This window comes from Pongo pygmaeus, chromosome 17 (genome assembly GCF_028885625.2).
Source record: "Pongo pygmaeus isolate AG05252 chromosome 17, NHGRI_mPonPyg2-v2.0_pri, whole genome shotgun sequence".
NCBI lineage: Eukaryota > Metazoa > Chordata > Mammalia > Primates > Hominidae > Pongo > Pongo pygmaeus.
Genome location: NC_072390.2, coordinates 65694006 through 65838184, shown reverse-complemented (window position 1 = coordinate 65838184; position 144179 = coordinate 65694006). Strand labels below are relative to the sequence as shown.

The 144179-nt window shown below is 40.0% G+C and overlaps 2 protein-coding genes across 4 annotated transcripts; both read right to left on the bottom strand.

Moving 5' to 3' along the window:
• Nucleotides 1-11391: 11391 nt before the first annotated feature.
• On the bottom strand, nucleotides 11392-30563 carry ELAC1 (elaC ribonuclease Z 1). Of its 3 annotated transcripts, none has more exons than XM_063653693.1 (5): nucleotides 30393-30563; nucleotides 28229-30075; nucleotides 24069-24233; nucleotides 14107-14574; nucleotides 11392-12056 (listed from the first exon to the last, which is right to left on the bottom strand). In XM_063653693.1, the coding sequence occupies exons 3-5, from the start codon at nucleotides 24223-24225 to the stop codon at nucleotides 11590-11592; spliced, it is 1092 nt and encodes a 363-aa protein (XP_063509763.1). In that variant the 5' UTR covers nucleotides 24226-24233; nucleotides 28229-30075; nucleotides 30393-30563; the 3' UTR covers nucleotides 11392-11589. The 3 variants fall into 3 exon arrangements, with proteins under 3 accessions (XP_063509763.1, XP_063509762.1, XP_054316450.1); XM_063653692.1 differs by having other exon boundaries at nucleotides 28229-28406; nucleotides 30393-30511; XM_054460475.2 differs by lacking the exon at nucleotides 28229-30075 and having other exon boundaries at nucleotides 30393-30534.
• A 20058-nt stretch (nucleotides 30564-50621) lies between these two features.
• ME2 (malic enzyme 2) lies at nucleotides 50622-118179 on the bottom strand. The gene is made up of 16 exons (XM_054460852.2): nucleotides 117468-118179; nucleotides 100809-100928; nucleotides 88564-88697; nucleotides 83826-83975; nucleotides 80519-80594; nucleotides 79255-79416; nucleotides 78544-78647; nucleotides 76187-76296; nucleotides 75985-76082; nucleotides 75556-75669; nucleotides 72544-72658; nucleotides 70846-70988; nucleotides 64426-64528; nucleotides 57036-57106; nucleotides 56285-56383; nucleotides 50622-51513 (listed from the first exon to the last, which is right to left on the bottom strand). The coding sequence occupies exons 2-16, from the start codon at nucleotides 100914-100916 to the stop codon at nucleotides 51346-51348; spliced, it is 1755 nt and encodes a 584-aa protein (XP_054316827.1). The 5' UTR covers nucleotides 100917-100928; nucleotides 117468-118179; the 3' UTR covers nucleotides 50622-51345.
• Nucleotides 118180-144179: the final 26000 nt, after the last annotated feature.

Below are 144179 nucleotides of genomic sequence, written 5' to 3'. Positions count from 1 at the left end.
CTCCTGCCTTGGCCTCCCAAAGCACTGGAATTATAGGTGAAAAATTATCTGCTTTTAAAGGGCCCCCCGTTTGAGTTATGCTCACGTGGATAGTTTTACAGTCAACTGGGACTTTAATTATATCTGCAAAATCCACTCATAGTAATGCCTAGATTAGAACTTTAATTAATAACCAGGAGATAAGAATCTTTAGAATTCTGCCTAGAGTTTTTCATCAAAAATGTTAAGTCAACTTTCCACAGATATATAACCTATGTTCAGAAAAGCCCCCAAATCACATCTGAATAGATTAATTTTCACACAGTAAACACACCCATATTAACTCCTACCTAGATCAAGACTTTTAAAAGTTCTTTATAAATTATTTGGTAGGCTGCCTCTGATGGCCCACCAATTACCCTGCTTCCTGGTATTTATGCCATCTGCAATCCCTTAGCCTTGAGTGTGCACTGGATTTACTGATTCACTTCTAATGAATAGAATGTGGCAGAAGTAATGAGATGTCACTTTCAAGGTTAAATTATAAAAAGACTGTGGCTTGGGTGCTCATTCTATCTCAAGTTGCTTGACCTGAGGGAAATCAGCTGCCATGTCATGAGGCAGCCCTGTGAAGAGACCCATGTGACAAGGGACCAAGGTCTGCCTACAACTACATGAGGAAGCTTGAAAGTGGATCCCTCACTTGGGTCTTCAGATGAACTCACTGCCCTATAGCTGGCAGCTTAACTACAACCTCATGAGAGATCTTGTGCCAGAAGCACCCAGCTAAGTTGTACCGAGATTCCTGACCCACCAAGATTATGAGATCACTGTTTTGGGGGTAATTTGTTACGTAGCAACAGCTAACTACTATTGAATTCCAGATTCAAATCCTTTATCAACTATAGGTATTGTAAATATGCTGTACCACTCTGTGGCTTGCTTTTTCACTCTCTTGATAGTGTCTTTCATGAATAGAAGTTCCTATTTTAACATTCAATTTAACTACCTTTTTCTTTATTATTCTTAGTGCTTGTATTTTGTTTTAGTAATCTTTGCCTACTCCAAAAAGGGAGCTTTTCTATATTCACATTTAGTGCTCGCCTCGGCAGCACGTATACTAAAATTCTATATTCACATTTATATATAAAATCCATTTGGAATTGATTTTTGTGTATTGTTTAAGGTAGGAATCAATGTAATCAATTTTTCATTATTGAAATCTGATTGACTCTCCATTTATTGCAAAGGCAACTCTTTCTTCATTGCATAGAAATTTCGTATTTGTCATAAGTGACTAAATATGTGTGGGTTTTTTCCCCTGAACGTCTTTCTATTCCATTGGTCTAGTTGTCCTCCTTGCAACAATATTATACTAAGTGATTGCAGTTTTACTGTAAGTCTTGATATCCGATAATGTAAATCTTTTAATTTTGTTCTTCTTTTAAGATTGTCCTAGCTATTCTTGGTCCTTTGTATGTCTATATAAACTTTAGAAACGGTTTCTCAATTTCTTCATAAACATATCCAAATAAAAACCTACAGTTATTTTGATTGGATTGCATTGAAACTACAGACAAATTTAGGGATAAATGACATCTTTCCAATACTGAATATTCTTAGTTTATTAACATGGTATGCCTTTCCATTTATTTTACTTTTCTTCATCTGAATAATATTTTGTAGTTTTCAGTGCAGAGGTTTTGCATATATTTCATTAGATTTATTCCTAGATTTTTGATAGTTTTGATCCTTCTGTAAATGGTATCATTAAAACATTTTCTATTAGTTTGTTGTTGGAATATAGGCATAAAGTTGATTTTCTTTATATTGACTGAGTATTCAGCAATCTTATTAAATTCATCTATTTATCCTAACAGGCTATTTGCTTATTCTTTAAAATTTTCTACGTACATAATCATGTCACCTACTAATCATGAAAGTTTTATTTCTTCCATTCCAATTTTCATACTATCTATCTATCTTATCTATCTATCTATCTTATTGCTCTGGCTAAGACCTTCAAAACAATATAGTACATGACCAGGCACGGTGGCTAATGCCTGTAATCCCAGCACTTTGGAAGGCCGAGGTGGGAGGACCGCTTGAGCCCAGGAATTCAAGACCAGCCTGGGCAACATGGAGAGACCCCATCTCTATAAAAAGTTTTAAAAATTAGCTGGGCGTGGTGGTGCACATTAAGAGCATTCTCTCCTATCCCTTTTCTTTTTTTCTTTTAACAGTACTTTGGGTTGCTGTTTTATCTCTTATTCTTTTTTTTTGAGACAGAGTTTCGCTCTTCTTGCCCAGGCTGGAGTACAATGGCGCAATCTCGGCTCACCGCAACCTCCGCCTCCAGGTTCAAGTGATTCTCCTGCCTTAGCCTCCCCAGTAGCTGAGATTAGAGGCATGTGCCACCACGCCCGGCTAATTTTATATTTTTTAGTGGAGACGGGGTTTCTCCATGTTGGTCAGGCTGGTCTCGAACTCCCGATCTCAAGTGATCTGCCCTCCTCAGCCTCCCAAAGTGCTGTGATTACAGGCATGAGGCACCACACCTGGCTTTTATCTCTTATTCTTAATAAGCTAAGAGTTCTTACTACAAATGACTATTAAATTTTATCAAAAAATGTTTTGTATCTGTGGAGATTGTCCCACAGTTTTTCCTCATTTATTTTATTAAATGGAAAACACTGATTTTCAAATGTTAAATGAATCTTGCATTCCTGGAATAAACTCCTTTTATGAAGAGGTCTTATTCTTTTTATATTTCACTGGATTCAATTAGCTAATTATTTTCTTCAGGGTTTTTATGATAGAGACTAGCATGTAATTTTCCTTTCTTTTAGTGTCCTTACATTTTGGCATCAAGGTTATGCTAAACTCATAAAATGAGTTGGAAAGTGTTCCCTCTTTTTCTACTTTCCAGAAGTGTTTGGAGAAGAAAGGTGTATTTCTTCCTCAATTGTTTAAAATGATTCACTAATCTGGCCCTGAAGATTTTTTTTTTTTTTTGGTAAGTTTTCTTTTTTATCACAAATTCAATTTCTTTAATAAATAGAAAGTCTGGTTAGTCCTATTTACTTTCTGTGTCAGTTCTGGCAATTTTTTTTTTTAAGGAAGTTGTTTCAGTAACTTTGGAGTTATTTATAATATCCTTTTTTATCTTTCTAATGTAAGATCTGTAGCAATATCTTACAAACATAAGATCTGTAGGAATATCTCATTTTTCATTCCTGATACAGGTGTTTTGTAGACAATATTTTTCATAATCTATTATTGGATCAACTGATGAATGGATAAATAAAATGTGGTATATCCATATAATGGAATATTATTTGGTCATAAAAAGGAATAAAGGATTGATACAACATGGATACATCTTGAAAACATACTAAAAGAAGCCAGTCACAAAGGACCACACAATGTATGATTCCATTTATCTGAAATGTCCAAAATAGGCAAATCTATAGAGACAGCAGATTAGTGGTTGCCTAGGGATGGTAGGTTTGGGGGATGGGAAGGAGTGGGAGTGAGTGCCAATGAGTATGGGGTTTATTTGGGGGATACTGAAAATGTTCTAAAATTGATAGTGGTGATGGTTGCACAACTCTGTGAATATATGAAAAACTACCAAATTGTATGGCATGTAAATTATATCTCCATAAAGCTGCTTAAACAAATCTATCATTGGACAGATTAGATCCTCCTTCAATTTTGTTCAAAACAAGTTGGAAACTACCTAACTTATAAAAGAAGGTGTTAATCATTCATTTTTTTCAACCTCAATATCAATATTTCAATTATCCCTTTCACTGGTATCCCAGAGGCTTTTCATTCTGGAACAATGCACGATACTGCAGCAAAACAATTTGATTGCAATAGTTCTCAGGAAGATAAACTTTAGGAAATATTTCATATGAGAATATGCCTGTGTATCCTTAGAAAAGTCTTTACATATCTCCAGGGATACTATTACCTAGCCTGAAGACCACTTTACTAGGCTATACTGCCTCTCGGTACAGGCATGCTGGGGAGGATTGTGCCCTATTATCTGCTAGCTGGTGAAAATGTATTCCATGGGAAGGCCCTTTGTAAGCTAGTTGGGATCAGCATTTGAGTTGCTGACCCAGACATGGGTACTTCTAAGGTACCCATGTCTGGGTCAACAACCGTAATCCCAGCACTTTAGAAGGCTGAGTGACAAGGTCACTTCCAGCCCAGGATGTGTCAAGAGATATAGTCAGACAAGCCTATGACGTCTGGAAGCCATAACAATGTAGAAAACAACCCAGATAACCTTGGTTTCATTTGGTGACAGTGAACTAAACATTGTGTAGTTCTCTACCTGAGGCTGCCTGAATGATTTCTGGCAATTAAAGGTAGATTTATATAGCTGGAAAACTTGATCCCTTGCCTTTCCCCTTTTACTTTTTCGTGGGTGCATTTCATCTTTGTACCTTCCATGTCTACTGGGTGTATAATTAGCATCCTGACATCTGAGCAGCAGTGCTTCTCAGCTAGCTTTATTTAGGGATGGAAATATTTTTTGCTTTGGATTAACTTAGGTACTGCTTCCCCCCAAAAAACTTCCTTGTTATACTGGATACGACAGCCTTTTAACCCTTGAAACATATCAAGGACACAGAAATATGTGTGTCTAGATTGCAGTTGGAGTTACCCTGTCCTTTAAGATATACATGAAATTGGCTCAACCCCTGTCACTCTCATTCCATGGGCTATGTTAAGGTCAATGTCCTCTTCACAATTTTCTGACAATAACTGGGAAACATTGGTTCATGTAATCACCTCTGACTTCAGCTCCTGTGAACTGTGTTAGTTTGGGGATTGTCTCTCTCTTCCCTGCTGTCCTTTTTCCCCCCAGGTCAACCTAGTCATGGAATTTAGAACTTGTTCTCTTTTGGTGGTGTGCAGGGCTGGGGAGGGATCCCCAAGTCATGTGTGTCTAGCAGACTTCAAAGAAAGTTAGGTAGAAAGTAGGGATTTAATTCCAAGCAATGCAGGCAACATAAAATTGAGTATCAGATATCTGTGTTCTTAAAGTTTTCCCACTTTTCCTACCTGCATAGGGCTCCAGACTCCTGCCTGGGGCTTGGCTGTCTCCTTTCTGTTCTGATTTCCCTATACATTGCAAAAGCTAACATCCCAACTTTTTAGGCAGAGTAAATCTTTTTTCCAACCCTTCCCATGGGTCTAGGTTTCTGTCTGCATATCATATGACACAAAACTAAAGCTTTAAAATTAGTACTTAAAAGGATTCACCCCATTAAAGTCACAGACAACCATTATCCTCCTTCCCACTTTTATTTCAGAGACTAGGGGTGGGTATTTTGTTTGTTTTTAATATTAATCAGGAAGAATTCCTAGGAAAACAAACCACTGCATATTAACTGAATAACACGATGACAGGGAAAACTGAACCAGTCAACACTATTTATTGAGTGCCTAATATGTTCCAGGCACCAAGCTAGGCACAGAGGGAAACAAAAGACACAGTTCTACTCTTGGGAAGCTTACAATGCTAATGGGAAAGAGAAACATCGCTCACAGAAGCAAAATGAAAATAGTAAGTGCCAAGCACCAGGAAAGTCAGATGCAGGTGCTGTAAGAGTAATATGCGGCCGGGCGCAGTGGATCACGCCTGTGTTCCCAGCACTTTGGGAGGCTGAGGCAGGCGGATCACAAGGTCAGGAGATCAAGAACATCTTGGCCAACATGGTGAAACCCCGTCTCTACCAAAAATACAAAAATTAGTTGGGCATGGTAGTGCACACCTATAGTACCAGCTATATGGAAGCTGAGGCAGAAGAATCGCTTGAACCCAGGAGGTGGAGGTTGCAGGGAGCAGAGATCGCACCATTGCACTCTAGCCTGGCAACAGAGCAAGACTCCATCTCAAAAAAAAAAAAAAAAAAGTAATATGCTACCTAGTGGGGAGGCCAGGGAAGGTTTCCATGAGGTTGTGGCAATAGGGCTGTGATCTGAAGGCCCAGTAAGGGTTAACTTGGGGAGCCGAGAAAGAGCATTCCAGGCAGAGGGAGCAGGCCTTGCAAAGGCTTTGTGACAACAGAAAGCCCGGACAAAGGACTGAAAGAAGACCCACGTGGCTAGGGCTGCAGAAGTGCAGAGGAAGATTAGATTGGGAAGGTGGGTAAGAAATGACCATTAAGTTTCAAGCAGGGGGAATGTGAGACTCAAATGTGCATTTTGAAAAAAACAAAACACACAGACTCAGACTGCAGTATGGAGAATGGGACTGGAATGTTACAAAGGCTTGAGAGCAGCTGCTAACTGCCTGTGGCACCCATGGGGAGACACGCAATTGATAAGATTACTCAGAGCAGCATCTTATCTGTGTGTGTGTTTTAATGTAATTTTTAAACTAAATGAATACACACAAATGGCTTAAAATATAAAATAGTGCTAATACTATTAGGCTTATAAAAAATAGCGGTCCCCTGACCATCCGTCCCCACCCCCTTGACCCTTCTGACCCCTTCTTCCATTCTTAACTATTCATCTGGTAGTCTCTCCTCCCCTCCTTCTGCTTTTTAAAAACATACTATGCTTAGAGTACTATTTGTTTTTCACTTTTAGACATTGTTTACGTCCTACTAAGGAAGAAAATAATTTTGCGATCTTACCCGCCTCCCTGCTCTATTCTTATCCTGCCAAGAGGGAACATTCAGAGCATTACCAGCGCTTCCTTTTTAGTCTTCCCATGTAAGAAAAATACTCATTCATTACCTGAAAAATCCATCAATCAGTAAGGACAGAACCAGCACATTTCACGATAAATTTATACCTTTGTTAGTAAAAAAGTACCTTCACTGTACATCTATCATGGACATATTTGAAGCAGTAAGGATTTTTACCCCTAAAGTAAAAACTACCAAATTTTTAAGTTGGCATAAGAATATTCAAGGAAATCACAATATGTCCTACTTGCAAGACATAACAAAGTTATTTGCACTGGGAGGTGAAAATAATCTTCATAGGACTAATGTCTTGGGGAAGAAGTGTTAGCAAGGTCATGAGCTGATGATACTCCATATCATCTCTAGATAGAACACCGAGACAGGCCACTCCTATTCACTGCTGCTAGGAGTGTAAAAGAGCATGGAAACCAGTGGGCAATTCCTCCCCAGAACCTCCAAAAAGAAGTCAGATTTTCACCCTCAGAGAAATCAATCCTAAGGAAGGAAATACTCAGAGATACAAGGGTTTATGCATAAGAATATTCATGATAGTATTATTTATAATAATGGGAAACAATCTCACTGCCTCCAAATAAAAAACGGTTAAGTGATACTGTATCTATAGAATGCAATAATAGAAAATCATTAAATTCATGCTTTCAGAGAACACTTAATGCCGTGGGGAAATGCTCATAATATGTTAAATGAGAAAAACAGTTGAGGTCAGCCTACATGTAAAAATATACAGGTGTACATGTGTATAATATACACACATACAAACATAGGTAGAAGCACATACAAAATATCTAAACACACGCAAAACTTTTAAAACGCATAGAATAGACAGTTTTTTTCTCCCAATATGGCCTGCCACTCATATACCTCAGAATCACCTTAGGGGCTTATTAAAAATGCAAATTCTTGGGTATTACCCTAGACGTTTGAAAACAGAGCCTAAGTCTTTGAAAACAGAGCCTAAGGATCGCTGTCTACCTACACACCCTGAGTAATTCTCACCCACCCCTCAGTTTGGGGACCACTGGATCAGAAATAACAGCTCTCTGTGGGTGAAGGAATTATGAATAATTATCTTCTTTTATTGCATCTTAAAAAAATTCTCTACCAAGCATATGCTGCTTTTATAATTCAAAGTTCATTAAAAGTGCATTAATGAGGCATGAGTATTAAACAGAGCTGATTTAGGGTCTATCTGGGCAAGTGTAAACAACTTTGGAGAATTAGAACGTGCACTTCTTTTTTCTTGAGACAGAGTCTTGCTCTTTCACCCAGGCAGTGCAGTGGTGTGATCTCGGCTCACTACAACCTCCGCCTCCTAGGTTCAAGCGATTCTCCTGCCTCAACCTCCCGAGTAGCTGGGATTATAGGTGCCTGCCACCATGCCCAGCTAATTTTTGTAGAGATGGGGTTTCACCATGTTGGCCAGGCTGGTCTCAAACTCCTGACCTCAAGTGATCCGCCCACCTCGGCCTCCCACAGTGCTGGGATTACAGGTGAACCATGGTGCTTGGCCGCAAGTGAGCATTTTTTAAAATCTAAACTACAGAACAAGACTCTGTCTCAAATAATAATAATAATAAAATAAAATCTAAAATAAGTAGGTATCTATGAATTCCTTACAATTGAGTCAGTTTAGGACAAAGGAAGTAATACATTAAGTGTAGACATGGAAATCATTACCTCAATAAACTGTGCAGGTAAAAAATATAAATAGAATAATTTTGCAACATATGGAGAATGGCATTTCTAAAGTTCCAAGATGTTCCTTGGCAAAAAGAGGATTCAGTAATCAAACAAATTTGGGACACAATACATATTATGGTCACCCTCCCCACTTAAGAGTCAAATTCTTGGGTAGATTACAGGTTCTGAGAAGTCCAATATAAACTTCTTTCTTAATTCTAGCTCCACAAATTCTTAGAATGTCCCTATCACTGAAAACAAATTCTAGCCCAGAAGAGGGTCTAGAAAAAGTTCTCATCATGGACTGATACTCTACACTTGACCCAACATATCGTTTCCACATTCCCATGGCCTCTGAGGGCTTAGCCCATATGTATTTATAGAGCCTGATTCTAAGGGCATGGCTCAAGTCAGCTACCAAGTAATGCTCAGGAACAGCAAAATTCGAGTGCCCAGGATACAAGGTTAGAACATGTGAAGCAACTACAGATTTACTTTTATCTACTGGTCTCTTTCACTAGGCTGTGTGCTTAGGGCTGGAATTTTGCCATTTGTCTATTCATTTATGTACTACCAACACAATAAAGTCTGGCACTTACTTAGTACTCAGTGAATGGGGCACCCCCAAACAGGTGGTTTAAATTCTTTCTGGTAAGTTCAGTAATGAAATGGGCTAGTTTCATTACTATGCACCACCACACCCAGCTAATCTTTGTAATTTTAGTAGAGACGGGGGTTTAGCCACGTTGCCCAGGCTGGTCTCAAACTCCTGACCTCAAGCAATCCATCCACCTTGGCCTCCCCAAGTGTTGGGATTACAGGCATGAACCACTGCCCCTGGCCAAGATGGAGTCTTGCTATGTCTCTATGGACTTGAACCCCTGGGCTCAAGTGATCCTCTCACCTCAGCCTCCTGAGTAGCTGGCACTACAGGCACACACCACTGCACTCAGCTCTAGGTGGACATTTCTAAGGATGTGGCAGTGACTAAGACATAATCTCTATCCTCAGGGGATTCATGCATTAGAGATACTCATCTGAGCCATTCTAGTCCTAGAGTCCTAGTCTCTTGCACAAGTTTAGGTACATTAGATGTCTAATTAGTGCTTATTTGAATTGAATTTAGAAACCATGGCATGCTTTATGCATGATCAAAATGTGGCACTTTTTGGGGGCAGAGTCTACAGTAAGACAGACCATTCTAGAGACTGCATCAGAATGATCGTATCTTAAGTAATCAGACCTATCTTGATCATTGTTTTGTTTTGTTTTTTTTTTTTTTTGAGAGAGGGTCTTGCTCTGTTGCTCAGGCTGGAGTGCAATAGCATGATCATGGCTTACTGCAGCCTCAACCTCCCCAGGCTCCCACCTTGGCCTCCTGAGTAGCTGAGACCACAGGCACACCACCATGCCTGGCTAAGTTTTGTATTTTTTGTAATGATGGGGTTTCACCATGTTGTGCAGGCTGGTCTGGAACTCCTGGGCTCAAGCAATCCGCCTGCCTTGGCCTCCGAATGCTGGGATTACAGGCATGAGCCACTGCCCCCAGCCAATCATCACTACTTTGGAGTCTCCACAACTAGCCGGGAGTCAAAAATTTTGGCCAGAGAAGCCCCAGAACCCAGAGGAATTGAACAGTACGTACTACAACAGTGTTTCTAAATATGTGTGCTGTAAAGCTCTCTAGGTTCCTGAGATGTTAACAGGTAGTACCTGGTGAAATAGGACTGAGAAAGGGCTTCAACAGAGCTGACAGGCCTCTGTACTGCAGGATTTCTCAACACCTTCAAGCAATGTGCTATGCTCCTTATATATGTTGTCTTGTTTAACAATCTATGACATGGGTCTTACTGTTTTTCCCATTTTTGAAATGAACAAGCTGAAGAAACTCAGAGAGTGGGTTACCAGCTCCAGACCACACAGAGGTACCACCACATGTCAGAGAATGGGACTCTGGGATCAGGTCTTTCTGGCATCAAACACTGGTTTATGATCATTTGAAGCAATACTGTTTTTAATATGTTGATGGATACTACACCACTCCTAGAAGGAGAGACAGCAATAATGTGTTTCCCAAACTGATTTGACTGAGGAGCCCCTCTGAGTGAATCAGCACTCAAGACTAGCTTTCCATGGAGCATGTTTTAAGAAACATTGTGGGGCAAATAATGTTTATTAATAGGGACACGTAAATGAAACTTCAGTTTAACAGATAAGCATTGTTTACCTCCAGGTTCCCAAGCTTCACTCGATGGCTCATTTCTTTTGAATGTTATTTGGTATGACACTGCAATTCTAACACATTCACTCTTTAGGATTTGACTTACCTAGTAATTCGACTCATTATGTCACTAATTTTGGTAAACTATATTCACATCAAGAGTGTAAACTAACTTGCTGTGTATCTCAATGGGCCTGCAATTTGCATTTTGGGGTGAGATGATTCTTTATTGTATACGACTGACCAAAACTTTGCAGGACAGCTAACATCCCTGATCCCTGCTGACTAAATACCAGTAGTAGTAGTACCACCACTACCACCACCGTACTCAGTCACTGTGACAAGAAAACATACCCATAATTTCAAACCTGCTTCTAGAGGACCAGTGTCACCCCAGCTGAGAACCATGGGTTAAGAGCCAAATAGAAAGTTTAATAAAATGTTAAAATAAACACCTAGCCAAACCCTGCATTCAGTATTCCAGCAAAGCTATGGTCATGCTATCATCAATCGTGCCTGTCCAACGTCTCATGACATTTCTCCCTCTTCTGTTAATAACACAAACAGATTCAATACAAACTGCCAAAATACCATTTTTAGCCACGAGGGCTAAGTCCTGCGCTCTTTGCCAATAGCAGCAATAAAGCTGGGCAGAAGCTAAGCCCAGAACTGCATGGAATATTGGCTATCTGTGGTAGTAGCACAAAATAAGACGTATAACTGAATAGTCTATCATTTTGACAAATCTGGACTTCAAAAAGGATGCTGGGGTTTTTTTCTCTTAAAAAGATTTATTATCAAAAAGCTTGCTCTCTTTAAATACTGAGCCAATTCATCAATGCAGCTCCATTCTTTTTAGGATTATTAGGGCCCAAATAATTTCAGACTAAAACAAGAAATAAAAAAACTGGACTATAGGTTCAGTAACATATTCACAGACATGTCAGTGTGCACTCAGGAACACTGGTTTCATTTCTTGATTGGAATGCTTATCACCATAAAATCTTCTGCTAGAGTCACTTCTTGGAGATCTAACACTGATTCAGCTTGCTTTTTTAGTTCTGCAATGCCATCTGTTTCTCCTTCTCTGGCCAAGGCAACTGGTTTGTACCTCTGACTGAAGTGAGTCAGAACCAGCCTCTTTGCACGGCACAACTTTGCAAATGTCGCTGCCATCTGTGGTGTGCTGTGGCCGTGCTCCTTTGCTTTGTCCATCTGGGCATCATCCAGGGTCGCTTCGTGGATCAACAGGTCTGCTTCAAAGCACAGCTTTACTCCTCCATCACCCACAACCCCAGAGCAGTCACCCAATATGCAGATTTTTCTTCCAACAATAGGCTTTTTTAAGACATCTTGGGGAGAAATTGTAACCCCATTTTCCAGAACAACAGAAATTCCATTTTTCAGCTTCCCATAGGCAGGACCTGGTGGAACACCTAATGATGAAGGCAGATAACATTACATCATAGGAATGGAATTTATGACTTTTCAAGAGTCTATTTTAACAGCATTGCAAATAGCTAATGGAAAAGGCATCCATAATTGTTATAAATGTTTTACTACTTGTGGAAAACTGGATTTATACATTTTTAAAATTTCAGTGTTGATTGATATTAGCAATGCCTTAGTACTTAAAACATTTCCCAGGCATACATGTCAGACAAGTTTTAGTCTCCTAAGTATCACTAGGACCTTATTGTAGTCACTATAACATTCTTGATTCTCTGCTGTGCACAGAAACAACAGTTTTTGAGAGTGCTTTATTTAATAAGCTCACCTTTGGGTAAAATTTGAGAGTGCATTTAAGTAGTGATATAGTCAGGCTGGGTGCACTGGCTCATGCCTGTAATCCTAGCATTTTGCGAGGCCGAGGCAGGCGTAGTGGTGCACACCTGTAGTCCCAGCTATATGGGAGGCCAAGGCACAAGAATTGCTTTAACCCAGGGGGCAGAAGTTGCAGTGAGCGAGCTGAGATCACACCACTGCACTCCAGCCTGGACAACAGAGTGAGACTGCCTCAAAAAAAAAAAAAAAAAAAGATATAATCAACACCTAGTCAAAACAAGTACCTACAAAGTAACTTAATAAAAAAATTGTTAGCAGGATTGCTTGTATTACAAGATCAAGGAGCATTTTTTCAGGCAATTGTACATTATTAGTCTTCTTGGCAGACAGGGGCAGTTCCACATTTATCAAAGTGGGCTTAAATCTCATATTAATTTAAAATAAGACCTGATCATCACTATGGACAATACTTACAAACTAGTATAGTATGACCACCAATTCCAACACAGATCATGTTTAAAGTTTCCAAATATAATAGTCTTTCCACAGGCTTTCAGGTAATAAAAATACCCTTGGCCTAAGTCACTTTTCCTCATTATCTAGCATTTTGTTTTAGTTGAGGAAGAGATCACATAAATAAAAAAACAACACACACAAAATGCCATCGTGCTTTTTACAGGCACTGCCACAGCATGCCTGTGGAGGCAGTGACACTGGAGATATAATGTACCTGGACTCTACCTCGCAAGAGGTGCTGAAAAGATCCCCTCATGCATGCTGGCTTAGCGCTTAGCATGGAGGAGGTGTGAAGCCTTAGATGGGCCCCAAGCCCACCTCTGTATGCTTGCTTTCAACTATGATGAACCCTGATATATAAAACTGGTTGAGGCACAGGGTTTTGAATACCAAATTAATTTAATCAAGGTTAAATCAGTAAGCAAAGTAGATACAGAAGGAAACTCTGAAAGCATATGGTTGCAGTTGTAAGGTTAAGAATGATGGCAAAAATTCTCAGACCAAAGATGTCATCAAAAACACATATCAAAGGGAAGACATGAAAAAATAAAGCCTGGACCTAAAACCACCACCACTACCACCCAAATCACCTTGCCAACCAAGATAGTATAAGGTGAAGACAGACTAAGAATGTGGATCCAGGGAGCTGAAGACAGGATTCAAATGTATACTTGGCTTTTGCTCTAAATAGCATTTTTTCGCCCCATGGATTTTCCTTCATAAGCAAACTTTGGGCAAAGGGACTAAGTGGAGAAAATGTCAGTTTTAGGCCTGGGATAGAGGAGTTGAAGCTTACTATGACACTTTTTTTTTTTTGAGACAGAGTCTCGCTTTGTCACCCAAGCTGGAGTATAGTAACGCCATCTTGGCTTACTGCAGCCTTGACCTCCTGGGTTCAAGTGATCCTCCTGCCTCAGCCCCCCAAGGAGCTGGGACTACAGGCACATGCCACCACACCCAGTTACTTTTTGTCTTTTTAGTAGAGATGGGGTTCCGCCATGTTGCCCAGGCTGGTCTTGAACTCCCGAACTCAAGTGATCCTCCCACCTCGGCCTCCCAAAGTGCTAGGATTACAGGTGTGAGCCACCACTCCTGGCCTTACTATGACACTTCTTATAGCTTCAGTCAACAGGTGCCCTATTGATGAGAAGGGGGGAAAAAACAAAAAACAAAAAAAACACTTACCAAGGTCTTTAAGTTTCTGTGCATTGAGTTTACCTGGGCGTTTCTTTTCCACGACTGAAAACCCAAATGAGGGAATTCTGTGAAAGAGGCGAAATGCTTTTACAACAAACTGTTCATCATCAAACAGAAGGTATGAGTTTTCTTCTGAGTCTAACAGGATAGTTCTTCCTTGTTCCTCTTTGGGAGGACTGTCTGCTCTATTCACATGCACAAATTCTTTTAGTTCTTCTGCAGGACATTGATCCGCTGTAGGAACCAGTTCATGAACCACATAATGGAAGACCAGCTCTGTGTGAGAGAGTTCCATGGCTCTCCAGATAAAGTCCCGAAGCCCTACAGGGCCATAGATTTCAATAGGCTGTTTGGACACCATGGAGCCACTCTGCAGGCTGATTGTGCAGAGGAGCCCAGGAAGGCCAAAGAAATGGTCTCCATGAAGGTGTGTGATGAAGATCTTGGTAATTCTCCCTTTTGATTGAGATAGAGAAATACGTTTGGAAATTTTTCATTAACTAAAAACCCATACAAAGCTATTTGAAACAAGCCTAACAATTTACATTAAAAATAGTAAATTGAATTTAAAAGTTCTACTTATCATAAACTTATTCATTTACATTTTACTACATGATTCCAAAAACAGGAAGACAGGCTTTATTTCACCAGATGGTTTTTTGATTGTTTGTTTTTAATAGTTTTTTTTTTTAAAGAGACAGGTCTTGCTCTGTCATCCAGGCTGGAGTGCAATGGTGTGATCATAGCTCACTGCAGCCTTGACCTCCTGGACTCAAGTGATCCTACTGCCTCAGCCTCCCAAGTAGCTAGGACTACAGACCCTACCACTATGCCTGGCTTTTTTTTTTTTTTTTTTTAATTTTGTAGAAATGGGGTCTTGCTATGTTGTCCAGGCTGGTCTCAAACTCCTGGCCTTAAGCAATTATCCCACCTTGGCCTCCCAAAGTGCTGGGATTACGGTGCCTAGCCCCACTAGATGGTTTCAATAAGATATAACATTTTTCATAAGATATCTTCATATTACATAGTTTTACAGCTTTCAGAGTATTTTCATACATTTTGTGTCACATAAAAAAACAAGTAGGCCAGGCACGGTGGCTCAACGCCTGTAATCCCAGCACTTTGGGAGGCCGAGGCAGGAGGATCACCTGAGGTCGGGAGTTTGAGACCAGCCTGACCAACATGGAGAAACCCTATCTCTTCTAAAAAAAATACAAAATTAGCCGGTCGTGGTGGCGCATGCCTGTAATCCCAGCTACTCAGGAGGCTGAGGCAGCAGAATTACTTGAACCCGGGAGGCGGAGGTTGCGGTGAGCCAAGATTGTGCCATTGCACTCCAGCCTGGGCAACAAGAGCAAAACTGTCTCAAAAAAAAAAAAAAAACAAGTAAAATATACAAGTGTACCAAAATAATTCACTTAACTATTAAATAGATAGGCCTCAAGTATCAAAAGCATCTAGCAATTACATTGCCCCCTACTGCTCCCTCTGAGAAAAGCAAACATATATTCCAGGAAAACAAAATGTTCCACTGGCTCCAACGGACTGGACCAGTGCCTGAACCCAAAACTGCCTTTTAAGGACTCCCTATACTGGACAGTGATTAACCAATCAAGTCACGGCCTGCTTGTCTGGGTGAGGTTGAAGAAGATGGAGAAAAAGGAAGAAGGGTGAGGAAGGGAGGGGAAAAGGAGGAGGGAGAAGGGAGGTAGGAGAGGGAAAAAGATGAGGAACTAAGAAGGAAGGTGGGCAACAGATGCCAGAATGCAGGAGGACCGATCCCCTAAGCTATTATGTAAGGGTACTTGGGTCCATTCTTCCTTTCAGTCTGAACTAACACAACAGCTTTTTCAGTGCATATTGGCTTACGTTTTAATTTGGTTTAGCCAATGGTAAACTGAATTTATTGCTGGAATATGGCAGGATGCCACATCAGCATTTTCTGAGACACACCACATGACATTTCAAAAGTAACAACAAAAATTAACACATTTCTAGTACAAAAGAGGCTTCTGGCCCTTTGCTCAAGGCCCACCTATTTTAAACGTTTGATGCTATAAAAGTACAGAAACAGTTTATTGATACCATAAAAGAACAGGAATAGTTTACTGTAATGTGATTTGTTCTATAACATCAAGTGTTCTCCAAGCAAGTCTTCCCAGAATTACTACATCCAAGCCCAGCCAGCAACAGAGAACAATAGATTGGCACAAGCTGATTGTGGACCTTGCAAATCCCCAGGAGGCACTCTAGAAGTTTCCTCGATATGCTCCTTTTTGCTGTTTTTTTACTGCCTGAATTCCTCATTTCCCCCGTCTCCCTGTGCGGGTTGCCAAGTCACCTCCATGTGTGACCTGAGGACTCTGCAGACAAAAGAATTACAGCAATAGGGCCGGGCAAGATGGCTCATGCCTGTAATCACAACACTTTGGGAGGCTGAGGTGGGTGGATCACCTGAGGTCGGGAGTTTGAGACCAGTCTGATCAACATGGAGAAACCCTGTCTCTACTAAAAATACAAAATTAGCTGGGTGTGATGGCGCATGCCTGTAATCCCAGCTACTCAGGTGGCTGAGGCAGAAGAATCGCTTGAACCCAGGAGGTGGAGGTTGTGGTGAGCCGAGATCACGCCATTGCACTCCAGCCTGGGCAACAAAAGTGAAACTTCATCTCAAACAAAAAAAAAAAAAAAAAAAGAACTATAGCAGTCACTGAGTCCAGATCCCCCAGTGGCCTAAAAACTACCAACATCGGACTTTCCGGGCCCTTTCCCTATCCACTCTAAAACAAAGCCAAACTGAACACCAAAACAACCTGTGAACTCGAAGCGAGGCAAATTAAGTGAAAAACTGCTTCCTACAGTTATCACAGCTTCAAGGAGACAAATACTTCATTTTTCAAGAAACCTGATTTCAAAGGGAGAAGGAATGGCAACCACAATTATCAAAGGTATGAGGAAGCTCTCAAATGAAGACACAAAAATGCCTGAGTTCCCTTTCCCTTGGGAACAAGGAAGTTATAGGGGAATATGTCATCCACAGAGGAGTGGAATATTGAGCATTCTCTAAAAATGAAGACATAGGTATATTTACTGGATTTGGAAAAGCTGCAATATATTGTTTGTATACATTGCTCAGTTGAAAAAAAAAGCAGGTTATGCCAAGAACAGTATAATTCTATGTATGCAGAACTATACACACACACACACTCCCATACTATCACCATATCTATATACATAGAAAATTCACCTATGAGGGGAGACTTGGACTTTTCTTATTTACACGTTTTTGTTTTGTTTGAATTTTTACAATAAGCATTTATACTTTTTATATCATTTAAAAATCATGCTCTTATAATACTTTTAATAATCATTTCATGTGTACACATAAGTATAGGGTATAGAATAATATACATGGAAGACTTGGAAGAGTGGGAGGGTGGCAGGGGGCAGGGGGGTGTGGTGAGGGATGATTAGTTACCTGATGGGTACAATGTACATTATTTGGTCATGAGTACATTAAATCCCAGACTTCACCACTATGTAATATATCCATTATCCCTAGAGGTAGTACAAGCTGAAAGGGTTTCAATGAATCAAATAATGATAGGTCCATAATAGGTTATGGAGAGAAATTAGTATGTACTAAGGGTGCTGCATTCCAGTTTGAGACTAGGGGCATCTGAAGTACTAGAGAGTCACAGGTAATGCTCTAGGATTACTATCTCACCTTCCTCTCTAAGGCCAGAAATTTTTCTTTTTTTTTTTTTCGAGATGGAGTCTCACTCTGTTACCCAGGCTAGAGTGCAGTGGCACTATCTCAGCTCACCACAACCTCCGCCTCCTGGGTTCAAGCAATTCTCCTGCCTCCGCCTCCCAAGTAGCTGGGTTTACAGGCACCCGCCACCACACCTGGCTAATTTTTGTATTTTCAGTAGAGATGGGGTTTCACCATGTTGGCCAGGCTGGTCTCAAACTCCTGACCTCGTGATCCACCTGCCTCGGCCTCCCAAAGTGCTGGGATTACAGGCATGAGCCACCATGCCCGGCCTCAGAAATTTTTTTTCTAAGCATACAGAAATGTAGTAAACTAAAGTTCCTTTGGGCTTTTGGGGTTGTGGTTTTTTTGTTTTGTTTTGGTTTGGTTTTTTTTGGGCCAAGATTAGATTTACCAATTGTATGTATGAATTCATGCATTTATGTTTATTTATTTATTTGTTGAGACAGGGTCTTGCTCTGTCACCAGGCTGGAGTGCAGTGGCTCAATCATGGCTCACTGCAGCTTTGACCTCCTGGGCTCAAAGGATCCTCCTGCCTCAGCCTCCTGCTGGGACCACACCCGACTTTTTTATTTCTTGTAAAGATGGAGTCTCTTTATGTTGCCCAGGTTGGTCTCAAACTCCTGGCCTCAAGTGATCTTCCTGCCTTGACCTCCCAAAATGCTGGGATTACATGCATGAGCCACTGTGCCCAACTCCAACTGTTTATTTAAACCCTATGTAGACTGGGCAAAGTGGCTCACACTTGAATCCTAGCACTTTGGGAGGACAACGCAGGTGGATTGCCTGAGCTCAGGAGTTTGACATCAGCCTGAGCAACATGGCAAAGCCCCATCTCTATTAAAAATACAAAAAAAATTAGCCAGGTGTCGTGGTACGTGCCTGTAATCTCAGCTACTCAGGAGGCTGAGGCATAAGAATCACTTCAACCTGGGAGGCAGAGGTTGTAGTGAGCCGAGATCGCACCACTGCACTCCAGCCTGAGCAACAGAGCAAGACTCTGTCTCAAAAAAAAAACAAAAAACAAAAAATCATATACAAAGGAACTGTAAAATATACTTGTGGTGGATACTTTAGGTGGTCCCTGTGGCCCCTACCTCCTGGTGTTCACATCCTACAATCCCCTCTCCTTGAGTGTGGCCGGGACTTGTGACTTGCTTCTAACCAGCAGAATATGGCACAAGAATGCAACGTGATTACGTTATGGGACATAAGACTCCATCTTGCTAGCAGACTTACTCTAGAGTCTCCTTCTACCATGCTGGCTATGAAGAAGCAAGCTACCATGAAGCAGAAACCTACAATGCAGAGAACTCAAGCAGCTCAGGGTGGACTGTCCTACCACTGTAAGGGTTCTGCCAACAACCTGAAAGAGCTGAGAAGCAGAATCTTCCCCAGTTGGGCCTCTGATGAAATTGTAACCCCAGCCAACACCTAGATTGCAGCCTAGTGAGACCCTGAAGCAGAAAACCTAGCTAAACCAGGCCCGAACTCCCTAACCGACAGTAACTAGGAGATAACAAATGCAAATAAGCCACTAAATTTATAATCTGTTATGCATTATTAGATAGTATCAGATAACTAACACAAGTATTAAATAAAAAGATGTATCCCCACAGTCAAACCTCTGGTAACTCACACTTAACAATTTCTTGTTTCTATTTTAGTACACCTTGCCACCTCAACTCCTACTGTCTAAAATGTTAACTATCAAGTCTCTACTCTGGCCTGTGCCTGTCCGGAGGAATCTCATGAAGGTTCTCATGAAAGGAATCTCTGTACGATCCAAGAAAAGCAAAGAATGGCACCTGAATTATCTCAAAGTTTCAACACAAGACAGTATATAATTACGGTTCAATTGTACCTACCTGAAGGCCATATGTCCCAAACAATATGCATTAGCTCCTTCCTCCAACAACACTTTTCCTGACTTCTTCTCTAGGTCCAGGACATCACCATCAGTAACTTGTATTAATTCTTCACTTCCTCACACACTAGACATTCAGTGACCATCTCCTCTTGGCTCTACAAGTATCTCTTAAATTGAATCTCTCATCTCCATCTCTATACTTCAATATCCTCATTCTCTCTCTCACACACACACACATATACAGTGATGATATGGTTTGTGTCCCCACCCAAATTGCATCTTGAACTGTAGCTCCCATAATCCCCACATCATGGGAGGGACCCGGTGGGAAGTAATTGAATCATGGGAGCAGGTTTTCTCATGCTGTTCTCATGACAGTGAATAAGTCTCATGAGGTCTGATGGTTTGATAAAGGGGAGTTCCCCTGCACATGCTCTCTTGCCTGCCACCATGTAAGACATACCTTTGCCTTTGCCTTCCACCATGATTGTGGGGCCTCCCCAGCCATGTGGAACTGCGATTAGTTCATTAAACTTCTTTTTTTTTTAATAAATTACTCAGTCTTGGGCATTTCTTCATAGCAGTATGAAAATGGCCTGATACAGTAAATTGGTACTGGTAGAGTGGGATAATGCTATAAGGATACCTGAAAATGTGGAAATGACTTTGGAACTGGGTAGCAGGCAGAGGTTGGAACAGTTTGGAGGGCTCAAAAGGAGACAGGAAAATGTGGGAAGGTTTAGAACTTCCTAGAGACTTGGAGGGCTCAGAAGACAGGAAGACATGGGAAAGTTTGGAATTTCCTGTTGAATGGTTTTGACCAAAAAGTCCAGGCTGAGGTAGTCTCAGATGGAGATGAGGAACTTATTGGGAACTGAAGCAAAAGGATTCTTGCTATGCTTTAGCAAAGAGACTGGCAGCATTGTGCCCCTGCCCTAGAGATCTGTGGAACTTTGAACTTGAGAGAGATGCTTTAGGGTATCTGGCAGAAGAAATTTCTAGGCAGCAAAGCGTTCAAGAAATAACCTGGGTGCTCTTAAAAGCATTCACTTTTATGTATTCACAAAGATATGGTTTGGAATTGGAACTTATGTTTAAAGGGAACCAGAGCATAAAAGTTCAGAAAATTTGCATCCTGATGATGTAACAGAAAAGAAAATCCTATTTTCTGAGCAGAAATTCAAGCTGGCTGCAGAAATTTGTGTAAGTAATGAGGAGCCAAATGTTAATCACCAAGACAATGGGGAAAATGTTGCCAGAGCATGTCAGAGGTCTTCACAGCAGCCCCTCCCATCACATGCCCAGAGGCCTAGGAGGGAAAAATGGTTTCCTGGCCTGGGCCCAGGGCCTTGCTGCTTTGTGCAGTCTTGGGACTTGGTGCCCTGCATCCCAGTGTGGCTTAAAGGGGCCACGGTACAGCTCAGGCGGTTGCTTCAGAGAGTGCAAGCCCCAAGCCTTAGCAGCTTAGATGTGGTGTTGGGCCTGCGGGTGCACAGAAGTCAAATATTGAGGTTTGGGAACCTCCGCCTAGATTTCAGAGGATGTATGGAAACATCTGGTTGTCCAGGCAGAAGTCTTCTGCAGGGGTGGAGCCCTCACAAAGAACCTCTACTAGGGCAGTGTGGAAGGGAAATATGGGGTGTGAGCCCCCACACATAGCCACTGGGACACTGCTTAGTAGAGCTGTGAGAAGAGAGCTACTGTCCTCCAGAACCCAGAATGGCAGCTCTATTGACAGCTTGCACTGTGTGCATGGAAAAGCTGCAGACACTCAATGCCAACCCATGAAAACAGCCAGGAAGTGGGCTATACCCTGTAAAGCCACAGGAGTAGAGCTGCCCAAGACAATGGGAACCCACCTCTTGCATCAGCATGCCCTGGATGTGAGACATGGAGTCAAAGGAGATCATTTCGGAGCTTTAAGATTTGACTGTCTTATTGGATTTTGGACTTGCATGGGGCCTATAGCCCCTTTGTTTTGGCCAATTTCTCTCATTTGGAATGGGTATATTTACCCAATGCCTGTACCCCCATTGTATCTAAGAAGTAACTAACTTGCTTTTGATTTTACAGGTTCATAAGGTAGAAGGGACTAGCCTTGTTTCAGATGAGACTTTGGACCGTGGACTTTTAAATTAATGCTAAAAGGAGTTAAGACTTTGGGAGACTACTGGGAAGGCATGATTGGTTTTGAAATGTGAGGACATAAGGTTCTGGAGGAGTCAGGGGTGGAATGATATAGTTTAGCTATGTCCCACCCAAATCTCATCTTGAATTGTAGCTCCCATAATCCCCACATGTCATGGGAGGGACCCGGTGGGAAGTAATTGAATCATGGGGGGCAGGTTCTCTCATGCTGTTCTCATGACAGTGAATAAGTCTCATGAGATCTGATGGGTCGATAAAGGGCGGTTCCCTTGCATATGCTCTCTTGCCTGCCACCATGTAAGATACGCCTTTGCTCTGCCTTTGCTATCCACCATGATTGTGAGGCCTCCCCAGCCATGTGGAACTGCGAGTCCATTAAATCTCTTTTTTGTTGTTGTTTTAATAAATTACCCAGTCTTGGGTATTTCTTCATAGCGGTACGAAAATGAACTGATACAAGTGAACTGCAATTGCCTTGGAACTGGTCTCCCTGATGCTATTCTCTCTCTCCCAATACATGTGCCATCAGAAAACTCTGTCCTAAAACACAAACAAGATTGCATTATTCCCCCTTAAAAACAGGAATGGTTCCTTTTTCCCAGTAGAACAATAAAGTCTAAATATCTTACTATGCTACAGAGGACTTCACAGTCAGCCCTCACCTTTTCAGCATTCTTAGTTCCATCTAGCCTAGCCAAGTACTCAATGCTCCCCAACATGCCAGTTCTTTCCTGGAAACTTCCTTACTTGTTGCTCACTTTGTTGTCTGTTCCCTCAATGTCCATCTCTACCTCTCTCTCAGAAAAACTTCTATGTATCTCTTGGATCCTAGCTCAACTGTTAACAATCTCTGGGATGCCTTCTATTAATGAATGGTCAGTTACTTCCCCCTCCTTTGTGCTCCAAAGTACTTAGAAAATACTTCCATTATTCTGCTTATCAGATTACATGATTGATTACTGTCCATTTGCATGTCAGTTTCCATCACTAGACCAAGAGATCCCTGAACACTAGAAGTATCTTTCCTTTAGTCACCAAGTGCCAGGTACTGTGATGAGTTGTAGGAATAATGACTTCAGTACTATTTATCAAGACCTAATAAGTGAGAGGCACTGTGCTAAGTTGCTAAACGTCTTATCCATTCACTAAAGTAAGTTCCATGATCATTTATATACTTAGTAGATGCCTAGTTGAACAGATATAACTAGGCATCTACTAGGTATACAAATGATCATGGAACATACTTTACAGTAAAGGGAGATAAAGAACACAGAAACTAAATAACATAATTTCAGATACTGATGATGCTAAGAAGTCAATAAAAATAGGACAAAGTAAAGGAATGACTGGGGTGAGAGAGGAACTACTTAATCCAGGAGGACTTGGGAAAGCCTCTGAGAAGATGGCATCTGAGCTAAGATTTAACTGAGAAAGAGGCAATCACACAGAGAATAAATGATTACATGTAATTCTCATAACACCCTTTCTAAGTAGACTTTTTAATCCCCATTTTCAAAATGGGGAAAGTAAAGTTGAAGTTTGCTGATATGCTAAGGTCACAGGCCCAAGACACAGCCAGGTCTGCCTGACTGAAGCTGAAGCTTTTCACCATTGGACTGCTCTATCTCCCAGGTGCTGGCCTCTGCTCACTCCATTCCCCCTGGTTGAAATGCCCTTCTTCTCCTCAGCCCTGAAATTCCTCCTCCTCCTTTGACAACCCACAGGTCAACTTCTCTGAGAAGTTTACCCTGATAACCCCAAGAGGAAAAGAGCATCTCCCTCCTCCAAACATTTCCTACCCTTTGCATCCTCTCATGAAAACTATCTCCTGGTGGAGTTAAGTATGTACACTGCTTCCTTGCTAAGGCAGCGTTCATCTAATATGCCTGGTGTATCCCACGACATTTCCCAAACCCCAAGCCTACATGAATCCTTGCTTTCAGCATCTACAGGATAAATGAAAAGCAAGTAAATAAGTAAATGAAGTTCAGTGGACGTGGCCAGATGCCTGCAGGCCTTCCAAGTCTCACCAGGGTCTAGCATTGAAGTGGGATGCAACCATCAGGGCTGTTTCTAAACAAAATGTCCAAGGAGAGCCAAGAAAATGAAGCAGAACAACAAAAAAATCTTAATGAGATAGCTGAAGGCACACTAACCTGCTTTAAGTTGGCTTTTCATAAGCTGTGTCTGTGTTCCCTCCCCACAGTCAAAGAGCCAGCACTCGCCTTCACACCGAAGGACCACAGCAGAGGCACCCCGGGTTGGAGATGGGTATGCCGCACCCGTCCCCAGAAATGTCACATCCATAGACATTTTCCACCCTGCAACAGAAAGATCATCTGGGGATTATTTCATATCACTGTACCAAAAACACATTCCTGTAATATTTATTATTACTTTTTGGTTATTTAGAACAGTCTGGATTCTTGGTCTCTCATAGTATTCCACACATATCCACAGTAAGGTTTTAATAACTTGGCTAAAACTACAAGTTAACAAATCTTGTATAATTGTTCACATACCCAAACAAAAATAACCAAACCCAGGCAATTAAAAACTATAGCTGAATTCTAACTATATGATGTTCTCAAAAAGGCAAAACTATGGAGACATTAAAAATCGTGCTTGCTAGTGATACAGGGTGAGAGAAGGAAGAATGAACAGGCGGAGCACAGGGGATGTTTAAGGAAGTGAAACGGTTCTGTATGATACAGTAAGACAGACATATGTCATTATACATTGGTCAACTGTACACAGAATGAACGCCACTAGAGTGAATGAGCTCTAATGTAAACTTTAGTTGACAGTGTATCAATATTGGCTCATCAACTGCAACACATGTAGCACATTTTTCTTTTTTTTTTCCATGAGCCCTTAAGCTTCTGAACATACACCACATTAATGCAAGATGTTAATAAGGGGAAACTGAGGGGTGAGGGATAAGAGAGTATATGGGAACTCTCTGTACTTTCTACTTATTAATTTTTTAAAAATCCTTCTAATAAACACTAAACAACAACAACTCTAGTTGAGATACTGGGCAAGAGATGGTATTTAATGATGCTCACCAAATGGTGTCTCTGATGCCCATAATGATCAGCCCTTTCTCTGAACAATCATAACAGTAATGCTCTATGATGCTCTATAGTCATGCTGGTATTTCACAATAATGCTGAACAAATGTCTCACTCCCTACATGACATGGTCCATGACTCACACGGACTTGGGACTCTGCTATTTTAAGTGATCAGCAACAACCTGTTGAATGTGCAGGTTTATTCCAACTCCTGGCACTATTCCTTTCACTATTTCTAGGTACATCTGACATCACTGATATACTTGAGATGGAAGATGTGTATCAAACAGAATATATTAGAATGAGCTGAAATGTATACATAACTGATTATAGATTATCCACATTGATGGCAGGGAAGAAAACAAATAAGCTTAAGAAAAACTACTATAAGAGAATTTGACAGCTAGATATAAAATATACAAAAACTTCAATAACTCTTCTCAGTCTTAGCAATAACAAGATAAAAACAGAAATGGGGGAAAAAACCCATTCCAAGAGCAAAAACAAAATTACCAGAAATAAAGTTAGCAAGAAAGGAACAGCACCCAAAAGATTCACACGAATAAGAGATACACATTATGTCCTTGATAGAATGACTTGATATCACAGAAGTGTTCATCCTTCCTAAGCTAATGTAGACGTATTTGGTGGAAATTCTATCAGACTTCCAGTGGGATTAATTTTGGAACAGAAACAATCCAAAAATCATATGGGAGAAAAAATAAATGTCTGAGAAGGGACGAGAAAATTCCAAAAAGCAGTGAGTGGTGACCTGCCTTTCTAGGTATTAACATTTACGACAGCAATCTGACATAATTAGGATAGGCCGGGCATGGTGGCTCATGCCTGTTATCCCGCACTTTGGGAGGCTGAGGAGGGTGGATCACCTAAGGTCAGGAGTTTGAGACCAGCCTGGCCAAGATGGTGAAACCCTGTCTCTACTAAAAATACAAAAATTAGTCGGGCATGCTGGTGCACACCTGTAGTCCCAGCTACTTCAGGAGGCTGAGGCAGCAGAATTGCTTGAACCTGGGAGGCGGCAGTCGTAGTGAGCCAAGATTGCACAATTGCACTCCAGCCTGGGTGACAGAGTAAGACTCTGTCTCAATAAATACATACATACATACATACATACATACATACATACAAACAATAATATTGGCACAAAAATAGAGGTAAAAGGGAAGGGAAAGTTCAGAAATAAACCAACTACCTATCGGAATCAATACAGTGTATAACAAAGGTATAAAAAGTGTGGTTTATTTAATGAATGGCACTGACATAATTGGCTGTTCTAGCAGAGAAAAAAGCAAAGAAAGATGCTCACTTTGCAATGTATATAAAAATACACTTCACGTAGTTAATAAATTTAAATGTAGAAAATCCAATAACATGTTCAAAAAAATTAGGAGAATGTTTATACCTTTAACTGTGGAGATGGGAAGCCCTTATTGGCAAGACATAAAATCCAGAAATTTTAAAAACAGACATTTTCACTAAATAAAATCTTTTATATATATCGAGACTCACAAAGTCAAAGGACAAGAAAAAAAACCTGAAAAAAAAACAGTTTGGACCCCCTTATGACAGGGGGTTAATGCTCCTAAAAAATAAAAAGTTTGCGCAAATGCATTCAAAATACAAAAATACTGGTGCAATAGAAAAACAGGCAAAGGATATATATATATATATATATGAACCACAGAAGAAATCCAAATGGCCTATAAGCATGAAAAGGGTTCAAACAACTATCGTGTATCTATTTAAAAAACTTAAATTAGGGTTCAGTCTCCAGGTAGTTAGTGGAATGCAAAATAAAGAACAAAGAGGCTGGGTACAGTAGCTCATGCCTGCAATCCCAGCATTTTGGGAGGCTGGGGTGGGAGGATCGCTTGAGCCCAGGAGTTTGAGACCAGCCTAGGCAACATAGTGAGACACTGTCTCTACAAAAAAATTAAAAAACAAAAATCAGCGGGACATGGAGGCATGTGCTTATAGTCCCAGCTTTTCAGGAGGCCAAGGCAGGAGGATCATTTGAACCTGGAAGGTTAAGGCTGCAGTGAGTTGTGATTTCACTGCTGCACTCCAGCCTGCGTGACAGAACAAGACCCACTCTCACAACAAACAAAAAAAGAGAGACCATTTACCACACATCAGCTGGCAGGCAAATATCAATAGAGCAATGCTAGTCAGTGCTAACCAGGATGACGGTAAATGGGTACTGTCACAAACTAATGGTGACAAAGTTATGAATTGCGATTATTCTTTGGGAGAATAATTTGGAATATATATTACCAGTAATAATGATGCTGTTGATAATTATATGCTTTCACCCAGTAATCCCATTTTTCGTAATCTACCCAAATAATAAAGATCTATGTAAAATGACATGTATTGTGGTGCTCTCAAGATGGCTAAAATATGAAAGCAATCTAAATATGTCAATAGGAAAATGGCTGAATATTTTATTGTACATTTGTGCTATTATTTATTCTATCAACTATTTATTCTGCAGCTAATAGAGTCTTCTGTAACTACTGTCGTGGAGGGATGACAAGGAGAAAAGTTACAGATGGCTATGGTATGATCTCATTTTTATAACAATACCCCAAACCCCTACATTTATGTAAGACAGAGAAAGTCTGATGTGGGAGAGGATACACACCATCCTGTTAATATGGGTTATCTCAGGGGTAATTAAAGTGATGGGATGGGGGCTGTGCGGGGGATTAACTTTTCTTTTAAATCTTTTGCATTATGTTTCAATGAGTGGCATTTTATTTAATTTTTTAAAATTTATATTTACTTAATGCTGATAATTTTTTTTTTGGAAATGTGTCATACGGCCAAACATGCTTCTCTAACTACACACTACCTAGTCTTCCCTTCCATTTTGGGAAACAGCCCCTCCCCATATTTCCTGACCCCAACCCTCATACATAAGGTGGTGCATCTCTACCTTAAGCATAGCGTTGAGGTTACTGCTAACATCCCTTTCATGTGTTACTCTACATTATCACCTCCAAGATCAAGTCTTCCTCTGATAATAAAGGAGCTTTATTTGCAGAGGCTTCCTTATTGATTTGCAAGATAGGTAAGAATAAACAGAATGCAGAAAGTTAACATTTGTAAAGGCAAATTAACTGCAGAAGGAATAATAGAATATAATCACTTTGTCATCTCTAACAAATAATGGATTTAGATCAGTAGTACATAACCCCGGGGGCATATTAGAATCACCTGGAGAGCTTTTAAAACATATCAGTGAAGGTCAGGTATGGTGGCTCCTGTTTGTAAACTCAGCACTTTGGCAGGCTGAGGTGGCAGGACGGCTTGAGGCCAGGAGTTCAAGAGCAGCCTAGGGAACATGGCAAGACTCTGTCTCTATAAAAAATTAGCCGGACATGGTGGCATACACCTGTAGTCCCAAACAAAACAAAAAACCATATCAATAATTGGGCTCCATCCCAAAACATTTAGATAGGAAATTCTGCAAGTGAGACATGTTTTAGTATTAAAAAATAAATAAATAAAATAAAAAGCCTTCTCCTGTGATCCTAACATGGAGTCCGATTTGAGAACCACTTAGTGAAAGGCTAACAGATAACTGCAATGTATGGATCAGGCTGACCTAAACTCACTACTCAACTAATCAATCTTTTTTAAAAAAGTTTTATTCTGAAAAACTTCAGACACATACAGAAGTAGAGATTAGCATAATGCAATGCCATACACCCATCATTGAACTTCAGCAACTGTTAACTCATAGGCAATCATGTTTCATCTATACACACCACCCCCATTACTCCAAGAATACCTGATAAGACAAACGGTGTGCTGTCTGATGGAAGTACCCAATTAGGCAGCACGCATTGTCTAGCTGTCTCTCTTTCTGATGTTAACAGCCGCTAGTGATCATTGCCAGGATCCATTATTTCATTAGGGGTTGCCAAAAGGTGATATTCTCTCATTTCTTTTGCATGTATTTGCTGGCATTCCCTGGTCAATTGTTACCCTATGGTGCTACTTGTACATAAAAGGTCCACAGAGAGAGGCAAGATGCTATCTAACTCCTGGTGTGATACAATGTGAAAAACACAGTAATGCCCCATTAAGTTCTCTTGCCAATAAAACCTGACCTGAACAAGGCTGCAGGTCTAAATACCTGCTTATTAAAGGATACCAGAAATGGAAAAAGCAAAATCCTGGATGTAGAAAACGTGAACCGTACAAATGACTTGTTCAAGTAAAATACAGGGAACAAAATAAAGAGCGAGGGAAAAAGATTAAGAGAGATCTAAGAGACATCAACCAAATATAACGTGTGTAGATTGTTTGGATACTGATTTGGACAAACTGGGTAAGAGGAGAGAGACAACTAGGAAAATGTAAATGCTGACTGGATAGCAGAGGGTAAAATGAAGTGCTAAGTACACTGATAATGGCTTTATGTTTTAAACAGGTGTTATTGTGTTTTATAAACATGAACAAGGTAACAGATGGAATGGTACATTTCAGATTTTCTTTAAAATACTACAGTGGGGGAGAGGGTAACAGATGAAACAGAATCGATCATGAATTGGGAGTTCAGTATACTATTCAATTTTCATATATGACGTGAAGGTTTCCATAATAATTTAAAAACAAATATAATGAAAACCCTCCAAACAGGTCGGGAAGTAATCAGAAATTATTTAATCAATGGTGCATGTTTTGGGACATGCACCATTCTAGGCACTAGGAATTAAATGCGAGCAAACCAGATTAGGTCCCTGTCTTCTTGGAAAAAAAAAAAAAAAAAAACCCAGCTGCTTGCTTTCTCAAGACTGTGATCCACGTTCGGCGAAGTGCATATTCCAATCGTGATCACAGTACTGTCATTTCACTCCGGGCCCGTGGATCTCGGTCCTGGCCGCAGATCACAATTCCCCGGTGATGATGGGGCATCAGCATTTGGAGGCTTCCCAAGCGATTCTACTGGCTGCCAGGTTGAGAACCGGCGCTCTTCATTTTCAGGCAGGCAGTGTCAACCCTGCAATCACCCTGTGGTGTGCCTAGGGCAGATATCGCTGTCCTCCATCTTAGAGCTGAAAGAACCGGGGCCGGGCGGCAGAAAGTAAGAGGCCAAGGCACAGGCTGGGCCAGAGGCCAGATTTCCGGCCTCTAGAGAGCCCAGGCTCCCCCACGAGACCGTGTTAGCCTCGAAAAAGGCTGGGTGGGCGGCGGCGCCGGGCGGCTGAGGCTGCGGCCCGCCGAGACTCCGGCCCGGGGCGGTGAACGAGGCGCGTCCTCGCTCCCGGGCGCTCCCCAGGCTTAGGTCCCCAGCGCCGGGCCGTGCCTGGTCGAGCCGGCGAGTCCCGAGGAAGCGCGCCCGCCCCCCTCTGGTATGCCCTACCGCACTCACCCTCTCCCCGAGGCCCGCGCCAGGAGCCGAGGGAGGCGCAGGCCCGCACCCTGGCCCAGCTGTCCGCGGGGCTACAATGCGCCCGGGCGGAAGTGCGCCGCCGGCCGGGTCCCGCGCGGCCGCTCTAGGATGCGACGGAGGTCCGCGCTCGGTGGCGCCCGCGCGGGACCTGGCTCTGGGCGCGCTTCCGGGCTCCCCCGGGGCCGCGAGGGCAGTGGTTGAGTTTCCCTCCTTCCCAGGTCGCTGTGTGTCAGGTGGTGGCTATCGCCCTGAGGACCAGAGCGGGATAAACCAAAAGAGAAACAGTTACTCTTCTTTTGTTTTCCGTGTAATATTTTCCACATAAAAGTGTTCTTCCTGATGTTTTGCTCATACATATGTGTCATTTTTGGTCTTTGGTTGGGATGAATCTTTACTGTCTTTCATCCACTAAGATCCTTTGCCTGACCATGCACCTTCATAAAGCCCCGTCCATATTCCATTTTCCTACTCTAGGTTGGAATATTTGCTTAACATCTGAAGCTGATTGTGCTTTACTCACTCCAAGCCTTGGTGTTCTCTTAGGTAGCGGACATGGGATTGAAAAGCCCAGGCTGGCTGTATACAGAACGGGCACGTGGCGATTACAGACCACAGGGAAAAACTCCTTCCGTTTGAACAACAACTTTAAAAAAAGTATTTCAAGCTCATGTGTACTGCCAGATGCACTGATTTCGTGCTCAGCGTACTTGAGGTGGTCAAAATATCCAGCAGCTGGCCGGGCGCCGTGGCTCACACCTGTAATCCCATCACTTTGGGAGGCCAAGACGAGCAGATTGCCTGAGCTCAGGAGTTCGAGACCAACCTGGCCAACATGGCAAACCTCGTCTCTACTAAAAATACAAAAAAAAAAAAAAAAAATTAGCCATGCATGGTGGCACACGCCTGTAGTCCCAGCTACTCGGGAGGCTGAGGCACGAGAATAGCTTGAACCCGGGAGGTGCAGGTTGCGGTGAGCCAAGATCGCACCACTGCATTCCAGCCTGGGCGACAGAGCGAGACTCTGTAAAAAAGAAAAAAAAAAAAAAAAATCCAGCGGCTTCAAAATAGGAATCGGAGAGGTGTTTCTTGAAACTACCAGGACAGACAGACCGCCACTTGTTTAAAAATCATTAATTGATCTACTTGTTGGGCTCTTTTAACCTTTATTCCAATATTAATGAAGCTCTGACTTTGTGGGTAGTATTATTTTGGGGGCTGAGAGATTTTTAAAATTTGTCATGGTCCCTGGTTTTGGGTTTTTTGTTTGTTTGTTTGTTTGTGACAGGGTCTCACTCTGTCACCCAGGTTGGAGCGCAGTGGCGCGATCTCAGCTCACTGCAACCTCTTCCTCCTGGACTCAACCAATCCTCCCACCTCGGCCTCCCAAGTATCAGTAGCTGGGACTACAGGACTACAACCTCCCAGGTAGCTGGCACTATGGGCAAGCAACCACACCCAGCTAATTTTTTTTTTTTTTTTTGTAAAGATGGGGTTTCACTCTATTGCCCAGGCTGGTGTGAAACTCCTGAGGTCAAGCGATTCACCCGCCTCAGTGTCCCAAAGTGCTGGGATTACAGGCGTGAGCCACCGTGCCCTGCCGGTCCCTGGTTTTAAGGAGCCTACACTCAGTCAGGAAACAATCCACTAAAAGGGATATGGAAAAAGGGAGATCACTAGCTAGGAGATCAGTGAGGAAGAGGTAGGATTTGAGCTGAATCTTGTAGGATGGATGACACTTGAATTAATGTGGAAATAAAAAAAATAAAATGGACTTGGTCAAGTGGGGTCTAAATTAACAAAGCATTGAACACTGGAACTTGAACTTATCTCTCCTGACACTTGCCTAGCTAAAAGTTCCTTAAGAAGACACATAGCATTCTACAGCTTGGTCTTGATCACAATCAGCTAGGACAGCAGTCCCCAACCTTTTTGGCACCAGGTACCAGTTTCATGGAAGACAATTTTTCCTTGGGGGCAGGGGGTGGGGATACAGTTTGGGATGAAACCGTTCCATCTCAGATCATCAGGCATTAGTTAGATTCTCATAAGGAGCATGCAACCTAGATCCCTCACATGTGCAATTCACAATAGGGGTCACAGGTCTATGAGAATCTGATGCCCCGGCTGACCTGACAGGAGGCAGAGCTCAGGCAATAATGCTTGCTGGCCTGCCGCTCACCTTCTGCTGTGTAGCCCAGTTCCTAACAGGCCACAGACCTGTACTGGTCTGCAGCCCAGGGGTTGAAGACTCCTGAGCTAGGGGTCTCCCAGAGCAATATTCTCCATATACCTGGCTAGGACTTATTTCTGCCCATCCATCAAAGCTTCCTACTCCCTTCTCAGAGGTTATCACACTTTCAGAGAATAGTGGATAGAACTGTTTGTTCATTTAAAAAATGTTCTATCGTGGAAAATTTCAAACATATAAAAGTTGTGAAAATTATGAATGAACCTTTACATACAATCATCACTAAACTTCAACAGTTAGCAACATCTGATCCATGTTGTTTCACCTATAATTCCTCTGTATTAGTCCATTTGCATTGCTATAAAAAATACCTGAGACTGGGTAATTTATAAAGAAAAGAGGTTTATTTTGGCCCCCAGTTTTGCAGGCTGTACAGAAAGTGTGCTGCCGTCATCTGCTTCTGGTGAGGGCCTCAGGAAGTTTACAATCGTGGCAAGGTAAAGAGGGAGCAGGCATGTCACATACTAAGGCAGCAAGGAGGAGGGGCCAGGCTTCTTTTAAATAACCAGCTCCCCAGTGTACTAATAGAGTGAGAACTCAGTCATCACCAAGGGGATGGCACTAAGACATTCATGAGGGATGCACCCCCATGATCTGACACCTCCCTCTAGGCCCCACCTCCAACACTGGGGATCACATTTCAACATGAGATTTGGAGAGGACAACCATCCACAGTATCACCCTCTCTCTCCAAAGGCAACAAAAACAACAATAACAAAACCCTGGATTATTTTTTAGCAAATTCCAGGCAAAATATCATTTTATTCATAAATACCTCTATGAACATTTAAGGACCCTTTAAAAAAATCTCATCACAATATAATGATGGTCAGCATTTTAGTATGTAAATATATATAAACAATAAGGACTTTAAGAATAGAACCATAATATCATTATATTATAAAAATAAGAAAATAATTCCTTAATATCATCAAATATGCAGTGACTGTTCAAATTTCCTAATTCTCTTATAACTTTTTTAATTTTTAAATTTTTTTTTATTTTTATGGGTCCATGGTAAGTATATATATTTATGAGGTACATGAGACATTTTGAAACAGGCATACAATGGGTAATAATCACATCAGGGTAAATGGGATTTTCCCCTGTTCTGTAATGTTTTGTCATTACTTTCTTTTCTTTCTTTCTTTTTTTTTTTTTTTTTTGAGACAAAGTCTCGCTCTTGTCCCCCAGTCTGGAGTGCAGTGGCGCAATCTCAGCTCACTGTAACCTCTGCCTCCTGGGTTCAAGTGACTTTCCTGCCTCAGACTCCCAAGTAGCTGGGATTACAGGTGTGTACCACCATACCCAGCTAATTTTTTTGTACTTTAAGTAGAGACAAGGTTTCACCGTGTTGGCCAGGCTGGTCTTGAACTCCTGACCTCAGGTGATCCACCCGCCTTGGCCTCCCAAAGTGCTGGGATTACAGGCGTGAGCCACCATGCCTGGCCGTCATTACTTTCAATGTCAAAAACCACAGTTACTTTTGCAGCAACCTAATAATTTACATTCCCACCAACAGTGTATAAGCGTTCCTCTTTCTGCACATCCTTGCCAGCATTCATTATTGCCTTTCTTTGGGATAGAAGCAATTTGAACTGGGGTTAGATGATATCTTATTGTAGTTTTAATTTGCATTTCTCTGATGATCAATGATGTTAACCACCTTTTTATAGACCTCTTGACCATTTGTATGTCTTCTTTTGAGAAAAGTCCTATTAAGACCTTTAGCTCATTTTTAATTGATTAGATTTTTTCCTATAGAGTTGTTGAGTTCCTTATATATTGTGGTTATTAATCCTCTGTCAGATGGGTAGTTTGCAAATATTTTCTCCCACTCTGTGGGTTCCTCTTCACTTTGTTGGTTGTTTCCTTTGCTGTGCCAGAAACTTTTTAACTTGATGTGATCTCATTTGTCCATTTTTGCTCTGGTTGCCTGTGCTTTTTGGATATTACTCAAGAACTCTTTGTCCAGATCATTGTCCTGGAGAGTGTCCTCAGTGTTTTCTTTTAGTAGTTTCCATAGTTCTATGTTGGGAGCCGAAAAGGCCAAAGGTATTGTAACCAACTCAGCATTCCACTGGAGGCTATATGATCAAACAGCAAACTGTTTATCATGAATGCAGGATGTGGGCAAACTCACACTGTGCCTGCCACCAGAAGGTTTGCTGAGGGTGGTCACTCCCTGGCACCGGGCTTCTTGAGGTTATCTACTGGGACATCTAGAGCCTATTGTTCGAGGAATGCAGTTTTGCAAGCCCGCTCTGGACCGAGCACCTGACCTTTTCTGCCACCCCACTTCTCGCTATCTCTTTTACCAATAAATACGAAGGGCTGTAGAAAGTCTGGGCCCTTGTCCACTAGAGGCAAGGTGCCCCCGACCCCTTCTTCCAAACATACTTGTTTGTCTTTGTCTTTCTTTGTCTTTGTCTTTATTCCCGCATTCACTCTCTTTGTTCAGTCCACCAGGGATCAAGGTCGGTAACAGTTCTAGGTCTTAAATTTAAGAACACAGTTTCAGTGTTATAATATTCTGCATTTGTCTGTGTACTTACTGTTACCAGCAAGTTTCCTACCTTCAGATGATATCTTTTTTTTTTCTTTTTTGAGACAGGGTTTCACTCCCGTTGCCCAGGCTGGAGTGCAATGGTGCTATCTCGGCTCACGGCTCTGCCTCCTGGGCTCAAGCGATTCTCCTGCCTCAGCTTCCCAAGTAGCTGGGACTACAGCTGCACACCACCACACCCAGCTAATTTTTGTATTTTTTGTAGAGACAGGGATTCACCATGTTGCCCAGGCTGGTCTTGAACTCCTAGGCTCAACCTCCCACCTCAGCCTCCCAAAGTGTTAGGACTACAGGTGTGAACCACCATGCCTGGCCCAGATGATATGTTATTGCTTGTTAACATCCTTTTCTTTCAGATTGAAGAATTCCCTTTAGCATGTCTTTTAGGACAGGTCCAGTGTTGACAAAATTCCTCAGCTTTTGTTTTTCTGGAAAAATCTTTATTTCTCCTTCATTTTTGAATATTTTCATTGGATACAATATTCTAGGATAAAAGTATTTTTCCTTCAGCACTTTAAATAGATCATGCCATTCTCTTCTGGTCTGTAAGTTTTCCATGGAGAAATCTCCTGCCAGACATATTGTAGTTCTTTTGTATGTTATTCTATTCATTTCAAGGAAGGAAGGAAGGAAAGAAAGAAGGACTCACTAGAGGGGCCCTACAGTTTATTTTAACTAACAGAAGAAAGAATTAGCAAATTTGAAGCTAGGCAACAGAAATTATGCAATCTAAAGAATAAAGAGAAAAAAGAATGAAGAAAGATAAATAAAACCTCAGAAAAATGTGGGTCATGGTTAGGCACATGAATGTTGGTGTATTGAGAATATCAGGAGAGGGAGAAAGGAGCAGAAAAAAAGAAATTATGGCTGAAATTTCTCCAAATTTATTGAAAAACAATAATCTCCACATCCTGAAGCTAACAAATTCCAAATAGCATAAATACAAAGAGACCTACAGACAGGCACATCATAATAAAAATGCTGAAAGGCAAAGACAAGGAGGAAATCTCAAACATAGCAAGTGGAAAATGACTCATCACTTACAAGGTTAAGAGATGACTTCTCAGCAGAAACAATGAAAGCCAGAAGGCAGTGGGATAACTAAAGTGCACAAAGAAAAAAAAAAAACAAAACCTGTCAACCAAGAATTTTATATCCAGCAAAGCTACCTTTCAAAAATGAAGATTAATAAAGACTCTCTCAGATAAACAAAAACTGAGAGAATTTGTTGCTAGCAGAACTGCTTTATAAGAAATACTAGGCTGAGTGTGGTGGCTCATGCCTCTAATCCCAGGACTTTGGGAAGCTGACATGGAAGGATTGCTTAAACCCAGGAGTTTGAGACCACCTTGGACAACATAAGGAGACCTCTTCTCTACTAAAAAATAAAAATAAAAAAATAACTACACAAGCATGCTGGTGCACACCTGAAGTCCCAGCTACTTGGAAGGCTGAGGCAGGAGGATCACTTGAGCCTGGGAGGTTGAGGCTGCAGTTAGCTGTGACCACACCATTGCACTCCAGCTTGGGTGACAAAGTGAAACCCTGTCAGAAGAAAGAAAAACAAAAAAGAAGCCGGGCACGGTAGCTCACACCTGTAATCCCAGCACTTTGGGAGGCTGAGGCAAGCAGATCACGAGATCAGGAGATCAAGACCATCCTGGCTAACATGGTGAAACCCCATCTCTACTAAAAATATATAAAAAAGTGGTGGCTCATGCCTGTAGTACAAGCTACTCGGGAGGCTGAGGCAGGAGAATCGCTTGAACCCAGGAGGCAGAAGTTGCAGTGAGCCAAGATCACACTACTGCACTCCAGCCTGCACGACAGAGCAAGACTCCATCTCCAAAACAAAAAAAGAAAAGAAAAAGAAAAAGAAAAAAGAAATACTAAAGGAATATCTTCAGGCTGAAAGCAAGTGGCCCCCAGATGATAATTAAAATTCCCATGAACGAAAACCAAAATGCACTAGTAAAGGTGCACTCCTTGTAGCTGAATGGCAAGTGTTTTTCTGAAGGAAGTTCTACGAAGCACAACCCTGTATCAATACACAAAATTCCTCCTCATTCCTTTTTACAGTTATCTAGTACTTGCTGAGTGATTTTATATCATTTTATTCAGTCAGTCCTTTGGGTTGTTTCCAGTTTTGCTTTTGGCTTTTTGTTAATTTTTGTTATCACAGTATGGTAACAAATAGTCTTGTGCATAAGTAATTTTTTATTTTTGCAAGTATATCTTTGGCATAGATTTATACCAAGTGGGATGGATGGCTTAAAGGGTAAATACACATATAATTTTGCTATATATTGCTAAAATTCCCTCCATGAGCATTGTGCCATTTTGACTTCCGTTAAGCAATTTATGAGAGTGCCTTTTTCCTCAGCTCTTCATCGCCAATAATGTTGTCAAACTTTTGGATTTTTGCCAATCTAATATCTTAATGTAGTTTAAAATTGCGTTTATCTTTGGTAAGTGCGCTATGTTGAGTATGTTTTCATAAATTTAAGATCCATTTGCTTTTTTTTTTTTTTTTTTTTGGGATGGAGTCTTGCTCTGTCACCCAGGCTGGAGTGCAGTTGCATGATCTTGGCTCACTGCAACCTCTGCCTCCCAGGTTCAAGTGATTCTGCCGCCTCAACCTCCCAAGTAGCTGGGACTGCAGGTGCATGCCACCAGGCCAGCTAATTTTTGTATTTTTAGTAGAGATGGGGTTTCACCATGTTAGCCAGGCTGGTCTTGAACTCCTGACCTCAAGTGATGCGCCTGTCTCAGCCTCCCAAAGTGCTAGGATTACAGGTGTGAGCCACTGCACCTAGCCCCATTTGTATTTTTTTCTGTGAACTTTTTGTGCATATCTTTCGGTCAGTTTTCTGTTGTATTAGTGGCCTTTATCTTCTCTTTTTTTGGTGCTTTCTATATATTAGGGATAATAACTTTTTTTTTTTGTAACAGGGTCTCACTCTGTCACCCAGGCTGGAGTGCAGTGGTGTGATCATGGCTCACTGCAGCCTCGATCTCCCTGGACTCAAGCGATCCTCCCACCTCAGCCTCCCAAGTAGCTGGGACCACAGGTGTGTGCCACCACACCCAGCTAATTTTTGCATTTTTTGTAGAGACAGGGTTTTGCCATGTTTCCCAGGCTTGTCTCAAACTCCTGAGCTCAAGCAATCCCCCCACCTCGGCCTCCCAAAGTGCTAGGGCTAAAGGTGTGAGCCACTGCGCATGGCTAATAACTCTTTAACTATGAAATAAGTTGCACATCTTTTACCCAATTTTTCATGTCTTTTTTCATTGCTTAACCACATGAACTTTTCCGTCAAAATACAATTTAAATCTTGATTTTGTCCCATTGTATTTGAGTGACCTGGATCAGGTGGTCATTTAACTTTTCAGAGCCTCTTTTTTTTTATTGGTAGAATGAGGATAATAATTGCTCTTTTTGCCTTAAACTTTTGCTATAAGGACTAAATAGTGCTTGTTGAAATGCTTTGTAATGTGTTATTCAAATTTAAGTCATTTCAAAGTGATACTTAGCACATCTAATAGTATAATTTATACAGATAAGAGAAAGTTGCTTTCTCTTTTCTCCCTTGCTCTCTGCTTAGAGGTAATCTACATGTAATATCATAGTGGTCTCCTAGAATCAGTAAATGAACCTACTTACTGCCTTGTCTACAGAGGTAACTAACATAGAATGAAGGTGGAAAATAGTGCCTTTGATTACAAATTAGTAAAAAGTAGTAGGCGAGTTTTAGAGCCAACAAACTGCTAACATGGTAGGCTTCGTCACTGTTTTCTTTCAAATTATAGTCAGAAATTGTTGATCATTTGATTATGTGAAATCAAGCACTGCTTAAACCTATAGCGTAGAGAAAGAGCCCTGTACTGGTCCAAAGGTAGTGATTAGCCTCAATAGATTATTCACAGTCAGTTACAGATTCAGCTCCTTGTTCTACTCTTTACCCCCTTCTCACTATTGTGCTTGACTAGTCGAAAGAAAGAAAGAGAGAAAGAAAGAAAGAAAGGAAGGAAGGAAGGAAGGAAGGAAGGAAGGAGAAAGAAAGAAAAAGAAAGAAAGAAAGAAAGAAAGAAAGAAAGAAAGAAAGAAAGAAAGAAAGAAAGAAAGAAAGAAAGAAGGAAAGAAAGAGAAAAAGAGCCCTGGACTGGGTGAGAAAGAGATTTCGAGACTATATAAAATAAAAAACACAACTCCTGTCCTCATTTTGCTTAAAGTCTGGTTGAATGATCTAATATATACACCCTTATAAACAGCTAAGATCTTCTTCATTCGATGTCAGTTAGAACTATTGGTTACTAGAACAGAAGTTAATTTTGGCTAATTTAAGGAGACTGAAAGGAACCTGGATAATCCACAGAATTGACAGAAAACATGAGCTAATGGAGGCAGCAGGAACCACAGTCAAGGTCTTGCCTCAGAGCCTTCTTAGGGCATTGCCATGGACACAACACCAGTAGATACTGTCCTCTGTTCTTGGTTGCCATGAGGTAGGGAGCAGACGGATCCTCCCCACACCAGCTTTGGCTTCCATAGAGGAGGACAGCACACCTTATCCCCTGCAACACCACACATAGTGAGAAATCACTCCAAAATAACAGAGTTGGATGTCAAGTGTCACCCAAAATGTGTCTAATACACACCTCAAACTTAACTGACCCAAACAGAACTTTTGTTTTCTTCATCTAAGCCTGCTTCTTCCTCAATTCATTCTACATTTTGTGTGTGTGTGTGTGTGTGTTTGTGTGTGTGGTGTGTGTGTGTGTGTCTGTGTGATAGTGGCACTTGGATTTCACTCAAATGAACTATTTCCATACCCTTCTTGATAGCATTTTTAAATACTATCCTTCCAAATCTGTAGTGACTCTTTTCTAAGTGAAATTGGGACAGATGATCTGTTACAATGGCTACAATTTTATTTTATTTATTTAATTATTTATTATTTTATTTTATTTTTTTTTTTTGAGATGGAGTTTCGCTCTTGCCACCCAGGCTGGAGTGCAATGGCGTGATCTCGGCTCACTGCGAACTCTGCCTCCCTGGTTCAAGCAATTCTCCTGCCTCAGCCTCCTGAGTAGCTGGGATTACAGGAGCCTGCCACCAATCTAGCTAGTTTTTGTATTTTTAGTAGAGACAGGGTTTCACCATGTTGACCAGGCTGGTCTCAAACTTCTGACCTCAGGTGATCCACCTGCCTTGGCCTCCCAAAGTGCTGGGATTACAGGCATGAGCCACCATGCCCAGCCTATTTATTTATTTCTTGAGTCGGAATCTCACTCTGTTGTCCAGGCTGGAGTGCAGTGGTGCAATCTCGGCTCACTACAACCATCGTCTCCTGGGTTCAAGCAATTCTCCTGCCTCAGCCTCCTGAGTAGCTGAGATTTCAGGCACCGCCGCCACACCTGCCTAATTTTTGTATTTTTTAGTAGAGATGAAGTTTCACCATGTTGGCCAGGGTGGTCCTGAATTCCTGACCTCAAGTGATCCGCCCGCTTTGGCCTCCCAAAGTGCTGGGATTTCAGACGTGAGCCACCACGCCCCGCCTGTAATTTGCTTTTAAATATTTCAGTCTACTGATGTATTATTAAGTATTTGTCAGTTAATTTAAGCTTTAATTTTAGGGGGTGGTCAGCCAATAAGAGTACTGGAGTGATTGCCTTAAATCAGGAAGAGCTGCATTGCAAAAGTAGCTACCACAAGACCTTCTGCTATTATTTTGATAGAAAACCAATGATTTGCAAATTAGCATACTGAATGTCAAAAAATGGATTTTATTGGTTTGTTAGTTAGCATGATGAATGTTAGAAAGAAGCTCTCATTGGTAAATTGCAGGGTATTCAATATAGGTAGATTGGCTGAAATAATTCGGAGATTTTCTCCACCCTTGGATTAACAAACTAAAGAATCTATTGAGATTATAGGTGCCTTGGAATGGCAGCTGAGCTTGGATTCCCTGGCTGTCTTGGGGAGAGCCTTTTCTGATTTCATGAGGCCAAGTAGAGGGCATAAAAATCCTGCCTCTGGGTTGTTCTTCTCCTTGAGTGAACCTTTACTAAATTGAATCTCTCCCCACATTTCAAATGTTGAATCCCTAAACCTCAATGTGACTGTATTTGGAGATGAGGTCTTTACAGAAGGAATTAAGGTCAAATCAAGTCATAAGGGTAGGGCCCTGATTGAAGATTTGTGTCCTTAGTGCTGGAGTTCCAGCCTCCAGAACTGTGAAGAAATAATTTTTGTTGTTTAAGCCACTCAGTTTCTGATATTTTGTTATGACAGCCTGAGTAGACTAAGAAGTATGAATTGTTTTGTGTCTGCTTATTTTAAAAATTATTTAGTTCTTCTTTTTTTTTTTTTTTTTTTTTTTTTGAGATGGAGTCTCACTCTGTAGCCCAGGCTGGAGTGCAGTGGTGCAATCTCAGCTTACTGCAAGCTCCACCTCCTGGGTTCATACCATTCTCCTGCCTCAGCCTCCCAAGTAGCTGAGACTACAGGTGCCGGCTACCAAGCCCGGCTAATTTTTTGTATATTTAGTAGAGACGGGGTTTCACCATGTTGGCCAGGATGGTCTCAATCTCTTGACCTCGTGATCCACCTGCCTCGGCCTCCCAAAGTGCTGGGATTACAGGAGTGAGCTACCGCACCCGGCCAGTTATTATTTTTATTTTTTGAGATGGGGTCTCACTCTGCCACCCAGAATAGAGTGCAGTGGCACAGTCTCGGCTCACTGCAGCCTTGACATCCCAGCCTCAAGCGATCCTCCCAATCCAGCCTCCCAGGTAGCTGGGTCCACAGGTGTATATAAACACACCTGGCTAATTTAATTTGTGTAGAGACAAGGTCCCGCTATGTTGCCCAGGCTGATCTCTAACTCCTAGGCTCAAGTGATTCCCCTGTTTTGGCCTCCCAAAGTGCTGGGATTGTAGGTGTGAGTCATCATGCCTGGCCTGTGCCTGCTTATTAATGAATATTTGCTTAATGAATGTTTGCATACATGGCAGAATTTGGTCTGCGATTTGTTTTTATTAAAACCTAGTAGTAAGGTTGTAGGGGGTAGCTAACCCTTACCCACCTCAAACCTCTTTGGTATTGTTATTGACCTGAAAGTACCTGTTTTGGGAGCATGTGTCCAAATTGGTTTAGGTTAGCTCACCACATGGTCTGGAGTTGAGACAGTATATCTGGAAGAAAGATCATATCAGAAAATCTAGAAAGTCTAATTACCTTACCAATAGCTCTAATAGTTTTAGTGTTTCTCATCGGCAAACCTACATCCTGAATCAACTGCTATATTAGTCTGGGTCATCCAAGAAGGAACATCTCAGTCAGGACTCACTGTAGCCTTGACCTGCTGGGCTCAAGCAATCCACCCTCCTCAGCCTCCCGAGTAGCTGGGACTACAGGGGCACACTACCATGCTGGCTAATTTTTTGTATCTTTTGTACAGATGAGGTCTCACTGTGCTGCCCAGGCTGGCCTCAAACTACTGAGCTCAAGAAGTCCTCCCACATCAGCTTCCCAAAGTGCTAGGATTACAGGCATGAGCCACCGTACCCAGCTGATATACAAGTAATTTATATGACAAGAAATGTCTGTGAAGGTGGAGAGGGAGCCAGGAAGAGCCTGCAAGAGCCTTCATAGCATCATACAGATCTGATCCCAAGTGAAAGAGAGAGGAAAGGAAGAGAGGTTGAGTGAAGAAGTGCCTTAGGTTGAAGTACAGTTCTGAGCTTGGCAAGGCCACGGGAGAGGATTGAGCTAAAGCTACGCATCAGAGGAGTCTCCTGTCTTCCAGGAATAGGCCTGTCATACCATCCCTGCTGTGAGAAGTCACTGGCTAAGAGCAGCCCACAGGAGGCATGGCTTCCATGTGAAAGCCATGATGAATTTCAGAGCGCAGCAATTGGGGATGGTAGTTACTTATATTCCCAGCAGTTGGAGATCTGCGAGGTTTTAAGTGTAATTTTTAGATCAGCTTGAGAAAGAAAATCATTTGTTTTTGAAGTTGTATTCTATTCAGTTTAGACACAGACCAGGTGGTATTTGAGGTCCACACTGTTCAGGATTCAAGAATAGAGCAGTTGTATTCGGGGAAGGAGGTGCTGCTGACCCACTGCTCTTGCTGAGGTATCTAAGTGTTATTTGCTACAGAGGCAACGATAGGCCTTTATTGGTCTGGCTACCTATTTCAGCCTCCATGCAAGTTGGGGCTTGTCTTTCACCATGCCAGCACTCCCAATAAAGAAGTATGATGGAGTTGTTAAAAAATGGTGTAGGCCGGCCGGGCGCAGTGGCTCACGCCTATAATCCCAGCACTTTGGGAGGCTGAGGTGGGAGTATCACCTGAACTCAGGAGGCAGAGGCTGCAGTGAGCTGAGATCGCCCCACTGCACTCCAGCCTATATGACAGTGAGAACCTGTCTCAAAAAAAAAAAAAAAAGAGGCGTACGCTAGTTTTTCTCAACCTATCCTGGGAAAAGAAAGGGCCCTTTGATGAAGGTGATGGACTCTCTCCCTCCAAGAGACACAAGCATAGGATCATGTATTATTTCAGGGGCTTCGTGGACTCCTGGGAGCTATTCATGAATCCTGAGGCAAAAAAAGAACTTTTATCTGAGGGTCTCAGTAGGTATTTGTTATTATATAATTCCCACCTTCATCACAAAATCAACATAGTCTCTCCTGATTTAGTATCTTAACATTAGGGTCTTGGTGTTTGTGTGTGAGAAGTGGGGAGAAGAAAAGGCGATAGAGAATTCCTTTAGTATCATAATTAAATCAAGTAAGGAAAGGAATAGGGTAGGAAGCTGAACAAAAGGGAATGAAAAGATGAGGAGCAAAACTAGTACTCCATATGTGAATTTAAGTCCAACAATAAATTCTCAAGAGATCAAATATTCTGGAGAGAGAGAGAAAGAGAGAGAGTGTGTGTTAAGGTTTATATTCCCAAGTTTTAAAAGTGTCCGACACACAGAGCCTTTAAAAACAAGATCGTAAGGCATTTTATGCGTAAGAAAATTTTACTAAGAAAATATAAGAACACACATCTCATTACAACATATCACGAAAGAGAAAACATAATTCACATAATTATGAAGTTTTTAGACTGATTCTTGGAACCATTTTTAACAAGTCAATCTGGTATAATATGTTCTATACAAGGCATTCCTCTTAAACTAGCATTCCCATAAGCAATTACTACAAGACTACCCATTCCATCATCTTATCAACACAAAGATGTGAAAGGCTAAGCAATGACTTGCAATACGTGGCTTCCTTGAAGTCAATAATTAGTGCTTGGTATGTTAACAAAGGGAACACAAAAATATCAACTGCAGAAGTATGGCTTTAATTTCAGTTAAATTTAAAGGTCATTAGGCAAAGTATAATAAAACATTGGGCAGACATTTTATATTGTCATATATTTAGCTAAACTAGGTCTTTTAAGAAAGTTCTTATTTCATACACATTTTTATATTACTACTTTCTAATTATTCTCACCTTTCAATGGAATATGTGTATACAATACATAGATATCACTTAAAATTTACCTTATAATTGAATTGCAAATTGACAGGTAGATTCCTAAAGTGAATATATAAGCACAACTGAAATTTATTTGCACAGAAGTGTTAACAGTTGTTGATTCTGCGAAGATTACCAAATCAAAAGATGTTAGTGAATTGGCTACTGAGACTTTTTGGTGTAATTTATTAAATTCAAAACCAAATCTTTAATGTTTGTGTCTAATACTTAAAATGCTGAAGACTAAATGAATAAAAAGTTTATATTATATTTGAATTATAAATGGGAACAAAGTAAAAATCAGATGAACTGGTAAAATGTATTAAAAAGGACCCAAGACTAATCTCTTAAGAGTAAGTGAGGCCGGGCGCGGTGGCTCACGCGTGTAATCCCAGCACTTTGGGAGGCCGAGGCGGGTGGATCATGAGGTCAGGAGATCGAGACCATCCTGGCTAACACGGTGAAACCCCGTCTCTACTAAAAATACAAAAAATTAGCTGGGCGAGGTGGCAGGCACCTGTAGTCGGAGCTACTTGGAAGGCTGAGGCAGGAGAATGGTGTAACCCGGGAGGTGGAGCTTGCAGTGAGCTGAGATGGCGCCACGGCACTGCAGCCTGGGAGACAGAGCAAGACTCCGTCTTAAAAAAAAAAAAAGAAAAAAAAAATTATAAGTGAGAATTCTCATTTGAAGTAACAATTCCTGAAGGTATTAGATAAAATTGCCTACACAGAAGCCTTTCTTCACTGAGAGAGGTTTGAACTAAAAACTCAGGCTCTGCCACACATCATAAGACCTTTGACAAGTCATTTAACCTCTCTGTGCCTCTGTCTCTGTCTGTAAATCAGGCACAGAAAACAGAAGGTAGCAGTGAGTATTAAATATGTCAGATCCTTAGAACAGCATCTGGTATAGAGTAGGTATTAACCACAAACTTTAGTTTGTCATTATCGGCCCAATGTATATACCAAATGTGTTGGTGATAATCCAATGGCTGTATAGGAATCAATGATTTGCTAGAATATACACTTAAAACTAGGAAAGGAAAAATTACTTTTCTAGAACATAAAAGAAAATCCTGAAAACCACTGAATATATACCCACAAGTTCCCCCTAGTCTTAACATTAAAAAGTGTGCTGAATGGAGGAATAACTTTCCCAATTGCAAAGTTTTTATTTGGAAAAAACAAGATTCTATAGCCATATGAAAAGTTTGTTGACAAAATGCTGTTTACCAAAAGACACTAAGCATTCAAATCACTTGACTTAATGTGTCTATTTTATGCAACTGAACTATGAACATATTTCCATATTTACTTTTCTCTTTGAGATGCACAACTTTCCTTATTCAAGAAAGGAAAATAATGTTTTTAAAATCTAATCACTAGTCTATCTAAGTAACTTCTGGCAAGAATAGGGTTTGTAATAATAGTCATGTCTTAATTAGGCCCACCTGAACTTACTGAAATTTGAAATAAAGCACTGAGTTTTTTCTCTGCTTACATTAAAAAAACTTCTCCTGATTTCAGATGAGAAAGTTTTCTATGGTCAAACTGTTGTGAACATTTTAAATATGAAGTATGTTACTTCAGCTCACCTGTAGAGAGTTTCATTTTAATAATTAGATGCACAAAGTGCAAATCACGAATCAGTTGAGAGCTATATGAATACATGGCACCTGAACACGTGTGGTCTTGTCTTGGATGGAAACACGATGCTGGTGCCATTTCATTCTTAGGACTTCCCTTTAAATGGAAGCCCAGTAAGGAGCTATGGGTTTATATTAATGTTCTCGAGTATTACATAGGCTCACCAGAGCTGACCCCATTTTGGTGAATTCAACAGAACCCTGAAGCTTTTTTTTTTTTTTTTTTTTTTTGTGAGACAGAGTCTCGTTCTGTCACCCAGGCTGGAGTGCAGCGGCGTGATCTCAGCTCACTGCAACCTCCACCTCCCGGGTTCACGCCTCAGCCTCCCGAGTAGCTGGGACTACAGGCGCCCACCACCACGCCCAGCTAATTTTTTGTATTTTTAGTAGAGACGGGGTTTCACCATGTCAGCCAGGATGGTCTCGATCTCCTGACCTCGTGATCCGCCTGCCTTGGCCTCCCAAAGTGCTGGGATTATAGGCGTAAGCCACTGCGCCCGGCCACTCTGGAGCTTTTTAAGAATATGAAGTTAAAAAAAAAAAAAAGACGACAACATAACACGTCAAAGAAGAGAAGAGAAAAGAATATTATAACCTCTGTCATAAAGCTAGCAGAAACAAACCAAAAAAAAAGTATGAAAAAGTTATCCTTGAAAGATACTGACTGGGCTTGAGAAAAAAAGCTATGGGAGCACTTGAAGTATTTTTCCCAAAGCAAGGCTTTCTTCACTCCCCCACCATCCCTTTTGTGTTTTCTGTTATCTGAGAGCCAGTAAATAATGCTTCATACTCCTTAATAATGATGTTTTGGTCTTAATTCATTGGCAACTCATTTGCAAAAATGTAAAATCCTGTTTCTCCAGAGGCTGACAATTTACAGAAAAAGGACAAAGGATAAGGTAACTCATGTCATAAGAAAACTGATTAAGAGAAATAAATGTCCATTTGGTAGCTAATCTTTTACACATGAAAATTGGTTACTAGGTTTACTAAGTATGCTACAAATCTATAATTTAGAATTAAAGAGTATTCTAGTTTTTATATGTTTTCAGAAAAATGTGTTCAAAAATTCTCTATTAATTTTTGTTCTTGTAAACAGCCTGTAAAACATAATAAAACTAGATGAAAACTATTTTGTATAAGAACATACTTTCAGTTGATCTTTTTCATGTAAATTGAAGTATATGATACATAAACGCTAAAGAACTGCTCACTACATGCAGTACCCTGGAGCAATGCGTCTCAGCATGTTGTTCACTGTACCAGAAGGATAGGCATCACCTGGGAGCTTGTCAGAAACGGACATTCTCGGCTGGGTGCAGTGGCTCATGCCTGTAATTCCAGCACTTTGGGAGGCTGAGGTGGTTGGATCACTTGAGGTCAGGAGTTCGAGACCAGCCCAGGCAACATGGCAAAACCCCGACTCTTCTAAAAATACAAAAATTAGCTGGGTGTGGTGACTTGTGCCTATAGTCCCAGCTACTCAGGAGGCTGAGGCGGGAAGATCGTTTGAGCCCAGGAGACGGAGGTTGCAGTGAGCCAAGATTATGCCACTCACTCCAGCCTGAGTGAGAAAGGAAAAAGGAAGAGACCCTGTCTCAAAAAAAAAAAAAAAAAAAAAAAAAAAAAGCAGAATCTGAGGCCCCACCCCAGGCCCCCTGCATCGGCATCAGAATCTTGTTAGTTCTCCAAAAGATTCTGCTGCCTGCTTTAAGGCAGTGATTGTGAGGGCAGAATCGGTGTGTCAGGGGTCCTCCTGAAGAGACGCCAGCCAGGGCTCTGCCCCCGGGGGCCTGGAGGGAGGAGGAGCAAAGGCACCTGCATTTTAAAGCTTCACAGTGATCTGAGGCAACTTCTTGGTTATGAATCCATCCTTTAAAAATATTTTAACCAAAATCTTGGACTAAAACTTCTCATTGTCAATAAACCTTACCCTTGCTAGTAATCCAATTTGTTCCATACAACAGGTGGTGGTGGGAGATTAGAAACACATGTATTCTTACCTTTTCCTACTACTTACTGACACTCTAATCATCAGAATTTCTTCTCAATTCAAAATAAAAGATTCTCTATTGCTGTTATTCAAAATAATTACCTTCTTGCTAGGTAAAGTCTCATCGAAGGTAATGTTTTAATTTCTTTTCCAGCTTGATGCCATTCAGGCCTCCCCCCATTTCCTCAATGCTAATAGTCCTTCCTGTATTCTTAGCTTAAATATTAAGCAATTTTACTTTAATTTACATCCAATAATTGATACTTGTTAAAATACTGACTGGTAAATAACAATGAAAATAGGGAGCTTTTTAAAAAAAATAGAATTGTTTTATTTAAGCAGGCTATATGCCATTTAGCCTATTTTTTTCCTTAGAATACTTACTAACTTCCATGAAGACTGTACCAGACATACTTAATAAGCAAACTTCATAGTAAAATTACTTTAATTCAGGATATGTTCCTGCTTTCAATAAACACTAAGCAAGAAACAGGTTTATATTTATTATACTTCTTAGGTTGAACTAAAATCAAGATTTCACACAGACAGTATGTTTAGGCATGATTTTGTTTTGATAAAGGGAACATGAAAAACAGAAGCCTCTCAGCCAGGTGCAGTGGTGTACACCTTTAGTCCAAGCTGCTCAGGAGGCTGAGGCAGGAGGAGAGCTTGAACCCAGGAGTTCCAGGCTGCAGTGCTCTATGACCCACGCCTGTGAACAGCCACTGCCCTCCAGCAAGGGCGACATAGCAAAACCCAATATCTAAAACAAACAAACCAAAACCCATAAACCTTTTGTCTTTAATTAAAAGAAAGGAATGGTGACCATATGTTATGAAAAAGACCTCTGACTTTACTCATCTGTTCAATGAATTAACCAACTGCATTTTCCCATACTCCAAATGGCAATGCCACTGCAACCATTTTAAAATTATTAAATTATATTCAGAATTATGATGAATTGGACCAGGTGTGGTGGCTCATGCCTGTAATCCCAGCACTTTGGGAGGCCAAGGTGGGTGGATCGCCTGAAGTCAGGAGTTTGAGACCAGCCTGGCCAACATGGTGAAACCCCGTCTCTACTAAAAATACAAAAATTAGCTGGGTGTGGTGGCGGGTGCCTGTAATCCCAGCTACTTGGGAGGCTAAGGCAGAAGAATCGCCTGAACGGAGGAGGCAGAGGTTGCAGAGATCATGCCACTGCACTCCAAACTGGGCGACAAGAGCGAGACTCTGTCTCAAAAAAAAAAAAAATTGGCTGGGCGCGGTGGCTCACGCCTGTAATCCCAGCACTTTGGGAGGCTGAGGTGGGTGGATCACGAGGTCAGGAGATCGAGACCCTCCTGGCCAACATGGTGAAACCCTGTCTCTACTAAAAATACAAAAATTAGCTGGGCGTGGTGGCGTGTGCCTGTAGTCCCAGCTACTTGGGAGGCTGAGGCAGGAGAATCGCTTGAACCTGGGAGGCAGAGGCTGCAGTGAGCTGAGATCACACCACTGCACTCCAGCCTGGTAATGGAGTGAGACTTGGTCTCAAAAAAAAAAAAGAAAAGAAAAGAAAAAAAAAGAATCAATTTGTATCCATAGGCAGAAGATGAAAAAAGAAGTCTCTTTTTTCCTGCAATATCAAATACTGTGCATGCTCACATTATCGATGAATTATCTGTTGTTGTTACTATCCTAGAATAAGCATTTAAAAGTTTTCTTCCCTAAAAGCAACCATGGTAGGCAGATACATTTTCCTTTAGAATTCTTCAATATGCCAGCCACACAAGAAAACTGTTCTCGATAGCCGTTATTACCCATTTTACTGGGATTAAAAAAGGCATTTCCTGGATGAACACCAACCTTATTCATCCCCACTTAGCTCTAAATTAATTTTGGTGGTTTAAAAAAATTAAGTCTGCCTTCAATGGAGAAAGAGTTGTCACTACTAATGATATTCAAAGAAACAGTATCATAGTAACATTCCAAAATTATCTCAAGTAATAAAGAGCATCAGTTCTGGAATAAGGGCATAGTTTCTCCAGTTAAATATGACTCATTTTGATGTGAAGCATGACTAATTTAGATTTAAAAAGTCATGTGATGTTCCCATATGAGTTAGGTATCTTATACTCCCTCCTAGAATCATCTAGAAGTAACAAAAATATGTGTTTTTCATAAGCAAATCTAAATTTCTAGTTGGGCAATAAGATAGCATAACTGAAGCAATTAAATGTAAGATATTTATTAAATAAAAAGGTTACACTATGATTTTTATACACTATTGAAAACAATGACTTTTATTTATTTAAAGCCAGCAGTAGTTCCCATTACTCTCATAATGTTATAGTTAAGGCTTGATTTAGTTCCAGAAAATAAATAGGGTAAATTTTTAATATTTCCCTAGCTCTGTCTGCTATAAGGGAATTTCAGAGTATGAAGGTAAGATGAAGCAGATATATAAGAACATTTTTAGATACTGACAATTTTTCCTTAAAATTTGGTGAAAATTTAGTTTCTTCTCAAAATTCTGTACTTCTATCCATAAAAGTAAATTTCTATTTTAGTAGCTCTAAAAGAACTAGGCGAGAGAAGAGTATTACCCATAATAGTAAATAGCAAATACTTTGGCAAGTCTGAATTAGAGTACAAGTGAAGACATTCACAAACACACTTTTTACATCTCCTGGATGTGGTATGGGCTGTATGTTAGAATTAAAGCATCACAACTATCTGATTGTAGGGTGCTGGTGGGCAATGCAATCAATCAACACGTCTACCCCAACAGATGTGGAGACGCATGGAAAAAATATGTCAACCAAAGTGGTCGGGGAGAACAAAACACAGAAAACACCATAAAACTGAGGACATTATCTCTTCTTGTCTGAAAAAGGGGTTCCCTGGAGCAAAGTGGTTCCCTGGAGCACAGAAAGTATTTATCAGGGGAGTGCTTCTATTCTGTTATCACAGGAGGGCTTGATGCAGATTCCGGCCATTCATACACATCTGGCAGCAGGGAATCATATTCACTCTGCCATATTCTTTCTTTAACATATTTGGCCTTGTCTTCAGGTTCTGGGTATCGGAAAGCCATTTTATTAGCATACAGGTATTCTGTAACCTGAAAAATAAATAAGGTTATTGTGTAGGCTCTGAGTATTAACCTATTAGAGAGACAACGTACTATTATAACACAGGAAAATAAGTTTAGAAGAATGGCATTTTTCTTTTTTCAAAATAAAAAATAACATTGCTTTGACTCTTTTCAAAACATTTGGAAACTATGGAAAGTTTAAAAGATAAAACCAAACACATTTAAGTTCTACTGTGTCATTCTAGTAAATACATTTAGATAACCTGCCCAGCCTATGTCATTGCTCCCAGTCTTGCTGAAAGAGTGGCCTTTCTAGAGGGGTACAGAGACTATTTCCTAATCATAGCCAACTTGACCAGGAAGAAAACCTAACCCAAGGTGAGAGAGAGTTTTCTGCTCTAGAATTTGGATTAATAGGCATAGTAATTATTATAAATCAGGATTTAGACACTAGAACTATAAGGTCAGGTGAAGTCAGGGCTAGAACCTATACATGGGAACTGACACCACCATCACTGAGTGCCAGGCACTTTCTATGTGTTTTACAAGGATACCTCCTTTACTCTCGACAAGAACCCCAGGAGATAAGTGCTATCATTATTCTCATTCTACATATGAGGAATGAGAGGAGTTTAAGTAACTTGCCCAAGGTAGTTACTTGAGAGCTGTTTCAAACCCAAAGCATTCTGAGTCTAGATATTAGACCCTCAACAGTAAGCTCGATTACTCCCCACCAAAGGCGGCTTGAGTGAATTTCAAATTTTGCACCCAAGCCACATACCATGATTAGTGGTGAGAATAAGCCCTTGAGCCTCAGTTCTGATATAAAATGAGGAATGTGAAACGCTTCCTCACAGGGTAGCACAGCGCCTCTCACACAGTAAAGTTCTCAAGTCATGGTTTTATTTATTTATTTATTTATTTAAGACGGAGCCTCGCTCTGTTACGGATTTATTTATTTATTTATTTATTTGAGATAAAGCCTTGCTCTGTCACCTAGGCTGGAGTGCAGTGGCGCGATCTCAGCTCACTGCAACCTCCATCTCCTGGGTTCAAGTGATTCTCCTGCCTCAGCCTCCCCAGTAGCTGGGACTACAGGTATGCAACACCACGCCTGGTAAATTTTTGTATGTTCAGTAGAGATGGGGTTCTGCCATGCTGGCTAAGCTGCTCTTGAACTCTTGACCGCAGGTGATCCACCTGCCTCGGCCTACCTAAGTGCTAAGATTACAGGCATGAGCCACCATGCCCGGCAGGTTTTATTTTAACTTAAAAAAATGTAGTGACATATGGTAGAAAAAATTCAAACAATTATAAGATGTCGCTCTCCTCCTCTCTCATTCCAAATGGTAACCATTATTAAAGTTTCATATTTCAACTTTCTAAAAGAAAAATCTCAGAATAAGATGGTGATTAAAAAATAATCCTTGGTACCAAGAGCTCAATCTCAGTGTATTTTGTGATAGAAAATGTGTTCAATTGTTTTCTCTTCTATTATAGAAAACATATTTTACTAATATTTTATTATCACTGACTAGGAAAAAGAAGTAGGGAAGGGCTAGATCCTCAGTGGCAGGTAACTGCAATAAAGATCTGAGGTTAAAAACCTAAGGTTTAACCTAAGGTTAAAACCTAAGGGTTAAAAACCTGGGTGTGGTGGCTCATGCCTGTGATCCCAGCACTTTGGGAGGCTGAGGCGGGTGGATCACCTCAATAAGGTGATCCTTAATAATTTATTAAGGTGGATCTCCTTAATAAATTTAATAAATTTATTTATTAAATAGATTTATTAAATAAATAAATTTAATAGTCAAAGTGATAAAATTTGATGATCAACTGCATAGAAGTTGAAATTGTGGCTGATAAATTCCACAGTCAATCCTAATGTTTAAGAAAAATCTTAGTAATCTAGAAATAGAAGACTACTTCTTTTAAAAAGTAGAAAATACTTATTTCAATCAAAAGCTAGCATCATATTTAATATTAACATACAAAGATGTTAGCCAGGTGTGGTGGCATGTGCCTCTAGCTACTCGGGAGGCTGTGGTAGAAGGATCACTTGAGCCTAGGAGTTTGAGATCAGCTTGGCAATATAGACTGTGTCTCTAAATTGAAAAAAAAATACAAGAATACCCTTATCAACCTAATTGCTTAAGACTACTCTGCAGTTTCAGCTAATTTACAGTTAGAGAAAAACGGACTATGCATATTAAAAAAAGAAAAAATTACTTACAATTAAAAACTCAACAATTCCAAATGAAATGAAAAACTATTAAAATAAGATTGTTCAAAAAACTGGTCATCAAGTAAATTCATAAAAATGAATGTTTTCAAATTAGTATTATTCCTACCTTTTCCTATGTATTAGAAATGATCAATGAGAAAATACTTGGAAAGAAAAAAAAGTCTTTTATTATATTAGAATAACAGAAATTTAAAAATATTTAGGAAAAAAGTAAAAATGCCATATTCAGATGAAGAAAACAAAATTATACTGAAAGACTTTTTAAAAAAGATCTTAATAAGTAAAGAGAGATAGTGATTGGAGAATACTCAATACTGAAAGACCCAACTTCACCAATTTATAAATGTAACAATTTCATACAAAGTTGCAGAGTTTTTTAAAATTAAAAAAGCAGATACAAAAACTTGTCCAAAAGAAAACAATTTAGAACAGTCAAGAAAATACTGAAAAAGCATAATGATGGGAAAGATAAAGTACTAAATGTTACATTATACACATTATAAAATTTAAAACAGTGTCAGATAGTAAACAAAAATGGTCAGGAATAGAAATCCCAGGAACAGATTCAATTCCCAATTAACTGTAAATAACGGATGCATTAATCAATAAATAATGCTGGGGCAACTGGTTAACTACTCAGGAAAAAATGTTTCCCTTTCTCATATCATACATTAAAATAAATCCCAGAGAGATTTAAAAAGTTTTATTTTAGAAAATGCAAGTAGACAGTTACGATTTTGGAGTGAGAGAAGGCATTAATATTCATAAGGAGAAAATCCACAAAATAAACAAATAATTCCATAAAAAACTTTTAAAAGACATATCAAACAATTCTATAAAGTTAAAACAAATGACAAATGGGAAAATATCTGCACCACAGCAAACAAGAGGATCACTACACTTAATATATAAAAAGCCCTCAGAAATCAAAGCCAGAAAGTAGAAAGGCAAATATCCAACATAAAAAAGAGCGAAGGTCATGAAAAAGTAGTTCATTGAAGAAATACAATTGTTGAATAAACACAAAAAATTCTTCAATCTCACTAATAATGCCTTAATAATGAGAAACAATTTTACCTATTAAATATGCAAGATTAAAAAAATAGAAATAAGTATTGGCAAAAGTGTGGAAAAAGATACACTCATATCTAATTGCTGCAATGTAAATCAGTACTTTTTCTGAAGAGCTCATTTGACAATATGCATCGGAAGCCTTAAAACACCTTAAAAACCTTTGTTCTTAAGCTTAGAATTTATCACAAAAAAAAAACCATCACAGCCCAGGCGTGGTGGCTCACGCCTGTAATCCCAGCACTTTGGGAGGCCAGGGCAGGTGGATCACCTGAGGTCAGGAGTTTGAGACCAGCCTGACCAACATGGCGAAACCCCATCTCTACTAAAAATACAAAAAATTAGCTGGGCATGGTGGTGGGCATCTGTAATCCCAGCTACTTGGGAGGCTGAGGCAGGAGAATTGTTTAAACCTGGGAGGCAGAGGTTGCAGTGAGCCATGAGCTGAGATTCCACCACTGCACTCAAGCCTAGGCGACAGAGCAAGACTCTGTCTCAAAAAAAAAAAAAAAAAAAATAGAAACCATCACAAATACACACAAAGATTTATCTGTAAAGATAGATGTTCATTACACTGTTATTTCTTTCTTTTTTTTTTTTTTTTTTTTGAGATGGAGTTTTGCTCTTGTGGCCCAGGCTGGAGTGCAATGGCACGATCTCGGCTCACTGCAACCTCCTTCTCCCAGGTTCAAGTGATTCTCCTGCCTCAGCCTGCAGAGTAGCTGGGATTACAGGTGCCCACCACCATGCCTGGCTAACTTTTTTTGTATTTTTAGTAGAGACGGGGTTTCACCATGTTGGCTAGGCTGGTCTCGAACTCCTGACCTCAGATGATCCACCTGCCTCGGCCTCCCAAATTGCGGGGATTACAGGTGTGAGACACTGCGCCCAGCCTACAGTGTTATTTCTAACAGTAAGAAGCTAAAAACTTAATGTCCAAAAACAGAGAAATGATGAAATAAATTTTGAAAAAATAATAAAGAGAATGCCATGCAGCATTAATGATCACATACATGAGAATTATTATTAAGTTACATGGAAAAGACTTACAATATATTAAGTGGAAAAAGTGCAGTAAGAAACCAATTATAAGAATGGGCACAGGCCAGGTGCCGTGGCTCACGCCAGTAATCCAAGCACTTTGGGAGTCCAAGGCAGGAGGGTCGCTTCAGGCCAAGGGGTTAGAGACCAGCCTGGGCAACACAGGGAGACCCCTATCTCTGTTCTTTAAAATAATTTTTCAGAAAGGCACAAGTGACTACATGCATGTGTGTATGCATGTATGTGTTTGCAAAGAAAAAAGACTAGAAGGCAACAAACCCAAAATAATCATGTGTGTTATATTCTGGTAGTAAGAATATGGGCCTAAAATTTCTTCTTTGCAGCCTTCTAAATGTTTCAGATTTGTCTTAATAAACCTGTATTTCTTGTATAAGAAAATGTCATTAAAATTGATGTGAAGAAGTTTAAGTTATTACTTACTTTTATAGCAATGTTAATAGAAACTTCCTGAATATTAGCAAGTGGTGGGTAAAGTCTCCCTTGGGCTAGCTCTTCATCTGTCAATTGGCTTGTCAGGGCCTGAAGAGAAAAACAGCATTTTGCTTTTGTTTGTTTAAATAACAGAATAAGGACTCAGTAAAATGGAAAAAGCATTGGGGAAACAGAGTAATACAGGTAATATAATTCCTCTTATTTCTTGAAGGAATACACTTAAACCACTGCAGAAATTAATACTGTTCATCACTAAACAATAAATAACCAGATTTAAAGACTTATTGATTATATTCTGCTTTATATTACACATGTAGAGCTTGGCTTAATTGCAATGGCTACTTTGAAAACACACATTAATTGTATTAATGTGAGTTCTTCAGAAACACTTCAAAGTCTGGAGCTCCCATAGGCCAGCACTCCAAATAATACCAGTACTTGTCCATTAAAAACATGCAAGGAGTTATCTATGCTGTCACAATATATTCAGATATACAAATTGCAAGTATAGTCTAAGTGTTATTAAAATGAGAGGATTCATCAGTTTACAAAAATTTAAAAGTCATGATTAAAAAATTAATTTTATGCATAAATAGGCAAATCATAAAAGTAATTTATGAGTAACTTCCTTTTCATTAATAAGGCAGATTTAACCCATTCTCTCTCTGCTTTTAATTTTCAGATCTACTCATCTTCATAATTCATCCTTTATAAAATAAACAACATTTAAAACATTTACCTTTGCAGCTTCTAGGAAAACACTGTCACTTATATGCCGGGTGTTACAGAGAATAACAGCTAAAGCCACACCTAGAACACATTTTAAAGTTTACTAGTATGGTCACTTTTCAAATTATGAAAGAAGTAAATTCCTATATTCAGGCAAATAAATGGTAATCCATCCACATCGCAAACAGCTCCCCCCAAACAGAAAACAGCCAAGAAGAAACAGAAATCTGAGTTAAAATCAAACGATCTTTAATAATTCTTATTCACTAAGTAATTTCAGAAATATCAAATGGCTTTTCTCAGTTTAGTTTTTACATTTATGAAAATGACAAATACATACAATTCATCAAAGCTTGTTTTAACCCCAGTTCCCAGCCCACCTCTAACACTCCACTTCTTGCTCTATAGAGGCAATGACAATTTTTTTTAGCTGATTGTTTCTCTCTCTCACTCTTAAATAACTTATGTTTCTTGTGATTTTTCTCTCTCTCTCTCTTTTTTTTTTTTTTGCCTTCTCTTATTGTGCTGATCTTGCGTTTTCTGTTTTGGAGATCACTGACTCCTTCCTGTAGGAGTAAGTATTTAGTGCTCTTTCATATTTTCAGCTTTCTTTCTTCTTCCCAATATAGTTAGAGCATAATTTTGGTTCAATCAATATTCAATGTTTATATCATGGTTACTTTTCCTTTTCTGCATAACTTCCTGAAGTTAGTAACTGTCCTTTTCCTTTACTTTGATTTTTTAGTATTTAACATTGTTATTTCACCCTTGAACTCTCACTCAATTGTCTACATTTTATTCTATTTTAGCTACTTTATATATTCTTGAATTTCCTGCTCTAGAATAAATCTGCTAAAGCTCCATTCTGGTCTCGTTGTCCCCCATTCCAGCTATGGAGCTGTCATCCTAGAAAACCCCTTTATCATTATAGGCCTCTTTGCTTCTTTCTAAGTTGACTCCATTTCCTAAATTCAACTTTTCCTAGTTTGTTACTCCCTCTTTTGGTAGGGTACATTCTCCCAAGGCTTTCTGAAGAACAGTGCGTGGGAGATATATATTTTTTGAAATCTTGCATTTCTGAAAATGTGTTTGTTTACTTCTTTCTACTTATATTTGATAGTTTGTCTAGGTTTAGAATTCTGGCTTGGAAATATTTTTCCTTCAGAACTGTGAGGTATTATTCTAATACCATCTAGCTTCCAGTGCTGGTGAGAAGCATCAATCTGAGTTCAGAGCCTTTTTAGGTGATTGTTTTTGTTTAATCTCTGGATGCATGTAGGATCCCTTTAAAAAAAATTTTTTTTGGCAACAGGGTCTCGCTCTGTCACCCACGCTGGAGTACAGTGGCACAATCGCAGCTCACTGCAATCTCAACCTCCCTGGACTCAAGCGATCCTCCTACCTCAGCTTCCTGAGTAGCTGGGATTACAGGTGTGTACCATCACACCTGGCTAATTTTTTTTTTTGTAGAGACAGGGTTTTACTATGTTGCCCAGGCTGGTTTCAAACTTCTGGACTCACACGATCCTCTTGCCTCAGCCTCCCAAAGTGCTGGGATTACAGGCATGAGCCACTGTGCCCAGCCAGATCCTTATTTTTATACCTAACGGTCTGCAATTTCATAACACTGTGCCTTGATGTGCATTATTTTAACTCATCATGTTTAGCATTCAGTGAGTAGGCACTTCCTATCTGAAAACACGAGTCTTTCAGTTTTGGGAAATGTTCGTGAAGTCTTGAGGAATCACTTCCCTCCATTTTTCTGTTCTTGTTCCCTGACGTTTATATTTTCTGATATTGTACCTCTTGGATTGGCTCTCTAATTTTCTTTATTTTCCTTCTCCTGTCCTTTGCTCTCTTTTTAGGTAACTTAACTCATCTTTTTCTTCTTTCTGCTATCAAACTTTATTTTTAGGAGCTTGTTTTGCTTTCTAATTTTTTTAAAAATAAAAATCCGTCTTTATAGGATATAATATTTTGTCCCCCTGAGGATATTGATAATTTTTAAAACTTTCCTTCTCTTCCCATTATCCTTGTTTTTTTTCCTCAAGATGTCTTTTTCTGTTTGTCTGCTTTCGTCTCTTTTATGAAAATCTTTAATAAAGAGACTTTCCTCAGATGACTAGTAATCTTCAAGCATTTCTCACATTTAAGGGTTAAGAACTAGAGAAAATGACTGGAAGCTATGAGCATGAGGGTGGGGTTTACCTCCTCTGAGCATCACCACATATGCTTTTAAACTTCCTATTTTCTAGCACTGCTGTCCTCAACTATGTCTGGTGTCTCCCAGCATAGAAACACTGTTTTACTCTATTCAAAGAATATCCCAACTGGCTTTGAGGAAGGGTAGTCACCAGATTACCTCATGGCTGAGAAGATTACATGGTTAATAGCATTTTTTTTAAGTACAGAATTTGGTCCATCTAGATTTAGTGTAGTTTTTACTTTTATTTTTAGTTGTTTTTTTTTTTTTTTTCAAGTAATTGGGGCAGATTTAGCCCTCAAACACTTAAGTCTCATCACTCTTATCTCATCTTGTCTTGCCTATGTTCCTTTTCCTCTTTTCTCTTGCTTTTCGGATTTTTGTTGTTTCATTTCATCCCAACATTACCTTACCATAAACAGGAAGTCTTTGTAGCGTTTTAATGGTTATCCTAAAATTTATATCATGCATCTTTAACTACCAACATTCCACATTAAATTTTTTTTTGAGACAGGGTCTCCCTCTATTGCCCAGGCTACAGTGCGGTGGCACGACCAATGCTTGCTGTAACCTCAAACTCCTGGGCTCAAGTGATCCTCCGTCCTCAGTGTCTGGAGTAGCTGGGACTACAGGCACATGTCACCACACCTGGCTACTTAAATTTTTTTTTTTTTTTTTTTGTAGAGACAGAGTCTCCCTATGTTGCCAGGGCTAGTCTCAAACTCTTGGGCTCAAGTGATCCTCCGTCCTCAGTGTCTGGAGTAGCTGGGACTACAGGCACATGTCACCACACCTGGCTACTTAAATTTTTTTTTTTTTTTGTAGAGACAGAGTCTCCCTATGTTGCCAGGGCTAGTCTCAAACTCTTGGCCTCAAGTGATCCTCCCGTCTTGACATCCCAAAGTGCTGGGATTATGGGTGTGAGCCAACGTCCCCAGCTCCACATTATAATTTTTAATTTACCTTCCTGTCAATCAGTGTAAGTCCCACATAACAGCTTAACTCTATTTAACAGAGCTATTGTTGTTGTGCATTTTAATTCTCTCTCTATATATTTTTCAAAATCCCATGTGATGTTTGTTTCACTCTATATAAACAACATTCATTTTGTTGTACCCACCCACTTATTCATAACTTTCTTTGCTTTTCATTCCTTCCTACACCTTAGAGTTTCTATGTGGGATTATTTTCTTTTTCCCTAAGGAACAAAATTTCCTTTCCTTTAATATAAAAACAGTCTGCCAGGTGGTGAATCCCCGGTTTTTTGTTTTTCTGAAAAATGTCTTCATTTTGCTTTAATTCTTGAAGGATATTTTCACTGTGTAATGTATTCTAGGTTGGCAAGTATTTCCCATAAGCAACTTTAATAGGTCATTCCACTGCCTTGGTATCTTATTGTCACTGAGGAGTCTGCTGTCAGTCTAACGGTAGCTTTGAAGGAAATCTTTTTGTTCTGGCTGCTTTCATATTCTTCTCTTTGTGGTGATTCTGAAGCCTCACAATAATGTTCCTAGATGTAGATTTCTTTTTATGCATCCCACATGGGTTTCTGTTAGCTTTTTGAATATTGATTGTCAATCACCAGTTCTAAAAAAACTCAGCCATGAGGCTGGCACATGTTGCCTCTGCTTCATTCTCATTTCTTCTAGGACTTCAATTAAAGATTTATCAATGAAATGTATGTCCCTTACCTACTTTTTTTTTTTTTGGTCTTTCTGTGCTGCATTCTGGATTGTTTCTTCAGAGATATTTTCCAGTTGATTAATTCTCTCTCGTCTAATCTGCCATAAGCCTCATTCACTCAGTTTTTTTTGTTTTTTTTGAGACAGGGTCTTGCTCTGTCACCCAGGCTGGAGTGCAGTGGCCCAATCATGACTCACTCCAGCCTTGACCTCCCAAGCTTGAGTGATCCTCCCATCTCAGCCTCCTGAATAGCTAGGACTACAGGCATATGCCACTATGCCTGGCTAATTTTTTTTTTTTTAAATTTTGTAGAGATGGGGGTCTCACTACGTTGCCAGGGCTGGTCTCAAACTCCTGGGCTCCAGCAATTCTTCCACCTTGGTCTTGCAAAGTGCTGGGATTACAGGCATGAGCCACTACCCCCAGCTCACTCAGTTCTTATAGATTACTACATTTTTCAGTTCTAGAATTTAGTGGTACTTGTCTAAGTTTCCAAGATTGGCTTTTATCTCTATAAACATAATAAGCATATTTGTTTCATAGCATTTACGGTATATCTAGGGTTTCAGTGTGTCTGTTTTTCTTGTTTTCGCTGGTTTTGGCTTCTGTTGTTATGTCTCTTTATGTGCCTCATTATCTTTTTTTTATTTTTCCACTTAGGTTGTACTTGAAAATTTATAAAAATAATTTGAGGACTAGGATGGCATTATCTTATTTCAGAGAAATTTTTATTTGCTTCTGCTGGGCACTTGTGGGCACTGGCAGTCCCGAACAGAGGCTCGAGGTTTTCTAAATCACCCATTGCTGCTGCAAACTATACCCCCAATCCAAGGTACAGCACTTTAGGGTTTCAGTCCAGAGTGGGAGGTAGTGCCAGACTTGGACATGGTGCCGATCTTGTCCACCATCCATGAAAAGCACGGCTATACCTCTTAGCCACTTTCTTCCTGGTCGATATTTCCACTGTAAAACTGGCTTCAAAAGCTTGTTCTGTGCATTAGTTACCCCCCTAACCTTGGTCCAGAATTCTCCAATATTCCATTAGAGTCAATATCTTATCCCTTTGACCCTTTTAAAGTCTTAAAAAAAATTTTCATCTGGTTGTTATAGTTGCTCAACTAGGTCATTCAAATATTAACAGTTTTTTTTTTAAGTTGTTTATAAACAGACTTTCAGCCAATCTTCCTGTTTTTAGGCTCATTTCTGCCTCAAATGCCAGGTCATTTTATTTTATTTTTTTGAGACAGTCTCACTTTGTTGCCCAGGCTGGAGTGCACTGGCATGATGATGGCTCACTGCAGCCTGGATCTCCCAGGCTCATGCGATCCTTCCACCTCAGCCTCCTGACTAGCTGGGACTAGGGGTGTGCACCACTACACCTGGTTAATTTTTTTAATTTTTGGAAGAAACAAGGTCTCACTATGTTGCCCAGGCTGGTCTCCAACTCCTGGCCTCAAGCAATCCTCCTGCCTCGGCCTCCCAAAATGTTGGGATTACAGGCGAGAGCCACCATGCCTGGCCAGGTCATTTTTAATGTCTATATTTATGGTATCCATAGCTGTTATTTAAGTTAGGACTTTAAAGTGTTATATAAAAATAATCAACTGCTAAATTCCTTAATACTCAGATATGATATAAAAAATGGTTTTGCTGAATTTAGAACAACCATTCGACCCAGCAATCCTATTATTGGATATATACTCAAAGGAATATAAATCATTCTACCATAAAGACACATGCATGTGTATGTTCACTGCAGCACTATTCACAATAGCAAAGACATAGAATTAACCTAAATGCCCATCAATGGTAAACTGGATAAAGTAAATGTGGCACATATACACCATGTGTATAAATAAAAAAAAATACTATGCAGCCAAAAAAATGAATGAGATCATGTCCTTTCCAGTAACATGCATGGAGCTGGAGGCTATTATCCTAAGTGAACTAACACAGGAACAGAAAACCAAATGCCGTATGTTCTCACTTGCAAGTGGAGCTAAGTGATAAGAACTCATGGACACAAAGAAGGGAACAACAGACACTGGGGCCTACTTAAGGGTAGAGGGCGGGAAGAGGGTAAGGATCAAAAAACTACCTATCGGGTACCACGCTTATTACTCGGGTGACGAAATAATCTATACATGAAACCCCCTGCAACACACAATTTACCTATATAGCAAACCTTCATATGTACCCCTGGAACTAAAAAAAAAAGTTTAAAAAAATAGCTTTGTTAAAATCAGCAGAAAAGTATTTCCTTTCCTACCCCATCTTTTAGGCCATAGAAATGTTACTGAATAGAACACATTAATTTTGAACATTATCAAGTTCTAGAAAGAGATTATGGATGACGGGACAGTTTCTATTATAGAAGTTAGGTCTCAAGAGACATACAGGAAAACATGAGGGGCAAAAAAAAGGAGAAAAATATAGAAAAGTACCAGGATATTCAGACTAAATACCCTCTTTACTTTGACAACAGTTACACATGCTTGCCTGATGCCAGCCTATATAAACTTGTCATATCTTAATTAGAGCCTGCTGTCAGCTAGTCAGGGAAAGACCTACCAGAAGAAAAAAGATACAAGTGCAAAAGAAAATCGTACAAAATTCCTGTTTTACTCAACACAGTCTTGCTTAAAAGAAAGAGGCAACTGAGGATCACCAGAAATGTATGGAAAATACAGCACAAAGGCAGAAACATTGAAAGGAATCCTAATAATTCTCCAGAAAAAGCTGAAAGAGTACTGTAACCATTTTTGTTTTAAAAGTAGCTATTTAGAAAGAGCAATTCTAGAATAAAAAAAGGTATTAGAAATAAAAATAAGTTGTTGAACTGAGTTAATGATAAACAATATTAAGCAATTATTAATTTCCTTTGGTGGGATACCAGTATAGTGGGTGTATCTTAAAAAATAATGCCTGGCTGGGTGTGGTGGCTCACACCTATAATCCCAGCACTTTGGGATGGGCAGAACACCTGAGGTCAGGAGTTCGAGACCAGCCTGGTCAACATGGTGAAACCCCATCTCTACTAAAAATACAAAAATTAGCTGAGTGTGGTGGTGCATGCCTGTAGTCCCAGATACTTGGGAGGCTGAGGCAGGGGAACTGCTTGAACCTGGGAAATAAATCTATCAGTCACGATGGTAACCATCAGAAAAACTCCCAGCAAATTATTGACAATGGTTCTGAGAAGTATGATTAAGGAAGTACACCAAGGGGAGATAGAGAGGGTTACATAATTTTGTGCCATTCTGTTCCTCTGCATTTTTACAAATCATGCAATATATTATTTCTATAATAAAAACAAATTTAATTAACAATATGAATAAATTTTCAGAGAAAATGGAGCATGCTGAATTCGATGAATTCCTTGAGTTTCCTTGTACATTTATACCAAAATTCTGTAATACTGTTGTTCATTTCAATCTTCCATTCCAAAGAATTCCATTAAGTATTTTTACATAATTAACTATTACTCTATAACATAAATAATGGTGGCATTTACCTGGAAAAATATATACATTGTTTCCTTGACCTGGTGTAAAGACTCTTCCATCTGTAAGTTTCACTGGCCCAAATGGACTGCCACTGGCAAACAAACACCTGCCCTGTTAATAAAATGAAATAACTTCAATTTTGTTATTTTCTGTGAATGAGAAAATTGAGGTGAATTCATACAAAATCAAGTCCTGGAGTAAAATAGACCAATATATTACTTGGAAACAAGGCATAATATACTATATAACAATTTTTTCATTACAATCCTTTTGTTAGAATGAGGTTTGTTTCATGTGTAGTATACATTCAATAAATAAATAATAAAGTTAAAAATCATTTATTACTAAAAATTTAAAAACCAGACACTTATTTTTAAGAAATTTAAGGCCAGGCATAGCAGCTTACTCCTGCAGTCCCAGCACTTTGGGAAGCCAAGGTGGGCAGATCACTGGAGGCCAGGAGTTTGAGACGGCCTGGCCAACAGAGTGAAACCCCTGTCTCTACTAAAAATACAAAAAATTAGCTGGGTGTGTTGGCCCATGCCTATAATCTCAGCTACTCAGGAGCCTGAGGCGGGAGAATCACTTGAACCCGGGAGGCAGAGGTTGCAGTGAGCCAATATCATGCCACTGCACTCCAGCCTGGGCAACAGAGCGAGACTCCATCTCAAAAAGAAAAAAAAGAAATTTAAAATGTAGATGGCCAATAAATACCATTCCATATTATAAAGACCAATATAAACACCGATGAATGAAGGGGAAATACCAAAACAAATGGCTGTCATTTACTGTATATCCGCTAAAACTAATTACCAAGTGCTTTATATGTGTTAACTCAGTTAATTTTGCCATCATGAAAACTTCATCATCATCTCCATTTCACTAATTTTAAAAAATCAGAAAACTAAGGCTTTAATATTTTCAAATACTTTGTCAAAAGTCACACATCAAAACTGTAGTAGTTAAATCTTAATCTAGATTTTTTGTAACTCCACAGCCACAGGTTTTCAATGATGCTATAATACCCAGCAGTAGGAAGTTTATAACACAGGCATGTGGCATGACCACAGTATCACTCCAGGAAAACAAATGGCCTGATGCCTTGTTAAAGAAGAATACTTCTCCAAATTTGTCACATCTATCCAATTTTGATACTATGCTCTATAATGGCATATAATAAATGTTACTGGCATATTCAGTATTTCTAAGAGAATTAATTGTGTTATTATTCTTTATAGCATTGTAGACCCTTGGCTTTAGTGGATTTAACATTCAAGAATTTGACTCCAGGTAATCTGAAGGTCAATAATGCAGAGTAACCATTAGTTTTACAAGACATACTTTCCATTTCAAAATGATACAAGATTTAAGAGTAGAAGCAAGCTAACTATGCTAGTAGGGCACAGCTGACTATCTTAGACTTGCAACTCTATACTGTTATATCATTTTCTACCTATTCTATGGATAGCTATTACAATTATCTATCTGTTCTAAACATTACTTGTGACTAAAAATTTTGTTTCTTTGACGATTAAGGTTAGTTCATGGTTAATGTCATACATGTTATCACAATGAGTACATAATTATTTTTCTGGCAACATTAATTTTAATAGTCTTATAAGGTAGATTATACAATATAGCACATCATGGAAAAAATGTTCTCATGATATCAATAAGTTTGGAAATTTAGAAAGATCTTGGGAATCTCTTCAATAATGACAAGATTCTATAGCAGTTCACGTTCTCCAGGTCATCATCCCTGACTCCCTGTCCATTTAACCCAATAATTAATCCATGGCTTAAATGTGGCCAAGTTTTAATGATAATAGTATATTCTTATTCTGAAGTCCAACTTGGTGTATGTAAGCAGCTGGCAATTCAACTATGAAGATTTTTTTTAGAGTATTTTTCTCGCTGAGCAGCAAATGGTGTTGGAGTAACACCTCCATGGTGAAAACAAAATGGGACTAAAAATTTAACAGGTGACGACTACTCAAAATTCTATGCCATTATTTTATGTAACACTAAGAAAGAATTTATGTAAAAGTAAACTATGACACAATGCTCTTTTTATTTTTTATTTTTTTGAGACAGGGTCTCATTCTGTTGCCCAGGCTGGAGTTCAGTGGCACGATCACAGCTCACTGCAGCCTCAACCTCCTGGGCTCAAGCAATCCTCCCACCTCAGCCTCCCAAGTAGCTAAGACCACAGGTGTGTGCCACCATGCTTGGCTAATTGTTAAATTTTTTATACAGGCAGGGTTTCGCTATGTTGCCTAGGCTGGTCTCAAACTCATGGGCTCAAGCAATCCTTGATCTTAAAACTGATGAAATACAGTATATCAAACTAGTCTTCTTGGGGAATTTTTATTTATTCCAATAATGTACATTTATTACAATAATATTTATTCAAAAAATAAAATTCTTAAATGAGCAGTCTTCTGGTGATATACCACTACTGCTTGAAACACTTAAATTTTTTATATTTTGGAAATGTCAACGATCCACGATACATTTAATATATTTACCAAATAGTCATTGTAGAAGACTAAGATTTAATTTGGGGAGCAATAACCATTAGTTTTAAGTAGTAAAGCCTGGTGAAGAGGACAGGCAATCAAGCTAAAAGTAATAAAAAGATAAGACAGTATACTAAAGAGACTAATTTTTAAATATCTGTATGGTGATTTTGTGATTGATTTAGAAGAAGAGATTTCAATAATTATTATATCAATTGGAAACCAACAGTCATGAGAATTTATTTTGACTAACGGAGTAGTCAAAAAGGTCAAAAAGGAATTTTGAGAGAATACATGTGTCAACATAAAGGTTGTTTTTTGGTTGGTTTTTTTTTTGAGACAGTCTTGCTCTGTTGCCCAGGCTGGAGTGCAGTGGCACGATCTTGGCTCACACAGCCTCTGCCTCCTGGGTTCAGGCTATTCTCCAGCCTCAGCCTCCTGAGTAGCTGGGACTACAGGCGTGAGCCACCACACCTGGCTAATTTTTTTGTATTTTTAGTAGAGACAGGGTTTCACCTGTATTTTTAGTTGGCCAGGCAGATCTTGAACTCCTGGCCTCAACTGGTCCGCCCACCTTGGCATTCCAAAATGCTGGGATTACAGGCATGAACCACTGTGCCTGGCCTACACAGTGTTTAACAATGGGAAAAAAAAAAGAATGCCAATATATCAAGAGTATGAATATTAAGTTCAGGAAGTTCTGAGAGTTCTGCTTTGGCAATGATTTTCTGGGTTGTTTCATACCAAATTTTCCTCTGGTTACAATTTAAAAAACCAGATAAAATACATTTTTAAAAATTTTTGCAAGCAAGTAGAGACCTAACAAGATAGTGAGAGTTTGGTGTTGGGGAACAGAGGTTTCCAAGATTCAAAAGAAGAGGGAAACAAGATATATGAGCCGAGCATTTGAAGCTCTTCCCCTCAAGATAACTGCTGATTTCCAAATCAAAAGCTGTGACTGAGACTCTGAACAGCAAAGCTACCCAAAGTCTCATGATGACAGAGAGGAAAATGGATGTTCAGGGACCGTTAAGGATGAGAGGTGCTGATAAATACCTCAGGACTTTTGATGATTCATACCCAAAGGGGTGGATATCAGGAGAAAGGGCAAACTGGAAATACCCCAGGCCTCATGTGGACCACATCCTGACTGGATTATGGCGACCTACTCGAAAAAGTAAAGTCCCTTTCTCCAAAGATAACTTTATCCACAGCCTTAAATTATTGCTATAGTTCTTTTTCTACGCTATCCATCACTCAATTAAAAAAAACAAAAACAGGCCAGGCGCAGTGGCTCACGCCTGTAATCCCAGCACTTTGGGAGGCCGAGGCGGGTGGATCACAAGGTCAGGAGATCGAGACCATCCTGGCTAACATGGTAAAACCCCATCTCTACTAAAAATACAAAAAAATTAGCTGGGCATGGTGGCGGGCACCCAGCTACTCGGGAGGCTGAGGCAGAAGAATGATGTGAACCTGGGAGGCAGAGCTTGCAGTGAGGTGAGATCACGCCACTGCATTCCAGCCTGGGAAACAGAGTGACACTTCATCTAAAAAAAAAAAAAAAAAAAAGGACTAATTAGCCTTACAAACAAACCTGATAACCATGACAGAACAAAAGATAGATAATAAAAATGAGTGAGATATTTGTTACCATCAGAAAATTTTAATTGCAATTCATATATTCAAGAAATTAGGTGGTGCACAGTGGCTCATGTCTGCAATCCCAGCACTTTGGGGGGCTGAGGCGGGGGATCACTTGAGGTCAGCAATTTGAGACCAGCCTGGCCAACAAAGCAAGACCTTGTCTCCACAAAAATAAAAATAAAAAAATTAGCTGGGTGTGGTGGTATTTGCCTGTAGTCCCAGCTACTGAGGAAGCTGAGGGAAGAGGATTACTTGAGCCAGGAATTGGAGTCTGCAGTGAGCTATGACTGTGCCACTACACTCCAGCCTGGGCAACCAAGAGAGACCCTGTTTCAAAAAAAAAAAAAGAAAATTTAATGACAAGATATAACTATTGTTCAAATTATGAGGTATAACAGTACTGTGGTATATACATATTATATATATATATTTTTTTTTTTTGGTTTTTTTTTTGAGATGGAGTCTTGCTCTGTCACCCAGGCTGGAGTGCAGTGGCACGATCTCGGCTCAATGCAAGCTCTGCCTCCTGGGTTCACACCATTCTCCTGCCTCAGCCTCCCCAGCAGCTGGGACTAAAGGCACCCGCTACCACACCTGGCTAATTTTTTTTGTATTTTTAGTAGAGACGGGGTTTCACTGTGTTAGCCAGGATGGTCTCAATCTCCTGACCTCGTGATGTGCCCGCCTCGGCCTCCCAAAGTGCTGGAATTACAGGCGTGAGCCACTGTGCCCGGCCCTGTGGTTATATTTTTAAAAGAATCCTTAGCTTTTGAGAGATATAGTGTAATATTTTTCTGCTATAAAAAACTTTGTTTTAAAGGAGTGAAGATTAAAAAAATGTATCACAGATTTATTACTTATTCTCAAGGATGTAATCTAGCAATTATAGCTGCTAGACATCATTGTAAACAAGCCTTTAAAAATCACTTCCTAGAGCCACTTAGATCACTTACCACAACAATATAGAAAGTAATTGTGGAAATTACAACTACATCCTTACAGAATGGTAGGAAAAAAACCCAAATGTCAAGTGATTTATAGGCAGATATTTGTAATTGGGCTATAATCCCGTGGTAGTGTCAAAGATCTAAAAGTAGTGAATCTTAAACAGTTTGGATGTAAATAAAAATTTGTTCTCCACAGCGTCAGATGACTCAAAAAAAACAGCCTTAGAAAAGACAAACACTGATGGTGAAGATGCATTGGTGAAGAGAGTAAAAAGTTAAGTTTCATGAAATGTGAGTACAAGAAAAGAGGATTTAGAGATTGACTATTTCTACAGTACATGATTTTAAGTCTGTTACTAAATTAATAAATTACTATACAGATAAAACAGAAATTCTACAAATGAAAAAATACAGCAACTAAAATTAAGAACCTAACAACAGATGAGCACAGCTGAACGGAGAATCTGCAAACTGGAAAATAGGGCCAAAGGAAATCACCAGATTGAAACACAGAGAGCAAGAGAGATAGTAAATATAGAAAACAGTGTAAAAGATAAATGAGATATATCTCTAACCATATAATTAGAGTCCCATAAGACGAGAGAGAGAATGTGGCCAAAGAAGAGATACTGGCTGATATTTTTTCAAAACAGAAAAAACAAAAACCAAAAACAGACATCAAGCCACAGATTCAGGAGCAGTATAATCCCCATGTGGAATAAATACAAAGAAAACCACGCATATGTCCGCCATAGTCAAACTGTTAAAAACCTAAGACAATGATATATCATCAAAAAGAAAACAAAAGTCAGAAAACAGTAAAATGATATCTCCAAAATGCTCAAGTATTTACCAACTTTTACGTCTATGCAGAGTGAAAATATCCTTCAAAATGAAGGCAAAATAAATTACCAAGAGAATTCATTAGACCTACACTTAAATAAAGGAATTCTTCTGGTAGAAGGAAAATGATCCTAGGTAGAAGCACTTGCAGGAAGAATAGTGATAAATAAATTAAAATGTAGGTAAATCTGAATAATTTTTGTAAAATATAACAATAATGTATTTTGGGTTTAAAATACATAGAAAATTAAAATTCACAATAGTGCAAACAGTGTGAGGGCATTACAGTGGAGTTATAAAGTACCTGTTTCCCATAATTGGCATAAACAATAATTTATATCAGACTTCGATCACCCATAGATGCATGCTGTAATCTCTAGGGATACCACTAGAACAACTGTGTAAGAATGTGTAACTAACAAGCTAGTGGAGGGAAAATAATATACATATCAATTCATGTGATTATTCATACCTTTGTAAGTGTATATGCTTCTTCAGCCGTGCACTCTGCCTGTGCTGTAGGATTACTTAATGCAAATATTACAGGCCTTTCATTGATAGAGGCCATGGCTCTGATTACATCAGGAGTGAAAAGACGGCCAGCACCTGCAACTCCTGCAATAAGTAAGGGGGAAAAACAGCAACTTCATTATAGGTATAAAAGCAATGCTTATCAATAGCATTTCTATAATAGGCCTACAATAATAAAAACACAGGTAATATCTCATTACAAAGATAGCACTAAATCAGCAATGCAAAATCTATGAGAACACAATCTCAAATCTGAAAAGAAAAAACAGTAAGATGCTGAAAGTTCTCACTTAAATATTTATTGTCTACTATACACATAGTAAATTATGGGAAATTTTATTCTTTTAACTTTTTGTTTTTTGAGACAGAGTCTCGCTCTGTTGCCCAGACTGGAGTGTAGTGGCACAACTCTCAGCTCACTGCAACCTCTCCCTCCTGGGTTCAAGCGATTCTCATGCCTTACCTTCCTGGGTAGCTGGGATTAAAGATGTGTGCCACCACGCCTGGCTAATTTTTGTATTTTTAGTAGAGATGGGGTTTCGCCATGTTGGCCAGGCTAGTCTCAAACTCCTGACCTCAGGTGATCCGCCTGCCTCGGCCTCCCAAAGTGCTGGAATTACAGGTGTGAGCCACCATGCCCAACCAATTTTTAAAAAGTGTATATGACTATCTTCATCACTCTAATTGGGAATATAAAACTTGCTACCACATGGATGAAACTTGACATTATGCTAAATAAAATAAGCCAGTCACAAAGAGAAAAATACCATGTCATTCCATTTATATGAGGTAGTTAAATTCATAGAGACAAAAAGTAGAATGGTGGTTGTTAGGGGGTGGGGAGTGGGGAAAATGGGGGGTTGTTTATTTTTATTTATTTATTTTTTGAGATGGAGTCTCACCCGCCAAGGCAGGTGGATCACCTGAGGTCAGGAGTTCGACACCAGTCTGGTCAACATGGTGAAACCCCATCTCTATTAAAATTACAAAAATTAGCTGGGCATGGTGGTGGGTACCTGTAATCCCAGCTACTTGGGAGGCTGGGGCAAGAGAATTGCTTGAACCCGCGAGGCAGAGGTTGCAGTGAGCCAACTCCAGCTTGAGTGACAGAGTGAGACTCTGTCTCAAAAAAAAAAAAAAAAAAAAAACAAAAAACAAGAAAACAAAAAAACTTACAGCCATACAGAAAATTAAATAGCTCCTCTTTTAAACACTTTTACATTTTCTGCTGAGAATGTAATGCCATGATGGCATAGTCTGATGGCATCTATGCAATGCCTGATTTGAAACACACTCAAAGTTTTCAGCTTTGTTGCCCACGAAAACTTTGAGTCTGCATAGAATTTTCCTGGTAAAATCTGCAAATGGCTTTGGTTTTTTTCATGTTTTGAGTCCAACAGTCATACCAACTCTAAAAGCAAAGCATGATTGACTACACAGTGTCTAGGACCTAAAAGTATAAAGCAACATCTGGTAACTGAATTTCATGCATGGTAACCAAAAAGTTATCACAGAAAACACTGTACATGCTGAAAGCTAGGTAAAACTGCCAATTCATTTTTAGTAATCCTACAAGGTAATTATGACTGGCAACATACAGTTAGGGAGTAAAATTATTTATCAGAAAAACTTTACCTACCGATTATAGTTGAAGGCTTCAGTATATTCACCGCATCTTCAAAAGTATCAGGTATGCTCTCTGGGGCTGGATGAGTAAATGGTTCCTGATAACTATCTATTTTTGCTTTCCGTCCCTAAATTTTGAGATAAAATACAGTATTTTTTAGTCAATGCATATTAAGGATGAAATAAAAAGACATCATTATGAGTTACACATTATTTCTACAATAGAAATGTCTTTTCATTTTCATTTACTTTCCTTTTCAACCCATATCTTCCAATTCTATCTTCATCATGTCCATAAACTCAAATATAAAACAAAAATCAAATCTACCATTATTCCTAAAAACTTTCTAGTTCCTCTCAAAAATGCATTTACACTATGAGGCCTTCCTAAGTCCAATATGGCACAAAAGCCTACAGTCCTTTATCTGGGGTAGATGAGTTTTGGAATTAAGAAATTTTCATATTTAATTTAATTTGATTGATTTATTGTGAGATGGGGTATCACTCTGTCGCCCAGACTTGAGTGCAGTGGCAGCCTCTACCTCCCTGGGCTCAGGTGATCCTCCCACCTCAGCCTCCAGAGTAGCTGGAACTATAGGCACATACCACCATGCCTGGCTAATTTTTTTGTAGAGATGGGGTTTTGCCATCTTACCCAGGCTGGTCTCAAACTCCTGGGCTCAAGTGATCCGTCCACCTCAGCTTCCCAAAGTGGGAAGCTGAGCCACCACATGCATGAGCCACCACTCCTGGCTGAGAATTTTTCATATTTTAGAAATACAATATGGCGTATATCAAATATTACATATTCTCCCTCCCAACAGATACTCCACAACTGAACAAACTTATGAATAGTCACATCAAGTACAAAAGGTTAAGATTACAAAGAGCTTCTTATTAGTTTGAGTCAGGTTTTGCTACTAGGTAAGTTCAAGGCAATCAGATTGGTCACAAAAATAAATTTTGGAAAAAATTTTGGAATTTCAAAGCCTTTAGGATTTCATAATTGCAGACAGACACCATGGACTTGTACTACCAAGAGTTCAGAAACAAGAGGAACAGGGAATTCTGGTTAAAGATGGCTGAATGAAGAAACATGCTTTTCTTTCCAAATCCCAGGTCAAAAACCATAAGTTAAATCTGTAGTAATGCCACAAAGCCAGAAGAGATACCACTGACAGACTAGAACAATGAAGAATTTCTCAAAGATTTAAGGCAGACAAAAACATACTGAATGCAAAAACCAACTGAGAAGTTCATATTCCTATTTTGGTAAAAAAGAAGACTTCTGAAAAAGTGTATTTCCATCAGAACTCCAAGATAACTCTAGATAAGAACCTGCAGGGGCTAGTAAAGCAGGACACTATCATCAATAGGCTGAGAAAACTAGGCTGAGCAAACAGTGACATAAGAAGTCACTGTTTTCAAAGTTTCAAAATGAAGGGCAGTGTTTAGGATCACCAGGAGACACTGGAAGCCTAATGCTCATAGGCCAAGCTACCTGCACACTGGAAAAGAAATATATAATCTGATGATGAATATGGAGATGGACAGGGTTCTCATTTTGTGCTAAGTAAACACATCGTAGCTACCAATACTGTGTTAGAACTGATCTACCAATATGCTAAAGAATCACAACATATTTGATGAAAACCAACATTACAAAAAGAAGTACCAAACTAACTGTGTACTAGTCAAAACATACATCCCCCAATAGCCTTCTAAATATGTGATGTTTTATCCTTGTGCCTTACATACTAGTAAATATGGTAGTTACAGCCTCTTTGGGAGGCAGCACAGTTTAATTATTCAGAGCACAGGCTTCACAGTTGGGATACTTGGTTTTGAATCCTACCTCCATCACTTATAAGCTGATGACTTTGGAAAACTCCCTCGACCTTTTAAACTGTTTCTTCATTTGTAAAACTTCACAGGATTTTTTGAGATGATTAAAGGAGATAATACATGTAAAGTCTTATAACAATGTCTGGTATATAACTACTACTGTATTTTAAATTACATGTAGTTTAAGCACTCAAGTTTTTTCATTCACATACTTTAATTTTTCATTTTATTTTTTGTACTAATAGAATACTGGTTCTAATTAACAAGAAAAGATTTTAGAACTGGAACAAAGTACATTTAGATAGCTTGCTCCACAGACATAAATGCCAAGCAACAGCTATACCATTATATTTTAATGTGTACACACAAAAATATAACAGCATTGTGTACTGGATTGGTTTAACTATGAAACAGTTTACTTATATTTCAATGTGTTACACAGAAGACATATGACATTCTTAAGCTAGTGAAAATGGTAATCAATGCTAACAAAGGTAGTCAGGCCCAAAGGTACTAAGTTCATCTGGGAGATAAGCTCTTTATTATCCATAAATTGGTTTCAGGAGCACATGCTTTTTTCCTGGGGAAAGGGTCCACAGATTTTTATTAGATTGCTTCAGGGGATTATGATCTCCAAAGGGTTAAGAATTTCTGCTCACAGCCAGGCACGGTAGCCTCGGGAGGCTCAGGCAGGAGAATTGCTTGAACCCAGGAGGCAGAAATTGCAGTGAGGTGACATTGCACCACTGCACTCCAGCCTGGGTGACTTCATCTCAAAAGAAAAAAAAAATTAATAAAATTAAAAGAATTTCTGCTCAAATATCAAGTACTGCAATACTGTAATTAATCAGGAAGTTCTCAGTTCCTATTAAAAACCCAGTTTTAGGAGTGTCAAACACGATCATACTTGTACAATGGCCATTTGATCTCTTAAGAGCAAGACAACAAAGCAAGAAAGAGTAAGTCTGATGCCAACATAGAGATTATTAATTCAATATGAAGCAGGAGTCTTTGTAAAAGACAACAAGACTAGGGACATCTGTTGAAAAGAGAGGGGAAGGTCCCAATTGGTATAATTTGGAGACTCCAATGAGAAACAAGATTTTAAGGAATAGTATTTTAAAAATCCAACTAAAAATATAATACACTCTTTTGCTTCTCCAAATTTTAAATACCTTACCTTAACTAATAAACCATACTTGTCAAACATCCAGATTTTCTTTTGTGCCTCTTGTTCTGACAGGCCATTTTCTACCATAGACATAACTATAAGATTTGCAATTCCAAGAGCAGCCTGTTCAACAAAACATAAATTTTAATATATACTAGAGTATGATGCAATGCTTGAATTACTTTATATATGAAGATTATATGCTATAAGAAATATTTGGTTTATTTTTCCCTTACAAATCAAACAAAAATTCTTTGTGATATTCTCTCTAAACATATTTTAAATTACCTGTTTTACAGCAGAACTCTTGATTTCATATCCTCTACCTCAACAAAATTACAGGCTCATTATACTCTTTTATAAACATCAATATTCTGCCCATTTTCCAATTCTAGAAGAGAGGATAGGCTTAAGTTTTAAAAAGCCTACAAAACTTACCTCTCCTGCTCCAAGGAATAAGATTTTGTGTTCGGAGATTGGTTTACTAATAACTTTTTGTGCTGCAAGAAGACCTGCTAGAGCTACTGCAGCTGTCCCTGTAAGAAAAACAAAGATTTTTACAAATAAAAAATGGGCACATTAAAAATGTTTAAAAAGTAGGAATCAAAACCCTAAAGTTTTTTTCTTTTTTTTGCTTTACCTTGAATATCATCATTGAAAGTACAATATTTTTCTCGGTACTTTCTCAAGAACCTGAATGCATTATGATTTCCAAAGTCTTCGAACTGAATGAGTGTGTTCCGGCCATATCTAAAAACAGCAAAACCCACAATAGTTGTGTTGAAAATAACACTATTAAACAGCTTTCCACCTAATATTCCCTATGATAGCATTCAAAAATAATGTATTATGTTAGTTCAATTAAGGCCATCTGAAAAATTTCAGAGCCTGTGAAAGACTACATCCAAAATGTAGAAATTATTCAATAAAAAAAGTATGAGGTGTTTAAAAAAAACGTGGCACAATGATAAACCCATGGGATATCAATCTATGTAAACTATTTTCAAGTGTTCAGGAGGACACTTCCTTTGACTCTGAACCTCAAAAAATATATATTTGATATGTATACTCTTATTACATTAATAGTTAAACAGCAACACAAGAAAGTATATATTAAATAAGAAATTGAATAATAATTGCTATTTGAGTTCACTGACATTCAGAAAAAGAAGACGTTAATCGTCCAGGTGAGCTCAAGTAGTAAGGGAAGGCTTGAAAAGGAGGTGGGCCCTGAAAGAACAAAAAGTAAAGAGCTAGGAAGAAAAGCAGGCTGTTATTAGGGTGACCCTGAATTTTCAACAGTCTGGCTATATATTTCATGGTTTACATTAAGAGATAAGGGAGAAATTGGTTAATGCAGGTTGGGACCAAATAAGGGAGGATCTCGAATGCTAAATTAGAGAAGAGGGACTTTCTTCTGCATTCCATGTAGAAACAGTGAAGGCTGCAGAGAAAGGAAAATATTCACATATGACTCCCTTTAGGAAGGATAAACCTGCCAGTGATACGTAGCACATATTGGTGTGGGGAGACGCAAGTGCCAGAAGCAACTAGGAGGCTACTGTGATACGAAGACAAGAGATCTGAAGCAGAAGATGCAGGAAGCAAAAGGAGTAACTATGAACTATTAGGATGAATAGAAATTGTTAAGGATCAACTGGGAAATGAGGAAGAAGCTGTTACAATGTGAAGGTAATGGGGTAACTAAGAAGGTACTATTTGGTTGTCCAAGATAGGAAAGTGAGAGGAAGAAGGAGAGATAGCAATTTCTGGGAAGATGTAAAGTTCAGCTTTAGACTTGTTGACTTTGACTCTGAAAAGGAATTAATGTTTAAATATCTTCTACGTGCCAGCAATTTTAAAGGTAGGCCAGGGTTAGATCATTAAGGTAAAGAGTTTGAATTTATCCTATGGCAATAGGAAACCAATGAGAGATTTCAAGCAAAAGAATGACATAATGAAGTACACGTTTCAAAACAATTAATCTGGTATTAAGGTGGAGATGAACTGGAGAGGAGAGAAACTGGAGGAAGAATTAGAAAACTCCACAAGAGAGATAAGGAGAGAGCAAGATTGCGGCAATGGAAAACAGGAGACATTTAAGTGGTAGTACCCACTGAATTTGAGGAATATCTGACTCCACGGGAGACTGATGGAGAAGGCAGAAGGGTCAAAGATAACACTAAGATCAAAGTTTTGGCAACAGGATGAATGTTACTGCCAATAATAGAAGCTGGGAATACAGAAGATAGGTTGTTTGGAAGGAAAGGAGTTCAGTGTGGGATATGAATACGCACTCACAACAGAATATCCAGGTGGATGATTCTGATTATTAGAAATGCAGGCCTCACAAGAGCAGTGGAATTACAGATGGGTTTTTATGGGTTTAGTAGTAACATGCATAAAGGTCATAGTTGACATGGCTGAAAGAGAAAAGGACTAAGTAGTTATCCACATTTATTAAGAGACAGCAAGAACCTGTGAAGATGACAAAAAAAAAAAAAAAAAAAAGGTGGGAGAAAGACCAAATTAGGAGGAAGCTGTTTAGTAGTCAAGAGAAGAGAGAGTTTCAAGGACATAGAAGTGAGAAAACCTGAGTCAACGGCGCAAAGAGGTAGAGAGGTGGGAGGAACAAATGGTCAGAGAACTTAAAATACAAAAGCTGCACAAGAGCTTCAGTGGAATGGTGGGCGTGAACTTGAAGGTCAAGGCTGAAAAAGATACTGAGCAGTAAGGGTTTGATGGAAGCAGTGAGGGCAGACTTCCTTCAAAATGTCAGGTAACTCAAGAAAGCAAGGCAGACAGACCATGGGTACCACCTCATATCGGCATATCTAATCAGGCAGAAACAGCCAGGCAGAACAAAGTTCTCAAAAATTTAATCGCCTCCTGCTTATCTTCACAAGAAAGAAATAAAGGAAAACAAAACAAAACTTTGGTTCTTACCCCGCCCCCCCATTAAAGGTGCTTTCATATACTCAAACTTTTAAAAAATACCTGTCAGTAATAGCTTTCATAAACTCATCAATCAGGTCATCATACTGTTGTGTGCGATCTCGTTTCTGGTACAAGCCCATGTAAAATGGGTCTTTTAAGAGTGCCTACAAAATAAACCAAATGTAAAAATAAAATAATTTATATTATATAATCAGTTTAAACACATACAATAAAAATTGCAAAATAAAAAATAACTAATACAATTTTTTAAACGTATTGCCCTACAAGAAACTTTATTTTTTCTTTTTTGAGAGAGTCTCACTCTTGTCACCCAGGCTGGAGTGCAATGGTGTGATCTCGGCTCGCTGCAACCTCTGTCTTTTGTATTCAAGGGATTCTCTTGCCTCAGCCTTGTAGCTGGGATTACAGGCGTGTGCCACCACGCCCGGCTATTTTTTTTTGTATTTTTAGTAGAGTCGGGGTTTCACCATGTTGGCCAGGCTGGTCTCGAACTCCTGACTTTCGGTGATCTGCCCGCCTCGGCCTTCCAAAGTGCTGGGATTACAGGCATGAGCCACCATGCCCAGCCCAAGAAACTTTTAATAGACTTAATTTACTATTATTTATATAAATATTAAAAGTGGAGTTTAAGAAAAAAAACATCTAATCATAAAACTTTCCCTTCTTAAATTATCATTTTCAAAAAAGGAATATTGTACACATTTTTAAAAATACAGGAGGAAGATAAAGGGGGAAAATGATGTTACTCACGATATTATCAGTTCCCACATCAATACACACTGGCAGGCATCTATCAGGCCGTATTCCTGCACAAGCTGTATACAAACAAAGTTTTCCTACTGGAATTCCCATTCCATAGACACCCAGATCTCCAAGACCCAGAATTCTCTCTCCATCAGTCACTACAACAGCCTTAATCACAAAAAAATGCAAATTAAAAGTTGTCAAAAATGGGGCACTATAAAGAAAAGCATTTTTTAAAAGATTGATTCACTTCATATATATTTACTCGTTGCTTTTAAAAATAAAATTGTTTCTTGGCTAATTTCCAATGTAAACCAACCAAGCATACTTAAAATTCTAGGACTTCTGACTATTATGAGACATTAACTAGATTTGATTTCCCTCTGACTTCGGTTTAGGAATAGAATTCTTCTGACTAGAGGACCAACTTACATATCTTCAGAAAGATTAAATATGGCAGAGATGAACAAGATTCTGATGGAGAGATTACCATAAGAGAAAAATAAGAGTTTAGAAATAAACAGCATGGTACTCCAACACAATAACCTAGGCCAAACAAAAAAAACCTTAGCAACTGTGAAAAAGAAAAAGGTCTAGAACAAAAAAAATACCTACTTATAAAGAAGGTCTTAAGATGATACTGTGAGTTTAATTATTTGACCAAATTTTTGCTAGAGTATTCAAACCAATGATCATTCAATGTTTATTTTGGAAAGGAGTATAAAGGCAGGTAAGATTATTGCCTATAATAAAATTTACAAAAGCCTACCCAAAGATCTTGAAATAAGTTATTACATGTTATTTTATGAAAGATAACTAAATAGGCCAGGGCTTATATTTGCTATATTTAACATTTTTATATTTGCTAAGGTTCTAAATCTTAGATTTAAAAGAAAAAAAGGCATAACCAAACTTCTCTAACACCATTCATAAACAAAAGTTTTTATGGCATTTTAATGTATTTTCTTTACCTAGAATAATATCAGTGAAATAGAAAAGCAGGAGAAGACAGGAGACACCAGTGGTGCTGATACCAAGAGGGCTCACCTTGTATTCTAGCTCTAATTTCTTTCTCAGAGTCAAACTTTATACAAGTAGCCCATTTTATAACTACTACTATTATCATCACCTCAGCTGCAAAGCACTAAATCTGCATGTATATAAGTGCAAAATAAATCAGAGCAACAATGAGAAACTGTTCTTGGAGATTTAGAGGTAATTTACAAGAAAAGAGAAAACATTGTGAAAAGGAGGGTTGTGCTATTAGTACCTTAACATGATTTTCTGGCCAGTTATCCACAATTGATCTAACATGACCTCTGTCTGAGATCGAAATAAATAATCCCCTGCAACAGAACAAAAACACCTTTGCATTTCACAACAGCTTTGTTTCTAAGTTTTTGTTCATAATTGAAATATTTTTATATTTTAATAAAATATCAAGACATGGTATAATTTCCAAGCAGATTTAGCTAAGTCACACTGGTTTATTTTCAAACATTTTCAAGTACTTCAAACTGTAATTACACTGTTCATAGCAGATGCAACAAAGATTATTGTTAAATGATACCGTCATTTTACCCAAGAAGAAATGTATCTACATCTCATGTTCAAATAAACTCAATACACCACCAGGGGAAAAAAAAAAAATCTAAAGCAAGCCACCAATGCGGGAGAGCAGTACAAGGCCAACTAAACTACTGTTAAAACTTACTGAAACTGAAAATTTGAAAATTTGAAGGAGCAGGAAGGGAGAGAAGAAAATTACAATAAAATCACACAAAAGATGAGACATCTGAAGTATCAGGAAAAAGTGAAGTTACTTTTACTTATTTAATATTATTTTTTAATTGGCAAAAATTGGATATACAGTTGACCCTTGAACAATGTGGGTGTTAGAAAATCAAGTCAAAAATTTACATATGATTTTCCAAAAACTTAACTACTAATGGCCTACTACTAGAAGCCTTACCAGTAACACACAGATTGACTAATAATTTTTTTTTTTTGACTTGGGAGTTTTGCTCTTTTACCCATGCCGCAGTGAAGTGGTATGATCTCAGCTCACTGCAACCGCCGCCCCCCACCGAGGGTTCAAGCAATTCTCCTGCCTCAGCCTCCAGAGTAGCTGGGATTTTACATGCCCGCCACCATGCCTGGCTAGTTTTTGTATTTTTAGTAGAGACAGGGTTTCGCCATGTTGGCCAGGCTGGTCTCGAACTCCTGACCTCAAGTGATCCACCCGCCTCAGCCTCCCAAAGTGTTAGGATTAAAGGTATGAGTCACTGTGCCTGGCCGACTGACACTATTTTGTATGCCATATGAATTCTATACTGTATTCTTACAATAAAGTAATCTAGAAAAAAGAAAATGTTATTAACAAAATCATAAAGAGGAAGAGGATGAGGAGGGGTTGGTCTTGCTGTCTCAGGGGTAGCAGAAGCACAGGAAAATCTGAGTATAAATGGACCTTCACACCTGTGTTGTTCAAGGGTCAACTGTATTTATCATGTACAACATGTTTTGAAATATGTATAAATTGTGGAATGGCTAACAAAAAGTCATTTTAAACACAGTATGTTGTTACCTAATTCAGATAATCAATCTAGATTTCAAAAGAGAAAGCAAAGAAGGAAGGGAGAGAAGGAGGAAAAAAAGAAGAAACGCAGGTTTCTTCTTCTTGCCTGACCTAGAACGCAGGTCAGGCAGACATGAGGGCCAATGGATCCTCATTGCTGTCAAACTGATCTTATGTTTAACTTTCTCATTGGTATCTTAAATTTGGCACTACTATTACAGTTCAAATCAGTTTAGTTCAGCAATTTCTCAATCTGGCTATATAATGGAATCATCTGATAAGCTTTAAAATGCCAGGGTCCCACCTCCAAAGATTCTGATTTAATTGGCTTAAAGTTTAGATCAATCAACCAACCAACCAAGATTTAATGACCATCTACAAAAACAAAACGAACAAAAAAAAAAAACCCATAGCACAATACATTGCATAAACAATATACAGTATTTGCCTTCACACATAAGCCATGCTCTTCATGTTTCAAGTCAGTTCTCAACTCTGGGTATACATCAGAATCACACCAGGCTCTTTTGTGAAACTCCTAAGTCTGGACTAACTGAATCTGAATCTCTGGGGGTGGGGCTCAGGCATCAGTATTTCTAAGTTTCTCTCTATCTTTTAATCATTCTAATAAGAAACTATAGAATAGCTGAACAGCATGGTTATGTCACAGAAATGTTTTAGTTACAGTAAGTGTTGGCAGCATCTAGGTTAGAACAGTCTGTTTCTCAGTGTCTTCCAGGGAACACCTGCAACACAATCATTGAGGGTGCTCACTAAAATCCGGACCTCCAGACCTTTTTTCTTTTTCATCAGAAATCTTGGGGATGGGGAGGAGAGGAAAGTTGGCAGAGATCAACATTTTGAATAAGTCCCACAGGTATTTCTTACACACATTAAAGTTTGAAAGCCACTAGACTAGAAGACAGGAGACTGAATTTCTACATGTGGAAGAATGTGTTAATTGGGCATGGGGAAATATTATAAGGATTGAGAAAAGTAATAATAGATTAGAGGAATAAGAAAACTCAGATTAAGTGAAAACAGCATATATATGTGTATGTGTGTGTTTGTGTGTGTGTATGTATATATATAATATTGCTTATAATTTTCCAAAGAACTGTTACATTGGTTTCTCCAATAGCTCTTTGATAGGTCCTGCTATTCCCATTTTACACGAGGAAACACATTCATGGGGATCACGTGACTCATTCAAGAACTTGAGTCAGTCCTTGCCATTTCAGTAGTCTTCCCACTTATAATGTTTGTAGGTGCTACAACTATTTGGAATGAAAATTCATTAAAAAAAGGAGAACAGGCTGGAGGCAGTGGCTCACACCTGTAAATCCCAGCACTTTGGGAGGCTGAGGCAGGCCGATCACTTGGGGTCAGGAGTTCAAGACCAGCCCAGCTAACATGGCGAAATCCCATCTCTACTAAAAATACAAAAATTAGCAGGCATGGTGGCGTGCACCTGTAATTCCAGCTACTAGGGAGGCTGAGGCACAAGAATTACTTGAACCTGGGAGGCGGAGGTTGCAGTGAGCCAAGATCATACCGCTGCACTCCACTCCAGCCTGGGTGATAAAGTGAGACTCTGTCTCAAAAACAAAAAACAAACATAAATTAAAACTGATTAAAAAATGAGAAAAAAAATCTCTTAATTTGGCTTTATTGACAAAAATTTTAATGATAATTCTGGAGAATCTCCCACCAGAATTAAGACTTTTTTTGGTGGGGGGGCAGGTTCCAAAAGTATGTAATTCCTCTAACAATCACAATAATTTAAAGAAGATTAGAAATGAATTATGCTATTTTTACAAAGATAAAAGTTATGAATATGTTGGGATTTTGTTAATCTTTTAATCAAAATTACGTTTTTCTGAGGTGGGAAATGTGATTTGGCTAAGATACATAAAATAGAAATGTAATGGGTGTTATGGAATGATATTTTCCTTATTCAGTAATCATTTACAAGTTTTTTTTTTAAAATAAGCCTTACTTAGGTCTTCTAAAGATGTGTCCATACTGGGAGCAGGCAAGACCAACCGTCGGTGTATACACAATTGGCATTAAACTCTCAATGTCATCTTGCAGTATTCTATAAAACAATTTCTCATTTCTTTCTTGTATTCCCATTATGTAGATATATCTGAAATGAAGCACAGTAAATAATTTCTAAGTCAGCCTGCATTATATTAAAAGTCTTGGCTTATGAAAGTTAAACCTCAATGTCTAAAATTGAAATTGAGCCCCATTCTCACATCACATTCTAAAAAACCCCCAAAACCTTAGATTACTACTATTTAACACCCAGGACTAAAAATTAACAAAAATATGAGGGTACTTAAATAGTAGATGATGATGATGATGATGAAATAACAATAGAAACAATGTTTACTGAACCCTAACTGTGGGTCAGGCTCTGTAGAAGGCACTGGAAATGCAGCGATCACCATGAGGTCCTTACCCTTAAAGAATCAGTCTTCAAGGAGACTGACATATAAACAAGGAAGCAAAATAAAGTGGCATTAATTCAAACATTTGCTTAACACTATATTGCCTGGCATTATTCTCCAGGGATATAAGAAGTGACCTCTATTTTCAAGGAGTTTATAACCCAGGAGGGTTAGAAGCATTATAAGGTCTACACAGAGTGCAGAAGCAGCACAAAAAAGGCAATTGTCAATTGATGTCAATAAATATATAAGTAACTTCTTTTTAAATTTAGAGAACAGGGAAATATCAGCTTGAAAGCTTGAAAGTCAGTAATCATCTTGAATTAAATATGTCTAAAGCAGACTTATCTTTCCCATGACCTTGTTTCTTCTGCTATCACGTGACCAAATGCGAAACCCAGATTCCATTCTTGATTTATTCCTCTCCTACCCTCCCCAACACTAATCCTATAAATCACCAAGTCCTACAGAGTTGTCTGCCTGCTAAGTAGCTTTCAAATATATCCATTTGCTCTCTCCACCCTCGCACAGTACAAGCTACCATCATTTCTCAGCTGATTTACCTCAAAAGCCTTCTTACCAGTCTTTATAAATACAATTTCCTCCTACGCTCCAATTCATTCTTCTCTTAAAAACCTAACTGTGATCATTTCTGTTCTCCTTAAGTCGCTTCCTAATAAATCGTCGTAAAATAAGGTGCTCCTAAAATAGTTAACAAAACCTCCGCCTACTTTTCAGCCTAATCTTCTTCATGTTGACTTACTTCAGCTCCTCAAATGCATCACAACTCAACCTGGACTTGCTGCGTTTGATGCACCATTTGCCTGCACTCTCTCTCCAGGGATAGTCCTATACACGTGCGCTCCAAATGCAGCTCAGGTGGCATGCTCTCTGGGGGCCCTTTTCTGTCCACTCCCCTCCCCTATCATGTATACATACACGCTTTAGATTTTCCTGTTTTCAGGTCCCATGATACCCTACCTCCCTCTGTTAACTCTCACTCCACTTCTTGACTTTCTGGCTTCCTCCAGTCTAGACAATACCGTAAGTTAGAAACGATCACCTCATATACTTCTATAGTTCCAGGAACTATTAATAGCAATATGTGGCATATAACTGGTGTGCAAATATTTGGTGAATAAATGAGGAGAAGTGATCCCTTCAATTTTATTTTCTACATAGCTAATAGTGAAAGAAATGGTATCAATAGATAGAAATTAAAGGGAAGAAGACTTCTCTGCAGTACAGGGAAGTAAACAAACTGGGCTGCTAAAATGGAATGGATGGCTTTGTGAGATGGAAGTAATGTTAAGGAAAGAACAGACGATCTATGAGGCATGTGATAGAGGGAAGCTGTGCAAGTCATGGATCTCCTCAATGTTACCACTTTCAATCTTTATTTCACTTTAGTCACTTTTCTGTGTGCCTCAGTGATGGGCAGCACTCACCTAGGATCATTATAGCTCAGCAATGGTGAATGCCCTTATCCACTCTTGGATCACAATCCTCTACCATTTTGGGTAGCCATATGATGCCCTCACTTCGTCATCCTTCAGAGGGATCTCTAGCTCTTTGATTGCTTCATTTTCTTCCAATTCTATCGGCTCCCTTCGGGATCCTCTTTATTTCCTGCTCTGAATCCCAGGATCAAATCTCTCTCTCTGAGCAAATCTCTCCCTGTCATCACTGTTTAGGAATTCCCACATGATTCATCACTGTACTACCCTTTCACAGTGTCTGCCTTTCCACCAGAGATAGTGAACTCTCTGAAGAGAAGGGCTGAGTGTTTTCATTTCTGGAGTTCCAAAGCTTAGAACAATGCCAGGCACATTAGCCGTCCTGAATATTAACTGAATGAATTTATGTAACACCTACCTTTGCCAGCCCAGCAAACACCAAGCCTGAATCAATATTACATTTCATCTTTTCTGTGGAAAAATAACATTGCTGTGCAGAACGGCACCAATACAAACAAGATCTTGCCACCAGGCCATCAGGGTCTGCTCTCACCCCTTTAACCTGCTCTTGTTTAGCCTTTTTTTTTTTTGAGACAGGGTCTCACTCTGTCACCCAGGCTGGAGTGCAGTGGTGCAATCATGGCTCACTACAGCCTTGACCTCCTGGGCTTAAGTTATCCTCCTGCCTCAGTCTTCTGAGTTGCTGCAACTATAGGTATGCGACACCATGCCTGGCTAATTTTTTTTTTTTTTTTTTAGAAACAGGGTCCCACTGTGTTGCCCAGGCTGGTCTGGAACTCCTGGGCTCAAGTGATCCTCCCACCTTGACCTCCCAAAGTGCTGGGATTACAGGCATAAGCCACCAAGCCTAGCTTTTGTTCAGCTTTATCTTATAGCCACATGGCTCTTCCAAGCATTTCTCACTCTCCTCACCAACTCTACCCAACCCTGGCCCTTCTAAATCTGAGCGATGACTTTCATATTCTATGTTATAAAGGAAAGCAAGGTCATCAGCTAAGATTGACAGTTCATTACTTCTGCTCAATCATCTCCATACTTATCCTTACTATCTGTATTTATGTTTACTCCACCTTCGGAGAATGAGCTGTTCTTTGTTCTTGCTCAAGACCAGCCACTCTATCTCTGCATTTGACCCTATGCCTTTTTCCTTTCCCTGAGACCTTGCTCTATCAATTATCCTTTCTCCTGGGCTCATTCCTCCTAACTACGATGAAACATTAAATTTTCTCCCAGCTTGAAACATACTTAATCCCAAGTCTTGCTTTACTTATTGTTTAATGTCTTCCTTCCCTCCTTACCTGAACTTCTTGAGAGGGTAGTTTACATTTCCTCCCCCTCCATTCATTTTTCAATCTATCACAGTATCTCTTTTGCTCCATCACATCAAAGAAACCACTCTTACCAGTCACCAATAATCTCCTATACTTAACAAACTCAATTGATATGCTTAGTTCTATATGCAGACTGATCCCTCTACCCAGAATACTTTGCCTGCTACCTGTAACATACTGTTTACAATTCAGCTTAGGCATCACTCCCTTCAGGAAGCTTTTATCTGATTCCCCAAGTTGAGCTAGATGCCCTCTGTGTGCTCTCAGAATATATCTGCATGTACCTTTTTCTCATTGTACTGTACATTGTGGTCTAGAGACCAATAACAATCATAGCATAACTATCTGTTGATGACTTTTAGAAGACAGGGCTGTGAGTTACTGGGTTGGTCATATACATTAAGTTTGCTACCTGGTGCAGTGGTTCAAGCCTGTAATCCCAGCACTTTGGGAGGCCAAGGCAGGCAGATTGCTTGAGTCCAGGAGTTCGAAACCAGCCTGGGCAATATGGTGAAACCCTGTCTCTACTAAAAACTACAAAAATTAGCCGGGTGTGGTGGTGCACTCCTGTAATCCCAGCTACTTGGGAGGCTGAGGTGGGAGAATTGCTTGAGCCCGGGAGGCGGAGGTTGCAGTGAGCCAAAATTGTGCCACTGCACTCCAGCCTGGGCAACAGAGTGAGACCCTGTCTCAAAAAAAAAAAGAAAAGAAAAAGAAAAGAAAAAGTCCAGGCACAGTGGCTCACGTCTGTAATCCCAGCACTTTGGGAAGCTGAGGTGGGCAGATCACCTGAGGTCAGGAATTTGACACCAGCCTAGCCAACATGGTGAAACTCCATCTCTGCTAAAAATACAAAAATTAGCCAGGCATGGCGGTGGGTGCCTGTAATCCCAACTACTCAGGAGGCTGAGGCAGGAGAACTGCTTGAACCTGGGAGGCAGAGACTGCAGTAAACTGAGATCGCGCCACTGCACTCCAACCTGGGCAACAGAGCGAGATTCCATCTCAAAAAAAGAAAAAAAAAAAGTTTGCCAGAGGGGTAGCTTTGGGTACACCTCTTTTTTATTCTCCAAAGTATCCTAGATTAGGTGATATAGTGTATGGTCATCCTATCTATTACGCACTTTATAGCCTCAGTGACTGGTATAGTGTCAAATACAAAGCAGGTGATCAATAAAATTTGTTGAATAAAATGAGTGCAAATTAGATGGTATCCTTTGCTTCTAATATTCCATTCAAACCTGAATTGCTCTGACTGTAAGCATAAAAACTTATTTGTTAAGTTTTACAATAGTGAATATTTGTGAAGTATTCACCGAAGTGAAAGAAACACAATCATTATAAAAGTAGTTAACTGACAAAACACAAACTTATATAAGATTGTGTATTTCTCATGCCATGATAACCATAATGCTCATAAGTTTTCTAATCAGAATACCAATAAAAAAATGAAACATCTAAACAACTCTTACTTTTCCAAAGGGCTAGTCATTTTCTTCAAGTTTCTATGAAATCGTAAGGCTTGAATATCTTGTGTCTCTATTTTGGGAGGTAGAAGTCCTTGAAGACCAAGCATTTGTCGTTCTTGTAAAGTAAATGCCATTCCCTAAAGAGGAGAAATAAAAGGATTAAAAATTATTTCTTACTGGGGTAGCAATGACACTGTTCTTCAAAATATAATTTAAATGCAAATTTGAAAAATCAATGACATATTATTTTTTCCCAGGCTTTCAAAACTTTGTAAGACTGATGTCCAGTATTGGTCAGGGTGTGGAAAATAGTTATTCTCACAAACCACTGCTGAGAATATAAACTAGTTTAGGCCTTTGGAAGACAGTTTTAAAGTATTCTTAAATTTTTTATACACATATTATTCATCAAGCAATCTGACTTCCAGGTAGTCATTCTAGAGAAACATTCTTAATGGCATACAGAGGCATATACAAAAAGTTTAGTTGTACCATTGTTTCTAGTTCTCTTGGCTATTACAAGCTAACAAAAAGCCCATTAACTATGAAAGAGTTAAGCATCCTATGGTATATTCATACCGTGAAATACCATAAAAAGGGGATAGAAGAAATGATGCTTAAGAAAAAATTAATCTATGTCATAAGAAAATCTTTTTCAATTTCTGGTATTTGACTATGGGTTAAATTCTTCGTATCAAAGCAATGTCAATGAAAATGCTGGAGCAAGGCCTTTGGAAAATCTTTTCCTCCATAAAACTAACAAGAACATTGGACAAATAACCAGAAGCAACTTCTTTGACATTCTGGAAATTTACCAAAGGAATGCAGCAATCAGGGAGCAGTTATTCAGGAAAAATGGCTGGATTTCAGTAAGCAACAAGCTTTGTGAGTTTTAAATCGAAAACTAACACCTCACAATTACTGTGAAAATCAGCAGCCTGGAAGCCACCAGGGCAGGAAGAAGGGGCTGGAGATTCTTCTAAGCCCCATTCCAGGAAAATGTCATTATTTGACCTGTCTGGTGGTTCCCTGGAAGACCCCACTTGCCAGGCTGTCTTCATTTGACCTAACTTGGCGCTCACCCCGTGTGAAAAGCCATTTCCCCAGAAGTGCTTGCTGGAAACAATCAGAGGCAATAATTTAGCATAGCAGCTGCCCAAAGCAGTGGATAACAGTTGAGAAAAACAACAGGGTAACAAAAAGCTGACAAGGAAAAGCTAAAGAATGAGATGACCATGGGGTTGGAGCTTTGAAAAGCCGTGACGTATTACCGGGACTCTAGAAGGTCACATACATGAGCTGTGGACACATCCAGGAAAGACCTGAAAAGACCCTAGCTCACACCTCTGGCTAACCTTGAGGCTCTGTGCAAGCAGGAAGTGAAGGCTTCCGGGTAGTTGTAAACCGCCTGGTTCAGTGCTGGAGGTATGCTGCAACATGTACACAGAGCCACTTGGCAAAAAATGAGAAATTTACTAGTTCCAAGCATTTAAGTCTTTGTCTAATTATCAGCTGACCACAAAACTAACCAATCAGAGACTTCAGTGGGCATGTACAAGAATACAGACTTTATAAAGAATAGTTTGGAAGCCGGGCAAGGTGGCTAATGCCTGTAATCCCAGCACTTTGGGAGGCCAAGGTGGGCAGATCACTTGAGGTCAGGAATTCGAGACCAGCTTGGCCAACATGATGAAACCCTGTCTCTACTAAAAATACAAAAATTAGCCAGGCGTGGTGGCACATGCCTGTGGTCCCAGCTACTTGAGGGTCTGAGGCAGGAGAATCGCTTGAACCTGGGAGGTGGAGGTTGCAGTGAGCCAAGATCATGCCACTGTACTCCAGCCTAGGCAAAAGAGTGATACTCCATCTCAAAAAAAGAAAAGAATTAGTTTGGAAATATCACTAAACAAGCAAAAGTAGCAGCAATACAACAAACCCTGAGAGGAGTATTTGATTTCCTGAACTGCTACCTTATTTAAAATGTCCAGTTTTCAACAAAAAATCACGAAACTGTCCTTGAGGAAGCCTAAACATTGTACTTACTAGATAAAGACTTTACATTCACATCTTTGAATACATTCAAAGACTTAAAAGACACCATGTCTAAAGAACTAAAGGAAAGTATGAGAATAATGTCCCACCAAATTGAGACAACCAACAAAGAAATTGAATGGAAATTCTGGGGATGAAAGTACTGCAAACCAAAAATAAAATTCTAAGGTCTCCCAGCCACCTGAATGGACTTCCTCCTTGGCCAGGGCACTCTAACATTTAACCTGAAAAGGCTGGTTTAGGTTATGATGGCATGGGGGGTCGGACATGCCTCACTATACTCCTCCAGCATTAACATCAACACAGACCTTCAGCCTGATAAGAAACATTTACAATCTATTCTCTCTGAAGCCTGCTACCTGGAGGCTTCATCTGCATGAAGAAACTCTGGTCTCCAAAACCTCCTATCATAATCCAGACATTTATTTCTATTGATAATAACTCAACCAACTGCCAATAAGAAAAAATTTAAATCTGCCTATAACCTGGAAGCCCCCACTTGGAGTTGTCCCACCTTTCTGGACTGAACCAATGTGTATCTTAAATGTATTTGATGTCTCATGTCTCCCTAAAATGTACAAAACCAAGCTATGACCCCACAACCTGGGGTACATATTTTCAGGATCTCCTGGGGCTGTGTCACAGGCCATGGTCACTCATATTTGGTTCAGAATAAATCTCTTCAAATATTTTACAGAGTTTTAATCTTTTCATCAACATTACAATAAATGAAAATAAAAAATTTACCAGAGGCGTTCAACAGTAGATTTGAGCAAGTGGGAAAGAATCAGCAAACTTAAAAATAGGTCACCCAAGATTATCTAGTCTAAGATAGAAAGAAAAAAGAATAAAGAAATATGAACTGCCAGGTACGGTGGCTCACGCCTCTAATCCCAGCACTTTGGGAGGCTTAGGCGGGCGGTTCATGAGGTCAAAAGATCAAGACAATCCTGGCCAACATGGTAAAACCCCATCTCTACTAAAAATACAAAAATTAGCTGAGTGTGGTGGCATGTGCCTGTAGTCCCAGCTACTCGAGAGGCTGAGGCAGGAGAATTGTTTGAACCCAGGAGGCGGAGGTTGCAGTGAGCCACTGCACTCCAGCCTGGTGACGGACGGAGGCTCCGTCTCAAAAAAAAGAAATATGAACAGAATCTCAGAGACCTGTAAGACACCATCAAGTATGCCAACATATGCATAATGAAGTTTGAGGAAAGAAGCAGAATAATATTTCAAGAGATAATGCCCCAAAACTTCCCAAATATGAGAAACATTAATCCACACATCCAGTAAGCTCAACAACTCCAAGTATGATAAACTCAAAAGAGATCTACACCGAGACAAAGAGAAAAACAAGTTTGCAAATGGAGCATAGTCTAAATGCATTACCATACTTCTCTGAAGAAATAATGTCGGCCAGGTGCAGTGGCTCATGCCTGTAATCCCAGCACTTTGGGAGGCTGAGGCAGCGGATCACCTGAGGTCGGGAGTTTGAGACCAGCCTGACCAACATGGAGAAACTTCGTCTCTACTAAAAATACAAAATTAGGCCGGCTGTGGTGGCTCACGCCTGTAATCCCAACACTGTGGGAGGCCGAGGCAGGCAGATCACAAGGGCAGGAGTTCTGAGATCAGCCTGGCTAATACGATGAAACCCCATCTCTACTAAAAATACAAAAAAAAATAAGCTAGGCGTGGTGGCGGGTGTCTGTAGTCCCAGCTACTCGGGAAGCTGAGGCAGAATAGCTTCAACCCAGGAGGTGGAGGTTGCAGTGAGCCGAGATTGTACCACTGCACTCCAGCCTGGCTGACAGAGCAAGACTCTGTCTCAGGAAAAAAAAAAAAAAAAAAAAAAAAACCCCAGAAGAAACAAAACATAATCAAATTATATGCTGTCTGCAAGGGACACAAATAAGTGGAAAGTAAAAGGATGGAAAAAGATATACCACACAAATTGTAACCAAAAGAGAGCTAGAGTGGCTATACTAACATTAGACAAAACAGACTTTAAAATGAATGCTGCTACTACAGAGGACATTTTACAATGATGAAAGGGTGAATCTATTATGAAGATATAACTATTATAAATAAAGACATACCTAACAACAGAGGTCCAGAATACACGAAGCAGAGCTAACAGAATTGAAGAAAGAAAGACAATTCAACAAATTGGAGACTTTAATACCTACTTTCAATAATGGAGGAGACACTAGACAATAATAAACATGTGTCTCATGTTTCTCCTTGTATGATTTTATTGAAGGCTGGGAAATACAAAGAAGGTAAAACTAAAACTGTCACTCTTGCATCTTTTTTTCCAACTCTAGCAAAAGGCTAAAGGAAAAGGCTAAAACGTATGTTTAAATGAACTATGCAGTTCATTTAGAAGTGTTTTGGGCCAGGCACAGTGGCTCATGCCTGTAATCCAAGCATTTTGGGAGGCCAGCGCGGATGGATTGCTTGAGCCCAGGAGTTCGAGACCAGCTAGGGCAGCATGGTGAAACCTCGTCTCTACAAAAAACACAAAAATTAGCCAGGTGTGGTGGCACATGCCTGTAGTACCAGGTACTCAGAGGCTGAGGTGGGAGGATCTCCTAAGCCTGGAAGGTCGAGGCTGCAGGGAGCCATGACTGTGCCACTACACTTCTGCCTGGGTGACAAAGGGAGATCCTGTCTCAAAAAAAAAAAAGTACGCTTTGCCTATCCTTATTGCCAAAGATAAATGGAGCTGACTACACAAGGTTGCACTGCCTATTTCCTATTTAGATTTAAGGGACACTCAAAAGTGATTTATTTATAATGCAGAGTAAAAAATAAAACGATTAAATAATTTTATGTATAGATATTTATGTTAACAGTTGATTAAGTTCTTAAATTTGCTAGGCTGGTGTTAATAAGTGAAGCAAGCCTGTGATGATGACATTAGTTTAAAATGAATGGCTTGATTAGTTTAGTATTAAGCAGAAATGATCATCCTCTCATCTACTCTTCTCCTACTTTCTCCATCTCCCTTTGCCACTTCTCCCAAGTCTCCCTTTTTCTCATCTATGCAACAGCAATTTCCTCCCTCCCAATTTACACAGCAGAAGTGTACTTCCTCCAGCTGATCCTGAAAGATCCTGAAAGATCCTGAACTATTTTACTTTAGGCACATGCAATTTCTCCACGAGTCAATATTGAGACAAATCTCTTAAACAGACACTTGAACATTCAGGTAAACATGCTAGGGGGCCAGTAAAGGTGCAAAGCTGGGAGTCTCATCAGCCACTGGAATTCCAAATCCAATGGCTACTACACTATTATGCACCCATATATTTATTATATGGCTTATCAAACATTTTAGAGATACATTTATAGTATACTTTTCCCAGTGGTAAAATTGCATATAAAAGTATATGCTATAATCTTAAAAGTAAGTATACTTTTAAGAGAATCATGGCCAAATAAAAATAGATGATAGAGGCCAGGCACAGTGGCCCACGCCTGTAATCCCAGCACTTTGGGAGGCTGAGGCGGGTGGATCACCTGAGGTCAGGAGTTTGAGATCAGCCTGGGCAACATGCTGAAACCTTGTCTCTACTAAAAATACAAAATTAGCCAGGCATGGTGGCACATGCCTGTAATCCCAGCTACTTGGGAGGCTGAGGCAGGAGAATTGCTTGAACCTGGGAGCCGAGGATGTGGTGAGCCAAAATCGCACCATTGCACTCCAGCCTGGGCAACAAGAGTAAATCTCCGTCTCACCAAAAAAGAAAAAAAAAAAGGTGATGGAATAATAGGAATGTGATTTTTTAAATCTTTTATTAGTCATATTATTTGGGTAAATAAGAACCAGAAGAAAATTCTAAATTTATTAAAGAACTAGCCGGGAGAAGTTAAAATATAAACAAATAAATTAACAAAACCCTCAGAGAACTAATAACCAGAAAACCAGAGTTCCAGATACAAAGCTTGAGCATGTCCTTAAATCTTAGGGATGGAATCTATAAAATAAAGGAGTTATTGATTCTCTTCTTTAACACTCTTTCTCGAATTAAGTTAATGGTTTGCATAGATATTTACTATGTACTTAGCTCTTTTAGTTCTGGCAATCTGTGGTTCATTACTCTAAATAGAGTCCATTAGGATATTTGAATTTGGCTGAAATAAATTAAGAATCTGTAGTAAAATCTCTTCACAATCTTACATCTTGAAAAGAATACTTGGTTTAAAAGAGATGCTTAGTAGTATTACGGGAGGAACTAGAAAAAGAAAAAAACATAGATAGCAGGAGTTACTTGAGAATTACTAGCTTATATCAATAGTGTTCAGGTGTTTTTTTAACAAAATTTCAGAAGGACTCCTATACCTTTAGCCCACTGGGCCATCAATAAAAATGTTGGCATCTCTCTTGCTAAGGCAGCCAACACAGAGGCAGGAAGAACAAAAGTGAAAAAAAACATGAGGGTCGGAGGCTATGTACATAGTTTAGAGTTGGCTCATCTTGTAATCAAACAATTGTACACTTTTACTGTTGTAATCATAATAAACCTCAGCCTGAATCCTTCCCAAATTTCTTGTTTGAGCACTCTACCCTATGGGAACATTATTAAAGTATAAAAGAAAGTATCACTTATATCTACCTCTAAAAGCTTTAAATCCACACTAAAAATGAATAGCTAATTCATTTATTATATATTTTCTCATCTCTCTGATTCAGCCAAATATTTATTTTCTGGTACTCATTTCATACTTTAAAGCACATTTTATCTGTATCTTTAAGCCTTGTACAATCTAATATAAGACATATCCTGAGAGTAACAGAAATAATCTAAGACTAAAACAACTCTTTAATACAAATCAGACTCTTTAATACTGATTTAGGTTTGTAATGAGAAATGTAAGATAGAAGGCAAATGATTCAGGAGATAGAATCCATTGACATACATTTATATGCAGGAGATAAAATCATTCCCTTAACCTCAATACGGATAGGCACTATGTAGCCAGTGCCTCACTAGCATTCAAATGCTTGTTTAGACTTCTGAAAATGTGTTAATTGAGATGAATTTGCACTAAAAAGGGCAAATTATAACTAAGTGACAAGCTCTGTTCATCAAAAATCCACAATTATTCACATCACATGTTCTATGGCTTATGTTGTTTTGGTATAGGAATTAGGTGTTAATACATAAATTTGAAATAAAATATACTCATTGTATTAGCCCATTCTCATGCTGCTATGACGAAATATTGAGACTGAGTAATTTATAAGAAAAGAGGTTTAACTAACTCACAGTTCCAAATGGCTGGGGAGACCTCAGGAAACTTACAATTATGGTGGAACGCCCCTCTTCCCAGGGTGGCAGGAGAGAGAATGAGTGCTGAGCGAAGGGGGAAGTCCCTTATAAAACTATCAGATCTTGTGAGAACTCACTCACTATCACAAGAACAGCATGGGGGAAACCACCCCCACGATTCAATTACCTCCACCTGGTCCTACCTTTGACACGTGGTAATTATTAGAATTCAAGATGAGATTTGGGTGGTGATGCAGAGCCAAATCATATCACTCAACTGAAAACTTTTTAATGTAATTTAAAATTGTTCTTGGCCGGGCACAGTGGCTTATGCCTGTAATCCCAGCACTTTGGGAGGCTGAGGTGGGCGGATCACGAGGTCAGGAGATCGAGACCACAGTGAAACACCGCCTCTACTAAAAATACAAAAAATTAGCTGGGCACGGTGGCAGGCGCCTGTAGTCCCAGCTACTAGGGAGGCTGAGGCAGGAGAATGGCGTAAACTCGGAAGGCAGAGCTTGCAGTGAGCCAAGATCACGCCACTGCACTCCAGCCTGGGCAACAGAGCAAGACTCCATCTCAAAAAATAAATAAATAAATAAATAAATAAAATTATTCTTACTTTTTTCCTTCTTCCTCCTATTCTTATTTTTCAAAAAAACTGTATCACTCAATTTTTAAGACTTTGTAAGATGAAATGGGCTTTGTAACGCAAGCCATGAGGAGTGGCTGTAAATACAGATGAAGCTTCACTTGCTCAAAAAATGATAAGAAAACACATAAATCAGTACATTGGGAAAAGAGGTGTGAATAGGGGTTATTTCCTAACTTGTTTTACAAGAGTAGGTAACAAAACTCCTATCTAATCCAAACTTATTTTCTGGAAACAAAACCTATGTTTAATTATCTGTGAAACTCTGAGCACCAATCATGTCAGATTTTGTTTTCCTATGTGCTCATTTGTTTATACATTCAGCCATCTATCCAGCATGTACTGAGGCTCTGTGTGTGCTAAGTACTCTGGGGTAAGATGAGGATACAGACTAAGATATGATCATTGTCCTCAAGGGAGGAATGAGATAATTCCAACTAAGTATGATACATGGTACTGACAGAAGTGAGCACAAGAATGCTCAAAGGACAGGGGAGTAACTCACCCAGTGTGGTGAGGAAGTAGGAAAAAGGGTCAGTGAAAACTTCCTAGAGCAGTGGTCCCCATCCTCTTTGGCACCAGTGACCAGTTTCATGGAAGACAATTTTTTTTTGAGACGGGGCTTGCTCTGTCACCCAAGCTGCAGTGCAATGGCACAATCTCACTGCAACCTCCACCTCCTGGGCTCAAGTGATCCTCCCACCTCAGCCTCCTGAGTAGCTGTAACTATAGGCATGCGCCACAGTGCTTGGCTAATTTTTTTATATTTTTGGTAGAGACAAGGTCAGGCTGGTCTCAAACTCCTGAGCCCAAGCAATCCACCTCAGCCTCCCAAAGTGATGGGACTACAGGTGTGAGCCACCACAGCTGGCTGAAGACAACTTTCCTTTTCATGTCTTAGTTGTTACTGAAGTCACTGATGATAGTTACATTTTCATGAGTTTTTATCTTGTTGACTATATTTCAGGGGGTGGGGAATGGTTTCAGGATGAAACCATGCCACCTCAGATCATCAGGCATTAGATTCTCATAATTAGTGTACAACCTAGATCCCTTGCATGCGCAGTTCACAATAGGGTTTGCACTCCTCTGACAGGAGGCAGAGCGCAGGCGGTAATGCAAGCTATGAGGAGTGGCTGTAAATACAGATGAAGCTTCACTTGCTCAACCACTGCTCACCTTCTGCTGTGTGGGAAAGGATGCAGAGCTGAATTTCAGAAAATTATGAGAAAAGTTAGCCAAATGAGCATGGGGAGAAAAGGAGAAATCCAATTTTATATTTGTATAGCCCTTTAAATGTTTCCAAATGCTATTACCTATATTATTTACACGAAAAAACTAAGGCCTAGAGGAGTTGAAGGGTTTGCCAAAGTTTCATGGCTAGTAAATGGTAAAGCTCAAATTAGCACCTAAACTCCTGCTTATAACCTAGCGTAATGGTGTCCCACCTTTTAAAGTGTAAGAGATTTTGGCCAGGTGTGGTGGCTCATGCCTGTAATCCCAACAGTTTAGGAGGCCAAGGCAGGCGGATCACTTGAGCCCAGGAGTTCAAAACCAGCATAGGCAACATGGCAAGACCTCGTCTCTACAAAAAAATACAAAAAGTAGCCGGGCGTGGTGGCACATGCCTGTAGTCTCAGCTACTCGGGAAACTGAGATGGGAAAAATCACCTGAGCCCAGGGAGGTCAAGGCTGCAGTAAGCCATGATAGTGTCATTGCACTCCAGCCTGGGCAACAGAGTGAGAACCTGTCTCAAAACAATAAAATAAAATTAAATAATACTAGGTTTCTACTTGGGATAATAAAAAAGTTCTGGAACTAGATAGTGGTGATGGTTGCACAACACTAAATGAATTTAACGTCACTGAATTGTATACTTTTAAATAGTTAAAATTGTCAATTTTATATTATGCTTCCTTTACCACAATAAAAATGTTTTATAAACAAAGAGCAGGTATACCTTGAGTATACAGTGATTACAGACATACATTTAAAGAGATTCAGAATTCAATACTGCCTTTAATTACTATTTTATTAATTACAGCAGCAACATATCCTTAAAAATAATATTTACAAAAATGTGAAAAGTTATTAAGTCTACAATGTTTGAAGCACAAACTAGATTTCTTTACATGGTAAGTTCCTGAGGAGTCTATAACCCATGAATTGGGAATCACTGGTCTATGTTCTTTAAACAAAAACAAACTCTTCCTGATGTTTAAGGGGTTTTCAGAAGTGGTCCTTCAATGATGTGACCATACAGATGCTATTCAATCTTAGGGATTTCAGAAGGCCAGAATGTTAGACATACTTTTCTTTTTCTTTTTTTTTTTTTTTTTGAGATGGAGTTTCGCTCTTCTTGCCCAGGCTGGCATGCAATGGCACGATCTCGGCTCGCCGCACTCTCCACTTCCCGGGTTCAAACAATTCTCCCGCCTCAGCCTCCCGAGTAGCTGGGTTTATAGGCATGCCCCACCACGCCCAGCTAATTATGCATTTTTAGTAGAGATGGTGTTTCTCCGTGTTGGTCAGGCTGGTCTCAAACTCCCAACCTCAGGTGATCCACCCGCCTCAGCATCCCAAAGTGCTGGGATACAGGCATAAGCCACCATGCTCGGCCTAATTTTGTATTTTTAGTAGAGATGAAGTTTCTCCGTGTTGGTCAGGCTGGTCTCGAACTCCTGACCTCAGGTGATCCGCCTGCTTCAGCCTCCCAAGGTGCTAGGATTACAGGAGTGAGGCACTGTGCCTGGCTGACATTATTTTCTTTAGGGAAGTGTGGTAATGCACTTAACTATGCTCCATCTGCAAACTTGTTTGCCACTCAATGTTCTTTATAAATTTCTTATAATCTCTAAGTCCCCAGAGTAGGTTTTAAATAAATTATTTCCATAAGGATAAAATATAAAATAAAACCATTATATTTATCAAATGCACCCATAGCACTGTAAAAGATACAGAGAAGTATTTGAATGGTCCCTGCCCAAAAGGAACCTGAAATATAGTCAAGAAGATATAAACTCATGAAAATGTAACTACCATCAATGACTTCAATAACAGCTTAAACCATGAAAAGAAGCACAAAGCAACACATATTGATTATTTGCCACAGGAACAGGAAGAAACTGCTATGGGGTTTCAGAGAAGGGAGTAATTACTGCAGTCCATGGTGGTGTAAAAAGGTTCTACAGGAGAAATGGATTTGTAATGAGGTTCATCTTAAAGAGCAAATGAGATTTGGAGAGGTCAGGCACAAACAAGAGAGGATCAGAATATCCTTCACTAAGCTTCATTTAACACACTAACTGCTTGCTGAACTCATTCTGTGTCACGTACCAAGAATGCAAAGGTGAGGTGCTCTGTGTGACCCATGGTCAAATTCCCCTTTGTAGGCCTGAAACCCCTCAAAACTTACCATACGATAATTAACAATTAACTATTTTCCCTGATAGTGGGAAACAAATGGGACCGGCAAGTTTTTTATGACTGTTCTTTTAAAATAAGTCACACCTTTCATTTGAATTTACCTTTCCCCAAAAGGTAAATTTCATATATTGCAATAAACTCAATGTATCCTCTTGCAAGCTTCCTGTAAAAAAACCTCTTCCCAGAATTTTTACTTACTATTTAATATTGCCACTAAAAAACAGACAGGCACTTGTCCACTGAACCAAACATAGATGAAGGATGAAGTCATGACTGGATCTCAATATTGCACGTCACTTTTGTCACAAGAGTACAATAAAGAGCCAGGAGTCTCTCTATTTTGAAGCAGTCATCTAATCATTCTAATTAATGGGCAAAATTTTTTGTGTGCAATGGTTTGTGTCCAAAAAGATAGGTGGAGGTGGGGTGATGTGGACTTTACATAAAGGTTCATTTCACAATTTTGACCCTACTTCCCAAGGGCCTAACTGATTAGCTCAGGGTGAGTACCTGATATGAGCTGGGGAAATGTAAATATCTCATATGTAGCCCAAAGTCCTGGCCAAAGCACTATTCCGGGATTTTTTATTTTTTATTTTTTAAAGCTAGAACTAGGAATCAAAGTCAATCCTTTTCTGGTGGTAAAAGGATGAAATTGAGGAGGTATAAAGAAACCACGATTTTGCCATGTGGAGAAGCGTGAAAATTTCATGTGAACAACTATCTCTGAACAATCTTAGCATAAAGCTACAAAAATATGTCACACCTTATCAGTCTTAAATATATCAAACTTTTAACAGGAAGAGAGAAAATGTACATTGATATTAATGTTACTAACCTTGTTTGTTCTTGGGTTCAGCATAAGTGGCTTGCCTTTTTCTTTTATGTGCAAATGTCGACATGCCAAAGTACAAGTGGTGGAAACTACTCTTAACCGGGACAACATCTTTTCTTTCACCTGAAAAAAACAAAGCCAATAAACAACTGAAGAGAATCATATTATAGGCCTGCATGTCCATCGGGTATCAGTTTTCAAAACACATTTATGTTTCCACAGGCTGCAACAGTTTTAAAAAGGTAACAAGAGGCGAAGGTGAAAACTTACTTTTTCTGATAACACTCTTATGTTCTTGGGAAATAATCACTGGTACTCTTTAAGTACCACCTACTGTGTATCAGACACTGCAAAAAACATTTAATCTCTTTCTAGTCACACAAGTGTGGCAAGGTATGCATCTCCCACTTGTAACAGAAACACATTAAGAGGTTAAGAAACAAGGTAACAGAGTAAATAGCAAAGTGAGTTCCATTTTAATGAGTGAGAGTTTAGCTTGAAGGTGGAAAAGTAAATAATAAGAAAGTAGAGACACAGTCAGAGGAAGAAAAACTATCCTGATTCTTAATCTAGACCTAGAATTTTAATGGACTATGTTTAATGTTTAAATTTAATGTACTAGAATTTTTTGTCTTAGAAAACCTGTTATTTAATATAAACAAATCATATAAATTGGCTAGAAAACATATAAAGTAATTGTATGTAATTACTTTATATAAAATAATGTATAAAATAATTGCATCCATCATAAACATGGACATTTTTAAAGAGAAAACTATACATTAAATCTAAAATATTTAGTGATAATAGAGTCTTCTACTTACCAATTACCTCACCAAAAATCAGAATTTGAAATGCCTATTTATTTCTTTAAACATTACAAATCATTGCAATGATTATGCTGTTATGTTTTTTAAAATGGATTTCTATTTGTGGAGAAATCCATGATATGTGTGAGGGGACAGCAAAACCATTTACATAAGGATTTTTTTTTTTTTTGAAGCTCATATACCATAAAAGTAACCATTTTAAACTGAACAATTCAGAGGCATTTCAAAAATTCTTTTTTTTTTTTTTTTTTTGAGATGGAGTCTCACTCTGTTGCCCAGGCTGGAGTGCAGTGGCATGATCTCAGCTCACTGCAAGCTCCACCTCACGGGTTCACGCCATTCTCCTGCCTCAGTCTCCCGAGTAGCTGGGACTACAGGCGCCCGCCACCATGCCTGGCAAATTTTTTTGTATTTTTATTTTTAGTATATAAGGGGTTTCACTGTGTTGTCCAGGATGGTCTCGATCTCCTGACCTCGTGATCTGCCCACCTCAGCCTCTCAAAGTGCTGGGATTACAGGCGTGAGCCACCGTTCCCGGCCAAAAAAGGGATTTTTTTTTTTTTTTGAGATGGAGTCTCTTTCTGTCACCCAGGCTGGAGTGCAATGGCGCGATCACGGCTCATTGCAACTTCTGCCTCCCGGATTCAAGCTATTCTCCTGCCTTAGCCTTCTGAGTAGCTGGGATTACAGGAACCCGCCATCATGCCCGGCTAATTTTTTTTCTGTATCTTTGTAGAGACAAGGTTTCACCATGTTGGCCAGGCTGGTCTTGAACTCCTGACCTCAGGTGATCCACCTGCCTCGGCCTCCCAAAGTGCTGGGATTACAATAGGCGTGGGCCACCGCGCCCGGCCAAAAAGGGATGTTTTAAACGTGTTGCTTGATCACTTATTCCTGGACACTGAAACACTCCAGTTAGCAAGTAACTTTGCTGAAGTTGTTTTCTGCCTCCCAAACCACTTCCATCCACCAGCCTTTGAAATCAAGTGTGATTTGATGTTTCAAGACCACTTGCATGAGGCTTAGAGTTTCATCAACACATCCATGTATGGATGGTAAGCCTGATATTAAATATGACGCAGTCAAGGTTAGAAGTCCTTCAACATTGCCAAGAATGTTTCACTCATATTAAATAGTCACGGATGTAATTAAACTGTAAATAATTAAAGCATGAAGGACACAAATGAAAAGAATGTGTGAATGATTTAAAAGGTTTCCTGTTCTTTGTCAAAAAAGTGGAAAACACTGTACAGGTAGCCAGGCCAAGATAGTAGGGATGATTTTGTTCACAGCTTCAAAGAAGAAATTTAAGAATTAATTGTGGGCCTTGAGAAAACACTGACAAAGAATGTAGAAAATGGGAAGAGCAGAAAGAGTAAGAGGAAAAGGCAGCAGTAGAAAATCTTCAATGTATTGTTAAAAAAATGATTTAATTTCTGAATATGTTCTGTCAGTAGAACAAAACTACAAAATCACACATAGGAGATTTGAGACTCTTTTAAGAAATATCTGAGCTGTTCAAAAGACAGTAAGACAGAAAAATAACCAGTAGCTGAGCCTACACAAACTTTTTGAGTCAAACACAAGCCAATTACTTCCTCAGTTACCAAGGCTGACTACTGGGGAGGCATCAAACTCTAACAAATTCCTGATGGCCTTTTCAGGTGAAAAATAACACAATTATTGAAATTATGTATTTTGCTCATCTGAATGGTCTCATTCATTAAGCAGGTGCTACATCATTATCCTCATCCTTTTTCATTGCTGGATTTTTATCATAGCCATAATAGTGTAGCAAAAATAACCATGATGAAAAGTAAGTGTTCAGGTTTCTTTTTAGAAATTAATTTATGCTACCATCTTGATGCTTTAAGTTCAAAATACCATAAAATTACAATTTTGCATATACACTCTTTATTACTATTATTCTGTATATTTATGCTTATTATTTTATAATAAGCATTGAAGCAAATTTAAAGGTTTTTTTTTTTTTTTTTGAGATGGAGTCTCACCCAGTCGCCCAGGCTGGAGTGCAATGGCACGATCTCAGCTCGCTGCAACCTCTGCCTCCCGGTTTCAAGTGATTCTCCTGCCCCAGCCTCCCGAGTAGCTGGGATTACAGGCACGCCACCATGCCCGGCTGATTTTTTGTATCTTCAGTAGAGACGGGGTTTCACCATGTTGGCCAGGCTGGTCTCGAACTCCTGACCTTGTGATCCGCCCACCTCGGCCTCCCAAAGTGTTGGGATTACAGGTGTGAGCCACTGCACCTGGCCTTAAAGAGTAATTTTTTGCTATACTTTTCACTTCATTACTCCACTGAATTGTTTTTCTTAGAATAAAAAAGCAGCATTATTTTGGGCCCATTTACAACAAAGGTCTAAACCTGCAGGTGATATAACTGCCATCTAGAAAATCTGAGACAATCAACTGAAAAAAACACTAGAACTAATAAGAAGACTTCAGCAAAGTGGCTGATTATATCAGCAATAATAAATTAAGATGTGTAATAGGATAAAAGATTCTATTTACAATACTAATACAAATTATAAAATACCTAGGAATACACCAACACAGAAACTAACAGACATAAAGAAGTCCTAAATATATGGATAGAAATACCCATTTCTGGATGGGAATAGTCAACAGTAAAAATTTCAGTTTCCCCTCAAACAATCCACAGTTCTAAGGCAATTCCAACAAAAATTCCAAGAATATTTACAGAGCTTAATTTTTTATTTTTTTAGAGACAAGGTCTCATTCTGAGCTCAGGCTGGAGTGCAGTGGCACAATCATAGCTCACTGCAGCCTTGAACTTTATGAAGCTTTAGACTCAGCTTAAATATATATTTGAAAGAGCAAATGTGAGAAAATCCAAGAAATTTTGAAAAAGAATAGGTAGAAGGATTTGCCATTACAGTTAGCAAAACCTTTCAAACAGATTAAAGATATTAACATTTTTTCAAAAAGTAAAGAAACTATAAAGAATTACAAGTCCAGGCCGGGTGCAGTGGCTCACCCCTGTAATCCCAGCACTTTGGGAGGCCGAGGCAGGCAGATTGTTTGAGTTCAGCAGTTCGAGACCAGCATGGTCCATATGGTGAAACTCCGTCTCTACCAAAAAAAAAACAAAAAAACCCCACACACAAAAATAAAATTACCTGGGTGTGGTGGTGTACACCTGTGGTACTAGCTAAGGTGGGAAGACTGCATGAGTCTGCGAGGCAGAGCTGCAGTGAGCCGAGACTGTGCCATTGCACTCCAGCCTGGATGACACAGTGAGACCCCATCTCAAAAAAAAAAAAAAAAAAAGAATTATAAGTCCAATTCCAGGTGGGCCTCCTGGTGTCATGGAGTAATGGGTCTGTGACCAGTGCCCCCCATAAATTTGTGTGATACTAGAGACACCATACATACACATCATCCTTCACTGTCTATGGCAACAAGAGTCTTCTGCTATCTTAGCCTCTTTGTGGGAGTGAATTCTTTTGGGGATCATGAGGAACCATATCTGTGCCATTTAAAAAATGCCACTCATGTCTATGGTATTCTAAACCTGCAAAGCTACCTCTGGGACTTTCCATGAAAAAGGCTTATTGGCTTAGGTGCTTATGGAATAAATTAATTGGCTGTATTTATGAGAAAATTTTGCAGAGACCTCTCATCTTTTCAGAGACCTATGAAAAGACACAAAAGGAATATAGCAAGCAGAATTCAGATTTAAAACAAAGTAAAACTCCTTCATATGCTCAAACTGCCTGCTTTGGATCCCCTGTGGGATTTATAAACAAGGCCACTCCACCTTGTAGTCCGGTAGTTCAGATTAACTTTCCTCGGTGTCTCCTCTGACATAACCAAACTCCTTCTTGAGAAAGCTTAAATTCTCCCTATTTGAAACAAGCTAGTTTAAAAATTGTTGGTAAAATAGGAATGTCTCAAAATTGTCAGCATTAAATATAATTCAGACATTTTTGCCTTGGGTCTACTGGTCAGATTTACACAGTTTCTTCTACGTATTTTAAGGTCATCACATTATTTCTCCTGAGATATTTTTAATATTTGTTTGATTTGTCTGAGCTTATGTTTTTAGTTTTGAGCCTTTAAATTCTGCAGTCTACACGGGTGACCATGGTGAGGCCCAGGTACATATGTTTATCTTCAGTACCTGGGCCACCAGCTGCAGGGCAGAGCCAGGCTCAATATGGCCCTGCCCTCCTGGTCCAGCAGTGCCTCCTGGCCATGCTAGAAGGGGTTGGGTCCTCCAGACGTAGTCTTAATAGCTCTGTCCAGAACTCTGTACCTGGTACATAGCAATTAAAATTGCTTCCTACTAGGTTTTATACTGGAAATTAGTAAGAGTCAAAATTGTAATATATGTAATTAAAACAACTAGATATAAAGAAAAACAATTCTTTTACAAGAAAGGCAGGATGCTTTTTGGTGAGGAAGGTTATAAGAAAGACAAAAGATGTGTTTTTTGTTGAAAAAAGGAATTCTGTCTAGTTTAGAGGTTATTTAAAGGTTTCATTATGAAGGAAAAAATGATATAGATAAAACTAAATGGATAAAGCAAGTTGGGGAAGAAAAAAACCTGAAATAATTTTGTAAGTAGTTGTAAAAAATTTACAGAAATCTTATGTTGTGTGGTCAAAGCTGACTTAGATTGAATTTGTTTATAAGGTTTTATTAAAATTCACTTTAATAATAATACATTGAGGCCCCGCACAGTGGTGCATGCCTGGAATCCCAGCACTTTGGGAGGCTGAGATGGGTGGATAACTTGAGCTCAGGAGTTGGAGACTAGCCTGGGCAACATAGTAAGACCTTGTCTCTACAAAAAGTACAAAAAAAGAGAAAAATAATAATATATTAAATTTGGTTTTCTCTTCTGAACAAGATTTTTGTGTAGTATTAATAAAAAATAACAAAAGATTATAGTTTGCCTTTTGAGTAAGCTGCAAAATAGAAGAAACATTGTTTGCATCATGCTGTCTTTATTAGGCCTTTTGATTTTTTTTTTTGGAAAATGGGGTTGCTTTTCTATCAAAGAGTGAGGATTCTTGATTTTTGAAATCTCTTGATTTTTGAAATCACTTCAGCTAAATGAATATTATTTCATTTCATCACAGTGACCTTTGATACTATTTTTGATCAAGTGTTTTAAACCTTTGACATAATTAACAGGCTTCCCCAAATCAAATTCCAAATTGTAAATTACGTCTTATTGACCTTAAACTAACTCTTGGACATTCCAAAACAGCCCGTGGAAGTCCAAGTGAAACATATTAGGCTTATTGGCATGTTAAATTATATGGGAAGCACTGCTAAATAAGAACAATGTTTAACCATTTCCTAGAATCCCATTAACATGAACAGGTTAATATCTGTTCCAAAACTGCATGAGATTCCTAGAAATCTGATACGTCTTAGGAAATGTTGTCAGTCATAATTCTAATGTTAAATTGTTGTATGTCACAGAAATAACTAAATTTCCTTGTCAAATGTATCATTATTATTATGAACTCTTAACAAGTCTTTAACCATGGCCCATTTTTAAGTCTTCTTATCCACGGTAAATTCCTTTACTCTAATATGTCTTCAAAAAATCCCCCTTTATTATAAAGGATACAGATGAAGAGCCAGATAAAGAGATGTAGAGGGCAAGGCATTGGGGGCAATGGGATGCAGGGTTTCCATGCCCTCTCTGGACAGGCCACTCTCCCAGCACCATGTGTTCAGCAACCCAGAAACTCAGCAAATCTTGTCATTCAAAAGTTTTATACAGCTTAATGTCCAGCACCCCCTTCCCCAAAGCTCATGGATAGGGCTGAAAGTTCTAACCCTCTAATCACTTGGTCTTTCTAGTGATCAGCCATACCCTGAGGCTGCCTAGGGGCTCTACCCTAAGTCACCTCAGGTGACTAGCATACACTCAGGTGTGATCAAAAGGGGATCATTATGACAAAAAACACTCCTATCATGGCGGGGAGGGGATTAATGGATAAAAATATACAGCTTGACAGAAGGAATAAGACCTAGTGTTAGACAAATAAGTAAGGTGACTATAGTTTATAATAATCTACTGTACATTTAAAAATAGCTAAAAGAGAAGAACTGGAATGTTTCTAGCACAGATACAAATATTGAAAGTGATGGATATCCAGAATACAATGACTTGATCTTTACAAATTATATGAATATATTAAATTATCACATGTACCCTGAAACTATGTACATCTATTGTGCATCAGTTTAAAAAAAATTTTCTTTAAAGACACTCTTATCATTCAGGAAATCCAAGGGTTTGAGGAACTCTGTGAGAGAATCAGGAAGATCAATATATTTAGTATAATACCACACTATTTAATACATTGTTATGACCCTGATACCCTTTATAGAGCTTCCTTCCTAAAGCATTAGAGTATATATCATATTACCAAGTACATAAACTTTAAACTAAATAGTGCTTTATTCTAATTAGATTTACACACTTAGATTTTCCTTGAATCATGATTATAGTTATCACGAGTCTTAGACATCACCTAGTTTAAATATCTTAATTTAAATAAAAAAAAAAGCCCAGAGATAGAAATGGACATGCCCAATATCACTCAGCTTACTAGTGGTAGTCCAGGGTTTTTATTTTGTTTTCCCTTCCTGTTCCAAAATTTTCAGCCTCTGAGCCTTTGGTTCTGTTGTTTTTGTTTCATAAATGTATTCCCTCCCATTCCTTTCTAAATCCCATTTTTCAAGACAAAATTTCATTTCATATATTTTCTTTTCATTTTTTGTTTTGAGACAGGGTCTTGCTCTGTTGCCTAGGCTAGAGTGCAGTGGCATGATCACAGCTCACTGCAGCCTCGACCTCGGGGGCTCAAGCAATCCTCCCACCTCAGCCTCTCAAGTAGCTGGGATGACAGGCATGTGCCATCACGCCCAGCTAATTTTTGTAGTTTTTTTTTGTAGAGAAAGAGTTTCACCATTTTGCCCAGGCTGGTCTCCAACTCCTGGGCTCAAGTGATCTGCCAGCCACAACCTCCCAAAGTGTTATGATTACAGGTGTGAGCCACTGAGCCTGACCTCATTTCTTAATTAAGCAATTTATCCACCACCTAACTTCTTATATAGCTCTTTAGTTATCTATTTCTGATATTCCGTTGTTTCACTTCAATTATTTTATGTCTATATTTCTATTTGGTTCTGTTTTATGGTCACTAGTTCATGCTTCATAACTTTAAATTCTGGCTTCATTACATATTTATTTTAAAGACCTTTTCCAATGTCTTTAGTGCCTGGATATAAATTTTCAGTCTCTTTCATGGCATAATTTTTGTCTATAAGCTCACTTTGCAATTTTTGATGGTGGTCCCATACATGTTGTGTGTTGTGGAAACCAACCCCTGGAGGCAGTTTTAAGTTTGCCTCTATATGAGATCCTGAGGGTTTACAGGCTAAAACTAGTTTCTACATTAGTTTCTGTGTTAGGTGGTTACATATCTCGGGTAGAATTCCAAAGCCAAATTCAAACAAGGTGAGGCTTAGGATTCTACTTATGGTGTGGGATGGATGGTTTAACTCTCGTCTCAACCTCAGGGAGGATACAGTCTTCATTTATGGAGAGAAAAGTGTTTCCCCATTCTCAGCTTCCCAAAATATGTCTAATTTTGATTCTGAAGGTTGAACAGGTCTTGGGAACTCAGTTTCCATCTCCTGGCAAGCAATAAACACTTCAGATCCTAAGTAGTATTTATGTACTGTATTTGTTCCCTGTCTACCCATGGAACATTTGTCTTCAATCAAGCTCACTGCTATAGGTTCTTTCTTCATTCCTGCATGTGGAGATTTCTTTCTTGCTTTCAAACTTGGCTCTGTGTTGTTTCAATTTTACTTACCATCTCTGTGTTTTCAGAGCAAGAAAGGGAGATTTCAACATGTGACTAATCGATCACTTTCAACTGGAAGTTGATTCAGTTTAAACCTATATTATACTTATTTACTCATCTATTGAGCACCTACCACACGTCAGGGCCGGAATGAGGCCTAGGGTTAGTATTGCTCTCATATTCTTACTTAACACTACAGGAATCCATGTCTTTTTAGCCGCTATGAAACTTACACCATCAGATTTGGTTTTCTTTTTTCTTTTTGAGACAGTCTTGCTGTCACACAGGCTGGAGTGCAGTGGCACGATCTCGGCTCACTGCAGCCTCCGTCTCCTGGATTCAAGTGATTCTCCTGCCTCAGCCTCCTGAGTAGCTGGGACTATAGGCATGCACCACCATGCCCAGCTAATTTTTCGTATTTTTGGTAAGAGACGGGGTCTCTCTATGTTGTCCAGGCTGGTCTCCAACTCCTGGCCTCAATTGATCTGCCAGTCTTGGCCTCCCAAAGTGCTGAGATTACAGGTGTGAGCCACTGCGTCCAGGCAGATTTGGTTTTCTCTAGGTAAACATCAAAAGCATTAAACAGAATCTATTAAATCACCACCATGAAGTATTCTCTTAATGTTCTATTACCAGTAAGTTATAAAGTCCTAAATAAAGCTCTCCTTTGTGCTTTTTAAAAGAACTATAAACATGAACAAAACCAAGAAAAAGAACTTGGCCAGGTGCAGTGGCTCACGCCTGTAATCCCAACACTTTGGGAGGCTGAGGCAAGCGGATCACTTGAGGTCAGGAGTTCAAGACCAGCCAAGCCAACATAGTGAAACCCCATCTCTACTAAAAATACAAAAATTAGCTGGGCAGGGTGGTACGTACTTGTAATCCTAGCTACTCCGAAGGCTGAGGCATGAGAATCTCTTAAACCTGGGAGGTGAAGGTTACAGTGAGCTGAGATCATGCCACTGCACTCCAGCCTGGGCAACAGAGCAAGACTCCATCTCAAAAAAAAAAAAAAATCTAATTTACCCTTTCTCAATTTTAAGTTAAAAAATAGACATATACCTGTATAGGCTTCCCAAGTTTTCCTTTTTTTAAAATTTTAAATTTGTGTGGGCATATAGTATGAATATATACACGCACACATATATATAGAACCAGCATTGTATACTTATGAATTGTCTTCACTATCTGAATCTAATAATGGATATCTATTAAATGTGTACAATCTAGAAGAAGAAACAGTGGTAGAGCCTGCTTTGAGCAAACTCCATTGATTTTATTTTTATGAGAGAGAATTTGCTATATAAGAGAATTCTTCACTGGATTTCTTTAAATAGCAAGATTTTTCAGGCTATTTTTAAATTTTAAGTTACTCAAATTTGACTTTTATACATCTTTTCAGGATTATCTAGCATAAAAGGTCCATGTCACTTTATTTCCATTTATTAGTGTACTGCAGAAAGTACCAGCAGTTGGCTCTAAAAGTACAAATTATATATACATGTTTCTACACTTTTCAAAATTATTAATCAGTATCATATGACTAATAATGTTAATTATAGCAGCACAGTGTTAAAAACATATATATACCAAGTAGCTTTCTCCCCAGAATCCCCAACATGGTGACAAAAGTATTATTAACAAAATTGGGATGGCTGATACTCTGCTAAGTGGCGAAAAAAAACTATTTAAATTTTATAAATTGTCATTTAAAAAAAGTTTTATTATTATTATTTTTTTAGAGACAGTATCTCACTCTGTCACTCAGGCTGGAGTACAGTTGTATAATCACAGCTCACTGCAGTCTTGAACTCCTGGGCTCAAGTGATTCACCTGCTTTAGCCTCCCAAGTAGTTGAGACTACAGGTACAAGCCATTGTGCCCGGCTAATTTTAATATTTTGTAGAGATGGCATTTGCTATGTTGCCCAGGCTGGTCTTGAACTCTTGGCCTCAAGCAATCATCCAATCTCAGCCTGTGAGTTGCTGGGATTAGAGGCATGAGCCATCACACCCAGCTAAAAAGAAGTTCTAAAAGAATTCATCATATGTTTGTGTGGCTCTTCCAGGAGAGATAGCATTATTTACTATAGTTAAAACTTTGGGCCTGGCGTGGTGGCTCACGCCTGAAATCCCAGCACTTTGGGAGGCTGAGGCAGGCAGATCACCTGAGACCAGGAGTTCGGGATCAGACTGGCCAACATGGCAAAACCCTGTCTCTACTAAAAATACAAAAAATTAGCTGGGTGTGGTGACCTGCGCCTGCAATCCCAGCTACTCGGGAGGCCGAGGTGGGAGAATCGCTTGAACCCGAGAGGCGGCGGCTGCAGTGAGCCGAGATTGCACCACTGCACTCCAGCCTGGGCAACAAGAGCAAAACTCCATTTCAGACACACACACACACACACACACACACACACAGACACACACCCAAACTTTGGTGATTAGTACTGCAAGGTAGGCAAATCTAAAATGGTATGGAATACATTTTATTTTGAATCAAAGGCAATCCCCAAAAAATACATTTGGAATCAGCAGTTAAGATCAGGTTTCTGATATATGAAATCTTCTATTTTCAACTCCTAGTTAAAATCTTGCTCCTATCAAATAATGAATTTGGGCCTGGAGCAGTGGCTCACGCCTGTAATCTCAGCCCTTTGGGAGGCCAAGGCTGGTGGAACATGACGTCAAGAGATCGAGGCCATCCTGATCAACATGGTGAAACCCAGTCTCAACTAAAAATACAAAAATTAGCCAGGCATGGTGGTGCGTGCCTGTAGTCCCAGCTACTCAGGAGGCTGAGGCAGGAGAATTGCTTGAACTCAGGATGCAGAGGTTGCAGGGAGCCGAGATCACACCACTGCACTCCAGCCTGGTGACAGAATGAGACTCTGTCTCAAAATAAATAAATTAAAAAAAAAAGAATTTGGCTTGTATATAAAGATAACACCACCTCTCAAATCTACCTCATAGAAAAACTGTGATGATCAAATGAGAGAATATATGCAAAAGAGTATTGTAATTAAAGATAAAACATATATTATTCAAATTATTAGAGAACTTAATTTTATTAGCAAGTGATAGAGTAAAATAAAATATAAAAGTAATTTTAATAGTGTCTTCAGTAGGCATAATTAAAAAAACAACTTAAGGAAAAAAACAATCTTTGCCGAAATCGGAACTTAGAACACTTACAGACAGAAACAGACAGGTGGGCTTAATATCTTCTGGAGACAAGACAGAATGGGGAAAACACACACCTAACTCCTTATGTTACACAAAGATGATAGAAGGAGAACTATAGGAGCGAGTGAAGTAAAAACAGGAAATAAAAGAAGGTGGGGATTCTAATTTTGAATAACTAAGTAAAATCAAGCTATTTACTGGAGAGTTTCTTTTTTTGTTTTTTAGACACCCAGGCTGGAGTGTACTGGCATGATCTTGGCTCACTGCAAACTCCACATCCTGGGTCAAGCAATTCTCCTGCCTCACTCAGCCTCCTGAGTAGCTGGGACTACAGGCACCCACCACCATGCCCGTTTACTTTTTTGTATTTTTAGTAGAGATGGGGTTTCACCATGTTGGCCAGGCTGGTCTCAAACTCCTGATCTCAGGTGATCCGCCCGCCTCGGCCTCCCAAAGTGCTGGGATTACAGGTGTGAGCAAGCCACCACACCCAGCTGGAGAGTTTCTTGAATACTGGAATATGCCCATGGTTTCTTGCCCTGATATGGTCACTGCCTTGCCCCTTCCATGAGTAAGCACGGACAAAAGAACCACCTCAAACAGGGAAGCAGTGGAACTCACCCTCTGGGTGGTATTTACAAACTGGACTGGGACTAAAGCTGTTAAGACATTGGCTGCTGGAGACTATTCTCCCTGGCCCCCTACCTGGGGGGAGAAGGAAATAGTCAACACCTGAGAAAGACTGTTCACAGGAGACCAAAACCCTAGACACTGTTCACTAGAAAGAGCTCCTGACAGGGCAACAAGCACAGGCTTTGCGGTCAGACAGACTGGAGAGTGAATCTGGACTGGACTCAGCTAATTACCAGTTCAGAATCAGTTGTGTCACCCAGGCATTCCCAAATGATCTCTGAATTGGTGTTAGTTTAGGACATGTTTTTGACTGGTCTATGACCAAATGAGGAAAAACTAACACAATGTAATATAGTTTTTCATAATATTAAATTTATTCTGTTTTTATGTTGTAACTATGACCTTCCTACCTTTGTGGTGGTAAAAATGTCCCTTTTTTAAGGAAAGGATCAGGACAGTAGATTGCAGTAGTTTTTTTGTTTGTGTTTTTGAGGTAAAGTCTCAAAAATCACTGTCGCCCCGGCTGGAGTACAGTGGTGTGATCTCGGCTCACTGCAACCTCTGGCTTCCAGGTTCAAGCGATTCTCCTGCCTCAGCCTACGGAGTAGCTGGGATTATAGGTGTGTGCTACCACGCCCAGCAAATTTTTGTATTTTTAGTAGAGATGGGGTTTCACCATGTTGGCCAGGCTGGTCTCGAACTCCTGACCTCAAGTGATCCAGCCACCTCTGGCTCCCAAAGTGCTGGGATTACAGACATGAACCACCGTGCCGGACCAGATTGCAGTAGTGTTTAAGAAGGTTCTCAACCTTGACAGAAATAAAAGTTGGAGATCTTACGTCTGGTCCCAACTGTCCCCCACATATACAGTTTTTTACTTGTGGGCGAAGTCCAAAAGTCTGGAAGCCATTGACTTAGATGTTTTATTTTTCTCATCAATAAAGTGGGGGAGGGGAAACTTGCAGAATTCTGTGTAGTAATGTTGATATATACATATTATTAATAGTGTCAAGCATTTAGAGTTTTACAATAGCATCACTATAAAGAGTTTGACTACTTGACTTCAAAGTTTGCTTTAAAAAACCCATACGAAATAGTCTAGCAGAGTGGTCAAAGGGCAAGTTCTGGAGTCAAACTGCCTGGATTTAAATCCCATGGCGAACACCTGTAATCCCCAGCACTTTGGGAGGCCAAGGTGGGTGGGTTGCTTGAGCTCAAGAGTTCCAGGTCAGCCCGGGCAACATGACAAAACCGCATCTCTACAAAAAATTTAAAAATTAGCTGGGGGTAGTGGCACACACCTGTAGTCCTGGCGACTTCAGAGGCTGAGGCAGGAGGATCGCTTGAGCATGGGAGGTTGAGGTTGCAGCGAGCCATAATAGCACCACTGCACTCTAGCCTGGGTAAGACTGAGACCCTCTCTCAAAAACGAAAACAAAACAAAATAAATCCTGGCTTTGCCATTTGCTAACTCTGTGATGCTGAGTAAATCACAACCTCCCCAATTCGCATTTTCTCATCAGTAAAATGGGAATGTTAAACTACAAGACCTATTTAATAGGCTGTTTTAAGATTTAAATTAGATAATCCATTAAGATGCTTATCACAATGCCCTCTAGGTGCTCTAGAAACGCTAGTTATCATAAGCATTACTATTAGTAGTTGTAGACTAAGGTGGTCACAAGGTGCCTTCTAAATGCCTACTAGTTTCTGCATCAACATCTTTTAATGATCAAATTAATATAAGAGGCTATAAGGATAATCATGATTAACATTTATTCAAAATATTTCAAATCAAATCTCAAAGTCAAGAATGAGAATCTGGATGGCATACAGATACAGGCAACATCAAATGTCATCCAAAACAAGTATATACAGAATATATCTTTTATCACTTTTGAAATTTGTACATATTGATCAAAGGAGGTATAACATGCTGCCATAAAATCAAAATCGTAACTTTCAAATAAAATAGTTAATTTCTAATAAAAGTTATCTTTTTATAAAGTCAATGTAATTTTTTAGTGTGAATTTTGTCCTGTAACATTAATCCTTAGTAAATATAGGTTTTAATGTTATTTGTGTTTTAAAATATGGCTAGTTCACCGAGCGTGGTGGCTCACGCCTGTAATCCCAGCACTTTGGGAGGCCGACAGAGGTGGATCACTTGAGGTCAGCAGTTCGAGACCAGCCTGAAAAACATGGTGAAACCCTGTCTCTACTAAAAATACACACACACACAAATTAGCCAGGCATGGTGGTGCATGCCTGTAGTCCCAGCTACTCGGAAGGCTGAGGCAGAAGAAGCGCTTGAACGCGGAAGGCGGAGGTTGCAGTGAGTGGAGATCGCAACATTGCACTCCAGCCTGGGCAACAAGAGCAAAACTCCATCTTAAAGAAAATAAAATATGTCTAGTTTGTCTGAAATTCACCAAAATCAATTAGAGTTTTTAACTTAATATACAGATTATACATATATAGCTATAAGTTTTTAATTTTACAAAAGAAGTTCCCAAATGGTAAATGGGTTTTTTCCTTTATGAATATTTTGTTTTCATAAATATATTAAAAGACAAAAACATATAAACACCCTCTAAGGGTGTCACCCATAAGCAGTTCTCAGGAATAGCTATTAAGCATAAATATATTATTCTCAAGAGAATATTTCTACAGAAGCATAGCCCAACATTTCCTATTAATGCATGATAAAAGTCATATTAGGAGCTAGGCGCGGTCGCTAACGCCTGTAATCCCAGCACTTTGGAAGGTCAAGGTGGGTAGATCACTTGAGGTCACGAGTTCGAGACCAGCCTGGCCAATATAGTGAAACCCCTGTCTCTATTAAAATTACAAAAATTAGCTGCCCTCAGGTGATCCACCCACGTCGGCCTCCCAGAAGTGCTGGGATTACATGCGTGAGCCACCGCGAACGGCCTATATGTATGTTTTTAAAAACAACTGTTTCTCTCATCTAATTTACAGAATATTTGTAAATTGAAAATCAAAATTATGAGTACAACATCGCAATTAGCTTAACAACATGAGCAATGCTTAAGGAGCATACACGTTTACGGGAGTGGGGGTGGAGGACGCAGCTATGAAGTTAGACCACTTGAGTTTGAATCTAGGCTCTGTCACGTTAAAACTGTGGTCTTAGGCAAGTTACCTAACCTACCTAAACCTTAGTTTCCTGGTTTGTAAACTGGAGATAGTAACAGTATCAACCTCAAAGGGTTATTTTGAGATAATCCGTGTAGAAACCAGCGCACTGCCTGTCGCTAGCAATTAATACATGCTACTATTGTTATCGTTATCAACTGCAACACTAACAGAAATAGCAATGCTATTAACCTCTTTGCTTAGAGGTGATAGCCACAAGCATCAGGAAGGTAAATCCACAGACAGAAGATGATAAAACGTTTTGTAAGAAAGCACGTGTTAACTAGATCACGCTTCTCACCACAAGCAACGTAAATTTTCTAGAATTATCTCCGGAACCAAAAAAGAAAGTCGAAACCTAGGACCACCTAGGTAACACCACATGCAGAGACAGTTATCGCCAGCGTGAAAGAAACACCGGCCAGTCCCGGTCCACAGATGGCATTTCATAATAGACGGAATCGGTCCAATCTTAGAACTCTCCAACCTGCAGCAAGTCTTTTTTTAAAGGGAGGAGCCACACACACAGCCTAACTCCTGCCGTTAACTCGGCCCGACTGAATAAAGGAGATAGACTTGCCAAAGGGTTTCCAGCCACAGAAGTCCTTTTGTGGAGGGGTGCAGAAAGAGCGAGAAAGAGATGCTGGCGTTTGGAGGCCCAGGGCCTCGCTCCCGGGCGAGAGCGGGGCGCCCCGGCACCAGGGGGCGGAGGAACCTGGAAATACCGCGCCGGGAAGAGCCGCCGCCGCTGGAACCTGGGTCGCCGCGACGCAGCCGGTCCCCCGCCCTCAGCGCGGACTCCGCGGGCCGCTTCCCTTCCCCCAGCCCCCACCGCCAGGCCGGGACCTGCGGGGACCGCACACGCGGAGGCCGGAGGCGCTGCAGCGCTGGGCTCTCGTGGCCGGGCCAGGGGAGTACCGCGCCCGCTACTCTCCCGGACCCCCGCCCGGGCCCCACCGCGCCGGGCCTTACCAGAGGTCTCGCGCCGCGACAGGTGGTACACCCGGCGGAGAGGCCGCGCCCTGCCGCCCGCCCTGGCGATGCTCAGCTCCCGCGCCGCCCGGCCCTCCCCTTCTGCGAGCCTCCCGGAGCCGCCGCCAGCTCAGACTCACTGGCGCGGGCGGCCCCACACGCAGAGGTGGCCCGAAGAGCGGCCGGGTGAGGGGAGGGCGCGAGGAGCCGGCCAGCTGCGGGACCGGGAAGGCGCGGCCCACGGTGGAGACGGACGGGCTCGCGGGCCAATGGGAGGCAGGAACCGGTCGGAGGGGCGGGCTCCGTCTGGAGGCTTAGCTGCCGGCGCCGGGGTTCCTGTCCTCCGCGCCTTCCTCAAGCCAGCTCCTAGAGGTTACGGTTCTGAGGCGGGGCCGGCGGCCTTGTGGACGCGATGCTGAGGATGTGAGAAGTGCAGTGCAGAGGAGGAGGTGGAGCTCCGCCGCTCCCTGAAGGAAGGCGGGGCTGGCCGACCGCGTCCCCAGCACTCCTGGCCTGGGGGTCCCAGTCTCCGAACCCGCGGAGGCCAGGGAAGCTGGGAGTTGGGGGTCTGTCCTGCCTGAGCCACAGAGGAAGGGGGAGAACGGGAGGGCAGGAGGCGGCAAAGGAAGGAGGAAGAGGACCCAGGAAATGCGAGGCTTCCGCACTTCAGCGACGCTTTCACTTTCCGAGCTGTTTTGTGTGCATAGGACTTGCTCTTCTGCAGAATTCTTTGCCACTCCTCATGGCTGTTGGCAAGGTTATTGGCCTGCGGTGAATTTACCAATCACCTCCAGTGTCACAGTCACCATAAATAGATGTTCAATGTTCTGGCTTAGAAAAGCACCGGAACACTTAATTGTCTTGTCCTTGAAAGCAGCAGGGACCGTGCCTTCCTATATCCCTACCCCCGCCCTCCCGACGGTTGTGACATGGGAGGATATTTCTTCACCCTTATTTCAGAAAATGTTATCACCCGAAACTCTTTACTATAATGAGCTTGTGTACTCTTAAAACAAGGCATGGTAATGACAATTTCAAAAATAAGATGTAAAATATAAAAAAGAGGCAAGGCAGAATAAAATTAAAAGTGATGGAAATGTAGGATTGAGAAGATGGAGTGGAAGTAGAGAAGAAGAGTGAATTGCTCCCTCCAAAACTCTGACAATTATATAAAATCTGGGGCAACCGCCCCTCTCTGAACATTGAAGGGTGGGGCCTGTGAGGAGGAAACTCCAGTTAGGTGATAATCCATAGATGTGGTTGCTATAATAACCACCGCAGGCAAGGAGAGGTTATAAATACGCATGACCTAAAGTAACTCTGCTTGCCAGGAATTTACAAGATGCAGCAGGTTGGATGAAGGAAACGAAACATTACCAGTGTCTTTCTACATAAACGCTTCATTAGTAGAGGTGAAATTCTTTTGTCTTTGAAAGACAGTTGTGGGGGTGTGGGGGGTGGATGGGGAATGGGGAGATGTTGGTCAAAGGGTAAAAAGTTTCAGGAGTAAGTTTTAGAAATATCGCACAGCATGGTGACTATAGTTCATAATGTATATTTCGCAATGGCTAAAAGTAGATTTTAAATATTCTCACCAAAAAGAAATAAGTATGTGAGGTGATGGATATATTAGCCTTATTTGATTATTCCACAATGTATTGAAACATTACGTTGTATCCCATTGCATTAAAGTATATACATTTTTTTTTCTTTCGAGACGGAGTCTTGCTCTGTCGCCCAGGCTGGAGTGCAGTGGCGTGATCTTGACTCACCAAAACTTCTGCCTTGCAGGTTCAAGCGATTCTTTTGACTCAGCCTCCCAAGTAGCTGGGATTACAGGCGCCCGCCACCATGCCTAGCTGATTTTTGTATTTAGTAGAGATGGGGTTTCTCACCATGTTGCCCAGGCTAGTCTCAAATTTCTGGCCTCAAGTGATCTGCTTGCTTCGGCCTCCCAAAGTGCTGGGATTACAGGCATGAGTCATCCGCGCCCGACCATAATTATATACAATTCTTTGTCAATTTAAAGAATTTAAGGACAGTTTGTCCTACATTCGAATAATCCTAGGTTGAAGGTTGTAGAGAGCTATCATGGAGGGAACTTACTTTGCTTAAATTGAAGTCAATTCATTCCTTATTAAATACCCGCTACTGTCAAGGAGGTAGACACTGCTGTTTTCTGGTCTGCTCTGACAACAATTCCTTTCCCCTTAGCCACTTCCAGTGATTGGTCAAAGACTTTCTAATGAAAACAGAATTCCATCCTGGCTAACACGGTGAAACCCCGTCTCTACTAAAAATACAAAAAATTAGCCGGGCTTGGTGGCGGGCGCCTGTAGTCCCAGCTGCTCGGGAGGCTGAGGAAGGAGAATGGCGTGAATCCAGGAGGCGGAGCTTGCAGTGAGCCGAGATCGCGCCACTGCACTCCAGCCTAGGCGACAGAGCAAGACTCCGTCTCAAAAAAAAAAAAAGAAAACAGAACTAACTTTTTCTGCTACTGTGCACACACAGTCACAACAGAACACAATACTTCACCTTTAGTCACCAAAATGTGTGTGGGTTGCTCTTCACCAACAACCAGTTCTTCAGCTGTGACCTGGTGGGTGTCCTATCATTTAACTCAATTCTGATGCTATCTACCAGGAGATAGTGTCGCATCACACAGGTTGAGGGCTCAGTCTCACAAGAGTGTCCCCCACTTCAGATGCCAGTCACAAGTCCCAGGTTGCCGTTACCCTGCCACTGGGTTATATTAATTTGCTAGGATGGCTCACAAAACTCAAGGAAACACTTTACGTATGTTACGAAGGATGTCATAAAGGACACAGATGAACAGCCAGATGGAAGAGATGCATGGGGCACAGTATGTGGCAAGGGGTGTGGAGCTTCCATGCCCTCTCTTGGCTTACCATCCTCCACATGCCTTCACGTGTTCAGTAATCAGGAAGCTCTTTGAACCCTGTCCTTCTGGAGTTTTATAGAGGCTTGCTTACATAGGTGTGATTGATTACATCATTGACCATTGGAGATCAACTCAACCCTTATCTCCTCTTCCCAGGAGGTCAGGGGGCAGAGGATGGAGCTAAAAGTTCCAATCCTCTAATCACAGGGTTAGTTCCCCTGGCAACCAGCCCCCATCCTGAGGCTATCTAGGAGCCCACCAAGAGTTGCCTCATTAGAACAAAAGATGCCCCTATCACTCAGGAAATTCCAAGGGATTTGGAAGCTTTTTCTCAGGAACCAGGGCAGAGACCAAATATACACAATGTCTATCACAATCTCACAGGCTTCTTTTCCTATGCAATATAGTGACATATGGCTATTGAGTACTTGCAATGTGGCTATTTTAAGTTGAGATATACATTGGATTTGCAGACAGTGCAAAAAAATGTAAAGAATGGAAATATCTTAATTTTTAAAATATTGATCACATGTTGAAATAATATTCTGTATATTTTGGGTTCATGGAACATATTATTAAAGTTATTTTTTAAACCTCTTTTACTTTTCAAATGTGGCTACAGAAAATTTAAAATTATATACATAATTCCCATTTGTGGCTTGCACTCTATTTCAGTTGGATCATGCTGGTCTAAGGCGACACTGTTAGAAACACATACAAGGAAGCCGACGGCTGGGGCTTCTGGAAAGGCTTTTTTTTAAAAAAGAACAGATTCAACTGGCATGTGTCTTTGGCTTTTTTGCTTCATCTCACTTTTTGCCACAGATGTGTACTGGCATGGCACCCATCATTGGGCCATAAGATGACAAACAAGAGAATGAAGGCCTGCACTCTAAGCATGTGAGAGAAGTAGAAGAGCCTGGGTTCTTCTTCTCCAGTGCACACACATGCATACTGGAAAAGTTAATATAGCAACCTAACATGTTCCTTTCATGTAACAGCTACTGAGTGACATATTACATATATTGGGATCTGAGCAGTGAAAAGGCAGGAAAAAGACACATGTAATTGGAAAACATGAGTAATCATTAGTAGAAACATAGTGTCTAAAACCTTCTGAAATTTCCCTCTGCTGGTTTCTACAGGCAAGAATTACACTGGTGGCTATCACTCCTGGGTTAAATAAAGTGGTCATTACTCTGCAACTGGTTGTGAATTTTCTGCATGATCATCTTAAGCTTTGAAAAATACTGTGCTTTCTTGCATTTACCTTTTATCCCCTGTCTGTCCAGCATTCTTGCTTGAATTGAGCTATTTCAACTTTAAATGATACTATTTTGGGCTGAGTGAGGTGGCTTACTCCTGTAATCCCAGCACTTTAGGAGGCCAAGGTGGGCGGAATGCTTGAGCACGGGAGTTCGAGACCAGCCTGGGCAATATGGTGAAACCTCATCTTTACAAAAAAAAAAAAAAAATTAGCCAGGCCTGATGGTGCATGCCTGTAGTCTTAGCTACTTGGGAGGCTGAGGTGGGAGGATCGCTTGAGCCCAGGAGGCAGAGGTTGCACTGAGCTGAGATTGCATCCCTGCACTCCAGCCTAGGTGACAGAGTGAGACCCTGTCTCCAAAAAAAAAAAAAGCTCCTTTGATCCAGTAATAGTTATAGTGAGACACTAAGATGTCTCATCAGTTAATGCTTAAAAGACCAAGGGAAATTATATCTATCCATAGGTCTCCAGAAATAATGTAAGTGTGTAGTTATTTTTCAAATATAGAATTTTTAAAAATGAACGTTAAGGTCTAATATATAGTAGGTCGGGGCACACAGAATCAAAACAGTACTATGATTATCCTTACTACTAGTATTACTAATCTACTACTAGTAGTTTATACTTGACATCCTCAATTTGACCTAATAAGAGTTAATGAGCTATTCTAAAGGAGGAAATATAAATGAAGATATTACGAGAGGAACAAGATTTTTGTGCATTTTAACAGTAACTGTTAGAAATGATTTTTAGCTCCCAACAGCAGAAAACCCAGTTAGAGTTGATTTATACAAATATGGGCTTTTTCACAAAAAAGTGAGGGTAGGATTTAAGGCTAAACATGGCTCAATCACTTTCCGGATAATCCTTGAGGGAAGGAAAGAATCTCTTCTAAATGCAGGGGCTCTCCAGTAAATGAAGATAAAACCTGACAATTTTTGACTAGAACTATGGCTGAGCAAGAAATATAACTCCAAGCAGAGTATAAGTTATCCATAAATTAGACATCCCAATTATAGATAATCAGGCAATGATAGAAGGAAGGTTATTTGGATTCCTATGGGGTGGGAGTGGAAGGCATGGAGGGGGTGTTTGAAAATTATCTGGACAAACACCTCAGTTCTTCAAATGTTTTTTTTTTGCTTTTGTTTTATTTTGTTCATTTGCTTATTTACATCGAAGGAAAAAGCACACTTTGGGAGTGTGGAATACTTGAATTCTAGGGCTAGCTCTCACACTGTCTTAATAAGAGGCTGGATGTCTTTTTCTCCGGTTAGGTGGACATAATTAAACTTTCCCTACATATCTCAAAGGGCATTGAAAAGAGGAATGAGACAAAAAATATGCAAGAGTTTTGCGAAATTTAAAAGGATACAGATGCAAAGTATTCTCATGCAGGCTGTCTGCCTGACATGTAGATGATGTTTGATAAATAATAATTACCATTCATTGAGTACTTACTATTTGCTAAGCGTTCCTCTAAGGCACCGAATGTATTTTATTTATCTTTACTTTTTTTTTTTTTTTTTGAGACAGGGTCTTGTTCTATTGCCCAGGCTGGAGTGCAGTGGTATGATCTTGGCTCACAGCAACCTCTGCCTCCAAGGTTCAAGCAATTCTTCTGCCTCATCCTCCTGAGTAGCTGGGATTACAGGTGTGTGCCACTACACCTGGCTAATTATTGTAATTTTAGTAGAGACAGGGTTTTGCCATGTTGGCCAGGCTGGTCTTGAACTCCTGACCTCAGGTGATCCACCCTTGGCCTCCCAAAGTGTTAGGATTACAGGCATGAGCCACTGTACCCTGCCCACCTCATGTATATATTAAAATTATTTAATTGTCCTAACAACACTATCAAGTAGGTATCATTATTTCTGTTTCTTTTTTATTTTATTTTAGAGATGGGGGGGTCTTGCCATGTTGCCCAGGCTGGTCTTGAACTCCTGAACTCAATGAATCCTCCCATCTTGGCCTCCCAAAGTATTGGGATTATAGGCATGAGCCACCGTGCCACTTCTGTTTTTGTTGTTGTTGTTGTTCAAGATAGGGTATTGCTCTGTCACCCACGCTGGAGTGCAGTGCCAATTGTAGCTCATTGCAGCCTTGATCTCCCAGGGTCAAGCAATCCTCCCGCCTCAGCCTCCCAAGTAGCTGGGACTACTGGCATGCACCATCACAACCAGCTAATGTTTTTTATTTTTAGTAGAGACAAGGTCTCGCTATGTTGCTCAGGCTGCTCCTGAACTCTTGATCTCAAGCTGTTTTCCCACCTTGACCTCCCAGAGTGCTGAGATTACAGGCATGAGCCGCTGTGCCCAGCTGGTAGGTGTAATTATTATCCCCATTTTACATATGGGAAAACTGTGGACTTAGAGGTTGATTCATCCAAGGGTACCACTAATAAGTGGAAAGAGGATACAAACTACACTGTACAGACTGAATATTTTAAAATATGTTTATGTACAGTTCAGTGTCTTGGAAAGATTTGAAAGTAAGCTTGGAGCATTATGTCACCCCACTCCCCAACCTGGGAAAGCCTTCCCCACGTAAGCTGTCAATTAAAAACTGCTTCATAATTCAAGGACAAATTCTAATCTCAGCTCTTCAGTGAACACTGGTGTAATAGTATGTAAATGCACACTGGAATCACCAGGGAGCTTTAAACAAATTGATGCCTACCTTACACCAATAAAAAATAAGAATGTTCTGATATGGGTCTCCAACACCTATGTTTCTTAATAGTTCTCATGTATTTCTGTTTTATATACTGTTTATACAACATATTAGAAACTCCATGAGAGTAGAGATTTATAAAAAGTATTTCTTCCTGTATTCCTAAGTCCTCATGTATGATTGATACTTGATTAAAGGCTAAAACTGTTTTATTGTGCAAATCACTCAGTGTTGACATCTAACGCAGGAGTTCTCACAGTGTGGTTCCAGGCCATCATCATCATCATCATCATTGAGCTTGTTAGAAATGCAAATTCTCAGGCCCCACCCCACAGCCACTGAATCAGAAACTCCAGAGTTGGGGCCCATGGGTCTTCCTTTTAACAAGCTCTCCAAGTGATCTGGACACACACTCAAGCTTAAGAACCACTGTTTGATGTTGTATATTCATCAAGCATTCCTCAGGGCATAATTCATTTTCCTGTATTAAATCTCCTGCTGAGAAAAGGTAATTAGGAAATAGGAATGAAAAAGACACAACATTTATTTCATCATCAAGGAGTCTACATTACAATATGGAAACAAAGTATTTACTCATGTAAGTATTTAAACAGGGAGTATGTTATTAAATATTTACAGGTGAAGTGATACAATCATTATATTTCTAATGAGATTGTTGAGGTTGGATGAGTTTTTTTGTTGTTGTTGTTTGCTTTTGTTTTTTGGTTTTTTTGAGACGGAGTTTCACTCTTGTCACTGAGGCTGGAGTGCAGCAGTATAATCTTGGTTCACTGTAACCACTGCCTCCCAGGTTCAAGCAATTCCCCTGCCTCAGCCTCCCAAGTAGCTGGGATTACAGGTGGGTGCCACCACACCGGCTAATTTTTGTATTTTTAGTAGAGATGGGGTTTCACCATGTTGCCCAGGCTGGTCTTGAACTCCTGATCTCAGGTGATCCGCCCACATTGGCCTCCCAAAGTGCTGGGTTTACAGGCGTGAGCCACTGCACCTGGCTCCAGATGAGGTCTTTATGGGGTTCATTATACTACATTTTCTGCTTTTCGGCTTAACCAAGCATTTCATTATAAATTTTTTTTTTTTTTTTTTAAGTCACCATGTGAAGAATAAGCTCAAAGTGCTGTAGTAGTTTGAAAGAAGTAGTCACTTCTTAAATCTGGATTACTTCAGAAAGCTTTGTGAACATGGATATCAGAGTGAGCCTTGCCTCAAGCAGAAAAGTCCCTTAAATAATATATTATCAGCTTGGTGCGGTGGCTCACACCTGTAATCCCAGGACTTTGGCAGGCCCAGCAGGATGGATCAATTGAGGTCAGGAGTTCGAGACCAGCCTGGCCAATATGGTGAAACCCCTTCTCCACTAAAAATACAAAAATTAGCTGGGCATGGTGGTGCATGCCTGTAATCCCAGCTACTCAGGAGGCTGAGGCAGGAGAATTGCTTGAACCTGGGAAGCAGAGGTTGCAGTGAGCCGAGATCATGCCACTGTACTTCAGCCTGCGTGACAGAGCAAAACACTGTTTCAAAATAAATAAATACATACATAAATATAAATATTATCTACTACAGATCCACAAACTATTATCTATAATTCCAAAATCCAAAAAGTTTTTTTTTAATTTTGTCATTTTGGTAGTGCCAGAATTTATTTGGTGACAAATAAGAATTTGTCACAAGGCTGTCTATAGTCTTTATTTCCCCAACATAGTGTAAATATTTATTTATTTCTCTTCAAAAATGAGAATGTGTTAATAGGCACTGCTCCGGATCCCACAGTGGGTATTATGTAACATACAGTGTATGCTCCAAAAGTATCTAAATTCTGAAGCCCAGCTGGCTCAAAGGGCATCATTCATTTGTGTGATCAAAAAGTGAAGCTCTTCTTGTGGTAAAAGAAATTAGGGAAAGGCTTTGTGTAGTTCTCAGTTTCAAATTTCCAATTTCTTAATTAAATACTGCTTATTATAATGCCTGAAACCTAAGCTTATTGTGAATGAGAAACAATTATGACATTTTATTTGCTGTTGTGCACACAGAAATGATTCATTTGAGTTTTAAGAACTTCAACTTGGCTGGGCACGGTGACTCACACCTGTAAACCCAGCACTTTGGAGGATGAGGCGGGCAGACTACTTGAGCTTAGGAATTCAAGACCAGCCTGGGCAACATGGCAAAACCCTGTCTCTACTAAAAATAGAAAAATTAGCCAGGCGGAGTGGCACGCGCCTGTAGTCCCAACTACTCGGGAGGCTAAGGTGGGAGGATCGATGGAGCCTGGGATGCAAAGGTTGCAGTGAGCTGAGATCACAGCATGCCACTGCATTCCAGCCTGGGCCATAGAGTGAGACCCTGCCCTAAAAAAAAAAAAAAAAAAAAAAAAAAGAACTTAGTCTTTAAGGAAATATTCGTGATGACAGAAGTCACTAGAGTGGTTACCGTTAAGACAGGTTGGCTGGAAAGAGACATAGAGGAAATTTCTGGAGGCTGAAAACATTCTATCTTTCAGTCTGGGCAATGGCTACATAGGTGTGTACATATATAAAAATTCATCATGTTTGAAATTTATGTACTTTATATACCTCACTGCATAAATTTTATATCCACCTCAATAAATATATAAAATAAGCCATTTGCATTGTGCATTGCTGTTTCTTTGGGAGTAAAGGTTCACTGCAACTCTGTTGTGAATTCAATATCTTCCTAATGGGCTTCCTCCTTGGTATCTGATATTGAACTCTCCAAGAAAAAGGAAAGAGCCATCCTTGGCACATTCTTGATTGCCCAGAATAAAGCTCACCAGGCCTTGTCAGTGTGGTCAAATGGTCTTGCAGATAATACAAACTGCTGGGCCCAGAAAGAAGACACAAGCTCTTCTTGGAAGAAAGATGGATTATGACACCGAGGATCAGGTAAAACAAGGTGTCAAGGCCCAAATGAACATGAAACCAGAGGAGGAAATAGGTGTTCGGTTTGATTACGGAACAAACAGAGGAAGGCAGGGGTATGGATTAGTTGCATGAATTCTGTACTGGTGGAAATTGAGGCTGCTATTTTGGGCTTTGTTTTCAGTTCAGCCTATTCACCTGTGAACGGGGAGGAGACTTAAAGTGGCAGTCTGCGGGCACACACCCGGCCATGTGACTTCCCTGTAAAACCCTTCCATTGGCAAAGTGTAAAGCAGTATATGTGCCAGTTATCTCAAGATGGGCATATATTCATCAGCTTTTCTTAAAATTAAAGGAAGATGCCTGGAAAAACTTTTGTATCAGGTATCAGTTGCCATGAGAATGGAGCAGCCTTATCTCATCCAAGCACCATGATTTCTTTTTTTAAAATTTATTATTATGATGATTATTAATATTATCATTGCGGGGGGGTCTTGTTCTGTTACCCAGGATGGAGTGCAGTGTCCCAATCATGGCTCACTAGAGCCTCGACCCCCTGGGCTGAAGCGATCCTCCCACCTCAGCTTCCTGAGTAGCCAGGACTCAGGTGCAAACCACCATGCCTGGCTAATTTTTGTTTTTGTTTTGTTTTGTTTTGTTTTTGTAGAGATGGGGTTTTGCCATGTTGCCCAGGCTGGTCTCTTACTCCTGAGCTCAAGGAATCTGCCCTCCTCGGCCTCCCAAAGTGCTGGGATTATAGGCATGAGTCACCCTGCTTGGCCAAAATCCATATTACTGAGATTTCAGAGACTTACAGAAGGTTATTATCCTTGTAATGAGAGTAGTATATGAGTAAGATTGTCGGTTTTATGTTGACACATTACCTACTGCAAAAGCAGATAGATTGTGCTACTCATATCTTTAGATTTGTATAACTCCATCTGCTTTAAAATAGAAGATATTAATAATGAATACTGATGGCACCACTGAGAATTCTCTAATAAATTAGGATCATTAAAAATGCAAACTCTAAAAATACAAGAGTAAGTAAACAATAAAGGCATTTTTTTTTTTTTTTTTTTTTTTTTTTTTTTTTTTTTGCTAGACACACTGCAAAAACAAACCTCTTGTCAGCCTGGTCTGAAAGTGAGGCATAAAAGCATTTGGTGTAGGTAAGTATGATCATTAAGAAAAAATCATGTTTTCCCCAAATACAGTGAAGTGCTAATGGTGGTAATTACCTCCAAAAAAGTACTAACGATTCTTTGTATAATTAAAATAAATACAAATTTGAGCTGTCTAAAGAGTAAACTAGTGCCGTAATAAGCAGTGTCTTCATTATCAAAATATTTTAAGATAAGTTCTAGAAATTTTTGTGAAGAATAAAGAAGTTAAAATGACAGGCTTATTAACAATAGAAGAACCTTTATTCCTTAAGGAAAAATAGCATGTTGATATTTATGGATAATATTGCACTACATTTGATTTTCTCTTTGGGCTTTAGGTAACCTGGAGGGAGTAAAGCAAAAATTGACTAGCATCATGGCATGGTGGAAATACCCTCTTCTTTTATGAAAAGTAATTCAGTCTTGCTGAAGCCCCACCCCTAAAATCTTCCTGAGTTGTAGGCTGCTTATTATTACTTATTCTAAATCCTAGTCCTGGCCCATCACTATCTAGAAGTCCTTATCTGAGGACTCCAGAAACAGAAATTCTGGCATCACTAGGCAGCTTGTCAGAAAAAGCCACTCCAGGGCCGGGCGTGGTGGCTCACGCCTGTAATTCCAACACTTTGGGAGGCTGAGGTGGGCGGATCACGAGGTCAGGAGATCGAGACCATCCTGGCTAACATGGTGAAATCCCGTCTCTACAAAAAAAAAAAAAAAAAAAATACCCGGGCATGGTGGCAGACGCCTGTAGTCCCAGCTACTCGGGAGGCTGAGGCAGGAGAATTGCTTGAACTCGGGAGGCGGAAGTTGCAGTGAGCCGAGATTGCGCCACTGCACTCCAGCCTGGGTGGTAGAGCCAGACTCCGTCTCAAAAAAAAAAAAAAACAAAAAGAAAAGAAAAAAGAAAAACCCACTCCAGGCTCACTGCATCAGGATTTGCACTGCAATAGCATGTCCAGGACACAGTAATGTTTGAGAAATACGGAGGACCTCTGAAGTGCTAGATTCTGTAAACTCACACTGCTGTAAGCAGACTTGTTTCTATATAGGGGATAATGAGAAGCCCATGGTATGCTCTTTACCTTCCAAAAGGTCCTGTGCCAAAACAAACGCACAGTTGTTCTTTTTCTTCCTACACTGAGAATATGCTATGCTTAAACCATAAGCATTACAATTTTACTGTTCCTTCCCTAGATGTGTAATAATGAATTAAGCACCAAATAGGATAGATACAGTTTTTGGTTGATGTCTGGGGAAAAAAAATCCCAAGAATATTTACCTTGATTATCCAAATAGTATTCCTGGTATCTTGAAGTTAATTCTACATAAGTGTCTTTAATAGGCCCTGCGGGCTTCAAAGCTCTTAGACTATGTGGGTTTGAAAAGCTACCTCTGAGATTCTATCTCTTGGGGGCAGTACAGGGACATTTTTCTGTAAAATGTTTGTAATTTCTCTGGCCAAGAGAGCAGTTACAACAGGTACAGTCATTTAAGGACACCAAAATGGATAAATTGTGTTTGATTATCCAGTATCTTTTCCTACTAAGCAACAAATGGTAAGTTCTTTTATGTATGGGATGTCAGAACCCTAAAAACAGCTTTGACATTGTACATTGAATCTTTCAAATATTTTACATGAACAAGATGTGGTCGAACCACAAAAGAAACCTCCTAGGCGTGCCTTTCCTTCCAATAGGTTTTTCTTTTTAAGACAAGGTTTCACTCTGTCACCCAAGCTGGAGTGCAGCGGCGCAATCTTGGCTAACTGCAACCTCCGGCTCCTGGATTCAAGCAATTCTTCTGCCTCATCCTCCCGAGTTGCTGGGATTACAGGCATGTGCCACCATGCCCAGCTAATTTTTTGTATTTTTATTAAAGATGGTGTCTCACCATGTTGCCCAGGCTGGTCTGGAACTCCTGGGCTCAAGTGATCCGCCCACTTCAGCCTCCCAATGTGTTGGGATTACAAGTGTGAGCCACCATGCCTGGCCCCAGTAGTTTTTTACTTTAAACTTGCTAGCCTTCTGATGTGCTTTCTGAATTGAATTACCTTCCACAGCAAGCTGTGCTCCTGCGCTGAAGATCCTTCCAAATCTTCTTTTCATGGCCGTTAGTTACCTTAGGAATGTCTGTGGGACTCCAAGACCTCTTTAGAGGTTTGACTCAATTCCAGTGTTTCACCTTGGGACTTGGCCATTTTGGGGTCTGCACCAACCCCAGAAATTAACTGGGAGCATTCCTGATTAACAGGCATCCAAAGGAAAGTAGTATGTCTTTCTTTCCTTGCACTTGAACCACATGTTCTGCTTAAACCATGAGCAGTATAATTGTATTGCACTATTCACTAGATGCGTAGCAATGAACAAGGCAAGAGGTAGAAGGTTTCACTAAATAGGATAGAGGCAAAATCTCTGGCTGATACCTGGAAAAAAAATCCCAGAACAGGAATTGTACTTAGATTGTAAAACCAAAATTGTAAATAAGATTGTACAGAAGGACATAGACTAAATGATTATTCCTAAATAACACTACTTTGCAAAAAGGATAATCTAGATTCCAACTTATTAAGGCCACCAAATGGTGCAAATAGAATTTCTTGTTCATATCTTTGTGCCTGCAACTAAAAGATGATGGCCTAAAAACTTTATTCATAAAGTACTAGATCAAGGGTTCCTAACCTTTTTGGTGTGCTGGACACATCAGCAGCCTGATGAAGCCTACAGACGCCTCAGAATGTTTTATTAAATGCATAGAACAAAATACATAGAATAACCACAGAATCCAATTATGATGAAATAAAGTTACTAGAATAATTTTTTAACTCCCAAATTTCTGGTATAATAATATATATGCTACTTTTTAATGCATTAAATAACAGTGGCTCTAATAACCAGTAATAATGATATTTCAAAGTATTAGCTTGGTGCAAAAATAATTGCGGTTTTTGCTATTACTTTCAATGGCAAAAACCTCAATAACATTTGCACCAACCTAATATCTGCAACAACTGTAAAGTGATATAAAAAAATGTGTAATTTCGGCTGGGCGCGGTGGCTCACGCCTGTAATCCAAGTACTTCGGGAGGCCGAGGCGGACGGATCACCTGAGGTCGGGGGTTCGAGACCAGCCTGACCAACATGGAGAAACCGTGTCTCTACTAAAAAAACACAAAATTAGCTGGGTGTGGTGGCACATGCCTGTAATCCCAGCTACTCAGGAGGCTGAGGCAGGAGAATCGCTTGAACCTGGGAGGCAGAGGTTGTGGTGAGCCGAGATCGTGCCATTGCACTCCAGCCTGGGCAACAAGAGTGAAACTCCATCTCAAAAAAAAAAAAAAAAAAAAAAAATCTGTAGTTTTTGTTAATTCTAGCAGTTTGTTCCCTACATTGATAATTGAAGAAAATGTTAAATTCCAGTTAGAAATTAGTGTAAATAAATACAGATTCTCATCAACCTCTGATGGGGCTATACCCTGATAAACCCATCATAAAAATATTGTTAAGTTGACAATACATTTAATTCAATTCACCTAACCTACCGAACATTATAGCTTAACTTCACTTACCTTCAGCGTGCTCAGAACACTTACATTAGCCTACATTTGGGCAAAATCATCTAGCACAAAATCTTATTTTATTTTATTTTATTTTTGAGACAAAGTCTGGCTCTGTCACCCAGGCCGGAGTGCAATGGCGTGATCTCAGCTCACTGCAATCTCCACCTCCCGGGTTCAAGCAATTCTCCCACCTCAGCCTCCCGAGTAGCTGGGATTACAGGTGTGTGCCACTGTGCCTGGCTACTTTTTGTATTTTTAGTAGAGACAGGGTTTCACCATGTTGGCCAGGCTGGTCTCAAACTCCTGACCTCAAGTGATCAACCTGCCTCGGCCTCCCAAAGTGCTGGGATTACAGACGTGAGCCGCTGCCTGTCCACAAAGCCTGTTTTATAATAATGTGTTGACTTTCTCATGCAATTCATTGAATACTGTACTGAAGTGAAAAACAGAATGGTTGTATGGATACTTGAAGAATGTTTTCTGCTGAATATGTATAACTATCCCACCATCATAAAGTTAAAAAATCTAAAGTCTAGGACTGTGTATTTTTCCCAGTCCAAGTTCACATACCACCTATGGTTAAGAACTCTTGTACCAGGCTGTCAGTTTTTGTCTAAGTTCAACTGGGAGCCCTGTTTCATCTGTCAGCAATTTATGAGTTCAACTTGTGGTCATGGAAAACAATTTCCTGTAGCAATTTCTTTTGTCAGATCCCCAATTTCAAGGTGAAGTGGGGACATTCTCCGTCAACAGGTGTTTTGTGACTTTCAGTAAACTCCACTCTTTCCATTTATTAAGCTTTGCCAGGGACAATGTTACATTCCCTGGGCTTTCCAGTTACTGGGTGAATCCACACTATGACACAAATGCAGGTTTAATTGATTAACATTGCAGAGGTTGCTTTCAAGTTGAAAACTGGCCAAATTTCCTAGCCTCCAAGGTTTATAATTTAGGGAACTTGTCTTAGCTATCTTCTGTTCCACGTGAACAGGAATTTGTTTATGTCTCTCCTTGTGCCAGGGGCACATATTGTTAGGTCAAGAAAGTAATTTATTCCTGACATACTGACTTTCAGAATAATTGCTGTAGAATATGTTTTTGAAAGCCTCCCATAGAGAATTTTTAAAAAAGCAGTTTACAACTTTGTTTTTGGTACAAAAATATATTTTAGCTTCTTTTGTGAAGAAAAATGACATATATATGTGTGTGTGTATATATATTTATTATATATATTTATATATAATTTATAATATATAATATATTATAATATATAATATATTATATATAAATATATACAAATATATTTGTATACAAATATATTTATATATAAATATATACAAATATATTTATATATACAAATATATTTATATATAAATATATACAAATATATATAAATATATACAAATATATTTATATATAAATATATACAAATATATTTATATATAAATATATACAAATATATATATAAATATATACAAATATATATATAAATATATACAAATATATTTATATATAAATATATACAAATATATTTATATATAATATTATATATAAATATATATAAATTTAAATATATTTATATATATTATATATATTTATATATAAATATATATATTATATATATATAAATATATATATTATATATTTATATATAAATATATATATTATATATATATAATATATATAAATATAAATACATATATACATATATTTATATATAAATATAATATATATTTATATATAAATATAATATATTTATATATAAATATTATATATATTTATATATAAATATAATATATTTATATATAAATATTATATAAATATATAAATATATAAATTTATATATAAATATATATAAATATATAAATATATATTTATATATTAATATATAATTTATAAATATATATAAATATATTAATATATATTTATATATTAATATATAATTTATAAATATATATTTATATATTAATATATATTTATATATAATTTATAAATATAAATATATATATATATATATTTTTTGAGACAGAGTCTCACTCTGTCACCCAGGCTGGAGTGCAGTGGCATGATCTGGGTTCACTGCAACCTCTGCCTCCCAGGTTCAAGCAATTCTCCTGCCTCAGCTTCCTGAGTAGCTGGGACTACAGGCATGCACCACCACGCCCGGCTAATTTTTGTATTTTTAGTAGAGATGGGTTTCACCATGTTGGTCAGGGTAGTCTGTGGTCTTGAACTCCTGACCTCAGGTGATCCGCCCGCCTTGGCCTCCCAAAGTGCTGGGATTATAGGCGTGAGCCACTGTGCCTGGCCCTTGTTTATATTTTATTTACATTCTCTGAATAGGCATTAGTGGGCAATAGTCATCTTTATGTAAGGTTGGGAAAGGAATAAGATTTCATTTTATGCCAGCTATGAAAATTTTTTTTTCTTTTTTTGAGACAGAGTCTCGCTCTGTCACCCAGGCTGGAGTGAAGCAGCACGATCTCGGCTCAGTGTAACCTGTGCCTCCCAGGTTCAAGCAATTCTCATGCCTTAGCCTCCTGACTAGCTGGGATTATAAGCACGAACCACCACGCTGGCTGATTTTTTTGTATTTTTAGTAGAGATGGGGTTTCACCATGTTGGCCAGGCTGGTCTGGGACTCCTGACCTCAGGTGATCCGTCAGCCTCGGCCTCCCAAAGTACTGGGATTATAGGCGTGAGCCACCGCACCTGGCCTCAGTTGTGAAAATAATATTCAAAAAGCATTATGCCAACAGTGAGGAAAGGGAAATGGAACTGTTCTTGGGTCACAAACCCTGTGACTCTCAGCCCATTTTGTACTTATTGGGGCAGAAAGGAGAAGAAAATATGAGAAATAACATTCTGGGGCTCACTGTACTCCATCCAAATGGAGGAGCTTAACTCACCTCCTTATTGCCAAGCCATTTCCACAAGCAGCCTACAGACTCCTGTGAAAGCAGTCGCGTCTGCAGCTCAAGGAAGCTGGCTTCTATCCCCACAACTTTTTCAAAACTGTGCAAAAGTTCCTCTTTTTTGGTGACATTCAAACCTTTTCTCAGTCCTCAACTTCCTGATTCTTTCAGCCAAATTTGGCCCAGCTGATCTTCCTTTCCTTCTGGAAACACTTTTTTTTTTTTTTTTTGAGGTGGGGTCTTGCTCTGTTGCCCAGGCTGGAGTGGCTCCATCTTGGCTCACTGCAACCTCCGCCCTCTCTGGGTTCAAGCGACTATCCTGCCTCAGCCTCTCGAATAGCTGGGATTACAGGTGCCTGCCACCATGTCTAGCTAATTTTTGTATTTTTAGTAGAGTTGGGGGTTTCACCATGTTGGCCAGGCTGGTCTCGAACTCCTGAACTCAGGTGATCTGCCTGCTTCAGCCTCCCAAAATGCTGGGATTACAGGCGTGAGACACTGCACCTGGCCTGGAAACACCTTTTTTGGTTCCCCTGGCCCGGGACTCTTCTGGATCTCTTGCCTCATCTTTGCCATTTCCTCTCCCTTGTTTTCATAATTAGGGGTGATCCCCAAGGTTCAATTCTAAACTTAACTCTACTGAGAGGACTCTCACATCTGGGTGCCCCACTGTGAGTTTTTACTTTTGATCCAGTCCTTTTCCCCCAGTTGGCACCATTCTGTCAGCAAACACCTTTGGAGTGCCTACTTGGTTTCAAACAAATAAACGATTGCCTCTGACATGACAGAGCTCTCAGGAGGTGGCAGAGAGGCGAAGAGAGGTGGGAGGCAGATACATCTACAGATAATTATAATGTCAGTGCAATAAGACAAGTGTTACAGGCTGGGCATGGTGGCTCAAGCCTGTAATCCCAACACTTTGGAAGACTGAGGTGGGTGGATCACCTGAGGTCAGGAGTTCAAGACCAGACTGACCAACATAGTGAAATCCCGCCTCTACTAAAAATACAAAATTAGCTGGGCATGGTGGCACATGCCCATAATTCAGCTACTCAGGGGGCTGAGGCAGGAGAATTGCTTAAACCTGAGAAGCAGAGGTTGCAGTGAGCCGAGACTGCACCATTGCACTACAGCCTGGGCAGCATGAGTAAAACACTGTCTCAAAAGAAAAACAAAAGTATTACAGTGTATAATGGGGGCACAAAGAAGAGACACCCACTTAACCCATTTGGGATGGGGGTGGAGAAATCCATTAATTTTTTTTTTTTTTTTTTGAGACAGGGTCTTGTTCTGTCCCCCAGGCTGGAGTGCAGTGGTGCAACCAGGGCTCACTGCTGCCTCCACCTCCTGGGCTCAAGCGATCCTCCCACCTTAGCCTCCTGAACAGCTGGGATTACAAGTGCATGCCACCATGCCCAGCTAATTTTTGTATTTGTGAGAGAGACACTGTTTCACCATGTTCAGCTGGTCTCGAACTCCTGAGCTCAACCAATCCTCCTGCCTCGGCCTCCCAAAATGCTGGGTTTACAGGCATGAACCACCGTACCCAGACATAATTGCAGAACCGAGGAGTGGAGGTGGGTTGAGCAGGAAAGATGACAAGTCCTGTTTGTAGCTTGTTTAATGTAAAGGCCATCAGGCTGGACATTCCCAGCAGGCAACTGGTGAAGAAATGTTTCTAAAGCTCAGAAGAAAGGTCTGCATTGGGCAATGGACTTGGATGTCACTGGCATATAGGTAGGGTTGGAAGCATGAGAGTTTATTCCTGGAAAACTGAGACCCCTCCTATAAAGTGAATTTAGTGAAAAGAATGGTGAACCCAGGACAGAGACCCAGGCATCATCTGTGTATTGTCTCTTGGCTTCAAATCTGTCCTTCTGGACTCTTCTTTGAGGCTATGGTTGAGGTTTGCAAACTGTTTTCTCCAGTCTCCCACTATTTCTGGATGTGTCTGTGAGGGTGTTTCAGGAAGACATTAGCATTTGAATCAGTAGGCTCAGTAAAGATTTGCTGTCACTGGTGTGAAAAGGCATCATCCAATCTGTTGAGGGCCCGAATAGAACATAAAGACAGAGGAAAGGAGACTTTACTCTCTGCTTGAGCTGGGACATCCAGCTTCTCCTGCCCTTGGATGTCCATCTTCTGCTCTTGGATATCAGAGATACTGAGTCTTGGGTCCTTGGACTCTGTGACTTATACCAACCCTGGCACTCCCCCTCACCCTTTCCCAGCCTCCCATTCACAGGCCTTTGGCCTCAGATGGAATTATACCATGGGGTTTCCTTGCTCTCCAGCTTGCAGATGACACATTGTGGGACTTCTCTGCCTCCACAATCATGTGAGCCAACAAATTCTCTCTCTCTCTCTCTCCTGTCTATTTATCTGTCTGTCTGCCTGTCTGCTTGCCTCTCTGCCTTTCTTTCTTTCTTTCTTTCTTTCTTTCTTTCTTTCTTTCTTTCTCTCTTTCTTTCTCTTTCTTTCTTTCCTTCTCTCTTTCTTTTTTTCTATTTTTCTCTCTCTTTCTCTTCTTGGTTCTGTTTCTCTGGAAAATGCTGTCTCTAATTCTCTAATTCAAGGGTCAAAGCCCAGCTGTGCAGTAAGGGAGACGGGTCTCTGAGAGCCTCTAGAGGTGGGGGTGAACCTCACCTCTTTGTTTTTCAGCCCTAGGACTGGGGGTGGCTTCCTGCAGTTATTGATCTGGGCTATCTCAACACTCCCCTGTATATTCTTTCAGCTTTCCAATGGCTGTTTCATCAATTCCCTGTATTGAACACCTTCTTTTTATAGGGAAACTTCTATTTTTCTGATTGGACTCTGATTCAGACCCCTAGGGCAGGCAGAGGAAAAACCTGCAGAGGAGGAGATGGAAGGGTAAGAAGGGTGCCAAGAGAACTGGAGGTAAGAATAAGGACTGTGTCTTATGGAGACAATTTAGCAGGGAGCTTCAGGAAGGAAGCAATGACGGCCTTTTTCAAAAATTTTATTATTATTATTATTATTATTATTATTATTATTACTATTTTTGAGACAGTCTTTCTCTGTCACCCAGGCTGGAGTGCAATGGCGCAACCTTGGCTCACTGCAACCTCTGCCTCCTGGCTTCAAGCGATTCTCCTGCCTCAGCCTCCCGAGTAGCTGGGATTACAGGCAAGCACCACTACACCTGCCTAATTTTTTTTGTATTTTTAGTAGAGACAGGGTTTCACTGGTCGGCCAGGCTGGTCTTGAACTCATAACCTTGTGATCCATCCACCTCCGCTTCCCAAAGTGCTGGGATTACAGGTGTGAGCCACCATGCCCAACCTAATGATGGCCTTTAAAACATGGAGCAGCCGGGTGCGGTGGCTATATTTCCAGCACTTTGGGAGGCTGAGGCGGGCGGATCATCTGAGGTTGGGAGTTCCAGACCAGCCTGATCAGCATGGAGAAACCCCCGTCTCTACTAAAAATACAAAACTAGCCAGGTGTGATGGTGCATGCCTGTAATCCCAGCTACTCAGGAGGCTGAGGCAGGAGGATCACTTGAATCTGGGAGGTGGAGGTTGCAGTGATCTGAGATCACGCCATTGCACTTCAGCCTGGGTGACAAGAGTGAAACTCCATCTCAAAAACAAAAAACAAAACAAAACAGAACCAAAAAACATGGAGCAGATCATATGATCCAGCAATACCTCTTCTGGGTATATGTCCACAAGAATTGAAAGCAGGATCCAGAAGAAATATTTGTATGGCCATGTTCATAGCTTTATTCACAGTAGCCAACAGGTGTATGCAACCCAAATGTCCATCAGTAGATGAATGAATGAACAAACTATTGTTCATCCTTACAATGGCATATTATTCAGCCTTAAAAAGGAAGGAAATTAGGCTAGGTGCAGTGGCTCATGCCTGTAATCTCAGCACTTTGGGAGGCCGAGGAGGGTGGATCACCTGAGGTTCGGGGTTCAAGACCAGCCTGACCAACATGGAGAAACGCCGTCTCTACTAAAAATACAAAATTAGCCCAGCGTGGTGGCGCATGCTTGTAATCCAGCTACTTGGGAGGCTGAGGCAGGAGAATTGCTTGAACCTGGAAGGTGGAGGTTGCAGTGAGCTGAGATCGCACCATTGCACTCCAGCCTGGGCCACAAGAGTGAAACTCCATCTCAAAAAAATAAAAAAAAAAAAGAAGGAAATTATAACACATCCCACGACATGGATGAAACTTGAAGACATTATGCTAAGTGAAATAAGCCAGACACAAACAGACGAATACTGTATGATTCTACTGCTATGAGGTATCTAGGATAGTCAAATCCATAGAGATAGAAAGTAGAATGGTGGTTGCCAGGGGCTGGAAGAGAGGGGAGAGTGGGTAGTTGTTGTTTAATGGATTTGCACAACAATGTGAATATATGTAACACTATTGAACTGTACACGTAAATATTGTTCAGACAGTAAATTTCATGTTATGTGTATTTGACCAGAATTTAAAATAAAAATTTTTAAAAAAGGAGCAGAGGGGCCCAGGAAGATAAAAATAAGATGTGTCAATTAGGAGGGCATTTAAGATCTTAGGGGTATAGTTTCCAGAGCTAATGGAAGTGAAAGTCAGACTGCAGCAGGTTGAGAAGCAGGTGTGAGGTGAGGAAGTCAAGGCTTTCTCTCTTTTGAGAAGTTTGGAGAAGCAGGGATGGAGAAGTTGCAAGGTGTAGGAGGAGAGGTTGGATCATGTTAGAAGCTGACAGAAAGGAGGCAGCAGAGGAAGAGAGATGACACCCAGTGGTGTGAAGGAGCAGAATCCTGGGAGGCCCAGGAGGGCAGGTCCTGGCCTTGGGCAGGAGGGACAGTGGCTTCTGTGTTGAGGGGAGGGAAAGCAGTGGGAAGGCTGTGGACGTTGCTACATTTATAGGTAGGAGGATGACGGAGAGAGAAGGTGTGATGCGCTCAGGCTTTTTCTATGAAATAGGAGGCAATGAGGGAGAGACTCTGGGCCGGGGAAGAATTGAGGGGTGCTCAGGGCCCAGCTGAAGTTGGAGATTGTGAGTGTTGTCTGCAAGACTGAGAAAGTTTCCTCTGGCAACTAAGTAAGGGTGAAGACAGGTTGTAACATCCAGCCAGGATTGGGGTATTGTCTGAGAGATGTTACAGAGTAACATCTATACTTCTCCATTGGGGTACTGGGAAATCAAAGGCAAAAACAGGCTTTGGATAATGAGCTAAGGCATCTGGGGTTATTTGGAGAGATAGAGACGTCTGGAGGAACTAATGAAAAAAAGACAGGGGCAAGGCATGGTGGCTCACGCCTGTAATCCCAGAACTTTGGGAGGCCAAGGCGGGCGAATCACAAGGTCAGAAGTTTGAGACCAGCCTGGCCAACATGGTGAAACCCCATCTTATACAAAAAATTAGCTGGGCATAGTGGCAGACACCTGTAATCCCAGCTACTAAAGAGGCTGAGGCAGGAGAATCGCTTGAACTTGGGAGGCAGAGGTTATAGTGAGCCAAGATCGTGCCACTGCACTCCAGCCTGGGCGACAGAGTGAGACTCTGTCTCAAAAAAAAAAAAAAAAAAGAGACCGGGAGACTAGTACTCTTTGGGAAGCTAAGGCAGGAGGCTTGCTTGAGCCCAGGAGTTCCAGTCCAGCCTGGGCAACATAGTGAGCACCTATCTCTACAAAAAGTGAATAAAAGTAAAATTAGCCAGGAGTGGTGTTGTGCACCTGTAGTCCTAGCTACTCAGGAGGCTGAGGCAGGAGGATTGCTTGAGCCCAGGAACTTGAGGTTACAGTGAGCTGTGATCACACCACTGTACTCTGGTCTGGGTGACAGAGTGAGAGCCTGTCTCAAAAACAAAAACAAAAACAAAACAAAACAAAAAAGACTGGGAGAAAATAAAAATATCAAGGGATTGATGTTTCTAAAATGTCAAAGGCATTTCGGTGTTTGCAATAGGAATGATAGAGCTGGAGGCCTGGAAAGTTGGAGAGTTGTAGACAGAAAGCAAGGTTTTAAGTGGAACAGTTGCCTGAGATGGCCGAGATACAGTGTGATCCAGAGGGAGTCATGCAGTGAAGGTCACTGGTTTTTATGTGAGTCAGGATGGAAAGCAAGACGTGAGCCAGGTCAGTATGGAACATCTGCAATTGGATATCCTACCACAGCTCAGATCCAAATCAAAGCCAGTGTATTTCCCCTCTACGGGCCACTCCTCCCGTAGGGGTGTGCAGTGCCATTTCTTTAAATGCCACTTCTCTAGGTCCATAATGTCATGAAGAGAATACGGGACTTGGAATCAGGATGCCTGGATTCAAATTCTGCTCTACCACTTACTAGCTATGGACCATGGCAATTCTCTCAATATCTCTTACAAAACTTGTTTATCTCTGTAGGATCATTCTGAAGACCAAATTTAAAGAGCACATGAAAGCACTTAAGAGTATAACTAGGAATAGAATAAGAGGCTGGGTGCAGTGGTTCACGCTTGTAATCCTAGCACTTTGGGAGGCTGAGACTGGCAGATCACCTGAGGTCAGGGGTTCAAGACCAGCCTGGCCAGCATGGTGAAACCCCACCTTTACTAATAATACAAAAATGAGCTGGGTGTGGTGGTGCACACCTGTAATCTGCTACCTAGGAGGCTGAGGCAGGATAATCGCTTGGACCTGGGAAGCAGAGGTTGCAGTGAGCCAAGATTGCACCACTGCACTTCAGCCTGGGCAACAGAGCGACACTCCATCTCAAAAAAAAAAAAAAGAAAAGAAAAGAAATAGAATAAGTGTTCAATAGATGTCAGTGGAATCTGAAAAGGATTTTTCCTTTTTCCCCTATAATGCATTTGTCACCTGCTTCCTGTCTTTGCATTGCCTTCTCCAGCCCTTATTGTCATACCTCCTAACTGGCCACATTTCTGTCTTCCTCGTCTTCCAACGCTTGCCCACCTTACAGATGGTTACTTAACTTACCTTTCTTTCTTTCTTTTTTTCCCACTCCGTTGCCCATGCTGGAGTGCAGTGATGTGATCTTGGCTCACTGCAACCTCTGCCTCCTGGGTTCAAGTGATTCTTCTGCCTCAGCCTCTTGAGTAGCTGAGATTACAGGTGTGCACCAACATGGCTGACTAATTTTTGTATTTTTGTTTGTTTGTTTGAGACAGAGTCTTGCTCTGTTGCCAGGCTGGAGTGCAGCGGCGCGATCTCGACTCACTGCAACCTCCACCTCCTGGGTTCAAGCAATCCTCCTGCCTCAGCCTCCTGAGTAGCTGGGACTACAGGTGTGCACCACCACACCCAGCTAATTTTTTATATTTTTATTAGAGATGGGGTTTCACCATGTTGGCCAGGATGGTCTCGATCTCTTGACCTCGTGATCCACCCACCTCAGCCTCCCAAAGTGTTGGGATTACAGGCGTGAGCCACCGTACCTGGCCAAAGTTTTGTATTTTTCTAGAGACAGGGGTTTCACCATGTTGGCCAGGCTGGTCTTGAACTCCTGACCTCAGGTGATCCGCCCGCCTCAGCCTCCCAAAGTGCTGGGATTACAAGCGTGAGCCACCACACCCAGCTAATTTAGCTTTCAAAAACAGCGCTTTGACCACATCATGCCCCCAGGTCAAGGCAGTACAAAGAGGCACTGCACCTTAAATCAGAAGTCTGGGTAAACATTTCACTTCTCCCATTTCAGGTTCTTCCTCTTTCTTGAGTGTGGGGAACTGCCATACAAAGCCAGTACTGGTGTAATGCCAGCTTAAGTTCCTGGAGCTGGATAGCCCAGACAAGGACCTGGAATTAATCCCCCATCAAGGTATTCAGTTGAGGCATTATTGTTGGGGGGCCTGAAATAATTTGATTCACACGTGGATCGAACCTGATGGCTGCCCCTGTATCTTGCATAATTCTTAGCATACTTTGAGGCTCAGATGACATGAGAGATGTTTTGTTCAAAGTCTGAAGTCCATTGTTTCCCCTCCTTCTTACCTACCAGCCTCCCCCTCTGCTCCCTCTTCTAAGTCAAGGTCAGATTTCACAGCCTGCCTCTCCAGACTCTTCAGACTCTCCAGGAGTTGGTCCTGTTTTATTCCTACCCAGTTCTATTCCCCACTGAGCTGTTAATTTCTTTTCAGGTGTTAGTTTTGCCCTGGCCATTGCCCTTAGGCTCTTTTGTACTTCCCAGGGATGTAAAAAGCCACTTGCTCAGAAAATTCACTACTAAGTGAATGAATTCCTCTGCCACAGCTTGAAAGCTAGAAAGGGACTATTGGTTACCTAAGTTAAGTTCAACATTTTTCCTTCTTGGAAGGTGAAGTGAGGCTTGGACAGGTAAGTGAATGAGTCCCCTTAAGACTCACTGCAGGCAAGGGCCACACTGCCGACCAGAGCTCCCCCTTTTCACCCACCACAGTGGCAGGGCAGTCATCCATCTACAAAATGCCTTTCTTCAGTGTCCTGTGTGAGATGCCACTCAGATCTCGTAGTTCGTTACTCAGCACCTTCGCAGTTGACTCACTGACTGCCCTGAGACCCAGCACTCTGGGAATTTCAACATAACCTTTGCCTCAACCTTACAAAGCCCTAAATCTAATCTCTGCCCTCATTTGCAGGGGACCTTGAATATGTTCCTTTATCCTTCTGGTTTCCTCTCCTCCCCTGACTCACAGGGAATACAAAAGAATTGATTCTTATGAAAAGTGCCAAGTAGGCACTACTACCCAGTTATCTGAAATGTAACTCACTTGGATGTATAATGAAAGCTCCTTTCTGCATAGATTAACCTCTGGACTGAGGATATGATTGTATGATAAATGATTAACATCATTTCTGGACAAAACATGCAAATTTAAAAAGTTTGAAGTTGAAGTTACTTAACTATAAAAAAAGTTGTTGACAGCATTCACCACTAGTGTATTAATGAATTTTTCTTTCTTATTTATTTATTTATTTGAGACAGAGTCTTGCTGTGTTGCCCAGGCTGGAATGCAGTAGTGCAATCTTGGCTCACTGCAACCTCCACTTCCCGGGTTCAAGTGATTCTTGTGCCTCAGCCTCCTCAGTAGCTGGGACTATAGGCGCATAATTTTTGTATTTTTAGTAGAGACAGGGTTTCACTATGTTGGCCAGGCTGGTCTCTAACTCCTGGCTTCAAGTGATCTGCTTACCTCAACCTCCCAAAGTGCTGGGATTCCAGGCATGAGCCACTGCACCTGGCTGGATTAATGGATTTAATAAATACTTCATTAAGTAACTTTATGAAAGGGAGTGTGCTAGGGATTGAAAAGGATATAAAATTCAATAACACTGTCCTTGGCCTTATGGAGTTTGCAATTTGGGATAAGAACTAGGCTGTGTGCAC

Bases quoted from the DNA above. Each gene is read 5' to 3' on its own strand.
- ELAC1 (XM_063653693.1), bottom strand. From the start codon at position 24,225: ATGTCTATGGATGTGACATTTCTGGGGACGGGTGCGGCATACCCATCT. The intron at 14,575-24,068 runs GTTAGTGTGCCT...CTCAATCAAAAG, and splicing joins GAAAAGCCAACTTAAAGCAG to GGAGAATTACCAAGATCTTC. The intron at 12,057-14,106 runs GTAAGTGTTTTT...CTTCATCATTAG, and splicing joins ACAGAAACTTAAAGACCTTG to GTGTTCCACCAGGTCCTGCC.
- ME2 (XM_054460852.2), bottom strand. From the start codon at position 100,916: ATGTTGTCCCGGTTAAGAGTAGTTTCCACCACTTGTACTTTGGCATGT. The intron at 75,670-75,984 runs GTAAGTTTTGTA...TTTGTTGAACAG, and splicing joins TATTCCTTGGAGCAGGAGAG to GCTGCTCTTGGAATTGCAAA. The intron at 72,659-75,555 runs GTAAGGTATTTA...CTCAAAATTTAG, and splicing joins AGTATGGTTTATTAGTTAAG to GGACGGAAAGCAAAAATAGA.